The sequence below is a fragment of the Cavia porcellus genome, unplaced genomic scaffold (assembly GCF_034190915.1).
Source record: "Cavia porcellus strain 051 isolate PalLab524CR breed Dunkin Hartley unplaced genomic scaffold, mCavPor4.1 scaffold_8, whole genome shotgun sequence".
Classification (NCBI taxonomy): Eukaryota; Metazoa; Chordata; class Mammalia; order Rodentia; family Caviidae; genus Cavia; species Cavia porcellus.
In genome coordinates this window covers 48,673,065-48,795,506 of record NW_026947491.1, presented here as the reverse complement: position 1 = coordinate 48,795,506, position 122,442 = coordinate 48,673,065, and the positions used below count along the sequence as shown (strand labels likewise).

The 122,442-nt window shown below is 43.9% G+C and overlaps 5 protein-coding genes and 2 pseudogenes across 14 annotated transcripts; 2 read left to right on the top strand and 5 right to left on the bottom strand.

Moving 5' to 3' along the window:
* The first annotated feature begins 937 nt into the window (after positions 1-937).
* Cd63 (CD63 molecule) lies at positions 938-4,277 on the top strand. 2 transcript variants are annotated; one of them, XM_003476209.5, is made up of 8 exons: positions 938-1,066; positions 1,580-1,656; positions 2,829-3,017; positions 3,198-3,272; positions 3,366-3,461; positions 3,574-3,714; positions 3,866-3,949; positions 4,123-4,277. In XM_003476209.5, exons 2-8 carry the CDS (start codon positions 1,591-1,593, stop codon positions 4,186-4,188), a joined length of 717 nt encoding a protein of 238 aa, XP_003476257.1. In that variant the 5' UTR covers positions 938-1,066; positions 1,580-1,590; the 3' UTR covers positions 4,189-4,277. The 2 variants fall into 2 exon arrangements, with proteins under 2 accessions (XP_003476257.1, XP_005006482.1); XM_005006425.4 differs by lacking the exon at positions 938-1,066 and adding an exon at positions 1,079-1,239.
* Positions 4,278-5,144: 867 nt separating this feature from the next.
* On the bottom strand, positions 5,145-10,203 carry Rdh5 (retinol dehydrogenase 5). 3 transcript variants are annotated; one of them, XM_063254901.1, is made up of 5 exons: positions 9,688-10,203; positions 8,730-9,201; positions 8,329-8,587; positions 5,756-5,919; positions 5,145-5,489 (listed from the first exon to the last, which is right to left on the bottom strand). In XM_063254901.1, the coding sequence occupies exons 2-5, from the start codon at positions 9,037-9,039 to the stop codon at positions 5,266-5,268; spliced, it is 957 nt and encodes a 318-aa protein (XP_063110971.1). In that variant the 5' UTR covers positions 9,040-9,201; positions 9,688-10,203; the 3' UTR covers positions 5,145-5,265. The 3 variants fall into 3 exon arrangements, with proteins under 3 accessions (XP_063110971.1, XP_003476258.1, XP_013014982.1); XM_003476210.5 differs by having other exon boundaries at positions 8,730-9,075; XM_013159528.3 differs by having other exon boundaries at positions 8,730-9,070.
* Positions 10,204-10,403: 200 nt separating this feature from the next.
* Positions 10,404-14,369, bottom strand: Bloc1s1 (biogenesis of lysosomal organelles complex 1 subunit 1). The gene is made up of 4 exons (XM_003475978.5): positions 14,166-14,369; positions 13,308-13,380; positions 11,361-11,493; positions 10,404-10,756 (listed from the first exon to the last, which is right to left on the bottom strand). The coding sequence occupies exons 1-4, from the start codon at positions 14,224-14,226 to the stop codon at positions 10,646-10,648; spliced, it is 378 nt and encodes a 125-aa protein (XP_003476026.2). The 5' UTR covers positions 14,227-14,369; the 3' UTR covers positions 10,404-10,645.
* Positions 14,370-22,262: 7,893 nt separating this feature from the next.
* Itga7 (integrin subunit alpha 7) lies at positions 22,263-43,277 on the top strand. Of its 7 annotated transcripts, none has more exons than XM_013159242.3 (26): positions 22,263-22,649; positions 28,011-28,138; positions 28,237-28,316; positions 29,434-29,689; positions 30,185-30,316; positions 31,422-31,629; positions 31,747-31,940; positions 32,224-32,312; positions 32,561-32,688; positions 32,806-32,901; positions 33,064-33,125; positions 33,248-33,417; positions 33,763-33,912; positions 34,493-34,608; positions 35,115-35,307; positions 35,386-35,466; positions 35,558-35,637; positions 35,743-35,817; positions 35,968-36,070; positions 36,572-36,748; positions 36,881-37,012; positions 40,084-40,197; positions 40,412-40,510; positions 40,590-40,715; positions 41,601-41,713; positions 42,614-43,277. In XM_013159242.3, exons 1-26 carry the CDS (start codon positions 22,444-22,446, stop codon positions 42,672-42,674), a joined length of 3,369 nt encoding a protein of 1,122 aa, XP_013014696.1. In that variant the 5' UTR covers positions 22,263-22,443; the 3' UTR covers positions 42,675-43,277. The 7 variants fall into 7 exon arrangements, with proteins under 7 accessions (XP_013014696.1, XP_013014698.1, XP_063110967.1 ...); XM_013159244.3 differs by lacking the exon at positions 30,185-30,316 and adding an exon at positions 30,581-30,700 and having other exon boundaries at positions 22,264-22,649; XM_063254897.1 differs by lacking the exon at positions 41,601-41,713 and adding an exon at positions 30,581-30,700 and having other exon boundaries at positions 22,265-22,649.
* Positions 43,235-46,322, bottom strand: Tmt1b (thiol methyltransferase 1B). Its single transcript, XM_003476213.4, has 2 exons — positions 45,747-46,322; positions 43,235-43,993 (listed from the first exon to the last, which is right to left on the bottom strand). Exons 1-2 carry the CDS (start codon positions 46,242-46,244, stop codon positions 43,757-43,759), a joined length of 735 nt encoding a protein of 244 aa, XP_003476261.1. The 5' UTR covers positions 46,245-46,322; the 3' UTR covers positions 43,235-43,756.
* Positions 46,323-55,969: 9,647 nt separating this feature from the next.
* On the bottom strand, positions 55,970-78,491 carry LOC111758597 (tubulin alpha chain-like; annotated as a pseudogene).
* A 2,273-nt stretch (positions 78,492-80,764) lies between these two features.
* Positions 80,765-84,106, bottom strand: LOC100723569 (olfactory receptor 10P22-like; annotated as a pseudogene).
* Between the last annotated feature and the right edge of the window lie 38,336 nt (positions 84,107-122,442).

Genomic DNA, 122,442 nt, shown 5'->3' with positions numbered 1-122,442 from the left:
ACCCACTTAAAATATTTATGACCAAGTTTCTGCCTTTCACCTGTAAAATGGGCAGTTATCTTTCTGTGGGTGGGCCATGCTTTCCTCCCATAAACCAAGATGTAACTTCTAGATTCACAAATTCCATAGGTTTCTACCCTCGGGGAAAAAAAAAATCTCTCAGCTCTTCAAAATATTCTGAATATCACAGTCCCTTTTGTTTGTTTGTTTCTTTCTTTCTTTCTTTTTTTTTTTTTTTGAGTCTTTTTTCTTCAAGGCAAATCTTTTTCATATCTCTTGACTGACAAATCCTGAAAATTATTTTTCTGGTACAAGAGTCCGTGGATTTATTCTGAGGGTAGGGTACGATGGCATTCTTTCCCTTGTCTTTCGGGACCCTCTCTGGACCGGGTCGGTGACACTGCCTGGGACACAGACTCAATTCTCACGCGTCAAGATGGCCCAGTCCCCAGCCAGAATGGTGGGAGACTCAACACAGGCCAGGCACTTTCTGTAAGTGTTTATTCAGGTCCCATCCGACTCCAGGCGGGCTGGGAGCACAGCCTTCCGCAGACTCCGGGACGGGAGCAGGGCTGGGACAGCCGTGGAGCTGGGGTGCGAGTTGGGCTCCAGCTGGAGGGTGGGACAGGTCTCTGCAAGTCGCCTCCTCACCTCGCCTCGGCTCCGCCGTCTGGGCGCTCAGAAGACAACTCGACCCGCCATCGGTCGGTCCTCGGCGCTCGCCGGCCTCTTCCGCCTGCACAGCAGCACCGCAGCGCGCGCGGCCGGTTCCCGAGGACCCCGGGGCGCCGAGACCCGATCCGGTGGCGTCCCGGGGGCGGTGGGCGCCGCCTTACGGTAGGGCCACGTGGCCCGCAGGGGGGGCTCGGCCCTCACTACCGATCGCGGTGACTCAGGCCGCAGCTGTTCCCGCGTCACGAGGGAGGCCGGCGGCCCGGGGGGAGGGGGCTGTGGCCGGAGCCGGGGCCGGGGCGGGGCTGCGCAGCAGGCGGGGCGGGAGCCGGGGGCGCCGCCAGAGCGCCCAGAGCTTCGGCGGGAGAGGATCGCACAGCCTCGGGGAGTCCGGGTGAGGCCGCGGCGTCCACGACGGGTGCGGGTGCGGGTGAGGGGACCCCCGGCCTCCGGAGGCGGGCCTGTCCCGCGGCCCTCGAGCCAATTTGCTTCCGAGGCCCGCGGTGCTAGGGGGCACTGGCCGCACTTTTTTCGGAGGAAGTCGGCGTCTGGCGGAAAGTGACGGCGGTGGGTCGAGACTGGGTGGAGGACCGTTTTCGGGCGTGTTGGGTGGGGGGGGTGTTTGACGTCCAGGGATGGTAGCCCACGGGCGGACACCAGGCTCGAACCCCTTGTTCTTCGTGTAGACTCCCGCGCTCCCGAGGAGCTGGGATCTCGGGCGTCGCCCCCACCCCGTCCGGGGGAGCAGAGGGGGCTGGGAGACGTGGACACGGCCGCAGGCTTCCCCGTGGGCGGGGCCGGACTGGGGCCGCGCAGGGAAGGCCTCGAGGGCCGGCCGGGAGTGCGGAGGGCGGGCCCCCTTGGCTCAACACTCCGCTTCTCTCCCTTCTCTTCTTACCGGCCCCAGGCCCAGCAACCATGGCGGTGGAAGGAGGAATGAAATGTGTCAAGTTCCTGCTCTACATTCTTTTGCTGGTGTTCTGCGTGAGTGGGGAGAAACAGCGGTGGGGGCGCGTGGGCGCAAGAGTTGTTAGGGTTTGGGGGACCCGGAGTGCAGGCAGCTGGAGACCAAATGTGGAAGGGGAGCTCCAGGAAAGGGCTGAAGGCAGTCCAGCCACTCCCTGCAGCTTTTGGTTTGGACCTAGAATGTCCCAACTGGATGTACAACACACCACCCCACCCCCACTTCTCCTGGCCCTTCCTGTCTGGTGACCCAACCACTTGTGATATGGTAGTGGGGCAACCATCCAACGGCCCGATGCTATCACCAACGAGGCTTCCCTCCACTGCTGCCTGTTGGAATCCTCTTTTCCTTCTCTTTCCCAGCCCAACTGCTTGGAAGAAAAGGGCTCTGCCCATCTTTATTTTGCTCTAGCCGAAAGGCTACTGTTTGCCCAGGGAGGGCATGACACTCTTGGCCCTTTCCTCCTCCCTCCCCTGAGGCTCTTAGTCACTGGAGGCCAAGTGAGGGGGCAGGCAGTTCTAGTAGAATCTAGCTGAGATCCCTGGAAGCCAGTACGACTGTGGGTCAAGAATATATGCCTTGGGGTCAAGTTTCTGTGTACTTCTCTTTTTTTTCCTTTGGTCCTTCCTCTGGATGTAAAGCTTCTTAAAGGAAGGCTTGGCTCCTAATCCTTTCCTCCCTGAGTATCTACAGTGGTGGTGAACCTATGACTTACGCTGTTTGTTTTTAAGACAAAAAATGTTAATGTATGAGTTGTTTTTCTAAACTAAAACGTCAGTATTTTGGCTTAATTGCAGCATTGGCACTTTGCAATAAATAAGTGGGGTTTGGGTTACAGTTTAGGCAATCATCTTTAAAAGGTTCGTTCCTCTTATTGGCTCTAGAACAATTCCCCAGCCTTCACTCAGGGCAAGGATGGGACAATCAATGTCCTGCTACCCCTTTGAAAAATTTCTAGGAGGGCTGGGGATTTAGCTCAGCAGTGTAAGCACCTGCTTGGGAAGCACAAGGTCATAAGTTCGATCCCTAGTACCAAAAAAAAAAAAAAAAAAAAAAAAAAAAAAGATTTCTAGGAGTGAGAATCTCCCTGGCTCCTCGGATGTGGTCAGGTCTGTGTCCTCACTATACTTGCCCACAGTGTGGAGGGCTGCTGGGTTGATTTGGTCCTAACGTTCATCTGCCTTCCCCATAGGCCTGTGCAGTGGGATTGATTGCTGTGGGTATAGTGGTCAAGCCTATCCTGAGTGGAACCATGAGCCAGGGGGCTACTCCTGGCAGCCTGTTGCCTGTGATCATCATTGCAGTGGGGGCCTTCCTCTTCCTGGTTGCTTTCATAGGCTGCTGTGGAGCCTGCAAGGAGAACTACTGTCTCATGATCACTGTGAGTTCAGAGTGTGTTGGATGGTGTGGGTGCCTGGAACTGCCAGAGGGGATTTCTATAGCAGGGTGGCAAAGCAGGTGGGTGAGGAAGAGCTCCATGCATGTTCCAGGCACTGACTAGGCAAGAGCAGACCCTTCTCATCCAGATTCCTGCCCTGACTCCTTTCCTTTGCCTCTGCAGTTTGCCATTTTTCTGACTCTTATCATGCTAGTGGAGTTGGCCATAGCCATCGCTGGCTATGTTTTTAGAGACAAGGTAAGCAGGAAATAAGGAGAGAGCCCTGCCTCTGGCTGTGCTGGGATCCATGTACCTGATTTTTACCTTAACACTGTTTCTTTCTCCTCTCAGGTGAGAGCAGAGTTTAATAAGGACTTCCGACAGCAGATGCAGAATTACCCCAAAAACAATGGTACAGCTGCATTTCTAGACAAGTTGCAGACAAAAGTGAGTAGCATTGCTGGGAGCAGGGGTAGTGGGGTAAGACAGTCCTAATCTCCACATTGAAAGTGAAGTGTCACTTGCTGACTTTTCCTCCTCTTTCTCTTCACTTCCCCAGTTTCATTGCTGTGGGGCTGCTAACTACACAGATTGGGAGAACATCTTTGGCATGGGCAAGGACCGAGTTCCTGACTCCTGCTGTATCAACGTCACCATGGGCTGTGGCACTGACTTCAAGCTTAATTTTATCAATACTGAGGTAAGAAAAGACAGTGTGGAACTTGGGAAACCTGGGGATGATTTTGGAGGCAAGAGAGACCTGTGATGGTAGTAAACAGGGTCAGGAGTGAGAAGAGACAGGCAATCAGTTTCTGATGCTGCTCCTGCTGTGTTTTCCTGCCTCCTTTCAGGGCTGTGTGGAGAAGATTGGGAACTGGCTGAGAAGAAATGTGCTGTTGGTGGCTGCAGCAGCCCTGGGCATTGCTTTTGTTGAGGTGAGAGATGCCCTGGGCAAGGGCTGGGACCAGGCCCAGGGTTTCTGGGGAGCAGGGTCAGTGGGGAGGAGGGTGGAGAACAAGAGGTACTGGCCTCTTCGAACAAGAGCCCGAATGTAGGGGCATTCCTGGGCTAGCCTACCCTTCCATTCCTTTCCACTCTTTCCTTCTAGGTCCTGGGAATCATCTTTGCCTGCTGCCTTGTGAAGAGTATCCGAAGTGGCTATGAAGTGATGTAGGGGGTCGTCTCTTTAGCCCCCTCATCTAGGGGAGTAGAGTAGTATCCCCAGGTTTTTTCAATTAAACGGATTATTTTTTCAGACCAAAAGGAGTGATGGTCTCACTTGTCTTAGTATGCTGCCATGTTAGTACCCTTTTCCTTTTCTCTGTGTTCCTGTCCTCTGGTACTTTGCCACATGTACCTCTGGAAAAGGCAGGCCTGTTTGGGGAGGTGTTTGGAAAAGAAGGATTTTGCCGAAGATGTTTGTTGGACTGGCAGAGGGAGAAGTGGGGATCCAGAGGAGGCTGTGGTCCATGTCCCTGTCTGTCCCTAGTCTGCTGCCAGGCTTAGCACTAGAATATTCACAAGACCATATGCATAAGTCAAGTTGGAGGGATTTCCTGTAGTGCTCCTACCTGTTTTGAGTATGGCCCATAGACATGCGCAGAATACTCCCTCTTGCTCAACTTTAGGGAGACTTGCAAAGGGGTGGTAAGGCCACTTGAAACCCGCAGGGTCAGTGTCCCTTTCTTTTTTTTTTTTTTTTGGTGACAGTGTCTCACTATAGCTCTTCAACTATGGCAGTCCTCCTGCCTCAGCCTCCTGAGTGCTGGGGTTACAGGCATGTGCCATGGTGCCTGGTTCCTTATTCTTAGTATTGAGAATCTGAGTATTGCTTTTTCTTCTGTGGGCCGGATCTGGTGCTGGCTTATCTTCCCACCACAAAAAATAAAGCTATTTCCACTACAAACAGAATTGTAACCCTACCTCACATAGGAAGTAAGGGAAAAGTGCCCTCTTGTGGCCATTCCTGGGTACCATTTAAGGGCACCCATAAAAGCAATGTAGTTCACTTATGCTCCCCAGTGGTTACTGGTTGTCCTGCAGGTATTAAAAAAACTGGAGGCTTGGACAGTTAACTTAGGGTAATTAGCACTTATGTGGGGTCAGTCTCCAAGCACTCTGTCCACTTACTTTTGTTTTAAAATACGTTTATTTTTAATGTCTATTTTGTGCCATATAGCAGGCATTACCAGGTTGGGGACAAATAAAAAGTCCTTGCCCTTGGAAAAACAATTTTGCTGGAAGGCTGGGCTCAATGCACTGACTGGGCAGGCTTAGGAAGGAGCCAGGTGAGCGCAGCATCCACAAGGCTAGCTGGCAGGTAGGAGGCAGGCAGCCAGAGTAGCTTGGCATCCCAGCCTGGGCTGTAGCGGGTTCGGGGGTGGCGAGCGGTCAGTGCGTGCTCTAGGCATTGGCTCACTTTGGTTAGATCCGGGTCGCAGATCATGTTCATGATGCGCCGCTGCACTCTGAGGTCTATGGCCACAGGGTGGGTGCCATCAGCATCCCCTCCCAGGTCCAGCCCATCCTAGGCCCTACTTCTGGTTAGTTGGGCTTGTTGCTTTGCAGAGATGAGGGGGCTCCTCTGTCCCTTCCCCTGGTGGAGGACTTGGCAGGTTCCACGGGGCGCCTGCACACTCTCCCATGGCATTCCGTTTACCCCTACCCTGCGCCTGAGGGGCTGATGTGGACTGGCCTCTGGCTCTCATGTCCCTCCTTGTGCCCTCGGCTTGGCTACTCACAGGTGGAGAAGAAGGCATCCCCATAGCGGGCCCGTGTGGCTGGAGGTAGCCGTGCCCAGCATGCCTGCAGGGTGTTCTCCAGACTCTCCAAGCTGGTCACAGGGGTTTGGAAGAAGCCAGGCTCCACGATGGAGACTCGTACCCCAAAAGGAGCCACGTCCCGCCTGAAGTGTGGGTAAAGAAGCTGGGTTCTTGCCCTATGAGGGGGGGACTCTCAAGGATGTAGAAAGGGAATCAGGAACAGGCCAGATACAGGAGTCCTGACACAGACATTGCAACTGTCCTGGAACTGGGTGCAAGCCGAAGAGGGAGAGAAGTATCCTTTTTTTTTTTTTCCTTTTTGGTACCAGGGATCAAACTCATGACCATGTCCTTACAAGACAGGTTGCTTATGCTGCTGAGCTAAATCCCCAGCCCTGAGAAGTACCTTTTTATTTTGTGGCACTGGAGATCAAATAGAGGCCTGCAGGAGGCTAGGCAAGTGCTGTACCACTGAGCTACATATTCCACCCACAGGGAGGTAATTTTGAGGTTTATTTTATTTGTGGTATCTGAGATCAAACTCACAACCTCACACTTGCCAGGCAAGTGCTTAGGCCACTGAACTAAATCCCCGACCCTTCTCTTTTTTTTGATAGGGTCTCATTATGAGCCCAGGTTGGCTATGAACTCTTTTTTTTTTTTTTTTTGTCTTTTTCCTTTTTATCGGTACTGGGGATCGAACTCACAACTGCCTGCTTGCAAGGCAGGCGCTAATGCCGCTGAGCTAAATCCCCAGCCCCAGCTATGAACTCTTGATCCTCATGCCTCAGCCTTCAGAGAGCCAGGATTCTAGGCATGAACTGTGTATATTTTCTTCTATGATTTAGTCAAGCAAGGGTCAAACTTTTTTTTTTTTTTGAAAGAAAATATCTTGGGCACTGCATGCCAAGAAATATTATTTTAAGAGAATCTTGCTATACAGTTGAGGCTAGCTTTGAACTCACTGTGTAGCCCAAGCTGGCCTTGAATTGTCTGGGATCCTCCTGCCTCATTCTCCCAAATGCTGGGACCTCAGGTGTATGCCACCACACCTGACTAGGTATTTTTATTTTTTGATACTGGGGATCCAACTCACGACACTGTGCTTGCCCAGGCATATGCTGTGCCAGTGAGCTATATCCCTGGCATTTCTAGCTAGGTTCTTATACAACCATTTACAATGTAAGGATTTAAAAATGTAAAAATGGATGGAGGGGGCAAGGAGCCGGCTGTGGTTTCATTTGTCTGTAATCTCTGCATTCCAGAGACAGAAGCAGGAAGACTGCCATAAGATCAAGACCAGCCTGGAGAGCTGGGGATATAGCTCAGTGGCACAGCATCTGCCTGACAAACTCAAAATCCTAAGTTTGATTCCTTGTACAAAAAAAAAAAAAAACAAAAACATAACAAAACACCAAACTGCACTACCTACAGAGTCTGTCTCAAAAAACCAGAAATGAGAAGAAGAAAAAAAGTAGCTGTCCTCAGAAAAGTTTTCTGGTTCTTTACAATAGTCTGTTTCCCAGATCCCCAAACAGGATTGAATCCTGAGTGCTGGGGGTGAAGAGTCTAGAGTGGCATTAGTTGCACAGCTTCCACTGACCAGTGATATACTGGCTGTTGGGAGAATTAAATGAAAAAATGACAAGAACAATATTACCAAAAGCTACTTGTTCACGTGTATGATGGTTCTTGTTGTTTGTATTTTGCTTTTATGAGACAGGATCTTGCTCTATAGTGTAGGTTGGCCTTGAATTCATGACAGTCTTCCTGCCTCCATCTCCCAACTGGTGGTATTCTAGGTGTTTACCATCACAACCAGCTATTTTAATTTTTTTTTTCTGGTGCTGAGTGAACTCAGGTTTTTTGTAGTAAGCCACATGGTTAAAATTTTTTTTTTTTTTAAATCAGTACTGGGAATCGAACTCATGACTGCCTGCTTACAAGGCAGGTGCTTATGCTGCTGAGCTACAAATTTAAAAAATTTTTTTAAATTTTAAAACATTTTTGCTAAATTGCTCAGGCTGGGCTGGAACTTGTGACTCTTTTGGCTCATCCTTCCAGAGTGCTGGAATTACAGATGTGCACTACCATGCCTGGCTCTGAGTGATTTTTTTCCCCCCTAATGATAGCAGGTTCTTGTGAGCATTTACTATGTGTTAACGGTTCTTACACATACCTCATTTTACTCCCAGTACTTACCTGGCAGGTCTTCTTATCCTAATTTAACAGATTAAGAAAACACAAGTAAAGACAAGTAAACTACTAAAGTTTGCTGAGAGAAACCCGGAGTTGGGTGTGGTGGTGCATGCCTGTAATTCCAGGAGGCTGAGACAGGAGAACTGCTATAGTTCAAGATCAGCCTAAACTACATAGCGAGATGCTGTCTCAATAAACAACAAAAACCCCCCAAATCAAACAACTATCTTCTCATAAACCTTCACTACACTGTACCTTAATCAGCTCTGTTGATCTACATTGGCCAGGTGCTCCTTGATTTGTTGAGTGGGCTGTCACTTAGGCCTGGAGCCCAGAGCCCCATAACCCCTCACCTTAGACTGTCAGAGAAGGCTTCCAGGCCAAACTTGGAGACACAGTAGCCCCCACCATTGGCTGCGATGCGACCCAGGACACTGGTGATGTTGACTACTCTGCCCTGGGCCTGCTGTAGCAGGGGCAGCAGGGCAAGGGTGACCCTGATGGGACCCAATGTATTCACATTCAGCACCTGATGGAAGTCTTCCCATGTTAGCCAGGGTGTGGGCCCGATGATGCCTGCCACACCAGCGTTATTCACCAGACCAAAAAGCCCTGTGGGGAGGTGAGACAGATGGGGGCAGTCAGGCACTCCCAAGTTTTCTCTTACTGCTGCTCCCCATTGTTTTAGCTTCCCACAGCTGGTGGGGTCACCATGGACGTTGGGTACACCAAATTCCTGGTGGCTCATACTTACCTGCTCCCTGAACGTGTGTCTCTACCCATTTGGCTGCCTGCTGGACACTCTGGTGATCAGTGACGTCCAGCAGGGTGGTGTGGAGGCGGGAAGAAGCCATCTGCTGCAGTTCCTTTGCCCCAGATGGGGTCAGGCAGCTGGCCAGGACTCGGAAGCCCTTCTGGTCCATTCGCAGTGCCAGAAGGCGTCCAAAGCCTGAGTCACAGCCAGTGATAAAGATGAAGGGATCGCTGGCAGGCAGTTTCTGCCGGTCTCTGAGCAACCACAGTGCTGCCCAGAGCAAGGTACCCAGGAGCAGAGGAAGCCACATTGCTGGATCCAGATAACCTGCAGGTGGCAGCCTAGGCTGGGCAGAAAAGCTTGTTGTTTACTCTGGTCCTTAAGACCATGCCCCTTACATCCTTTCAGCTGAAGTATCTGGTTTGAGCAGATGTAGAAATTACTTGCTTGGTGGATTATTGGCAAATTATACCTATTGTGCAAGAAAAACAACAACAACAACAAAAAACAAAAAAAAAAAAAAAAAAAAGGAAAAAAAAAAAGACCTGGGCAGACTCCTATACTTATGAATGCAGCCAAACCGTGGGCTGGGTCCTGTGTGTGAACCTGCTATCTGGGAGCAGAAGGATGTTTTGGTTTGCCATCAAGCTTTTACTAAAACAGGGACACCAAAATCCCTTAAACATAACTGTGGTCTTATTTTTGGAACCACACAGAGGCAGGAGCCCTGCATTTCAATCCCTATGGCCCCAAACTTGCTGTGTGATGCTGACCTTACTGTATGTCTGAACTTGGTTTTTCTTGTAGCAGGTCTGTCTATCTCGAGGTTGTAGCAGATGGGAGGCACAATGTGGTTAAAGCACACGTTTAAAGCTGAAAGCTTTCAACCTTCAGCTTCAATACATGTCATATCTAGCTACCGTCTTGTCACACCCTCAGCTCCCAGGATTCCGCTTACCTCCTCTGGGGAAAGCAGGCAGATATTATGACTCGTGAAGCTGCTTCTTGTGCTTTGCTCCTGGTCTTCCACAGCTCCCACACTAGCTGGAATGGGTGGACTCAGGCGCCAGGAGTGTTAAGTGTATGCAGGATGGGTGGGGGAGGGACACGGAGGCGGAGCCAGAGCAGCTGAAGCTGGCAGGGCTGAAGCCAGGGCTTGGTAGAGGCCAGATCTACACAGGTCCTCTCTTGGACTGTTTTTCTCAATCTGGGCTTCTTACTGTCCCTGCTATGGTCTCCCCGGAGGCGGAGCTGTCAAGGATGCAGCTGCCCTTCTCTCTTGAACCTGTCATTTGCTTGTCTTCTTAGCCCTGAAATGCCCTCAAGAATTAATCTCCTACCCAGCCCAGACGCATGACACTGCTTAGTGCCAGCCTGAGAGAGGCCATGAGCACGTGGCGAGGCGGCCAGCCAGCACTGCAACCAGGCATGCTGCTTGTCTGTTTCTCCTCTGTAACTGAAGTCCAGACCTGGGAAGCTTGGCATGGGGGCCAGTAGGATCTTTTCTAGGGACATGTGGATAACTTCACCCTCTGCTTATCCAAAAGCCACCTACACTAAGTCCACGGAGAGAAAGCTGGACAGTAGAAGTTGGGAAGAAGTTGGAAAACAACCTCTTCCACTCCCATATTGAAGCCAGTAACTTCTTGAAACATACCACATAGAAATGGATGCTGCTGTTTTAAAAAAACTTTAATTTTGGTCTTTTTGAGATAGGGTCTCACTATGCAGTTCAGGAGGGCCTTGAGTTCACTTTGTAACCCAGGCTGGTCTTGAACTCGCCCATGATCCTCCTGCCTCAGCCTCCCAAGTGCTGGAATTACAGGCATGCGCCACCATGCCTGGCTGGACACTGTGTCTTATGACCCATCAGTCTCCCTCCTGCCCCTACAGTGAGGAGGGGGAGGGAATAGGGGCTAGGAGGGGGCAGACTGCAACTGCCCTTTGTAGACATACTCCAGGGCGGTGGCAATGGTGCGCATGTCCAGTTCAATACTCCGAGCCCAATTCTCCACATCCCCGATTTCCTGGGAAGGGTGAGAGAGGGGTGGAGCCCAGGAATCAGAATGGATAGATTATGACTCCCAATCTGGGGAACACATTCCTTCTATCTCCTGGAAAAGATCGTTCTTGGATCCACCAATTTTTTTTTTTTTGTGATGGGGGGAGGTATCTCCATATGTTGTCCAGGCTAGCCTCAAACTCCTGAGCTCAAGTGACCTTACCGCCTTAGCTTCCTGAGTAGCTGGGACCACATGTGTGTGCCTCCTCAAACTGGACATATTGAGCAACTTTGTTGTTGTTGTTGTAGTGGTGCTGGGAGCCAACCTCTGCACACTGAACTATGCCCCAAACCCAGCCTTCATTTCTTTCTTTGGCTTCTCTGACACTGGGGACCATAGACTGGGTATTTGGGACCAACCCTCACTTCTTTCTTGAGGTTTTTTTTTTTTTTTTTTTGGTCTTTTTTCGTTTTTATCGGTACCAGGGATCGAACTCACGACTGCCTGCTTGCAAGGCAGGTGCTTATGCCGCTGAGCTAAATCCCCAGCCCCCGTTCTTTCTTAAACAAAGTCTGAGGGAGCCAATGAGAGCTTGGATGAGAGTAGTGATGTCGGAAGTGTGGCCCACCTTAAGTGCCTGGTTGAAGTTCTCCACCATCCCGATCCACTGGCCTGTCTGCTTGGCAAACTGGGCAGCTTGGACCTGCAGGGTCTTCACTTCATGGTCCAGCTTTCTTTGGTTCATGTAGGCCTGGGCCACACTATGATTGGAGGAGTGGGGAGGTTAGCTCATCCAATAGGCTTGGTACTCTGGACAATATTCCCTAGTTTCAGCCAGGAGTCAGGGCTGGCTAAAACATTGTGATTCTGGCTTTTCTAGGACATGATGCAAATAACTACTAGTATACATGCAAATGAAGCCAGCTCCTTCCTCCACTCCCAGGATTCCCAGGAGAGCCAAACTGGGAGCAGACTAAAAACACACCCTTCCTTATCCCCCAAAGTAATTCTTGCAACTGGGTGGGGGGTGGGGAATTTAACCCGGGGGTGGGGTATCCCTGAATAAAAAATTGGGAGGGAAAAGGAGGTGCGGCGATGCTGGGAAAATCCTGTAGCCAGGACACATCTGGCAGTGATTGTGAGCCTAGGGATCTGTGCAAGAAGTTGGGAGGGGAAATGAAGCCTTTCTTGAATCTCGGGTGGGATAAGAGAGCAAACCCCTCCCAAAAAACGGTCAAGAGAGGCTGTCCCAGAGGTTTCTCCCTGGCTCTTTCCCAGGCCTTGTCCTTTGGCCTATCCTACACAGATGAGCAAACACACAGATTCCCTCCCTTCTGCTCCTTCTCAATCAAGGTGCTGCAGCTCTTACCATTTGGACCCTGTGGGTGGTATCCTCAATCCTCCACCAATCTTTTTTGCACCTCCCTCTTCCATAATTGTTCTGCCTTATTGGCCCATGAATCTTTCACTCCCCACCCCAAAGCTCTAGGTCAGCCAGGAGACCTACATCCGGTGGCCCCCGCCACTGGAATGTGTGGGGGCTGAAGGAGGCAAGGGGCTGGGAAGGGGTCAAGAGAGTGGGCAGGACACCTGATCAGGGTCAAGACTGACTGAGCCTTTGTTTTCTTTACTGGGGAATAAAAGGAGCTGTGGGCAGCAAAACAAAACCCTTTCTAATCTGGTATTGTGTTAGCTGCCCTCTGTGGAAAGTGGGGTATCCTCTAGCAAAGGAATAGAAGAGGGAGAAGCCTAAGCTAACCTCACAAATGATGGCACAGCGGAGTCCAGTGGGGACCCATGTGGGTGGGTGGGGTCCCCCAGGTCCTGAACTGCAGCCTTTCTTTCTCCCAGTTTACTCTAGATGAGCAACGATGACCCCAGTCCTTGTATGACCTCCTCTGATGACTCAGTCTCTGGATTCACAACCAGGCTGTTCTGCTTGCCCTGGGGTGGAATGCACCACACTGCCTCCTTTCTTCCAGCAGCCTATCAAATCATCATCTCTGCACTCTTCTGAGTCACATGCAGAGTCAAGAGACAACTTTGTTTCTTCCTAACTCTATTATTGGCTATTATTGGCATTCTGATTTAGGGCTGGGGAAAAGGGAGGTCTCCGGAGGCCCAGAAAGAAGAGACAGCCTGGCTCTGCCACAGCTCCTGGCACAGGTTCTACTCTCACCCTCACCAGCTGTGCCATCTCTTTCCTGCCAGCTGTTCTCCTGGCTTGCCACAGGGTGGGAAGAGAAGAGTGTGATAAAATGGAGGGTGTTTCCCCTCCTGCCCAAGTGACAGCTGGATTTGGAATGGTAAAAGGAGGTGGGCAGATGGCATCACATTGTAAGTGCCAGGAACTTAATGTGTGTGTGTGTGTGGGGGGAATCTGGCAGCTTCTCTGACCACTGCAGCTGTTCCCTCCTCACCTAGCTTTAGTGGTCAGAGCTGATTCAAGCTTCTCTCATAAAGTTCCACATGACCCAAGCCTCAAGAACAGCCCCAGGCTCTGACACTTTGCTAAGGCCTAACTGGAGTTGGGGATGCGTGAGGGAGGTAACTGTTGTTGTGAAGAGGCTCATACCCCACATTGAGGTGGTCTACCAAAGCTTCTGTCAGGCAGGTCGCTGCAGTGATGGCTTCTCGTCTTCTTTTTTCTGAGGGAGGGAGGAAAGGTATTGGCGTGAACCCTTGTTTCTTAGGTGGTAGTGCTAATTCTTTCCCACTTATGCCATTCTTCTTCTTCTTTTTGGTACCGGGGATCAAACTCACTACTGCGCGCTTGCAAGGCAGGCGCTTATGCCGCTGCGCTAAATCCCCAGGCCTTGCCATTATTATTCTGCTAGTTCCCAGGACATTCAACTAAATTCAAAATGCCAGACCTGGAAATGTCCTTTCGGAACACAATGCAATCCCTTTCACTTTAGAGATGAGGAAACCGATACCCTGAGAGGGGAAAACTCCTCCGGTGGTGCCGAGTCGTGGTGTGCCCAGGTCTCCTAACTTCTAGGCACTCTCTCCAATATTTTAGCCAAAGGATGGGCAACCCTGGGACTCCCAGTCTACATTAAGGAGAGAAGCGCTTCCATCTCCTATTCGGTGGCGTTAGGCCTCTCAGGAACGCAGTCTCCGAGCTGCCCAGACTCACTCGCCGCGGGGCGTTCCTTTCCGCTTCCAGGCCCCGGCTCCCCGGACCAATTGGCACGGTGTCTCAGGGGCAAGGGGCGGAGCTAGGGCCACGCTTGCACGGGAATTGGGGGAGTTGCCAAGGGGACTAGAGAGTGAAGGTCCCTAAGACAAGGGGACAGAACTTCCCAAAGAGCAGCCCCCAATCCCTTCTCCTCTACACGCGCCCACCCTGGATCTGCGCAGGTACTTGAGGTCCAGGCTCCGTACTGAAGCTAGGCCGCGGCCGGAGAAGCCGACAGGACTTTTCGCTCACCCTGTAGCTCCTTGCGTTCGTTCTGCTTGGCCTGGTGTTCTTTGAGCAGGCGGGACAGCATGGTGGCTTGGGGCTGGGGGTTGGGCGTGCCACCCTGCAGCTGCTGGACCGGACTGCGCCGGCTCCTTGGGCGGGTCACGTGGCTGCGGCGTCACGTGAGGACAGGACCGCCCTCTTTCAGAGTGGAGAGGCGTTTGGTTGTGTGGATATTTGGGAGGAGAGGCGTTGGCAAGGCCGGTGAGCTCTTTTTGTTATTGGCAGCTCGCTTTTAGTTGAGAGTTGGAGTTAGTGTTCCTCAGTTCCTGTATTGCAGAACCAGTTTTTAACATCTCTGTGGCTTTGAGACCCCCCCCCCCCCCCCCCCGGCAGGGTTGGTGTTGCCAGAGAGTTCCTCAGTTCTGTTCTGGCAGTGGCTTCCTGAGCTCATTGAAATTCTTTTCTTTCTCTGGTTTTACCTTCTGGCAGTGCTGCTGATTCTCAGTTGATTCCCAGCTCCCTGTCCCTTAGAACAGAGTGCTTTCCTCTCTTCCAGCCGTTTCGCTTTTGGCTGCCCCGCCAGGTCTATCAGCTCTGGGTGATCACTGTAGAGAAGCATTTTAGGCACTCAAGGGGCCTTCTAGGGAGCTTTGCTAATTTGGCGAGCTGCGTGTGGGAAATGTACAATTCCATCTCTGTCCTTTTGTGGTCAGGGAATGCAAACCCAATTAGTCTTAACAGAAGCATTAAGTGCTTCTGTCAAAGTAAAAGGTGAATTATACAATGCCTCCTTGAACTAAACAAGAATGCTTCCAGAAGTAATTCCAACCGAAAAAAATTATAGACATAGTCAACATATTGCTATTGCTACAATGCCTGTTGGTGCTTTTTTTTTTTTTTTTTTCATGGAAGTCTTGCATGGTTAACCAGGCTGACCTCAAACTCATTTTTCTGCACATACCTATGTGCTTAGTTTTGGTGGTCTTTTTTTGGAGAGAGGTTGAGATAGGCTCTGCTAAGTAGCTCAGAGTGGCCTTTAACTCACTATGTCGTTATGTAGCCTAGGCTGGCCTCAGACTCACAGCGCTATTTATGCCTGTGCCTGCTAAGTGCTACCGTTACAGTCATGCGTCACCACGCTCTGCTCAAGAAGTGTCTTGCCCGTAACAGGCTGAATAACTTTGAGCAGTTTGCTCACCCGTTATGGATTTCCATTTAGTAAAATAAGGAGATTGGATTTGATCGTTTTCAGCTCTGGCTAAATTCACATGACAGAGAAATGCTTTGGGCTAGGCATTTGTAATCCAGCATTTACAAGGCTGAGGGAGAATCACCAGGAGTTTGAGGCCAGTCTGGACTACATAGTGAGTTCAAGGCTCGCTTGAACTGTATAAAACAAGACTGTCTACAAACAAGCAAAATTTTGATCCCAGATTGAAATAGATTCTCTGAGAAGTGGAGCTTGAACATCAGTATTTTTAAAAAGTTATTCAGGTGATTCTCATGTGCTTCTGAGCCTGAAAATCACTGACCTAAAGCATACCTAAGACTGTTCCTTTTGGCATTTACTCATTTGAGTCTTAAGTGGTATAGTTGAGATTTTCACTTTAGTTTTTGTTTTGTTTTTTGAAACAGGGTCTCACTATTCTGTAGGCTGGCCTTGAACTCACTGTGCAGCCCAGGCTGGCCTTGAACTTGCAGTGATCTTCCTGTTTCAGCTTTCTGGGCACTGGGGTCACAGGTGTGTGCCACCATGCCCAACTCATAGTTGAAATTAACTTTAGTATATCCTCTAGCAGGAGGAGGAGAATTGAGTGCTGATTGAATTATAATAAATTATTTTGAATTTTCTGAATAAAAGTGAGAACTAGTGATCAGTTACTCATTCATCTGTTAATAAAATAGTGCTCTAAATCCTGTGAGAGGTACAGACATTAAAACATGAGTGAGAAAAAGCACATGAAATGGTTAGGCTTAAAGCAGAACACTAAGTGCCAAATTTTAAATATGGGCTGGTATGTAGCTTGCTTACCTTGTATGTCCAGGGGCCTGGGTTTGACCCACAATGCACACACACACATAAACACAAAAATCGAAATTGTCAGGTGTAGTGGCATCTGTAATGCCAGCACTTGAGAGGCTGAAACAGAAGGATTGCTTTGAGTTTGAGCCCAGCCTGGACTATATAGCAAGACCTTGTCTCAAAACAAAATAAACAACAAACCTAAACAAAAATGTTAGACTGTGTTTCTCTATGCTAATATGCATATTGTGAACATTTTCCCCAACATTTTGATTATTTCCAATAGATCAAGCAGTTCCGATAATTTAATTCATTTAGTCTCTAGAACAATACTTTTTTTGTTTTTATTTTGTGCTTTGTTCTTTGAGACAGGGTTTCAGTATGTAGTTCACACTGGCTTTGAACTCCTATGTAACCCAGGTGGGGCTCCAACTCATGGGGATCCTCCTGCCTAGCCTCCCAAGTGCTGGTATTACAGATATGTACCACCACACCTGACATACAGAGCAGTTAGGCAGTAGAGTTCATAAGTCATAGAGCTAAGATACAAATTCAAGCTGAGTCCAGAGCCTGAGTATAAACCCACTATACTGCAGAAGCCATGGAGAGCCCCCAGAAGAGGAGGCCAGGGAGCACCTACCAGGGCAGCTCCCTGACTCCTCACCATGCCCTGCTAGCTGTTTGGGCATAAGCAGAAGGGAATCCCAGCAGTGGGGAGCATTTGAGAAGAAGCTGTGCTGCAGGGCAAGGGTGATCAATAGTAGCGGGAAGAGCGAGAACATCACCAGGCCTTTTGGCCCAGTCCTCCCCTCTGGCTTCCAACCACAGTGAGCAAGCAAAACAGGCACTTGGAAGATGCCTGCCTGGTTTCACTCCCAGATCTGTGTGGCCTGGAGAAGGACAGGTATTGGCAGGGTGTGGTAGGATGGTGACCTGGACAAATGAAATGCAGGTTTGAGGCTCACAAAAGGGGTTGGTGCTGAGGCTTCAGGGCTGAGTGTGCAGAAAGAACAGGCCCCTGGAGGACAGTGTCAGGTCCATGCTGTGCTGTGCCTGCCCCCTTGGGACACCTCCCTGACATTTTCACTATCAGAGCAGAGTCTGCCTGGAATCTGAGTCTGCCTGGAATCTGTAGACATCAGCCCTGCCCTCCTCTGCCACACACTGGCTGATCTTTTTCCTAGAGCTGGGCAGTGGCTTATAGCTGGGAACGCTAGCTGTTCTCTCTGGGGACATCTTCCATCTAGTCTTGTCCTGGGCCCTCATTGCTCACTATCTGCCTGTTTCTGTTTTTGAAGCTCAGCTCCACTTGCCTCTGGTTGAGATGGGCACAAGTTTCATGCATATCCTGAGACGCTTGAACTCTGAGATCTGTTTTCTGCCCACCTCTCCCTACCAAGGCCGCCCAGATTATTTTCTCTTAGAAAGAATGAATGTAACACTATTCTCCTTTTCTCTATTCTTTTTCCCTATTGAGGTCTCTCTCAGAGTTCGTTTAATTAGCAAACTCCAAACTGGCTGCAGGGCTAAGCTGGGAGCTGCTGAGTTGTTAGGGGCTGGGTGAGGGCTGTGGGAGATGAGGGAGAGGAGAAGGCTTCACACGCTGGGAAATCTGGCGAGGCTTCAAGGGAGGGGGCTGTTTGTGGGGTGGCCAAGTTCCAAATGTTGACTGAAGCCAGGATTCAAAGAAAAGGGGCCCTGATGACCGGCTAAAAGGCGCCCTGTGGGAAATGACCTCCTGATCCTCTCCTTGAGACTTGAGGGTTTCACTTAGAACCTCAAAGGCTTGACCAGGGTGGTCAAGCCGTTTCCCCATGGACTCTTCAGTCACATTTATGTTCATCTCTTAGCCACTCCCACAGTTTAGGCTCTGGATACAGCCAGAATTCAGAGGCAGGCAGGAAGGGTCTCCTGCTGGAGAGGTGGGTGGGGTGAGAAAATCTTGATGGTGTGTGTGCTGAGCTGTGAGAGCCTGAGCCTGGAGCACACACACTTCAAACTCCCATTGCCAGATGAGTTGGAGAGAGAAGTTAACCCTCAGCACGTAGGTGTTGTGGAAGCAAGTGCCTGTTTCTGAGAGCTCTGAACTGGGATTCTGGGGGAGCTGAAGTTAGCGGAGAAAGGGGAAGGAAGTGTCAGCAGGAGAAAGGACTGGAGAAAGCCTTAGTTTCCACTCAGATAAAAGCCAAAGTCTTTCCTGGATCTGGGCATTTCACAATTTTTAATTTTTGAAATTGTTTTGAAATGGTGTGGGACTCAGAGGAAGTTGCAAAAAATAGTGCATGAGGTCTAACATGTCATTGATTCAGCATCCTCCAAGGGGGAGGGACATGGTATGTAACTGGGAGTATAGTGTCAGAATTAGGAGGTCCACATTGGTATGCAGAACTCTTCTTTTTAAATTTTGTGACAGGGCCTCTTTTTTGGGGGGGGGGGCTATGGGGATTGAACTCACAACCTTGCACTTGTTAGGCAGGCACTGGACTGCTGAGCTATATCCCCAGCCAGCTAGACAGGGACTTGCTGTGTAGATCAGACTGGCCTTGAACTCACTGTGTAGCACAGGTTAGCCTTAAATTCTCACAGATCCTGCCTCAGCTTCCCAAGTGCTAGGATTACAGGTGTGTGCCACCACTATGCAGTTTTATCCCATGTACAAATTCAGATAACCACTCCTATAACCAACATACAGAGCTTATTACCATGAAGGAACTCTCTTATGCTTTCATTTTATCTTTGTTCCCCAAATTTGGTCCCCTGGCAACCAATATTTTGTTCTTTATTTCTAAATAGTTTTGTCATTTTTAGAATGTTACATGAGTGAAATAATGCAGTATCAGCATGTCCCACCCCATATGGTGGGTTGAACTTAGGATCTGATATATGCTAGGCAAGCCACATCTTTAATCTGAGCATTGCTTTTTATTTTTATTTTTACTTATGAGACAGGGCCTCACTCTGTACTTTATGTTGGTCTTGAACTGGCTGTCTAGCCCAGGGTGGCCTTGAACTTGTGATCTTCCTATTTTAGCCTCCTGACTGCAGGTATTACAGGTTTTTGCTACCACATTGGCTGAGCATTGGTTTTTTATTTATTTTATTTTATTTTTTTTTGAGCATTGGTTTTTAATTTAATTATTTTTAAGCTCTTGACACAACACAATAAGTTTTCTGGCAGATTTTTTTTTTTTTTTTATGTTAAGCTTCCTCTATGGTTCACTCCTGTGTTTTCATTTCCCTGTCATCTATATTATTATGAATACAATTTTTTTTCTGTACTGGGAATCAAACCCAGGTTCTCACATTTGCCAGGTAGGTGCTAGACTGCTGGGCTACATCCCCCCACCCTATATTGTTACTTTTTATCCAACATTAGGTCTCAGTTCCCTTTTAGGGGAAACCTACTTGTCTGTATTTACTAGGTTGATCGGATGCTCTTGTCTGTTCCCTGCCTGCCCTTGCCCCACTATTTTTAGCCAGGCTAATTTTGGGTGACCAGTCTCTCCTCTTTTCTGTTCCTTCCTCCTGTGGCGGGTGAGGTGACTTCTCAAATATTTGGACAGAGGGAGTCAGAAGCAGAATCTTGGCATCTGATTTCAGCCTTGGGTTTCTCAGCAGCCAGTGCTGTGGATAGCAGGCTGGCAGGACCTGTAGGTGCAACAAGAATGCAGCTGGGGATCTGGAGGCATTTGGACCAGGTCAGAGGTCTGGGTTTTGAGTCAAGAGTCCTGGCTTTCTTCCTGATTTTGCACCTCTGCATTCATATATTAGCTCCTTTCTACTGCCTGAGATGCTGAGATAGAAAAAGATGAAAAGGGAACCTTTGGGAGTCAGTGGCAGTAGTAGTGCCATGCTGGTGCCAGGCCTTCGGTCAGCAATGTGTTTCCCCTGAGCACCTGTTTACAGGTGTGATGCTGCCCTGGGGAGGATGTGCATAGGTGAAGTATAAACGGAGGAGCAAGCCGGGCATGGTGGCTCACGCCTGTAATCCCAGCACTCGGGAGGCTGAGGCAGGAGGATCGTTGCAAGTTCGAGACCAGCTACAAAGTGAGCTCAAGGCCAGCCTCAACTGCATAGAGAGACCCTGTCTCAAAAAGACAAAAAAAAAACAAAAAAAAAAAAACAAAAACCAAAAAACAAAAAACAAAAAAACCCAAAAACAAAAACAAAATGGAGGAGCAAAGCATCAAGTAATTCTGGGGCAGGATTGTTCTAGGACCACCAGTTTGTTTATTTTTTCTTCAAGAATTATAATCCCAAGGGAGAGGAGAAAAGGCAATAGAAAAGAATTAAGGTGGGTGTGTTGTATACGTGTACCAACTCCTCATAAGAAATGTGATTCTTATGTATTGCCAACATGTACTAATAAAAATAAAAATGAAAATAAAAGAACAAAGAGGTGAGAGAAACAAAGGGAGGTGGAAATGCTGGTGCATCCCTGTAATCCCAGCACTCAGGAGACTGAGGCAAGAGGAACACCACAAGTTTGTGGCCAGCCTAGCTACATAGTGAGTTCAAGGTCAGCCTGAACTGCATAGTGAGACCCTGTCTCAAACAAAACAAAACAAAATAAAACAAAAGCAAAACCTCAAAACACAGATAATGGGAACATGAGAAGAAGAGTTATGTAGGACACATACTGGAGCTTTTTAGGAAAGAAGAGAGTATCATAAGAATAAGAGAACATTTGAGGGGTGGCAGCGCATGTCTGTAATCCCAGCACTCTGGAGGCTGAGGCAGGAGGATTGTTGCCAATTCAAGACCAACCTGGGCTACAAAATGAGCTCAAGGCCAGCCTGAACTGCACAGTGAGACCCTGTCTCAAAAAGACAAACAACAGACAACAACAAGAAACTTTTGAAAGACAGAGACAGGGACATTGAGAAAAAGTCTGAAAATGATTTCAAGTGTGACAGAGACAAACTGGGTGGGGGGGATTTAGAATGACAAAAAGGCGAGGTGGGGGGGAGAGAATGAGAATGGACATATAGGACCAACAGCCACCAAGAAAGGGAAGTAATAAGGAAAATGGGAGCCAACAGCACTCCAGTTGTGATAAATTTATTTTCTATCTCTCTTCTTAGCCTCATTTCTAGATTGGAGCTATAAATAGAGAATTGGAAAATGTAAAAAACACAAAAAAAGTCCCTTCCCATTCCTTCTGTCCCACTCTGGGGGGAAGGGAGAGGAAGAGAGACAGGCCATTGGGTCCTTGTGGAGATCTTTTTCTGCACCACACAGCTCCGGTTTGAGCCTGCCCAGGCCTCTGCCCCTGCAGTCCACGCCTGTCCTGGTGCATGGGAAATGTCCAGTCCTGCCAAAGGTCTGGAAGCTGGAGACAGGCGTTCTGCCCCTGTCTCTGGGGCCCAGCCTCTTGCATATTTGCCCTTCTTTGACACCCTCCACCCACTCCTCCTCGCCAGTTTAACTTGCTCTTTCTATACTGCCTTTGATCTTATTCTGGCTTTCTCCTTGCATTCTAGTCCCTGTTGATCATGCTCATGTCCTCCTTCTCCTCCATTCCTTTTCTTTCTGCCTCTCCATGGGCTACCTTCCAGGCCTCCTTGACTGTTCCCTCTCTACCCCTCCTCTTTCTGCTCTCCTTGACTGTGGGCAGCATCGCGGCTGTCACTGACTGGCTCTGGCACTTTGGGAGGGGTTTGATTCCAAATTAAGGGGTGCACTATGGACCCTGGGGAGAGCAGACCACACTAGACCCAGGTTAAGGACGGCCCTCTTGTCCTTTCCTCCCGTTTCGTCCACGAATTTCTCTTCCAGGTTGCCCTTCATTCTCTGCACTTCTCTCCCACTCTCCCAGTTCAGGCTCCTCTCTGTCTGCGCGCCTCCCTTCCTGCCCTTTCCTAGGCGCCTCCCACCTCAGTTTAGGGTTTGGGGGCCGTGGAGGACATCGCAGTGCCAAGCGCTGCAGCGGGAGGCCGGCAGTGCCCTTCCAGGCTGGTCCGCGCATCTCTCCCTGGCGGGCTGGCGGTCTGGCGGGCTGAGTTTCCACCTGCGGCGGCGGGGGCGGGGCCGAGGGCGGGGCGGGAGGAGGCGCGCGGCGGGGACGCGGAGCTCCCCGGTAGAGTTGTCCTAGCGGGTGCTGGGGCGGGGAAGGAGCTGAAGAGGGAGGGTGGTGGGACGAAAGGTTGGAAGACCTCTGCAAGACCGCGGGACCTGGGCAGCACCGACGCGCCTGGGGGACAGCCGATACACGGGCGCGCTACCCGGGAGCGCGACAGTTTCCTTGCGCTGGCGGAGACCGCGTGCGGGATTCATCCCATGGCCCGGAGTCGGAACTACGATCCCTGGGGGGCTCCCGGGATTTGCTCCCTTCTTGGTGCTTTGTTTGCTGGACTGCTCTTCCCACGCGCTGTCGCCTTCAATCTGGACGTGATGAGCGCCCTGCGCAAGGAGGGTGAGCCAGGCAGCCTCTTCGGTTTCTCTGTGGCACTGCACCGGCAGTTACAGCCCCAGCCACAGAGCTGGTGAGTCACCGCTCGCGCCCAGATCCCCCAGCTCAATCCATAAATGACCCTTCCCAATCTCCTCCCCTACCTGGCCACTTCATCTGTCTTTTTTTTTTTTTTTTTTTTGTCTTTTTGAGACAGGGTCTCTCTATGCAGTTCAGGCTGGCCTTGAGCTCACTTTGTAGCCCAGGCTGGTCTCTAACTCCCAAGGATCCTCCTGCCTCAGCCTCCCAAGTGCTGGGATTACAGGCGTGAGCCACCATGCCTGGCTCACTTTGTCTTTCCATAACTCTACCCGGAGCTTTGCCTCCTCTGTTTTGGGTATATAGCCTACTCCTACTCAGGTCCTGAGTTCCAAGATCTATGAGGGGTGGTTGGAGAGCAAGGCTCTTGGCAAGGAACCATCTCCTCTGGCTTCTCCCCAGTTTGTATTTTTGCCGAAGCCCCAGGGTCTCTGACCTCTCCTCAGCAGAAGGCTACTCACTCTTCTGGGGAAGAAGATGGACCATTCTGTTTCTGCTGAGGGCAGGGAGGAGATAGAAGGGACAGAGAGGATGTGGGGCCATGGGAGGGACAGCAGGTAGATTCCAGAGCTAATTTCCTGCCTGGGCATCACCACGGGGTAGCCTGAAGGCTGCAGGAGAGAGCGGCTGCCACTTTAGTGGCTCAGGACAGCAGGGAAATTGGGAGAAGACCTGGGATTGGGCAGTGGTGGTTTGGCATATGTGCTGCAGAATTGAGCACATGGTTTAGTGCAGAGAGTGGCCTTAAGTGGTAGCAGTAGTGTCAGCAGCAGCAGTGAGATGCAGGAAAGATGCTGGCCAGGCTTCTTCCTTTCTTCCCTAGGAAATTTCCAATCCAGGAAATTTCCCAGCAGAGGCTGGGAAAAGTGAGGGGCAGAGGACAGTGCTAGGTCTCATAGGTTCAGGACCCCTGGGTGATGGGCACAGTTGGGTAGGGCCTGTGGCTGGTCAGGCCTCCTGTACCTTTGACTCTGTAAAAAGAGAAAAAGAAGAAAGCTTCCTGTCCCCTCCTGCCAGGGGGCTTCTCTTTCCTCAGCTGGTGCCTAAGCCACATTAAGTGTCCATTACTGGGATCAATGCTGTCCAATGGGACTATCTTCCTTATCCTGGTGGCCTGAAGGCAGAGGGCAGGGACAAGAGCACATTTCTCGTGGCCCACTGGAGGTAGGGACTAGCTTTAGCCTTTCATTGTTCTGTTTTCTGGGAGTAGGATTTGTTGCCCCTAAAACTTCGGAGGAAATAGAAAGTTAACTGACTTCATTTCTGCTGCTCACTTCCTCCCTCATCTCTCTCCCTCACTCCTTTTTTCCCCTCCCTCCTTCCTCCATCTGCCAGAGTTCCATGACTGGAGGCCTTTTTAGGACATGCTGAACTCTCTGAGCTATTTCCAGGCAAATTCTAGGTTATTTTTAATAGCTTGGTCTCTTGTCATTTCCCCTTCGTCTCTGAAGGTGGCCCCTGATTCTGTCTCCCGGAGCCAAACTGGGGGCACTCTCTGAGGGGCCAAACTACCTAACCCTATCTTTGCTCCGGCAGGGGGCGCTCTACCACTTGGAGGCACTGGAAAGTCAGGTACCTTGCTGGATGCCTAGCGTTTCAACTGTGATTGCCTTCCTTAGCCTCCCCTGATAGAGAGACCTTTCCTGTCTTCAGTTTAGCCTCTGGATGAGATTTTTTTTCTTTTGTCTAATTGCTCCAGCTAAGGTTTCCAGGACTATACTGAGTAAGCGTGGAGACAGTGGACATCCTTGGATGAGATTTTGAGGTCTGACCTTGCACTGTGGTTGCAGTTTCATTTCTTTCCATCCAGTGTAAAATGGCCATAAATAATAGAACCACCACACAGGGTTTGTTTTTTTTTTTTCCCAGAAGTAAGCGTTTTTTTTTTTTTTTAAGCGTTTTTAATATATGTAAAACCCGTAGAATAAAGCAAAGCTGTGAAAGCAAGTGGTGATCGTACTATGAAATACTGTTATTCTCTACTGGTGATTCACAGAGGGGAGAGCAGCTTTAGCCTGACTGTGTCCTGGATCCAAGGAAGGCCCATAGGCGCCCCCCCCCCAAGCGGCCTTCCCAGCAGGCCACCCAGACTGAAGGGGTCAGAGAGGGGCTGGACTTGAGCTGGAGCTCTGGTTTGTGTGGAGAGTCAAGAGGTGCAGTGGTAGTGGGTTACTGCCTCATCTACACTTAGGGGGATCCCAGCTGCCAACATTTCTTTCTCCTCTCTGTGGTGGCTGCAATTGTAGCTGCTGTTCTGTTGGGGGATCCTTGAGGTGGCAGGGCTCGTGGATGAAGCCAGGAAGAAGGATGTGACCTGGGGCAGAAGTGGAGGGGCTGGGGAGGCTGTGTGAGGGATCTTTGGTTCCAGGAGGAAGTGGCTGGTTTCTTCTCCACTAAAATGGGGCTGGACTTGTCTACAAGTTTAGTTTCCTTCCTCCACATTGGCTCTGCTGTCTTTCTACTCTTGGGTTGCAGCAGAGATGTGAGCATGGAACTCTTTGGCTTCCTAGGATGCTCAGCTGTGTGCTGATCAGCTGAGATGCACTGAGCGTCTCTGATAGACATTTCTGTGCATTCACATAGGGTGTGGGTTCAGGAAATAATAAGATAGATAATACATGCCAAGTCTCCCAAAGAGATGCTCTGTACTGTTTGAAGGCAGGGGTGCTGCTGACTTGTCTGAAGACTGACAGCCGTAGGCATAGGGCTGTGTCACCTAGGTCCTTTTAACCCCTGAGTACCCTCCTCTTTCCTTCTTCTTCTTTTTATGGAGTAGTCTAGTAGGGGCGGATTAGAGGGACATAGAGGAAAAAAAAAAACGTGGTGCAAAACCCCATATCTAACACTGTAAAATGATCACATACATATCTGTGGCTGACATGGTAAAATTGTCACGTTTACCATGTGTTTGAGGAAATGTACCTTACTGTATTCTTACGAAAATGTTACTCATACTATATGCTGACCTTGTCCCTTTCCCAGAAACAAAGGCTAAGGCCTGATTGGGCCAGCCCATACCAATCAGGGAAACAGTTATTTAATTAATTAATTTATTTTTGGTATTAGGAATCAAACTCAGGACCTTGCACTTGCCAGGCAGGCACTTACGATGCTGAGCTAAATCCCCAGCCCAAAACAGTTATTTTAAAAAACCAGCTTACCCCTAAAAGTTTGAAATACACCCTTAACTCACTGGGCATTCCAGGCAGGATGCCCTCTATCTTGCAGTACCGTTCAGCCACTAAGATAGCTTTCTCTGCTGTTTCTTTCTTTTTTTTTTTTTTTTTTGTTTGTTTTTATCGGTACCAGGGATCAAACTCAGGGACTGCCTGCTTGCAAGGCAGGCGCTTATGCCGTTGAGCTAAATCCCCAGCCCCTAGATAGCTTTCTCTGCATTTGCCACACTTTAAATCAATTTTTACTTTGTACCGTATCAGTCTTGACTCCCCGTTTCTTGATAAGCGCCCCACTTCTTCATTCTTCGCTGGAGTGAGGGCAAGGACTTAAAGAGAGTCAGAGGATCATTACGGGAACCCTAACCCCTGATGTCCCACCAGGGATGCCCCACCAGGTTCGAGAATCTCAGTGTTCTGAGGATAATCCAGTCATCATGGGGTGTGTGTATGTGTGTGTGTGTGTGTGTGTGTGTGTGTGTGTGTGGTGACATAGTGGGGCCAGGCGGATGTGGGTTTGAATTCCAGCATAACTACTTCATATCTTTGAATGAGTTTGCTCATGTGGAAGACAAGAAAGGAATCCTTATCTCATAGAATTGTCATGAAGTTCAAATGAGAGGGTGCATGTTACTTGACTTGCCGGCTGCCTGGCCTATATGGAGACTGAAGAATGTTATTTCCTTATGTCCCTTGTGTCTAGCATGGGCCCAACCCATAGTCATTACTAAATCAATATCACTTTCTTGTCTCACTAGTGCTGGACACAGGGCTTGGCTTATAATAAGGTGTTAAGAAATAGTTTTAAAATCTATTTTTATTTTTTGAGATGAGGTCTTGCTAAATTGCCCAGGTTGGGTTAAAATTCTCAATCTTCTTGCCTCAGTCTCCTGAGTAGCTGGGGTTATAGATATGTGCCATCATGCCTTGCTTGATTGTAGTTGTTAAATGAATGCTGAATTTAGGTTCTTTTCCTCACTTGTCCCATCCCCCTTCGCTCTCTTGACACTGGCTCTGACAGGGGATGACAGCTGCTGAGAGATGAGGAGTTGTGGGAAAGAGAATGACTCTGTGCCTTCCCCCTCACCCTTCAAACCTGGCTGAGTGCCCCACAGATGCCTGGCTGTAATATTCCCTGACAGTTTTGGTCTTTACCCGTCAGGAAGAGAGATGGAAGAAAAGGGTGGGAGAGAGGCTATGAAGTTTGTCCTGCTGCCCCTTTTGAGTCTCTCCTTTTGCACAGAGAGGACACATGTAGTCAGCTGGGTGTCAGTCATCTCATTTCATCCATTTCTTGACTCCTGGCCTGGGGGTTCAGCCTCAGGGGACCCAGGCAGCCTCCATTCCCAGCGCATGCCTCCCCTGGGGAAGATGGCTTGGCTGTGATCATGGAAAATTGTCCTGCCAAGAAAGCTGTAGCTGGGAAAGAGGCCGAGGAGGAGGTGGGAGAGATGATGATGGGGGTGGTGTGGGGGTGGGGATGGGAGGAAAGAGGACCATGGCTGTTGGAAGAAGAGGGATGGGGAATGGGATTTGGGATGTGGGGAGGGGGTTGGGGATATGACTGGAGATGGAATGAGAAACCGGTTTCTACTTCCATGCCTGCCAGAGTGACTGGTAGCATCCTGGCTGGCAGAGCTGCTGGGGTGGGGGTGGGTCTTTGCTGGGCCCCTGAGGGGGAAGCAAAGAAGCAGGCCCATATCTAGCTTTCTCCCCGGCCTCTGAAGCTGGTCCCAGAGCCACATTGTGGTGCCAGTCTGGGCCCCTGTTGTTCTTGCTCCCAGAATTCCTGGCATTTCTGGCAGGATTTCAACTGGACCAGGGCTGGGGAGGAGGGCAGAGCCTGGGATGGGGCCAGGCAGCGTGTAGGAAGGCCTGGTCAGGAACAGGTGCTATCGACAGGCGGTTCATTCAAACTGGCAGGGCTTGTTGGGCTAGTCTTGTTGTCATGACTTTACATTTGTATGTGTGTTTACTATACATCTGGTCCTTCATCCAAATGGTATACGAATGTGTAACATGATTGATCGCATGGACAAGTGTATTCATTTGTCTTTGCTAGAGTTTAAGAAAATAACTTTTGCTCCTTCTTTTTAGTCCTCAAACACTACTTTGGAGCCTGGGTAGCTCTGGGGAGGTTGGAGCACTTTGACCTCTAACTTGGGTCCTGCCCCATTATGCAGGCTGCTGGTGGGTGCTCCCCAGGCCCTGGCTCTTCCTGGACAGCAGGCGAATCGCACTGGAGGCCTCTTTGCTTGTCCTCTGAGCTTGGAAGTGACTGACTGCTACAGAGTGGACATTGACCAGGGAGGTGCGGCCCTGAGGGGTAGGGAGGGGGATGCACATTAGCAGGGAGGAGAGAACTTGGCCTCTTTTTCTATTCTCTGATTCTCAGTGTTTTGCCTCCAGCTGATGTGCAAAAGGAGAGCAAGGAGAACCAGTGGCTGGGAGTCAGTGTGCGGAGCCAGGGACCTGGGGGCAAGATTGTTGTGAGTACTACTTCTTGTGACTGAATGCAAAGATGATGATGATGGTGGTGGTGATGATGTGTGTGGTATGTGAATAGGCACAGATATACTCATAGGACATGAATTTGAACACATTCTAGTCCCAGTATGTCTGATGGGATATAAAAATTATAAGAAATGATCCTTGTCCTTATAAATTTGAATACATATAATCACTCCTTATTTGTCCAACTCTCCCCCCCCCCCCCGCTTGCCAGGCAGGCGCTTATACCGCTGAGCTAAATCCTTAGCCCTATTTGTCCAACTCTTATTGAGAACCTTTTCAGCATCAGGGATTGTGCTAGTTACTGAGAGAATATGTAAAGACTAGAGGAAGGGTTGGTCCCTGCCAAATGGTGCAGAGATTCTTGTGTCTCATTTTTTCTGTCTTTCATTAACTTGGAATTAACAGCACAAGTCACTGTGGGGCCAAATATGATTAACATTAAGTTGAGAGTGATCTAGTCTTTGGTCTGGAAGTCCAAAGGAGAAGAGGAGAGACAGAATTCCTGCAGATGTGATGATTTGAGCCAGGCTATCAAGATTAGATGAGAGCCAGGCATGGTGTACATCATAGTTACCTAGAAGGCTGAGACAGGATGATGGCAAGTTCAAGGCCAATCTAGGCAACTTAACAAAATTCTGTCTCAAAATAAGAAAAAAGGATTGGGGATATAACTCAGTGGTAGCGTGTTTGCTTAGTATGTGCCAGGCCCTGCGTTTATCCCTAGCACTGCAAAAACAACAAAAGCAAAAACAAAATGCAAAGGTCTAGGAACAGGATCAAATTTAGCATCTTGCAGGATTGTCATATGATCAGAGATGATGTATCCTGTGGCTAACTTATTCATGTATCAATGAGTGTCCAGCCAGAATGTGGAACAAGGACATTTTCCTATAAAGGCAAATAAGCAAATCAGTGGGCGCAGATGGGATACTGAATAGGCTGTCACTTTCTGGGTGGTGGGGCTTAAGTAATGCTGATATAGAGGGGGGTGTGTGTGTACAAGTGGGTGCAGGTATGTCTACCAAGTGTCGGCCTGTGGCAGTGGGCAGGTTCCTAGCAACAAAAGGAAATGACCTTTCCTCCCTTCCCCAGACGTGTGCACATCGATATGAATCAAGGCAGCGAGTGGACCAGATCCTGGAGACACGGGATGTGATTGGTCGCTGCTTTGTGTTAAGCCAGGACCTGGCCATCCGAGATCAGCTGGATGGTGGGGAATGGAAGTTCTGTGAGGGGCGCCCCCAGAGCCATGAACAGTTTGGCTTTTGCCAGCAGGGCACGGCTGCTGCCTTCACCCCTGACAGCCATTACCTCCTCTTTGGGGCTCCAGGAACCTATAACTGGAAGGGTGAGTCACTGCTTAGGGGAGAAGGGAATCAAAACCTCCTCCTACAAGAGAAATGGTGCTGGAAGCACTTTGGCCAAACATGACCACACATTCATATGCCTTGGAGCACTGCCATGCCTTCCATCCTGTCCTGCTAGCCTACACACAAATGGGGGTCTCTCCTGTCCTCCGCATGGCCAAGAGTTCCTCCACATGCTGGCATGAGCGCTCATGTGCATGGCTGGGCCTGCCCACCCGCCCAGCCCGCATGCTCCATCACCACAGCCCGTACCTCGTCACTGCCATTACCGTCTCTGCACACTGCCACTGCCTGAGCTGCCACTTGGTGAGTGTGATGCTAGTCTGAGCAACCCCAGGATGCTTGGGCTGGGGGAGGGTGGAGGTGGTTCTAGAAAGGCGAGGTGGGGCTTCCCTGTGTGCCCATCTAATTCAGCATCCAGCCCAACAGGTGCTTCTTATTCCTTGCCCTGGGCACTAACTGAAATGTCCTTGCAGGCACAGCCAGGGTGGAGCTCTGTGTGCAGGGCTCGCCGGACCTGGCCCACCTGGACGACGGGCCCTACGAGGCGGGGGGCGAGAAGGACCAAGACCCCCGCCTCATCCCGGTCCCTGCCAACAGCTACTTTGGTAGGGACCCCTCCTTGGGCCCGGAGCCACTCTAACCCTCTGCTCCTCTCTCTTGTCCTCCCTCTCCATTCTCCCGTCCTTCTGTCTCTGTCTGTCTTTCACTCCTTCTCTCACCTCTGTGGTCTCTGTGTCTCTTTCATTTTCTTCTTCTACCTCTATACTTCTTCCACATTCTGGCATCTCTGTCCTGCTTTATCTCATACTCTGTGGTCCCTTCTCTGGATGTCCTTTCCCTGGTGTCTTCCCCCCTCCTGCCCCACACAGGGTTGCTTTTTATGACCAACATTGATAGCTCAGACCCTGACCAGCTGGTGTATAAAACTTTGGACCCTGCTGACCGGCTCCCGGGACCAGCCGGAGACTTGTCCCTGAATAGCTACTTAGGTTTGTACACTCCACCTCTGGGGCCGGGCATGGCCCTGGCCTCCTTTCCTCCCCTGGGAGACTTCCTTTCCTTCCCCATGGCCCTTTCACCCTGGGAAACAGATACTGGGCCCAAATTCAGAGCAAAATTTTTCCAGTGACCTGGCCTGAGAAGGCCCCAAGCGTGGTGGTAGCCTTGGGGCAGTGAGCAGGGAGTCTCCATGGACAAAAATCCTCGTGTAGTAAGAGGGACAGGGCTGAGACTCTCTTGAACAGTTCTGACCTATGGGGGGACTTCCTCTAAGGGGAGAGCGGGATCTGGCTATTGTCTCACCTGCGTCGCTCTGCAGAGGAGAAAACGAGGCCTGGTGAGGCTAGCTCTGACCTGCTTTCTCCCTCTATCCAAGTGAGGTGTGGGAGTAGGGCAGAGAATGTGCACTGGAGGGTTACCCAGTGCTTGTGACCCTCTTCTGCCTTGGTGCCTATTCCCTGCCCAGGTGCCTGAACTTCTCTATGGCTGCCTCTCTCTTCTCCCCAGTCCCTGAGGCTCACCTCATCACACTTACACCAAGCTCCAATCTCTGGGATGGGTGGGTGGAGGAAGGCAGGAAGAGTGATGATCTGGGGGCACCTCTACCATTTGCCTCCAGCCCTGTTGGGATGGGACACGTTGGGGGCCTGTGGCATACCTGGCCTCTGAGTCTTGGGGGAACACTCACTGGGAAATCACCCCCTCATCTAGGTTTCTCCATTGACTCTGGGAAGGGTCTGGTGCGTGCAGATGAGCTGAGCTTTGTGGCAGGGGCCCCCCGTGCCAACCACAAGGGTGCTGTGGTCATTCTGCGCAAGGACAGTGCCAGTCGCCTGGTGCCTGAAGTTGTGCTTTCAGGAGAGCTTCTGACCTCTGGCTTTGGCTACTCACTGGCTGTGGCTGATCTCAACAATGATGGGTGAGAGGGGACGGAGTGGACCTCATGCTGATCCAGGAGATAGAAGTGGCTGCTAGCATCTTCCCTTGACTCCCCTGGTCAGGGAGGACCCTGCCAACTGTCTCCTTCTCTCCATAGCTGGTCAGACCTGATAGTTGGTGCACCCTACTACTTTGAGCGCCAAGAAGAGCTGGGTGGTGCCGTGTATTTGTACATAAACCAGGGCGGTCATTGGGAAAGAGTCTCACCACTCCGGCTCTGTGGCTCTCCTGACTCCATGTTTGGGATCAGCCTGGCTGTCCTGGGGGACCTCAACCAAGATGGCTTCCCAGGTGTGGATGGGAACTGGAAAGGCTCAGTGGAGGAGGTGGCACAGAGGGATAGGAGAGTCTTCTGAGGGGTGGTCTTCTGAGGGGTCAGGGAGAGAAGGAACCTGGGCTCACATCTGAATTTTCCCATGCTTTGTGACCTTGGGTGAGTTAATTGACCTTTGTCCCTGGAGACAGTGGCCAAGGGGATTGAAAATAATGGATGTAGTAGTAGCTCAGTAAGGTAGAAAATACATTATACAGGACTGAGTGACTGAGGGAAATGCCTTTTCCCCATGGCCCTCAGACATTGCTGTGGGAGCTCCTTTTGATGGAGATGGGAAAGTCTTTATCTACCATGGGAGCAGCCTGGGAGTCGTCATCAAACCTTCACAGGTGAAGAACATCGTTGGGATGAGGGAACGGGTGTGAGTGGAGTGAGAGCCACAAAAGGGCAGGGGAGAGGGGGCTGGGGATTTAGCTCAGCGGCATAAGCGCCTGCCTTGCAAGCAGGCAGTCGTGAGTTCGATCCCTGGTACCAATAAAAAGGAAAAAAAGACCAAAAAAAAAAAAAAAAAAAAAGGGCAGGGGAGGGAGAGGCATGGAGGAGATGGGGTTTTAGGAGGCTGACTGGTGGTCCCCAGGTGCTGGAGGGTGAGGCTGTGGGCATCAAGAGCTTTGGCTATTCTCTGTCCGGTGGCCTGGATGTGGATGAAAACCATTACCCAGACCTGCTGGTGGGTTCCCTCACCGATACTGTGGTGCTCTTCCGGTGAGTCTTTCCTCTGCTCTGCCTTCCCCTCCCTGAGGCCATCAGCCCCTGTCTTGAACTCAGATCCCACTCACATACTCATGTTTCCTGCCCCTTGGACCCAACCCACAATCCTAGGGCCAGACCTGTCCTCCATGTCTCCCATGAGGTCTTCATTGCCCCACGGGTCATCGATCTAGAGCAACCCAACTGTGCTGGTGGCCACTCTGTCTGGTGAGGTGGGGTCCGAAGGTGGGCTGAAGAAGCTGCCACATTCCCTTTCTCAGCCTTGTTTGGGGCTGGGTGTTGGCCTATGGCAAGAGGGTGTGGGGTTGGGGCTGGAGTCTTGGTCTCTCAGCCTTGTTTGGCCCAGCAGCCACTCCTTTTCCTTGACAGTGTGGACCTAAGGATTTGTTTCAGCTATACTGCAGTCCCCAGCAGCTACAGCCCTATTGTGGGTGAGTGGTGTCCCCTCTTATTGCATACCCCATGGGATTTCAGGGTGGAGGGGGGGCATCTTGGGGACATGGACTAATGGAGGAGTCCCGCAGCTCACTGGCTCTTTCCCTACACACCACAGCTTTAGATTACGTGCTAGATGGGGACACAGACAGGAGGCTCAGGGGACAGGTTCCCCGTGTGACTTTCTTGAACCATGGCCCAGATGACCCCAAACACCAGGCCTCAGGGACTGTGTGGCTCAAGCATCAGCATGACCGAGTCTGTGGAGACTCCATGTTCCAGCTGCAGGTAGAGACTGGTTCTTGGCCTCTTGAGTGGTCCTCTCTCTTCTTGCATGCTCTTAGCTGCTTTTGTGCTAGCACTGTGAGTGCTTGTTCTGGGATCTAGATGCTGGGGCCCCCTCCTGAGCTCATCTCCTCACTGCTGTCAATCCTGCACTCCCTTTAGGTGGAGATGGCAGGTTCCATTGTCACATCTGACCTCAAAGCCCTAAATCCTGGCTCTGTCTTTCTCTACTGCAGTCTCTCTCTCTAAACTTCTAAGTTTCAGAGTCTGTCCTAGGTCTGGCTCGGACCTTGGGCAAGGCTGGAACCTGGGGGTTGATACAGTGAGGAACAAACTTTCTCTTCCTAGGAGAATGTCAAAGACAAGCTTCGGGCCATTGTGGTGACCTTGTCCTATAGTCTCCGGAACCCTCGGCTCCGGCGACAGGCTCCTGGCCAGGGGGTACCCCCGGTGGCCCCCATCCTTAATGCCCATCAGCCCAGCACTCAGCGGGCAGAGGTGAGCTTGGGAAGAGGAGCTAGGAGGGTGACAACTCATCCTTCACCAGTGACACTGCTCGCAAAGCTCTTCCCCAGTGTTATCCTCATGTCATCAGATGCTGTAACAAGTAGCCCCTAAGATGTAAAATGGCCCAGATTACCTTGCATTTATAGTCCAGAGGGGTGGTGCTCCTCAGTCCCAGGTTGATGTGGGTTTGTCATCTTCAAATGCAGCTTCCAAGGTTATGAGATCATTTTCCTCCCATTCTGTGGAAAGTGGGACATTCAGCTCTTTGAATGGTCCTCAGGGGCAGCCTGAGAAGTTGGGAATGTACCACATCCTTTACATTCTAGGCCTATAATCCTGGAAGCATAGTCATGGCTGAGGAAATGCAGTCCTCCTGTGGACTGGCCTGCTGGTCTCCACCACAGCATACAACATACCCATCACTTTATAGCTCAGAGTGGCTAAGTGATAATGAGTCCAATATCATCCAGCTAGTAAGCAGCAAATCTGGAGTTTAATTCGGTAACACTCGAACCCACTGTGTACCTTGGGGATACATTCAGTCCTTTCTTTGGCTGCAATCTCTTCTCAGATCCACTTCCTAAAGCAAGGCTGTGGTGAAGACAAGATCTGTCAGAGCAATCTGCAGCTGGTACATGCCCGCTTCTGTGCCCGGGTCAGCGACACAGAGTTCTCACCTATGCCCATGTGAGGAGGCAGGAAACATGGGGGTTGTGGGGCCGGGGCTCAAGGAATTTGAGGAGGGAATGCGGGAAGACCATGTAGGGGAGGGTCTGAGTCAGAGGAGACTGAAGAAGGCTATTGATGACCAGCTGATGATTCAGAACAAGGAGGCCCTGGTGAGGAATAGTCCTTCACAATTGACCTGATAGTGTCATGCTTACATACATTTCATTGTTTAGTCTTCAAGACTGTGAAGTAGGAGTTATTAGTCCCATTTTACAGATAGAGAGCTGAGGCCTAGCGAGGTTAAGTTACTTGCTTGACATGAGTAAGTAGTGGAGCCGGGAGGAGCCCAGAGGTCCCCTGACTTGCTCATGCCTAGAAAGGCCTGCCCTGGCCTGTGTGTGATGTGGGGCCCTGAGGTGAGAGGAGAGGCTTGGGATATGGAGGCAGCAGCATGTGCTGAGGCTAAGAAGGGGAGGCTGGGAGTGGAGAGGGCTCATTTAGAGTGAATGGGATCTGGTCCTCAGGGATGTGGATGGGATGACGACCCTGTTTGCACTGAGTGGGCAGCCAGTCATTGGCTTGGAGCTGACTGTCACCAACCTGCCCTCGGACCCAGCCCGGCCCCAGGCTGATGGGGACGATGCCCACGAAGCCCAGCTCTTGGTCACCCTTCCTGACTCACTGCACTACTCAGGAGTCCGGGCGTTGGACTCTGGGGTGAGAACCTGGGGCAGGGTGGGGAAAAGTCTTAGGCACCAGTGCCCCACACTCACCTGGACCTCTGTCCCACTCTAGGAGAAGCCACTGTGCCTGTCCAATGAGAATGCCTCCCATGTTGAGTGTGAGCTGGGGAACCCTATGAAGAGAGGTGCCCAGGTTAGGCCTTTCTGCCCTTTGCCCTGTCCGAGTGGTCCCTCCTTATGCTCTGGTCCTTCCCTGACTCACTTGTCATTCCACACTGGCCTAGATCACTTTCTACCTCATCCTCAGCACCTCTGGAATCACCATTGAGACCACAGAGTTAGAGGTGGAGCTGCTGTTGACCACGTGAGCCTGGTGGGAGCAGGGTGGGGGGTGTTGGGACACTCAGATCAGACATAGGGGATGACTCTGCCTGCTGCCCACATGCATCCGTGCCCACCCACATGCCAGGATCAGTGAGCAGGAGCTGCATCCAGCCTTTGTTCGAGCCCGTGTCTTCATTGAGCTGCCGCTGTCTGTGACAGGGTAAGCCCTGCCCAAGTGGGCATTTCTGCTGGAGGATAGGGGCATCACCACTTTCACAACCTGGCCTTGGTTCTGTCTCACTGCCTTCCAACCCTCCATTCAACCAGTCCCCAGACCCCCTCAGCCCTTGTTTTGACCCCTTCTCACCAGGGTGGCCATACCTCAGCAGCTTTTCTTCTCTGGTGTGGTGAGGGGCGAGAGTGCCATGCGGTCTGAGCGGGATGTGGGCAGCAAGGTCAAGTATGAGGTCACGGTAAGTGTCCCAACTGTGGCCTCTCCCGGGCCCCTCCCTTCTTGGCACAGAGAATGAACTGAGCCGTATCTCAGGGCTGGGGCTCTTCTCCCATGGGGCAGCATGGTGGGGTCTCAGCTCTGCATGTGGACTTGGGTTGTGGACAGATGTTCTTGCTGGAGCCTCCACTGATAATTTGCTGGTCATTTTGACTATCTGTCTCTACCGCTGTTCTTGGACACTGTGAGAGCTCAGAGAAGCCTCTTTGTTGGGTCCTTTGAAGAGTGGACATCTGTCCTTAGGACTCTGCCCTGACATGACTGGGGCCCTTGCTCACACCTTCTTAGGATGCCTCCAGGTTTTTCTGGGTTTGGTGTGGGGCAGGAGTGGTGTGCAGTCTGGTGTAGAACCTGAGCCTTTGTGGAGTCTGTGCTTCCTGAGGCACCTCAGCTATGTCACCCTCATCTCTATGAGGTTAGGGTCTTCTCAGTCCCCTTCCTTCATGCTGTCTTTTGCCCACAGGTGTCCAACCAAGGCCAATCACTCAACACCTTGGGCTCTGCCTTCCTTAACATCATGTGGCCCCATGAGATCGCCAATGGGAAGTGGCTGCTGTACCCCATGCGGGTGGAGTTGGAGGGTGGGCAGGGCCCCGGGCAGAAGGGGCTCTGTTCTCCCAGGCCCAACACCCTCCAGCTGGTAAGGCTTAGGCAGGAGTGGGTGGGGTGTGATGGGGCTGGGATCTTGGGCGTGGATGGTGGGGAGAAGATGCAAGCTCAGGGTTTCTGCATTTGGAGTGACACTCACTGGTCCCTCCTCCTGTGTATCCAGGATGTGGACAACAGGGATAGGAGGCGCCGAGAGCTGGAGCAGCCGGAGCAGCAGGAGTCTTATGAGCAGCAGGAGCCCAGCACATCCTGGTGGCCAGTGTCCTACGCTGAGAAGAAGAGGAACATCACCCTGGTGAGGGTGCATTCCTGTTGTCCCAGCTTTCTGTTCAAGCCTTGCCTGGGCAGTTTTGTGAGACCTTATCTCAGAAATAACCAGCGTAGTGAAAGTCTTGGGTTCAATTCTCAGTACTGGAAAAAAATTACAGTAGTTAAACAACTGAAGCACATTGGCAAGAAGATTTGCAGCATAACTTGAGGGTGGGGGAGACTGTGCTGCAGCTGCTGATACTACAGACTTCCAAATGCCCAGCACTTGACTTACCGCCAGTTAACCAAGACATGGTTCTGCTCGAATTTATACAAACATCACACTTTATAGGTCATGGGGTGACGTTAGCCATCTTTGTTCTTTTGAGCTCAATTCGTGCTTGGTTTTCATAATGTCAAAAGTATTTTTTGGGGGGCTGGAGATTTAGCTCAGCGGCATAAGCGCCTGCCTTGCAAGCAGGCAGTTGTGAGTTTGATCCCTGGTATCGATAAAAACGAAAAAAAAAAACAAAAAAGTGTTTTTTTTAAGTTCTCACAATTAAAATTACAATTTTTTTTGTCCCGGGGATTGAATTCATGACCTCGTGTTTGCCAAGCAGGCACTTATGCCACTGAGCTAAAGCCCCTGCCCAAAATTATAATATATTACATGTGATTCATTAACTCTCCCTCTTGTGCAGTTTTGCTTTTCTCCTTTCCTACTTGTTTCACTTAGTTTTGTGCAGGATGTGGATTTGTTGAACAAATGAGCACATGCTATGTGCTGGTCTCTCTTGATGTGGGTGAGAAGGTAGCAGTGACATGGAGGAGAAGGTGTTTAGCTTTGCGGTAAGGAGGTGGAGAAGAGGCCCATGGGAGGGCTGAGCAGGACAGCAAGCGGATGGTTTACAGGGGACTGGTGCTGTCTGTCTGGGAAGGGAGCTCCCTGGCCACACTGCATCCCTTCCGGTTTCCCCATAAGCATAGTCTGCGGCAAACTAAACCCAGAGGCTTGGAACTGTGGGGACTTGGTGTTGCTGAGCTGCTCAGATGGTTCTGCCTTTTTCACAGGACTGATTGCCTGAGTGGCCTCTCTTGTTAATACAGATTGAAATAGATTATATTTATTTATTTTTTTAATTGACAAAATTATATATATATTTATCAGTTCAACATGATTTTTCTTGTTTCTTTTTTAGTACTGGGAATCAAACTCAAGACTTTGCGCTTGTCAGGCAGGCGCTTATGCCACTCCGCTATATTCCCAGCCTGACAACATGATGTTTTATTTGTTTGTTTATTTATTTATTTATTTATTTTTGGTACCAGGCACTTACGCCACTGAGCTAAACCCCCAGCCCCCAACACGATATTTTAAAAATGTATATACATCATGCATGGTGGTGCCCTCCTGTAATCCCAGCAGTTGGGAGGCTGAGGCAGGAGAATTGTTTGCAAGTTCAAGACCAGTATGGGCTACAAAGTGAGCCCAAGGCCAGCCTGAACTGCATAGTGAGAACTTGTCTCAAAAAAACAAAGAAACAAAAACAAAAACCAAAAACCAAAAAAAAAAAAAAAAATCAGAAAAGAAAACACATGTATACATTGTGGGATGGCTAGTTGATCTAATTAACATAACATGCCTCACATACTTTTTTTTTTTTTGTCTTTCGTTTTTATCGGTACCAGGGATTGAACTCACGACCGCACACTTGCACACTTGCAAGGCAGGTGTTTATGCCACTGAGCTAAATCCCCAGCCCCTCACATACTTCTTTTTTATAGTGCAAACATTTAAAATCTATTCAGAGGAATTTTGAAAAATATAGTATTAATATCTATAGTTACTATGTTGTAGATAGAATAATAGATGTCTTGAATTTATTTCTCCTACCTAATTGAAACTGCATCCTTTAGCCAACATCTCCCTACCCCATCCCCACCACTCCAACTCTGTGTAATGGATATTCTAGTCTCTACATTTTTTTGTCTTTTTGAGACAGGGTCTTGCTATGCAGTTTGGGCTGGTCTTGAGTTCACTTTGTAGCCTAGGCTGGTCTTGAACTCACAATAATCCTCCTGCTTCAACCTCCCAAGTGCTGAGATTACAGATGTGTGCCACCATACTGGGCTTTTAGTCTCTACTTTTATGAGTTCAACTTTCTCAAATTTCTCATATGGGTGAGATCATTCAGTATTTGTCTTTCTGTGCCCGGCTTATTTCACTTAATATAATGTCTGAAATAGATTCTTTTTATGAAATTAAGGCAGATGCTTTGCTTTTAAGCAAATTGATGGAAGACTTTTTTTTTTCTGTACCGGGAATCGAACTTATGACCTCATGCTTGCCAGGCAGATGTTTGTACCACTGAGCTAAATCCCTGGCCAATGGAAGATTCTTGAATTGCTCAAAGGTGGGAAAATAAAAGATGACTCAAAAGAATTCAATTGTTCTCAAAACTGTTCTATCTATGGACAGTGGTATGATGATTATATTGTATCTTTTGGCAAATGGGTTGTTGATGGTGAGTGGGCCAGTGGGTTTAGGTCACAACAGGAAGGAGCATGGTCTGAGTGCTCTGCCCCCAGCAATCCTGGGACAGGCAGCATTGTCCTCCTTCAGTGAATTTGAGCTTAGCCAAAGATGTGGTTTTGCTGAATATGAACCTGGCTTCAAATATCTGCGTCATCACTTACTTAGCTTTGCTAGTTTTGTGACTTGAGGTAGGCTGGTCATGTTTTCTTCTGGGCCTCAATTTCCTCATTTAAAAAATGATGTAATAATATGCACCTTGCAGGAGTTGTGTGTGAATGAGATGAGTGCCTTGCAGGAAGTAGGTGCTCAATAAATGAGACCATTACTAGGTAGCATAAGCATAAATTGGGACATCTACTCTGCCTATTGCTGTGAAGTAAGAGGCCCCCTACCCTCCACCGCAGTGCATTTCAAAGGCAAATAGCTTGATTTGGAATAGGCAGCGGTTTTGACCACAGGGTTACTTTACAGAGACTTCCTAGAAGAGGAGAATTTGGGGCTGGATACGGAAAATGGGAGAAATGGTAGGCTTGGTGGAGTGGGGCTGAGCAGCTCAGAGCTCTGTCTGTCCTTGCGCACAGGACTGCGCCCAGGGTACAGCCAAATGTGTGGTGTTCAGCTGCCCACTCTACAGCTTTGACCGCGCAGCTGTGCTGCACGTCTGGGGCCGTCTCTGGAACAGCACGTTTCTGGAGGTAAGGCCACTGTTGGAGCATCAGGCCAGCTTTTTTTTCCTACAAAAACCCCATTGAAATTCATTTCTATCTCTTCCCTGTCCAAATGCAGCACACTTGACTCTAGCTGGGCAGAAACATCCACTGGGTTGGGCATCATTCCATTTGTAACTTCAGGATCTGAGTGGGAGTCATGGGGCGTTTAGGAGCAGGGTATCTTTCCCTGCTTCCTTAGGAGTACTCAGCTGTGAAGTCCCTGGAAGTGATTGTGCGAGCCAATATCACGGTGAAGTCCTCCATCAAGAACTTGGTGCTGAGAGATGCTTCCATGGTGGTGAGCTACAGGGTGGGGTTGGGCAGGTGGGGCCTTCTCTTTTCTCCTTCTCTTATGCTATTGACCCCTTGCTCCCCAGATCCCAGTGATGGTGTACTTGGACCCCATGGCTGTGGTGGCGAAAGGGATCCCATGGTGGGTCATCCTGCTGGCTGTGCTGGCCGGGCTACTGGTGCTGGCGCTGTTGGTGCTGCTGCTATGGAAGGTGAGGCCTGGGAAGCACTGGCGCTACTGGGACTGTACTTCCTAGTCAGGCGGGCGGCCTCCTGTATGCACCCACACACTCCACTCGTGTGTTCTGTGACCCCTCTGAGCGCTTATCCTGGTGGTACAAAGTATTTCTGGCGACATTTCAAAGATGACATAGGTATAGATCTTGTCCTTGGGATTTCATAGCTAGTGAGGGTGGTGAGTCTTCTAGTTAAGGATAAACCAGGTGTTGAGCTGAGAAATGTGAGTTCAGAGGAAGAGACTTGAGAGGAAGTGACCCTGGAGCCAGCTTTAGAGGAGGTTGGGGTAGTAGGTCTGCATGTGGACCAATGCAATAGGTGGGGCCTGAGGCTTCCAGAAAGATCATGGAGGCAGGAAAGTGTGGTCTTATTTAACCAGAGTGTGGCTATGAAGGTTATAAAGGAAACTGTAGTCAGGAAGACCAGCAAGTGTGGAGAACTAGCTCCAGGAGCTGCTGGCAGGGCTCAGCTTGGCGTTTCCCCATAGCAGACTATGTGTACACATAGCTGTAAGAGAACCTTATTGGCTTCTGGGTTTCAACATAAAAGGACACACATGCATGGGTCAGTACTGAGGCTCCTACATGTCATCTGGGTTCATGTTCTGTGTGGGGAGCCATGTGCACTTGGGCCTCTGTGGAGAATGCCCTTCTCACTTTGAGACTAATCACAGATGACCCCTCTTTGATGAGTGTGTGTTATCAGAGGAGCAACTCTGGAGTGACAGCTAAGCTGTTGGGAACCTGCTCAGTCTTAGAAAGACTGAGGCCTTCTTGAAGCTAGTCCCAAATGCTTGCCTCCTCCTTCTTTGGGCTTCTGTCCTATGCCTCTTTTGCTTACTTCCTCCCTCAATATCCCAGTGTGGCTTCTTCCATCGGAGCGGTCAGAGCTCATCTTTCCCCACCAACTATCACCGAGCACATCTGGCTGTGCAACCCTCGGCCATGGAAGTTGGGGGCCCAGGGACTGTGGGGTAACTGTTGTATGTGTGCACGTGTCTGTGAGTGTGGGTATATGTGTATGTGTAAGAGTAAGTCCAGCTTCTAGTGTTCAGAGGATCAGGAATGTGCAGGTGAAGATATGAATCTGCATGAGGGTGATGTGAGGTCTAGAACTGAGGTGAGAGGTAATTAGAAGGGCCAAGGTCAGGAGGGTAAGTGTACAGCACTAGGGCTTGCACAGAGCATGAGGTCTGCTCATGGGTTGTGAGCATGTGGGGGCGGGAGGATCCATGCACGTGCTGTGTTTAGGGATGAGTGTGAGGCGAATGGGCAAGAAAATGCAGTGCAGCCCAAGCATGTAGGAGTGTCAAGTATTTCTAGTGTGAGTATGCAAGGGCACTTACCACTGGGACAACTAGAGCCAGCATGGTCATGGGGAGGGAGGACCTAAACTGTGTATTCATGGACGCGAAGGCCCTGTCCCAGTGGCTGCTGCCTAGTGTATGAGCACACAGTGTGTAGGTGTGTGGGGCTTGGAGACAGTGTTCCAGGTATGCTGGAGTCTAGGAAACCACTTCCTTCCTCGGCTCTTGCTTATGTTCTGGGTTGTTGGGCCTCTTAAAAAGGGTGGGTGGGTGATAAAATTGGGAGTTCCACATTTAAGCCAGACTTTCAGGGGCCAAGGGAGATTTCTTGGTATGTTGTTTTGGGCTCTTTCCTAGTAACCCTTTGCTGTGAGAACCTGGGGCCCTGGCACTTGGGTGGTACCCTGGAGACTGCTCACCACACTGGTTGCTGGTCATCTTGTATTTTTATGCCCTGGTTGGTTCTTTCTGTCCCAGGGATGGAAAAGGGAGAGTACAGGGCTATACTGGGTGTTCCAGGAACCTCAGTCCTGCAAGTGCCTCATGGTCTGACTTGGTGTCTTATAGATGGGATTCTTCAAGCGAGCGAAGCACCCGGAGGCCAGTGTGCCCCAATACCACGCGGTGAAGATCCCTCGGGAAGATCGACAGCAGTTTAAGGAGGAGAAAACAGGCACCATCTTGAGGAACAACTGGAGCAGCCCCCGGCGGGAGGCCCCAGATGCACACCCCATCCTGGCTGCTGATGGGCACCCTGAGCTGGGCCCTGATGGGCATCCTGTGCCGAGCACGGCCTAGCTTCCTTCTCTAGCCTGGTCCATAGTCCCCTCCACCTCTTCCTGAGATGGTGTCTTAGGATAGAGAGGGTTGAATGAGTTTCTGGCATCATATCAACACTAGGCAGGGTCTGCTTCTCAGGGGCACAGCCCTTTCCCAGTCGCGAGAATCCCCAGACTTCCCCATCAAATGCTGTGAGATTAGTGGGGTGAATCAGGCATGAGGAGGTGAGGTGAACAGGGATGTCCTGGAGAGAAGGGAACCTGGCTCCTCCTCTCCTATTCACCCTGTGTAACCTGTCTCCCTCAAAGTGCCTTAGCCAGAGGGCCAGGGAGGAGATCGTGTCACTGACTCAGGGGCTTCTCCCTTCCTAGGTCCCCTCTCCTCTGACCTTAGTTTGCCACGTCAGTCTAGTGGGTTTTGTCTATTTATTAAAAAATATTTGAGGACAAAATCTCTGGTTTCCTTACCAAGTGCTGCTCCCTTACCCCAGGACCCCTGATTCTCTGGTACCCTCACAGCCCAGGACAAAGGCAGTAGTGGGAGGGAGGCTCAGGTGGCCTAGCAGGGATCCAGGTATCATGGCTTTAGTGGCAGGTTCCCAGGGGTGCATGGGTGTATCTTCAGAAGGAGTTGGGGGAATTCATGATGAGGGTGAGGGGCCAGGGACAGTTGCTGTGTAGGATGTGGGTGGGCAAAGTTTGGGAATTTGCACTTGAGGACAGGCTGTACCTTCTCTGCTGTGGAAGGAGGAATGTGAGCTAGAGACTCCTCCTGCCAGTTGTAGGTGCGGACGATCTAGGGGTAGCAGAGACTAGGGGAGCTTCTCTTGTTCTTTGCTTGGTCCCTTTCAGAGGAGACAGACCGGGTGGTGGTGGCTTGTTCTGACTGGAGGAGGGGAGGGAACCAGGACCTGCCTTAGGGGCTTGAAACTTATTTCACAGCCTTTCCCATGATGTGGGGCCCAACGGGCAGCCATTTGATGGGAGGGGGGTGCCATTCCATATGAACCTCAGAGAAATGGGCCATCTTAAGATCCTTCCAGGTCTCTCTGGTGAGGTAGCAGCCGTCCCCAATGTGTCTCCAGGTAGGCTCAAAGACTTGCTGCCACATAAAGGCCCTGCTTCCGTCAGGCTCAGCCACGTGCTCCAAGAAGAACAACACTCCTCCCTGGGAGGGAAGAGAGACTTCATGTCACTTATCTGCTCCATCCTCCCTAACATTTTTTTTTGGTGGTATTTTTGAGATAGGGTCTTGATGTATAGCTCAGGGTGGCCTTGAACTTACTATATAGCCTTTGGTAGGCCACGAACTTCCAGTGATCCTTCTGCTTCAGTTTCCTGAGTGCTGGAATTACAGGGTTCACCATCACATCTGGTCCCTCCCTTTCTTATAACCTCCTGCCCTGCCTGCTGACCAAGCCTAGTGAGACATCTTGGTGACATGGGGGCTGCTGGCTTGGACGTTCATGGAGCAGACTGTCCTGCTCCTAATGTTTCCCTACCTTCCCTCAAAGTGCATGTAAAGAACTTCTTGTAGTCAAGTGGAGATGATGGCAGAGATATTTAAAGAATGACTGAGAGTATGGTGTAGTCAGGGAAGACCGAAACAGGACTCACGGGTGCCTCCCTTTCTTATAACCTCCTGCCCTGCCTGCTGACCAAGCCTAGTGAGACATCTTGGTGACATGGGGGCTGCTGGCTTGGACGTTCATGGAGCAGACTGTCCTGCTCCTAATGTTTCCCTACCTTCCCTCAAAGTGCATGTAAAGAACTTCTTGTAGTCAAGTGGAGATGATGGCAGAGATATTTAAAGAATGACTGAGAGTATGGTGTAGTCAGGGAAGACCGAAACAGGACTCACGGGTGCCTCCCTTTCTTATAACCTCCTGCCCTGCCTGCTGACCAAGCCTAGTGAGACATCTTGGTGACATGGGGGCTGCTGGCTTGGACGTTCACAGAGCAGACTGTCCTGCTCCTAATGTTTCCCTACCTTCCCTCAAAGTGCATGTAAAGAACTTCTTGTAGTCAAGTGGAGATGATGGCAGAGATATTTAAAGAATGACTGAGAGCATGGTGTAGTCAGGGAAGACCGAAACAGGACTCACGGGTAGCTCACGGTATAGAGATGTGCGTGGGTGGCTCCTGACACTGTGGTGCATGCTACACCCACTTCTCAATCTTCTCCTTGAACATCCTGGGGAAAATTAGGACTAGACCCAATCCAACTAAAGTGTGGGTTCTTCAAGCTCTCCTGACCCTTCTGTGCTCCCCCTAGCTAATTCACTTACACTCTGAATTACAGACTGATGGTGTCCAAATTTCTACCTCTAGGATGTATCTTTTTCTGCCATCTAGATCTGGACTTCTCTCAACCTGTGTGGTTTTTCTGCTTGGCTATCTCAGCAGCTCCTGAGACCTAATAATCCTTCTATGCCAGCAAATGACACTTGTAGCATGAGTACCTGCTCATGCTAGCAATTTGGAAACTATCTTGAACTCCTTTTTTTTCTTTTGGTATTGGGGATTGAACTGGTGGTCTCATTTTTGCGGGGCAGGCACTTATGCCGCTGAGCTAAACCCCTGGCTCATCCTGAACTCCTTTTTCTCCATATTTCAGCTCAAAATCTTATGGACTGCACTTCCCCTATTATCTCTAATAGAACTCTTCTATTTCCCCACCCCTCTCCGCACCCTAATCTCCATTTAAATATCAGTTCCTTAGGTGTCTCCTGGCTGTCCCCATGCCCTGTGTCACAAGATGCTCCTTTATGCTTCATAGCATCCTGTTTGTACTGAATCATGTTGCCATCTCCCCTCCAGGGGCAGGTAGCAATGGCGGGGTGTCAAATGTGCTAGTGTTAGATTCCCCATCTTGAGGCCCCAACCTCTAGGGTGGCCCAATCCCTTCCCACTCTGCTCACCGGCCGCAGCACTCTGTGGACTTCCTGCAGGACCTTCTTTACACTTTGAACAGAGCACAGCACCAGAGTGCAGACTACCACATCCATGGAGCCATCAGTCACTTGCTTCATGTCTTCTCCAGGAGCCACCAAGAACTTCTCATATTGGAGGTGCCTGTTCTCAGCCATGCTCTTTGTCAGGAACTTCTCAAAGTTGGGGTTTGGGTCTAGGCAGGTGATCTTGCAGCCAGGTGGATAGAACTGGAAGTTGGCACCAGTGCCACAGCCCAGCTCTAGTAGGTTCACATTCCCAGAGTTTCCCTTAAGCTCCTTTATTTGGCTGAAGAGTTTCCGTTTGTGGCTCTTCATCAGGTGATTGTTCTTGGTGGTCAGCACAACCATCAGGTAGGGGAAGTACTTTTTGCACAAGGGCTGCCATAAGCCCAGCAGAGCTAGCAGGTGCAGGGGCAGGGTCAGGAGTAGCACGAGCAGCTGCAGGAGTCTAACCAGCGTGTCCATGGCACCAGCTCCAGTTGTGCTACTGCAGGATTTTGCTCAGCCTCTGCAGACACGTTTCCCCTCCTCCTGTGACAGGACTTTGCTCTTTTACCTCTGCACATGATTTCCTTTTTATAGGCTGGAGTGGGTGTGTGAAATCCTTCTAGAGGGCATGGATCCCACAGCCACAGGCTCTTTGCAAATTTTGTGTGGGGGGAAGGCACAGGTGATGTCTTATTTCTGCATTTGGAGGTCCTTGGCCCAGCTGAAAGGATGAGATGTTCTGACTCACCTCAGGGGAGCAGAAGGGAGATAGCTTGGTTATCTCAGAGCTCAGCTTCAGGGCACTGAATGCTAAGGGCAGTGCTGACTCATGGGGTGTGTCCTCTGCTCCACTCAGGTTATACAAGCTGGTAATTCTGGTTGGGTTTCTCCAGTACACCCCCTGGACTTTGTAAACTGTGATGTGCCTTTGCCCTCATGGAGATCAAGCAGAGTGTTTAGGCTTAGGCTTAATTGGTCCTGAGAAGGAGGGAGGCTTTGGATCAAGAGAAAGGTACTTTCTGAGCTGACTAGTGTTCATTATCAAATTCAGGTCTTTAAGACCCTAGAAATAGGAAAAAATGCAGAGTAGAAGAGTTGGAGTCTTGGGTTCTAGTCTTAGTTTTGCCACTAATTGTGTTTCCTTGGGCAAATATTTTTACATGCTGGGTCTCAACCCCTCATCTACAAGGTAGGGGAATCAAGGAGAAGCTGGAGGGCCTTACACAGTTCCAGGATCTTCCCCTGGTCCCACGCATGTGTGATCTAAGGAGAGTAAAGAAAACTGCAGAAGCAGGTCTTCACTGCCTCCTGGGGATCTGGGTTGCAGCCCAGGACAGTACCCTAAGACTTCAGGACAGGCCAAAGATCACCACTAAGGCAGGGAGGTCTCAGAGACTAGACCTTGGTTCACAGACATCTTAGCATGAAGCACTTGGTGGCTTCTCTTTTGGCTGAAGCCACCCTCAGTATCTTGGGAGTTGCTCCTCACAGTGTCCTGAAGTCTGCACACTGAATGTATAATGGTCAAAGGGAAGTATTTTAAAGATATGTTCATGGAGATACTGAATATTTGATAAGCTGGTTCATACTTATTTTATTTATTTCTCTTTGGTTATTATAAAAGGGACTATGTTCTTTATATTTTAATTGGTTGCATTTGCATATATATATTTTTTTGCATATATATTTTTTATTTTTGTATATTTTATCTAGCTATCATACTAAATTCTTTCACTGTTTACATTAATATTTTATTTTTTATTCTATTTTAAAGAGAATAGAATCCAACAGAACAAAACAGAATAAAGCCAATCAAAACAAAGCAGTGAAAGTGGTACAGAACTTCAAAACAGGATACTAAGAAATTTCAGTGGCAGGGGGTTTAGCCCATCAGTATAAGTGCCTGCTTGGCAAATGCGAAGTCATGAGTTTGATCCCTGGTAACAAAACAAAACAAAACAAAACAAAACAAAACAAAACAAAAAAAGAAATTTCAGTGGCTACCATAATATAGCTTGCTATCTTCACAATAGTTGTTCATACTGTCAGACATCAAAATCAAACAAAACAAAACAAACCAAGATATAACATTGACTAAAATAAAACAATAAATTGAAACAAAACAAAATAGAACAATACTGCACATTGTTATCTTCAAAATAGTTGCTCAGATTACCAGATGCAGGGATAAAAATGAGGTAAAATGGAACAAAACATTGGATTTCAAAAACAAGACAGGAGCAAATGCAGCCAATTAAAATATAAAGACAATGCACCCTGCCATCCTCCAAGCAGTTGCCCAGACCACCAGCCCCAGGCCTGCAGAGTCATCTAAACAATGTAAGTATCAAGCTATTCCCTTCTCAGTTGCTGTCATCTCACCTTGAATCTTCCAAATCATTGGGTAAGGGTGAGGGGAAGAATGCTTTTCTGGTGTGTGAGCCCACACATGGCTGGCTCATGGGAAGGCGTGGTTTCTCTTCTGGCTGAGGCTCTTACCCGTCAGCATGGTGGAGCTTGCTTTATAGGAGGGCATGATTTCTCTTCTGGTTGAGGCTCTTACCAATCCACATGGCAGAGCTTGCTTCATGAGAAAGTGTAGTTTCTCTTCTGGCTCTATTTTATTTTATTTTTTTGAGATAAGATTTCACTATGCAGCTTAAGCTGGCCTTGAACTCACTTTGTAGCCCAGGCTGGCCTCAAACTCACAGAAATCCTCTTGAATCAGCCTCCCAAGTGTTTGGATTACAGCTGTGCATTACCATGCCTGGCCCATATTAATTTAAAAGTCTAGATTCTTTGAATTTTTCTAAGTACAAAATGATACATGGAAATAGTGATAATTTTACTTTTCTTCAATTTTTTGTGTAGTTCTTTCTTGCTTAATTGCTTTAACTACCATATTGCATTCAGAATGTTAAACAGTAGGCTGGATATGAAATTACTTTTCTTGTAGTAGACATTATTTGAGAATTCTTTCTACTTACTGTTAGGTAGTTGTTCATCTTTATTCTCTTGGCTTTTCATCTGTTCTTTTATTCTTTGTTCTATGATTAGGAATCTGCAAATTACATTTCTCTGGCTCCCAGGCTTGCTGGTTTCCTTGTGGGTTCTGCCAGTAGAAGGCACTGGGGGAAGATCACATTGGGAAGAAGACAGAGCATCTTTCTGCTTCTGGCTGGATGGTGCAGCAGTTGTCTCTGTGGCTCACCAGAATAGCAGTGGGGATGGGAAGGTTCCAGTCTCCATCTGCCGAGTCAGGGGATGCATCTTTTCAGCAGTTCCCAGCTCTGGTGGAGGCGGCCCCTTCTTGGCAAAACTAGAACATGTGATGGCTTGAGCACAGGATATCCTTGGGAGGCTGGGGCTGAAGTGGACTAGTATTGGTGGCCGTGATCTCTGGGTATCATCCCTTCTTTCTTCATTTCTGTCCCTCCAACCTTCCAACTTCTCCCTTTGGTTGTTCCTTGTTTATAACATATTTCTGACCAGTTCTCATTGTATTTCTTCTGTTTGAAACCATTAGAATGGTTTTCCTTTGCCTGAGTAGCCCTTTAATAGTATATCCATCAGTAATGATGTGAACTTCGGAGTTGGGAAAAAAATATTTGGTTGTGTTAAGTGTCAAGATAAGTGCCTCCTCCTCCTCCTTTGCCTCTTCTTTTAACTAGGAATCAAACTCAGGGACTCATGCTTGCCACATGGGCACTGTGATGCTGCACTCTGTCTCCAGCTTATAACTCCTCTTCTGCCTTTACTTTACTCTCAACTGATGAATTTGCCTCACGCTTTATGACAGGAGCTACCAGATGTAAACTGTCAATGGCCTACAAATTATTTGCATCTTTCTTTCCTTGTTACAATACAAGATGTGTTGCTCTTCCTGTCAGGGACCAATCTCTCTTTTTTATGCCTATATTATACAAGGTTTCTCATCACTATTTTTAAAAAAATGTCACTGAAGAGCTTTATTGAGATGTAATTCACATGCTATGAAATCTACCGATTTATATTATACAATTTGGTGGTTTTAATATATTGAGAATTGTGCAACCATCACGATAGTCAATTTTAGAACATTTCCACTGCTTCACAGAGAAACCCTGTGCTTGTTAGTCACTCTCATTTCCCTCCTTCATCACCAGTCTACTTTGTGTCTCTTTGGGCTTACCAGTTCTTCACATTTCATATTATCGATGTGGTTTTTCCAAGTGCTTCTTTGATCACTAAGCATAATTCGTCTAAGGTCCATCCCTCTTGTGGCATGTAGCAGTGCTTTATTCTCTTTATGCCCAGGTAACATTACAAATATGCCATATTTTATTTATCTATGCATCAGTTGATGGACCCTTGAGTTGTTTCTAACTTTTTGAGTATTATGAATAATGCTGCTTGGAATTCTTGTCTTAGTTTTATTTTTGCCCCCCCCCCCAATCATTAACCTCTGGCTCTTTAAGGATCTTTCATCATGTTAACATGCTGTAATATATTTCAGGTTAATAAAAAAACCAGTCCTCTCTTGACTTCATACCTCCCTTTAATGACCAGCCCATTTTATAGATCTACTTCAAAGTCTAACTTCTTGCATCATCTACTCGTTATATAATTTCTTCACCTTCCATTGACTCTCCCTCGCCTCCCTCCAACACTCTGTGATAAGTTGTTCTTATCACACTGGTGTCCACATTACCGGCTACCGGAACAGTCTTTGTATCATCTTTGACCTCTTCACAGCATTAGAACCAGTTGGCTACTAGTTCTTCATTGAAATACTTTCTCATTTAGGCTCTCCCAACACTGCAGTCTTGTTTGTCTTCTTCCCCTGCCTAATCTTTGTTAAACTTTTTTTTAGATCTTTTTTGTTTACTTAAATTCTAAATTTTTTTGAAGGGTCAATCTTGGATCTTCCTTTCTTTAGATTTTCTCATTAAATAGTCTCATCATTTAAAAAAATAGACTTTGGGCTGGGGACCGTAGCTCAGCAGCCATAGCACCTGCCTGGCAAGTACGAGGTCATGAGTTTGATTCCTGGAACCAAAATAAACAAACAAACAAAAACAAAACAAAACAGAAAAAGACTTTATTTTTTGAGCAGTTTTAAAGTTCATAGCAAAATTAAGGTATAGAAATTTATAACACTACTGTACCACACATCCACAGCCTCCCCCATTTTCAATGTCCCTGAGGAGAACTTTGTTACAAATGATAAACCTTCATGAAAAATCATTGCTTAGTATCAACCATTTTCATGGTCTAAAACACCTTTCATATGCTAATTAGCCATGCATTTACCTCATCAGTGTAGATCTATCTTTGAGTTTCAAATCTGCATCTGGTTACTACTTGACATCTTCCTCAGCATGCCTACTGGATGTATTAAACCTAGAGCATCTAAAAGGGATTTGGGTACTCCCAAAATCTTGTCTCACTCTTTGCCTGTCTTCTTTATTTCAGAAAATGGCACCACCAGTTGCCTGATCACTTCCACAAAAACTGGGATTCATTCAGTTTTTTTTTCTTTTTCTCCTTAAATAAAACAGAAAAAGGTACAAGTAACACAAAATTTAAAAAATAAACAGTAAGAAATCACTAGTTAATAGATTACATATTCTCACCTTAGAAATAGTTGTTCGTTACAAAATTAAAGCATATAAAGTGGATTTTCAAATAGTGAGACTGTAGTTTTGTTCAATGATCCAACAAAACTCAGTAATATGGTTATCTATCTTATACACTTAAACATATATGCAGTTATAACCTTTAGAGCACTTTCTTTTCTTTTCAGCTTTTTCTCTTTCTTTACTCTTTCTCTTTTCTTTTTTTAATTGGTACAGGGATCGAACTCACAACCATGTACTTGCAAGGCAGGCGCTTATGCTGCTAAGCTAAATCCCCAGCCCCACTTTCTCTTTAACAAAATCTTGGTGTAAGGGAGATTTTGAATATTCATGAGTGTTGATAGAATAGTATACTATGCTCCCCCATCTGCATTGTCCATCCCAAGTGATAGCCAGTCCTTTCCAATTCATTTCCTCATCCAACATTTTCTTTCTCTTCATGTATTGTTTTGAGATATCATGCCACTTAATCTCCCACCTTTTTTGAATATTGGGAATTGAACTCAAGGCCTCATGCATGCAAGTACTTCATCACTGAGCTACTCCCCAGCGCATCTCTCCCCACTCCCACAGAGATGGAAACTTGCCAGATACACACATGGAATTCTAGCTACTTGAAAGGCTGAGGAAGGAGGATTAAAAATTAGAGATCAGCCTGGGCAGTTTAGAAAGACTCCAACTCAAACAAAACAAAGCAAAGGCTGGGGTTATACTAGTGACAGAATTCTTGCCTCGGATGTGTAAAGCCCTGTGTTTAATCCCCAGTACTACACACACACACACACACACACACACACACACACACACACCCTAAATACAGTCTTATTACCCTTAAAAATTCTGAAAGTCTAACATAAAATTCCTTAATTCATTTTGGATGCTCCTGGATGCTGGGAGGCCAGTTGAAAGATGATTTCCTTCCTTCCTTCCATTTTTCTCATTCTTTTTTATTCTCTCTTTCTTTCCTTTTTTCCTAGGAATTGAACCCAGGGCCAGCCTCCTACTGAACTATGTGCCACTGAGCCTGCCTAGATTTCAGTATTGATTATTCTTTTTCCTTCATTCTCACATCTAAGATATCCCTAAGCCTTGTTAGCTTGGATTTTTATTTTATTATTTTTTTCTTTAATAATTTTTGTTGGTACATGTTTGTAGCACCTAATAATTACATTCGTCATGGAGAGTAGGCAAGTGTATATAACACATCTTAACTCTTTTTTGCTTCCCTTTCCCCACCCCTTCCTCTTTCAATTTATTGATTTCATGCATTTCTTTCTTTTCCACTAGCAAACCCTAGACCATTCTATGATCTTCCCCTGTCTGGCCCACTATAATTGTTTCACAACTTCCACCTATTTCTTAAAAGTTCTTAGTGGATCTCTACTATCATTAGCACAGAATCCAAACTCTCCACCACTGCTCCCAGCTGCGTTCTGCCCACTCCTGGAGCTCCTCCCACCCCCCTTGCAGCCTGCAATCTTCTGCAGTTCCTCCTGAGTTAGACCTAGGGCCATGAGCCCTTTCTTTCTTCCTTCCTTTCTTTCCTTCCTTCCTTCTTTCTTTCTTTCTTTCTTTCTTTCTTTCTTTCTTTCTTTCTTTCTTTCTTTCCTTCCTTCTTTCCTTCCTTCCTTCCTTCCTTCCTTCCTTCCTTTTTTTTTCTTTTTCTGTTCAGCAGCCCCTCCTTCTTATCTTGGTAACTTTTATTACTCACCTTTCAGGTCTCACCCAAGATCCCGGCCCTTCCTTGATCTAGGTCAAGAGCCTTAACTCATTGTGTAATAACTGTTCTTTTGCCTTCTGTCTATAAGCTTCATAAGAGCAGGAGTAAGTCTTTTTGAGGCAGGGTTTCCGCTATGCAGTTCAGGCTGGCCTTGAGCTCATTTTGCAGCCCAGGCTGGTCTCGAACTCGCAAAGATCCTCCTGCCTCAGCCTCCCGAGTGCTGGGATTACAAGCGTGAGCCAATATGCCCAGCTAGGAGTAAGTCTTTTTTCCTTATTGCCATGTGTCTGCCTTCCAACTTGGTACCTAGCAAGTAGTAGATACACTGAAATTGTGCATGTCAAATAAATGATGAATAGGCTGAATCACATGATAATTATTTCATTAATTTGTTCATGTTTTAAAATCTTCAATCCTTCCTAGTGGGTTAGTTCCACAGTGTCAGAGTCCATTTTCTTTACTACTATATCCTCAGCGCCATTTCTAGCACATGTCTCAGGCACCACTTAATACATATTTACTGGATGGATTGAGAGCTTTGCATACCCATCTAAGAGCTAGGCTTTTGTATTACTGGAAATGAGATGAGTCATGTCGTTAGGTTAATCTGTTGCAGATGTTTCTTTGATGGTCAATTTAAGAAAAGAAAAACTACAGACCAGAAGGCCAGTTGAAAGGTGATTTCTAGTAGTTTAGGGAAGGGACAGTGAAAAGTGGAGAGTAGAGATGGGGGAGAGAACAAATTTATTTACGTATTAAGAAAATAGCATAGTAGGACTGAGGGTATAGCTCAGCAGTATAGTTTCTAGCATGCATAAAGCCCTGAGTTCAATCCTTAGGACTGGGAAAAAAATATAAAATTTTTGTATTTTAAAACATTTTGATATAGTATGCATAATATAGCAATTACCATTTTAGAGAGCTCATCCTGTCCTCTCTGATTTGGTTTGATTTCCCTGGGTGATCCTCACCAAGAACCTGGGGGTTGTTCTTTCATCCCCACTCCCACATAACCAATCCTCAGTTTTGGCGTGTGCTTCCAAATACCTTTTTTTTGTTTTTTTTTTTTTGGTCTTTTTCCTTTTTATCGGCACCGGGGATCGAACTCACGACTGCCTGCTTGCAAAGCAGGTGCTTATGCTGCTGAGCTAAATCCCCAGCCCCCCAAATACCTTTTAAACATATCTTGACCTGTGATCTCTTTCTTATTCTAGCTTGGGCCCTATCATTTGGCATCTGGATTGTGAAAATAACTTTGGCACCTTCCACTCCATTTTCTCACAGTTACCAGGCATTATTTACCTAAATCCCAAGCATGATCAACCACAACCTTATTCAAATATTCAAATAGTTTACTCACTGTCCACAGGATGAAGTCCAAGCTTCTTGCTGTGGCAGATGAAGTCCTCTTTAGCCAGTGCCTACTCAGTACCTCAGCCGCTTCTGAGTGCTTGACACCACACACATCTGCAGCCTTCCTCACACCCGCCACTTGGCCCTGGAGCCCACGTCAGCTGCTCCTCTGCCTGGGAGCTCAAGATCCTACATTTAATTCATTTCCTCTCCTGCCAGATTCTGTTCATAACTTTTTTTTTTTTTTTGAGACAGGTTCTCATTATGTAGTTCAAGCTGAACTTGCTATGTAGCCCAGGCTGACCTTAAACTCATGATAATTCTGCCTCAGCCTCCCAAGTGCAGAAATTACAAGTGTGTGCTACCATGCCCAGATCCAAATTCTTTTTAAAAATTTTTTATTTCCCAGAATGGCTTTCTTGGTGACTGCCTGACTGAATAATAATAGTATTCTAGTACTTCTCATATTGTACAGATACTATTCTAGTACTTCTCGTACTGTGCTAAAAATATCTGTTTCTGTATGTGTCTCTTTTAATGCCTTTTGGCTGCTAGAGTACAGAGACTGTCTCATAGATTTCCCGGGTCCCAAAAGAGTAATCAGGTGAATGAATGAATGAATGCTATAAAAGAATCAAATGGATAAGTAGTAAACAAAACACACTATAGGAAATTATTAAGTGAAATTCAAAGCAGTGGCACATGGGGTTAGTGCAAAATATGTGCAAGTCAGACATGGTGACACATGCTTGTAATCCAAGGACTCTGGGAGGCTGAGGCAGGATAGTTGCAAGTTTCAGCCCACACTGGGCAGTTTAGTGGCTTAGCAAACCCTGTTGCAAATAAAAATGATTGAGGATGTGCAAAAGCCCTAGTCTTAACCCCAGGATCATATAAAGAAATTCAGTTTTATGGACTGTGAAAGGGAATAAATTCTCTTCCAAATTGGTGGAAATTAAGACTCTTGTTTACTGTGAGCTATGTTTTATTTTGCAAAATTGTAGCACTGTAGTTAATATTCTAGAAACTTAGTGCTTAAAAGTGTGTTCCCTAGACTAAAAATATTGGCTTCATCTGGGTATTTGTTAAATGTGTAGATTCTTGGGCCTTACTCCCAGATCTGCTGAACTTGAATTTTTCTTTTGTTTTCCTTTGAGACAGGGTCTTACTCTAGTACAGGCTGGCCTGAGACTCACCATGCAGCCCAGGCTGGCCTTGAATGTGGCAATTCTCCTGCCACCACTTCCCAAGTACTGAGATTACAGGTGTGAGCCACAATACCAGGCTTGAATCTTCACTTTAAAAAAAATCTTTAAAGTTTTTAGATTGAGACATGATAGAAAAAAATCACATTGGTACGTGTGGAAAAGAGCACGATCACAGCTGAGTGAAGACATCTAATCAGAACACTAGTGCTTGTCGCCTATGCTGAAACCAAAGCTCAGGAAGTGTGACATGCAACAGGGCTCAAAGGAATGGGTAACTAGTACTCTTTTTCCTCACCCTCTCCTTCACAGAATCCACATATGCTTCTCATAATCCTTTTCTAGGGCAGCCACATCCTCCTGGGCCTTAGGAAACTTCTCTTCCTGCATCCCCTCTGTCATGTATCTGTGAACAAAAGCACACTTGGTGTACATCAGATCAAACTTGTGGTCCAGGCGAGCCCAGGCCTCTGCAATGGCTGTGGTGTTGCTCAGCATGCATACAGCCCACTGCACCTGGTGAGGTCTCCCCCAGAAGCCATGGTGGGAGGCTGGTAATTAATGCCAACCTTGAAGGCAGTGGTCTCCCATCCACAAACTGGACACTGTGCTTGTTCTTGAAGCTTTCAATGGCAGCATTCACATCTTTGGCGACGTGTCACTGTGGTACAACTGGCAGCAAGGTGAAGATCACATTTCACTATCTGGCTGGCTGCTCAAAGCAGGCGTTAGTGACGTCTGCTGTAGTAAGCTGTTCATGGAAGGCTTTCTAGCAGACACCGCAGGGGCATATGTGATCAGAGGGAAGTGGATTCAGAATTGGGCACCAGGCTGGTCTTGAATTCTCTCAGAACAACATTAAGGGATCCCTCAAATGTAAGGGAAGTTGTGAGAAAAAAGCCAATCTGGCTAATAAGGAAGTTAAAGTCCATATAGGTTGAGTACTCAATATTGAGGTTTAGACAGGATCTTGCTTTGTAGTTCAGGTTGGTCTGACCTTGAACTCACTGTGTTGCTCAGGCTGGCTTCACATTCCGGGTGATCCTCCTCCTCCTGCCACTGGTCAGATGCTAGAGCTGGACTTTAGGAGAGATATTATATATATGTGTGTGTGTATATATATATATATATATTTTTTTTTTTTTTTTTTTTACATTTTTTGAGACAGTGTCACTATGCCATTCAGATTGGCCTTGAACTCATTTATGTAACCCGGCTGGCCTTGAACTCCCAGCAATCCTCCCACCTTAGCCTCTCAAGTGCTGGAATTATAGGCATATACCACCATGGCCGGCAGGAGTGCTATTTTAGTTACTTATTTATTTTTAATTTTATTTTAAAGAGAGTAAAACTAAACATAACAAAACAGAACAAAGCAGATCAGAAGAAAACAATGTAAGTAACACAGATTTCAAAGCAAGAAAACAGGAGATCATCACTGGCTATCATATTGTCTCTTGTTTTCTTCTAAATAGTTGTCTATATCTTCACACACAATGAATTCATACAAAACAAAATAGTACAAAAGTGATCAGAACAGGATGATGAAGGCATTATAAGCCTTCAAAACCAGACAATAGGGAAGTCAACAATGGCTCCCATAATGTCTCTTGCTCTCTTCAAAATAGCTGTCTATACCTTCATGTATGTTGAAATTAAGTAATACAAAACAGACTAAAATTACTCTGAACAAAGAATAATAGTATTGCTGGATTTCATAGCATGAGGCTACGGAATCAGCACTGGATACCATTCATTTCATCATGCATTTATATATGATCGATTCTCATAAACTGTTTAGAAGTTCTACGCATGTATGAGTCTCTACATGTATACCTATCCTTTTTGTATCAGAAGGAAAAACAAAACAAAACAAATTTCTATAAAAACACAAAACAAGGGCTGGGAATTTAGCTCAGCGGCATAAGCACCTGCTTTGCAAGCGCGTGGTCATGAGTTTGATCCCTGGTACTGATAAAAAAGAAAAAGAAAAAAAAAGTTAAAAAAAAACCCACAAAACAAAACAGACAAATAACAATAGCAAAGAGTCCAAAATGCTGAAACTATAGGCCTTCCAAACAAGGTGATAGGAGCATAACTAAGGTTATTATTTCACATAATGATCTTCAAGAGTTCCTCAGATCACCATACAATATGCATAATTGTTCCAATCCTATGAATGTTAACTTTTGTTCCAAGAACTTATAGAATTTGTAGCACAATTGTGCTACAATCTTAGCTATCCTAAGTGTGTTTATATAATTTGATAGTTTTTCTCTTCCCTTTTTCTTTTTCCTCATTTTCCCTGAAATACCAATTTTTCCCCTTTAAGCAGATTCTTATTCTTTCACTGTATTTATTGAGCTTTTTTGTATCTTATGTACTCTTACTATTTCTTACACTAGGGAGACTATAAAGTATTTATACATGTGAGTTTGATTTATTTCACTTATGAGTGTGGTCTTGAGCTGCATCCATTTACTTAAAAATATCTCAGTGTGATCATTCTTTATAGCTGAGTAGTACTCCATTGTATAAAAATACCATATCTTTTTTATCCATTCCTCAGCTGATGGGCATTTAGGTTGTTTCCAGGTTCTGGCTATTACAAATTGTGCTGCTATAAAGATGGGTGTACATATATCACTGTGGTATGACGTTTTCAGTTCTTCTGGGAATATGCCCAGAAGGGGAATAGCTGGGTTAAATGGACTTCCAATCCTAGCTTTTGGAGGAACCTCCACACTGATTTCCACAATGATTGCACCAACAGTGTTGAAGAGTTACCCCCCCTGCCCCCGCAGCCTCTCCAGCATTTGTTGTTGATAGTTTTCTTTATCCTGGATCTTCTTTCTGGGGTGAGATGGAATCTCAGTGTGGTTTTAATTTGCATTTCTCTAATTTGCAATGATGCTGAATAATTATTTATTTTTGTCTTATTGAGACAGGTCTTGCTATGCAGTTCAGGGTGGCCTTGGGCTCACTTTGTAGCCCAGGCTGGTCTCAAACTTGCAAAAATCTTCCTGCCTCACCCTCCCAAGTGCTGGGATTACAAGACTGTGTCCTACACTTGGCTGGAGTGCTGTTTTATTTTATCTTGTCTTATTTTTGAAAGAGTTTTGCCCTAGAATAAATTACAGGACATTATAGCAGTGGTTCAACATGGTGGAAGGCTAAATCAGGGATGCTTACCCTGACAGCCACCTCCTCCTTCTTCCCTGATTACAGCTTCCTCTTTCCTTTCTCCATGTGCACAAAGAAAGTTCCAATCAGTTCCTCAGGCATCATCAATGCCTGCTGCAAGTGCCACATCTAGCCAAAGGTCCCATATACCCTACACCCCCATATCTGGTCAGAGGAGAAAGCCAAAATGTAGCTGATTGTGAGCTCCTCTCCATGTCCTTTAAATAAAAAGGCCACTTTTACATTTTCTTATATTCTCCTTCTCTATTGTGCCAGAAAACTAACAGTTTTATTTCATGAGTGCTATTTGAAAGTGTGGGGACAGCATTGTGCTTAGTCATTGTGCCCCAAAGAGTTCTGGTCTCACTGGCAAGATCAATGTCTGGGGAGTGGGACTGGGCTTGAATAGGCTGAAATAAAGTTTAGCCAAGAGCAGATGGTGTCGGTGGGGCAAGGAGTGGACCTACATGGAATTGATAGGCAAAAGGCCTGATCTGTGAGCACAAGAGCCAGGGAATCAGATGTGGAAATTCCTGGGCTTGGGCTTGTGGCTGGGTTGGGCTGGTCCTCAAAGTGTCAGGGATAGGGTGAGTTTCAAGAATGGGGAGAGGCTCAGGGTTGGGGTAAGGATCAGGAGTGCAAATATTCTTGTAATCCAAGCAATACTTTCATATTTTGAAGGGGTGGCTGTTAAAGTACCTTGCATCAAACTGTAGTTGTATTCCACCAACACTGTTGTATGCCACCAACTAAGAAAGCCGTGAGCGACAATGTAATGGGCTACAACAGCTTGTGGTCTCAGCTTAATCCAAGAGCTCTGAGCCAACCTGTCAGGGCTGGTCTTGGTCTCACAACATGGTGGTGCTGTCACTGCCCTGGTATCCTGCTCCTGGGGAGAGGGGAATGTTTTGAGTCTTCCTGACTGTGAATTCAAGGTCATCTTGGGCTACATAGTGAGTTCAAGGCTAGCCTGAATTGTACAGTGAGACCCTGTCTCCAAAACAAACAAACAAATACAAAACAACAAAAACTCCTTCTTATTTAACAAAAATTGTGAATGCAATGTAATATGCTTAACTATAGTCCTCATATGGTGCATTATATATATAGATTACCTTATATTCATTGACATATCTTATTTCCTCGCATCTCACCCCTGGTAACCACTGTTTCACTCTCTTTGTGTATTTTTTTTTACATACCACACATAAGAGAGATCATGCAATACTTGTCTGTGTCTGAACTATTCCACCCAGTATGTTCTCCAGTTTTTTCCATGTCACAGCAAACAGCAGGATTTCATTTTCAAGGTTGAGTAGTGTCCTATCATACATACATACTGTAGCTTTTTTCATTCATTGTCTGTTGGTGAACTCTTCTGTTCTCATATTTTGGCTATTGTAAATAATGCTGCAATGCAATGAAAATAAAGTACATATATTTTTATGTGGCGATGATTCCCTTTCCTCTGAGTACATGACTGTAGAAGAAGGACTGCTGAATTATATGGTAGTTTTGTTTTTCTTTTCTTTTTTTTTTTGGTACCAGGGATCAAACTCATGACCCTGAGCTCGCCAGGCAGGCGCTTATACCACTGCGCTAAATCCCCAGCCCTTGTTTTTAATTTCTTTGGAAACTTTATTCGGTTTTCTATAGCAATGGTACCAATCTAGATTCCCATGCTGGATTGTCTCTACATGACTCATTTTCTCTTAAGACCAAGACTCAGGGAAGTGTTAAGAAAGAGTGATTAAAACATAAGAGTAGGAGGAAGTATTTCCAGAATGGCAGGGCTTTTGAAAATGTGTACCTCCATAAAAGCAACACTAATGCCGGGAAAATGTTTCAAAACAAGCCAGTCCTGGTGGCACCCTCTTGAATCCCAGCACTGTGGGACTGAGGTAGGAGAATCTTGAGTTCTAGTGAGACCCGGTGTCCAAAAAAAAAAAAAAAAAAAAAAAAAAAAGCTGAGTTGGTGGCACCTGCTTATCATGCCAGCCCTTGAGAGCCTGCGGCAGGAGGATTGCTGTGAGTTTGAGGCTAGATTGGGCTGCATAGTGAGTTCAAGGTCAGCCTGAAATACATAGTGAAACCCTGTGTAAAAAACCAAATATTTTAGACTGTAGAAATTAAGCAAAAATTTGCAATATTCTAGAGAGTATTTTCCCCCCTAGAAAAGGACTGATTTGTAAGAAAAGTGAGTTTTGTGGTGCTTTAGTCTGTTCTAATCCCCTCTTTCCAGCTCTGCAGTAACCTTGGAACTGGAAGCCTTAGAAGGCCTGCATAGTAGCCATTAAAAGTTGTTAAATTACTTTTAATTTAATTTAATTTTGTTTTTGCAGTATTTGAGATTGAGCCCAGGGCCTTCACACTAGTCTATACCCAAAGCCCTTTTAAAATATTTTATTTTTATTTTTGAAAATTTGTTGGAGAAAAGGAATGGGAAATAGGAATGGAGGAGTGGGGAATAGGAATAGCTCCTGAGAGACAGGAGGAATCCTGAGTGGGTTGTCAATGAGCTCACTCTCAAAGGAAGTTTTATTAGAGCAAAATCATGAAGTGAGCACAACATGGATCAAAATTATAATCAACTAATAAGATGATAAAGGTTGAATATGGTAGTGCACACCTATAATTCTAGCACTAGGAGGCTGTGGCAGGAGGATTGCTATAAATCTGAGGCCAACCTCAGCTACATAAGTGAGTTCAAGGCCAGCCTCCACTAAATAGTGAGTAATCTGCTAAAAAAATAAAGATTGTAAGTATAGTCACTTACATAATATTGATCTAAGGGTAGCCAGGGTACCTGAGTGACATCATTAACTTTGGTTGGTAATATATAGCCTTAGTCTTTTTTTGGGGGGGGTACTGTGGATCAAACTCATGATCACATTTGCCAGTTAGGTGCTTACACCACTGAGCTAAATCCCCAGCCCCCTATAGCCTTAGGCTTGTCTTTAGTTTTAGCAGTATTAGTTTTATTCTTAACTTTAGTCTAAGTCTTAGTAGATAGGAGAAGATAGCCCTCCTCTAATGAGATAATGAAAAATCTCCAAAGGGCAATACCATTAATCTCAAATCTCTGTCCATTCCTTAGGGACATATGTAAAACTAGCCATTGTACCACAGTCCCAATGCATTCTCATCACCTGTATGGAGGGCTCAGCCCTATCTGACTGCCTACTACCTTTCTATCTAACATAGTTGTCTCCTGTTCTGAAGAGGTATCCCTAATTGTGATTGAAGAGAAGGTACATAGTTTCCATCTAGCTGCTTTGAGCTGAGAAGGGTCAGTGTGGGGAAAACCACACTCAGGAACCTTCTCCAGAGAGCTAATCTAATGGGCCTCAGTTAGAAGCCATGTTGTAGTTTGGCACTTATGAATACTTTGCAAGGTCCATCTGGTGGATTCTGGAACAGGAGTCTGGCACAACTGTCATTGGTTCCATCTGTGTAATCACTTGGAATTAGGCAAGAATAGACAAATTTTCCAAGAAACTAAAGCATGTATAATCAAACCATGAACACTAGAATGGAAAGGCACAATGGGGACAAAGCCACATCCGGAAACTGCTCATAAGGGACTGGAATAGCAATTGTAACCAGTTGGCTCCTAGACCCTTCTAATATTTCTTATAAGCCCTTCTAGTTCAGCTGTAAGATGATGGTGAGAAGAAATGTAGAGGCTTTTGTTGAGCTTTTATAGATTTCACTGTAGTTTTTTTCTGCCTTAATGAATCATAGTGGCCAGCTACCTGTGTAGCTGGAAACTGCCAGAAGGGGGTCAGTGATTGGAGCCCCTTTTTATATCTAGCTTTTATTAGTATGGTCTTGTTTTAGTGCATATTTTGATTATATTTTTGTGCTAAATGTTTAAGACCAAGTTAAAGTGAGAACTGTGTCAATCAAAATTAGTCTTTTACTGTCTATCAAGGTCTTTTAAGTCTCTTCAGGCGTTACTTTGGGCTCACATATAGAACTTCTCAGCTCCTCTTTCTGTGTCAGTCAACAGAATGGGCCATGGTCTTGCTTGACCATGTTGCTTTTTGTGAAATCATGGGAGACTTTTCCCTCTTGGTGACTTTCCTTTGGCACACTGTTCACTTGTTAATTTTTGTGTTTTGGAGTCTAATAATCTTCTTGTTCCAGAGTTTGGGTGACTCACCAAAATTGTAGGATCTTGTAGAAAGATTTCCTCATGTCCTGAGTCCTCATTGACTTTGGAGGGCTAGGTTCAAAATATTGACTGTTTTCTTAGCCCAATTACCTTTCTGGTTCTAGCTTCTGTACTTTAATTGTTGAGAATCCAAAAAGAGAGATTGGTGACATTAGTATTGCAGACAGAGCAGTGATCTTAACTATTATACTCTCACCTGAATAGCAAGCACTTTGAAATATAAAGAATAGTCATAGGACTGTTATTCCTTGCCAACTATTGTTGTTTTAATAGTTGAAGCCATGCAGAATGTTAACAGTCAACAGTTATATAGTTTTACAGAAAAGTCATAGATATATTTTAGTATGACAATCATGATATCTTTGAAACACATTTAAAAATCCATTTATTGGGTAGAATAGGCTTTTAAATCAAACATCTCCATTTCATTGCAAGACATTAAATATCACAAAGAAACTCTCACCTAATTTGTTATCTTTTAATAAGATCTCATCTAGGAGAACGTACTGGTCTATAAATGTACCTTAGAAGTTTATAATGTCTAGCCTTTAATTTTAGTGTGTGACATTGTGTGGACTGTTAGGTGCCTGAGCATCCCTAAATGTAGTGACATTACATACACACGAGTTTTTTTTAATACTATTATCTGACTCATGATTTTATGCTTATTTGACATGTACTTCTTATCGTGAGTAGCTGGAGCACAAGAGAAAGACTGATATATGAGCCTAGAAAAATGTTAACACCATAAACAATCTTAGTTTTATATCTTCTAAGATATATAGGTCTTCTAAGACCTATATTCCTAGAAAGCATGAATACATTAAGCACACCATGAAATCAGCAATAATGAATGTCACAGCTGTATGGAATAACTGTGTCTCTTTAGTTTTATACCAAGAGCATCTTTTAATAAAAAGCCTTATTGTTTTACTTACAGAAAACTTAACCTTTTGGTGATAATCAATAGTAAATGTATTATAGTAATATGCTTAGCAACCTTTGTTTGTTGGAGTATGTCTCTTATAAGGCTATGGAAATTATTGAGATTCCATTAGTGAAAAAAGACTGGAAGAAAAATATTTCCAGGCAGCTGCTTCTTTATTCACCAAGAGGAGTCCTTTATAGCAGTTTCCCGAAGGCTAAGGGGTCACACTGAATTATGATAATAAATTTTTGATGATCTATGAGAGCCAGATCACAACAATTAACACATTATTTTTGGCCAATGAAATATTTGAGTTAATGTACACAGGCAACAACATGCATTGCATTTGTAAAACCTGTCTTGATATCATTTTGATCATCTGGTAATCTAGGTGGAAGAATGTCCTTAACTTTAATGATATCTATAAGCCAACTTAGGTTATAGACAAATGTTTTAAAAATCTAAAAAGGCAAAAAGAAGAAAAAATTGTTGAATTTAAACAAAAACAGCTGTAATTATTATAACTAATCACAAATTGGACAGATAGATACATATAAGACAATTGTTAATAGACTAGAGTGCACTCAGTTGTATTTGGTTCAGTTTAATTATAGTAATACTGTTTTTAAGATTGTAAGCATAAATCGACCAGTCAGAACTTTTTGTAGGTCATTTAACAGAGATCTCTTGTAATAAGAATCAGAAGGAATAAAACCCTTTTACATTTGTGAAAGCAAAGATAATTTTAATCTGGGCCCTAGGCTGATAGTTTATCTGATTGGAATATCCTGCTATATAGGTTTCATATATATACTTGTAGTAGAGATCAAACTCATGACCTTGAGTTTGCTGGAGAGGAGCTGTGCCACTGAACTATAACCCTAACCCCTCATATTGTTTTAATGGCTACAGTTGTTGGATAGTCACAGCTGATAGAACTGCTGTTTTAATAGCATATAACTGTTTCCTCTAAAGGGACAGACTGTTAAATGTAGTTTAATACCTGTTTCTACTTAAAATTGTAATTAAACTCATAGGGTCCCCTAGAAATGCTTTTCAGTGAATTTTTCTGTGCTATAAAAACCAGTTAGGTTTTGATACACCAACTTGTTTGGAAAAAACAAACAAACCAGTTAGCTCAGCAGCAGTGCCTGCCTGGCAAATGTGAGGTTGTGAGTTAGATTCCCAGTACAAAAAACAAACAAACAAACCAATGAACCAGTCGTTACATCGCTCTAACCTCGTTTATAGGTCTGAGTAAGTCCTCTAAAGACCTCAACATACTTATCAAGATCATCTGAAAATTTTCCTAGATCTTGTCTGATCTATTCTTTTAGGTTGCTGAGAGAAAATGGGGCACATGAACACAGATAGTTCTAAATTCCTCATTTACTTCTTGTAAAGAATATTGTCCTCCAGAAGCTTCAACAAAATCAGCTGAGGATGGATACAGCCTCCTGGAGGCTGACCGGGAAGCTCCACCCTCAGGATTTTAAGGGTAGAGGAAGTCTCAAACTCAATAGAAATCTCACCCTCAGGTTCCAAAGGTTGAGAAAGAGTAGCCTTAAGCTAAGTGATAGTGGATACCTTAAGGGCCAGAGGTGTCTGGTTTTCCTGAGGCTCACATTTATATTTTAATGCAAATAAAGATTATTTCTTTAGTGCAAAGAAAGGTAATTTTGACCATTTTCTCTTTCTCTTTCTTTCTTTCTTTTTTTTTTTTTTTTTTTTTTTGTGATACCAGGGATTCAACTCATGACCTCACGCTTGCTAGGCAGGCACTCATGCCACTGAGCTAAATCCCCAGCCCCTATTTTCTCTTTCTTACAGTAAAATATTGCAAAATGGCATCATAATTAATACTTTCCTCTGCATTCCATCTTGGCATTAAGGGATACACTGTTCTTTTTCAATATGTGAGGGTTGAACCTCCACCAGTGCTTAAAAAATACATCCCAAGAGAGTAAGAGATTTTGACATTGAGCTTGACATTGAGCTTCATATATATATATATATATATATATATATATATGAATTAGGCATCTGTTTAATTTCTATTTGATTTCTATATGCTCATGCCCCTCAAGTAAATTTCATTTCAAGGCAGGTGGATGCCATCTGGAGAGAGTCCAGAAGACAAAATTCGACTAGTCTATCCACCCTTACACTGGTGCATATTATCATCTTTCCAGGGAGCCCATATACTTACTTTCATAGGTGCTTTTTATAAGCACAAGTCACCTTTTAAGGCCAAGGATTTGGTTCAGCAGCACAAGTGCCTGCATGGCGTATGCAAGGTCATGAGTTCGATCCCTTGTACAACAAAACAAAACAAAACAAAACAAAACCACGTTACCTATTTTCATCAGGGTTTTTGAACTCATGACTTTGCACTTGCCAGGCAGGTGCTTTGCCACTGAACTATATTCCAGATCCTTTCATCAAGGTTTTTAAAAATCATGAATGGATATTGGATTTTGGCAGAGTTTTTTTAGTGTCCCTTGAGATAATCATATGATTTTGTCCTTGCTTCTGTTGATGTGATGTATTAAGGATTACACTTACTGAACCATTCTAGTCATTGATTTTTACTCTTGAATTTCCTTTTAGATGAAGTGTGTTTCCTGTTGGCAGTGTATGGTTGTCCTTTTTTTTTTTCTTTGCCTTTTTCGTTTTTATTGGTACTAGGGATCGAACTCACGACTGCCTGTTTGGAAGGCAGGCGCTTATGCCGCTGAGCTAAATCCCCAGCCCTGTCTTTTGTTTTTTGATTCAATCTACCAGCCTGTGTCTTTTGACTAAGGAGCTAAGACCATTAACTTTGATATATTTTTTTCCTTCTTCTTCTCATACTGGGGATCAAACTCACACTTGCCAGGCAAGCATTTATGTTGCTGAGCTAAATCTCTGGCCCAACATTAGTATTTTTATAGTAAGGTCTTATTGAATCCTGCCATTGAATTGTACCAGTGCAGATTCTTTTATTTCCTTGTGTTTAACTACCCTCCCAATTACTGCTTATTTTCTTGTGAGCTCTTTGGTGCTGGTGGCCTTCCCATCTCTATCTTGAATTTCTTTGTATTTTCTGCAATGTTTATTTAATGGTGATGTATTCCTTTAGGATTTCTTTGTTGTGGTAAATCTTTCTGTCAATTTTGAAGGCTAATTTTTCAGGATATAGCAATCTCAGTTGATAACTGTTTTCTTTCATAGCTTGAAAAACTTCTCTTCAAGCTCTCTTGTCTCTTAGAGTTTGTGCTGAGAATGCTATGATAATTTGAATAAACTTGGTAAGTAACTTGTTGCTTTTTCCTAATAGCTTTTAGTATCCTCTCCTTTTGTTGGATTCCTGGAGTGGCTCTTTTCCAGTCCTGGCTATTAGGGCTTCTATAGTCCTCTAGCACTTGAACTGGAAAAATTTTAAATGATTTTTTTAATTTCAGGAAAAGGGTTCAGGAAAAGGGACAGGAGAGAGAGAAGTGAGGGGAGAGAGAGAGAGAGAGAGAGAGAGAGAGAGAGAGAGAGAGAGAGAGAGAAGAGAGAAATTATCCAATGTCTTGATTACTTTTCTCTTGTTGCTGAGACAAAATACTTGATATCCAAAATGAAGGAAGGAAAGGTTTATTAGGTTACAGTTTTTGGAGGTTTCAGTCCATACTCAGCTGGCTCCAAGGCAGTGTGGTGTGGCTAAAGGGTGACATTCATAGTGGCCACAAGAGACAAGAGCAAAATGGGCAAAAGGAAAAAGCATGCTTTCTTTCCTCCCTTATATTGTATACTGGTTACTAGCCCCTGAGCAGGTACAGCATTTACACTGCTAATCTCAGTGCCTGACAACAAAACAATCACAAATGCTAGATTCAGCCACCTTTGAAAGGCCTGCTGCTCCCATGACCACATGAGGCATTGATCACATGATCACATGAGAACATCTAAACCCAAACCATAACACACAATGAAAACAGGTTTCATGGATTCAGAGTCTACCTTCTGCCAGACACGCTCTTGTTTCCTCAGGACCAGGAATCAAAGAAGGAAGAGCACAGCTATGCTGCCAGGTGAAAGCCACCAATGGCTTTCACCCAGAGCCATTGCAAGCCCTTCTCAACTTGTTCTCTCCAGCAGCTTGTGATCTCCCTCTTCTTTGGAATGGCCACCATCATCTACCTTCAGCCTGGCAGGCTCCTTTGTGACCAAAAACTGCCTCTAGTCTCTTTTATAGTAGTCATCACTCCTATTCTCAACCCCATCATCTATACCCTTTAACATAAGAAGGCGACAGGAGCCCTACAAACATGACAAAGAGACAGGTCCCTTCCCTAAAGGGACTTGAGCGATGTTTATCGGTTGACTGATTGTTCCTCCTCCTAGTCTTTAGCTGTTGGACTTAAATCTTAGCCTAGTAGAAAACTTGTATGTAAAGAAGTATGCTTTCCAGGTATAAAGCTGATAAAACAATGATCAATCTATATTTTCTCTCATACTTCAACCCAGATTCACTGTCAGAGCATGGGTGATTAAGAGCAAGTGGTATGGAAGAGATTGCTGCTTAGTGAGAAAGAACATTTAGCATCCTCTAGATTTCTCTGGGTCCCTGGGTTGCCACAACTATACCAGTGGCCAGAAGACTGTGAATTTGACAAGTTAACAGGCAACCCAGAGCCTATAGAAGAGTTTACCACCTCCATGTCCTTCACCAAAGAACCTTCAGATATTCTAGCACTCAGTGAGGAGACATAGCCACCAATATGTCATCAATGACATGAACTGCTGAGGAAGCATTAGGAGCCCAGTCTCCCACTTCAAGCTGACCTTTCCTGAGTGAACATGGCTCTTGTGCTGAGGACTGACTCGACCATGAAAACCAATGTTTTCCTCTTCAGCCCACCTCTGCCTCCTTTTCTGAGCTTAAGTCCCACAGACCCCTATAAATCTAGGCATTTCATATCTGTGCCTTTTCACAAACTGCTCTGCCAAAATTTCCACACCCATCTTCCCCAACATGTCTACCTGGCAAATTCCTATTTACTATACAAGACTCAACTTAGAGGCCAGGGATATAGCTTAGTGGCACAGTGTCTGCCTGGTAAGTGCAAGGTCCTGAGTTTGATTCCCAGTACAAAAAACAAAACAAAAACAACAAAATCAAACCAAACCCTCCAAAAACCAAATAAAAATAGTAGGGCTGGGAATTTAGCTCAGCGGCATAAGCACCTGCCTGGCAAGTGCAAAGTTGTGAGTTTGATCCCCAGTACAAAAACAAAAACAAAAACAAAAACAAAAACAAAAAACAAAACAAAGCAAAAAAGTAGAGGCCAGGGATATAGCTCAGTGGCAAGCACAAAGTCCTGAGTTTGGATACACACACACACACACACACACACACACACACACACACTGGTACAGTCCTTGCTTAACATAAAAGACTGTATTCCAAGAATTCCCTGAAATTTGTTATCTGAAACACGTTTCATTACTCCCTCTTTTATGTCACTACCATTATATACCTTTTTGCAATGAATTGTAATTATTTTTCATATTTCTTCATCTTCTTCTACACTGTTATGACCTGAACACAGGGAAAGAGAACTAAATACCCATCACTCCATAACTGGCTCAAGAAATATAATTGAAATGAGCCACTCAAGGAAAATAATAGTCATTTCATAAACTCTAAATCACTATATAAAATTCCATTTATTAAACTACTAAACTTCATGTTGTAATTGACTTTCAGAGAGGTTCAAAATGCCAGTCCACACTGAAGCTTCCAAAACCATTGTACCTGCTCCCCTTGAAATATTGCATCGGAATTATTTTCCTTGCCTTCCCACCTTTGATTTCTGACATCAACCATAAGTAGTGACAACCTGTCTGGCTGAACAAGAGAAAGTCCTTGACCTCACTGGGTCATCAGTCTGATCCCTGCACCTTCGCCAATGCTTTGACTAGGGGAGGCCCCAAGGACACACTACCCAGGATCTGGAGAGCAACACTGAACATTCACAGTTGCCACCAGCATTTGACCCTTTTTCAGTGTTTGAGGAATCATCTCAGTTTAAAAGGAGGAGAAGGAAGAAGAGGAAGAGGAGGAGGAGGAGGAAGAAGAAGAGGAGAAACAGGAGGAAGAAGAGGAAGAGGAGGAGGAGGAAGAAGAAGAGGAGAAACAGGAGGAAGAAGAGAAAGAGGAAGAGGAGGAGGAGGAGGAGGAGGAGGAGGAGGAGGAGGAGGAGGAGGAGGAGGAGATTCTCCCATTTTGGCTCAAGAATGTCTCCCAGTCTCCCAGGCATGTTATCTGCTTCCAAAAATCAGATATTCCCATGCCTGACTGGGACTTAGTAACTAGAACCCACAAGACAGAGTGGTATGAGACACCTCTTAGGCAGTAAGTAGCAAAGAAAGCTGCAATGGTAGGTTGCTATCCTAGAAATGGTATTTAGGCACAGTGCTAGCAATAGAGATTTCTTCAATTGGAAGTTCAGTCTCTATCATGACCTCCAGCCCTCCCCACAGCTCTGTGGATTGCTTTATGGTTTGTCAATCAATTATTTTTCTGGATCATCATAGGAAGTCAAAGATTTTGACTGATATCATAGTTGTGGGGGTTGAAAGCATCAAAGGGAGACCTTGACTTTGGTGTACTAGGAATGAAGTAGTCTGGAATCTGTTTAGAGAGACTAGCTACAGAAAACTTGAGGTCCAGTAAAACACTCAGACAAATAGACACAAGGTCTGGGAGCCAGCTCTCCTCTGTCTATCTTTCTCTGTCTTTTTCTCATACTAGGAATCAAGCTCAGGACCTTGTGCTTGCCAGGTAGGTGCTTTGCCACTAAGCTATATCTCCAGCCCAATCCTCTTTATATGTATCAAAGGACATGCTGAATAATGAATTCTGGGTTACAAAAAAAAAAGGATTTAATTTTGCTCTGGGGAAGAACCCTTAGCCTATAAGTTAGACAAAAACAGATATATAACTGTCATGGAAACATCCAGATAGGGCTTGATACAAGAAAAATATTGAAACTTTTCTTACTATGTTATTATAAAGAAAATAGGATATATAGCAATACAGAGGTCTTTAAATACTAATTTTATATAAAACTTCTCAAATACATATTGTTGCTATGAAAATAAGTTTTACATTAGATTTTTGTCATTGAAAAATGGCTAAAATACTTTTCTATTTTTAAAAGAACTGATGGCCATTGTCTAAGAAAATTACTGAAGTGATAAAAAATGCAAAACTGTTTTTCAAAGTTGTTTAGAATTTTGCATTATTGACATTATATGTAAGTAATACATGAGCTCTTTCCTTTTTAAAAATGGTAACATTGAAAATTCTGGTACTAGAATCATAAGAGAAAATTAAGTTGCATTTTGAGAAAAATGTAGGAATTCCCAAATAATTATAACTCAATAACGACAACAAAAGGAAAATTTTTATGTTAGAGGAATGGATTTCATACTGAATCATATTTTTAAATGTCAGCTGTTGTAATCCTGCTTTGAGGTAAGTGGGGCCGATGCTCACACAGGTACCAAGAATGGAACTACAGCACTCAAAGGACTCATATCAGAGGAGCCTCTGTTCCCAGGGGCTCCCTTCTTCTCTTAGGGAGGTGACCAGAGCTTTCTGCTCAGACCCTGGCCTCTGTCTGCAGCCCCATCATGGCTGGAACAGCATCTGAGGTTAGACTCGCCAGATTTCAAAACAGAAACAGAAGACACCTGTTTAAATTTGGATTTCTCATAAATGGTGGGTGATTTTTTGCTATGTCTCAAGTATCCCCCCCCCCCAAACTAAAACAGTCTGCATCCATCTGGCTAAATATTTTAGTGCATTTCCTGCACTATGTCAGTGAGACAAATGTGAACCCCCCTAGGGCTAAACCAGTTCAGTTCCCCTCAGGTCCTCCTCCATGCTCCATTTGGTCTCCATGCTCAGTTCAGAACAAAGCAGGAAAAAGGTGAGGTCTCTCTCTTTGTCCTCTTTAGACTCCAGCTGTATCTGAAAGCACTTCTTTAGGCCTAATTTTGAAGCTGTATTGTTATTGCGTATTTCTTTCTTTTTTTTTTTTTTTGGTACTGGGGTTGAATTCACCATCTCACACTTGCCAGGCTGGTGCCACTGAGCTAAACCCTCAGCACTTCTTTCTCTATTTTTTTGGGACTAGGAACTGAGAACCTTGCACTTGCCAGGCAGGTGCTTATGGCTCTGAACCATATCCCTGGCTCTGCAAATTTCTTTCAGAAATGGCTCAACCAATCAAAATTACTCCAGGTTCTTCTTGCCTAAAATAAAGAATTGGACTGGTCAAGCCAAAAATGGTACCAAAATTTTACTGGAAATGTGAGGAGTGAATGGGTATGGAAGAAACCAGTTCTGCAGCTCAAACTTGGGCTGAACAGAGAAAAAGAAGATTAAAAGCAAAAACAGTACTGTGTCTGTGTCTGAAAAACTCAGTGTTGGCTACTGTTGGCTCCCCATGGCATTTGGTACATATCTGTGGGAGCTCTTGAAAAGTTCTACATATAGTGTCCTGGATCTTGTAATTGCCAGGTCTTGCTCATGTTTCTAGGCAGCTTTGCTATATGCCCTACCTTCTACATTATTTTCCTCTAAGAGACATAAATCCTGTAAGTCTTTATGGAGTGCTGAAGAAATAGTGCTCTTGGTCTTCTATCGCTTCTTCAAACTGGCGAGAGCTGCAGGCCCTACCTACTAGGGATTACGTATTCTCCAGCTCCCTTGGAGTACTGTGGATCATGGCCGGGTTGAGGAAAGAAAAACCTATCAAAAAATAAAGAAAAAAGAGTGGCCCTCGAGCTGCCTGTTTTCATGGGAGAAAGCAACTTTACTACTAGCCTAGATGTGAAGAGTAGGTCTGACTTCCATCCTTCCTGTAGTGAATGTATGTGAGAGGTATGTCAGATAAATTATCAAGAATCTAAGCCATAGCCTTAGCATGGTCTTGTAGCAGCACTGGAGCTCTACCTTTTGAAGAGAAATTTCAAGTCTTTCAGAAGTTCACAAGAGCAGCTTTTTTTTTTTTTTTTTTTTTTTTTGCAGAAGGTGATCTTGTTTTTTTAGACAGTTTAGCTTTAATCTAGAAAGATGACTCCAACTATCTATCTCTGTCCCCTTTACTGCCATGTGTATGGCAAGGATCACTGAAAAGGAGTCTTGAATTTTGGCTTTAACTGGTCAGCTAATGTTCCCTCTCTCCATGTTTTCACAATCACTTGGCCTCTGGGGTGGACACTAGGTGGTCTCCCTGGGCCAGGAGCTGGAAAGACTGTTCCAGTACATTTGGATGGCCTGTTGCACTTGGCTCAGATTGATGAGATATTGTAAGAGTCTCATAGTCTCTGGGCCTACTATCATATCAAAAGATAGAAATGGCCGTGCATATAGCATCTAAAATGGGCTCAGACTTAGCATTCGGCATGTTAGCAACCCTCACGAGTGTGAATGGTAGCAATCAGAGCCAGGACTCAGATGTCTTTTGGTAAAGCCCATTTTAGGCTCTGGTTGGCTCTTCTTACTTTTCTAGAAGATTGAGGCCACCAGGAGGAAGGGAGGTGTACTTTATTCCTAAAGCCTTTGCCACTCCCTGTGTTATCTGGGAGGTAAAAGAGGGTCCATTGTTACTCTGGAGAGATGGAGGTAGTCTAAATCTGGGGATAATTTCTTTAGGAGCCACCTTAACTCAGTTGCCTTGTCTGAGCAGATAGGAAAGCCTTCAATCCAGCCTGTAAAAGTGTCAATTAGGACCCACATTTGTTGAAATCCTCTATGTGGCGGTGTATGGGTGAAGTCTAATGGCAATCCTCCCCAGTCTATGGTCCTTTTCTCTGTACAGGTTCTAATAAAGGAGATGGTTTGGGCTTGGCTGGGTTGTTGTAGGCATGAAATGGGCAAACTTTGCAGACCCATTGGGTGGTTGTTGCTAGTCCTAGACTTGTGAAAACTTGAGGGACCATTTCCAGTTTAGCATCTCTTTTCATATGGAAGGAATCATGAACTGTTTTTACAGCCACCCACTGTATCCCCTGGGAAAGGATTAGTTTGTTTCTTAAATACCACCAGAGTCCCATTCTTGTCCTAAGGTCCATTTATCCTCCCAGGGGGGTGTAGACTGGTTTTAATGTTTCCTCGAGAATTGAGAACAAGTCTGGAGTCTTAAGGGGCTCTAGGAATGCCCAAAAAGGAGCTATAGGAAGGCCTCTCTATCAGCCTTTTGACTTTCCAAGGAGATTTCAGACATGTCACTCTGGTGTTCTTTACAGTGCATGACTGCAACCCGTCTGGGAGGATAGACTGCTTCTAAGAGATACAGAATTTTCTGTGTTTTATAGATGAGTGTTTGTCTGTCAGCTTCTTTCCTTCAAGATTGCTGCATGAGTGTGTAGCACCAGGAAGGCATATCTGGAGTCTGTATAGATGTTTGACCTTCTGTCTTTTTCTGAAATTAATGCCTGAACAAGAGCTGCCAGCTCTGCCTTTTGAGCAGAGGATCCTGGGGGAAAAGATTTAGCTTCAATGACTTGTTGTGAGCTGGCAACTGCATTACCTGCTTTTTTTCTGTCCTCAGACAAAGCCACTTCTGTCGGTGAACCATACCTCCTGGAGATCCTGGAAGGGCAAATCACTGGTGTCCTGTCTGCTTGCATAGGTCTGGGAGACTGCGTGTTCCCAAGAGTGGCTGATCTTTGAGACTGTATGCATAACCTCAGGAGTGTCTAAGGACATAGCCTGATATTTGGTAAACCAGGCCCCTATTAACTGGGTTTAAAGCATTACCAACTATAACAGCCATCTTAACTCTTTTTTTCTCTCTCTCTTCTTTAGGTCTCAATTGTTGAACACAGAAAAGCCATGTCCAGAATTTGGGTTACAGCTATCTGAGGCCCCATCTGAAGTTTTTGTAGCTTATGGTGACTATTTGGGGCTGATTAACAGATATTATGTTGTCCCATTAGTACTTCTCCCTCCATTCAAGATCGATCTATGTTAGTATATTTGCAAACCTTTATTAATCAGTCATGGAACAAAGCTGGAACTTCCTTTTCACCCTCTAAGACCCCACTCACTTTATCATAATTAACAGACTTTTAAATGCACCTTTTCATCTCCATGATAAGAGCAGCTAGAACACTAGACATCATTCTAGTCCATGCTTGAGTATTACAGTCCCAGTTTGGCTCTGTTGAAAGGAGAATACTTATTCCAGGGTGGTTTCCTTCTGTTTTCAAGGCATACTGTTCATCTGCATAGTTTCTAGCTTCTTGTAGGACTCTTTGTCTTTCATCTGGGGTACAGTGAGTAGCCAAGATGAATTGGACATCTTACTGTGATAAAACAAAAGCAAGGGCCAGAGTTTGAATCCCATCTGCAGACTCACTAGGGGAGTTGACCTAATTGTTTCTTACACTGTTAGATATCTGCAACTGAAAAGGGAATAGGAGTACTTCCTTCCATCCCTGGAGCTTCTGTTAGGGGCAGAACAAGTTATGAAACAGAGTAGTAGGAAGCACCATGTCAGGTCTGACCTGTGGGGCTTAAGTCTGTCCGTGTGTGCTCAGGGGGCTTAGGGCTGCCTGATGAGGCTGCTGAGGGAGCCAAGGAATGTGGATTTCTCTGGGGTATTAGCTGAGGAATGTGGGGTCCCCTGGTAACTTGGAGGGGATGGGCCTGATTTATTGGTCTGAGCATTATAAGGGGGAGGTCGTAGATCTCTTAATGTGGTTATCTTTCCTGAATAGACCAACAAGGCTGAGCTTTTCTTGAGAGAAAAATAGGGTCATCCAGGATATCTTTGTCTTAGTGCAGGCCTGCACTAAGTACCGTAGTTCTCAAGCCTTCCCTTTGATGAGGTTATGAAAGCCTGGTCATAGGCATTTCATTTCATAGGCCACCCTTCATGTTTCCAGCAGAAACCCTATAACTGGACAATAGGTTCTTAAGTCTAAAGAACCATCCGGTACCCATCTTTTGCCATCTCTCAGACCATACTACAATAGCAGATAAGCTGCCCTTGTTTTAGATTGTCAGGAATGAACCTCTCCCATATCATCATGAAGATGGCCTCGTGGCAAAACTAATAAAATCTGTACAGTGATAAGACCCAATAGATTTCCCATCTGATTGTCTTGAGACCTATAGAGAGAAAGAGACAACTAGGCCTTTGCTGTTTAGGGTGCCCCCCATAAAGTCTACAAGGTGCCCCCCGCCCCCCCCCCCCATAAAGTCTACAGGGTGCCCCTTGTGAGACTCTGGTTTTTTTTTTTTTTTTTTTTGAGATAGGGTCTCATTACGTCAGCTTAGGTTTGAATTTACTATGTAGCCCAAGCTGCCCTCAAGCTTGGAGTGATCTTCCTGCTTCAGCCTCCAAAGTTCTGGTATTACAAGTGTAAGGTGTATACCACCATGCTTAGCTCCCTTGTGAGATTTCTCTCTGTCTCTGTCTCTGTCTCTGTCTCTGTCTCTCTCTCTCTCTGTCTCTCTCTCTCTTTTGGTACTGGATAGGGAACTGGGCTAAGACTCAAAATAGTTAATATCAAACCTGGCCAAGAGTCCCAATTGTCTGTTTCTAGAATACTGTGAGAAAAATAAAAAACAGAGACAAATATTCTTTCAATGGCTAAAAATCAATGTCTCTGGATCTACTTCTCCACTCAAAGCAGCCACTATTTATTAGCTGTATACAGTGATAGATGGGGTGAGCAAAGGATTACGATTCATCTGAAGACTCCGACTCCAGAGGGTGTAGATGATCTTATGTTTAGAAGCATTTTGACCCAGAGTATAATCCTGTGATGACTCAAGAAGCCATAGATGATCCCAAGCTTAGAAGAGTCAATGGGAAATCCCAGATGGATGGTTCCAACAATCCCAGTCCTTTCTTTCATACCACAGGGAAATATGTAAAACCAGTCATTGTGAATTTGTGGTCCACAACAGGACTGGGAATTGGAGATTTAGCTCAGCGGCATAAGCGCCTGCCTTGCAAACAGGCAGTCGTGAGTTTGATCCCCGGTACCAATAAAAAGGAAAAAGACAAAAACAAAAAACAAAAAACAAAACAGTACTGGGAATTGAACTCAGGACCTCGTGCTAGCCAGGCAGATGCTGTGTCACTGAGCTATATATCCCTGGCCCCCTTGTGAGACTTATAAAACCTGGATAGAGGTTTTTGTTCTGATCCTTAGAGAGCGACGCTGGCACAGAAGAAAACCTTTGCTTCCATACTGGGACCCATTAACTCTTAGGGAAGAAGGGGCTAGGCCATCTGTTGGCCTTGACTCATCCAGACTCCCATGAGGTAATGGCAGATCTTTCCCAAGCAAATTTATTTAACCGACTTGTTGAACCGCATAATGGCCCAACTTGTATTCAAGCCTCTTGATGGTTTAGCTGGTATTTCTAGTTCCTCGACTCTACTAACTGGAGTTGAAATTCTGTGGAAAAACGTCTTTTGCATTTACTCTGACAGAGAAAGTACTAAGAGTTGAGATGGCTTTTTTTTCCCCACTCAGTTACTTTAATTACCTGTTCTGTTCAGTCATCAGGTTAAACAGGGAAGCACAAAAGCCAGGTGACTGTTGCTTCTAGTAGGCTCTTGAACCAGAGAGTGCAATGTTGCTGAGGCTTGGTTCTGGCCAAAAGCCTTGGAAATTTTGAAAGGATAAGTTTTTATCTCAGTTCACATTTACTCCCTGAAGCTAGGTAAGATGCAATGCCTGGACAAGAACAGGCCTCTGCTGCCCTTAGGTTTCCATTTGGCCAGGTGTGCATGCCTGAATTTTTGTGTGTGGGGGTTCAGTGTGGGGCTTTGCTGTAACATTGGTCCTCTGTTGAGGTAAAGGCTGCATGAGTTCTTTACAAGATAGTGCAAGCCAGGCGTGGTGTTGCTTGTCTGTAATCCCAGAACTCAGGAGGCTGAGGCAGGAGGATCATTTTGAGTTTGAGACCAGCCTGAACTGTGTAGCGAGATCCTGTCTCAAAAAGACAAACAAAAATAGAAACAAAAACAGAAACAAAAGCAAAAGCAGGGCAATGCTGAGTTTTTCTTTCTTGTAGGAAGAAAGAAAAAGTTTCTTTTCTTTTTTTCCCAAACTCACATGTTATTTAAAATCAGGTGGAACATGTCTGTAATCTTAGCACCTGGGAAGCAGAGGCAGGAGAATTGCTGTGAGTTCAAGGCCAGCCTGGGCAGCAGTGGGTGACACACAACCACATAAAAGCTATGCATAGATTTTATAGGAGAAACAAGATAAAAGCAAAAACAAAATTACAGGCTATGTCAAAGAAATGTTCCCTATGGTATCTAGTTTTCTTCTTCTTCTTCTTTTTTTTTTTTTTTTTTGGTACCAAGAATCAAACTTATAACGCCATGCTTGCCAGGCAGATGCTGTTACTGAGCTATATCCCTGTCCTCCAGTCTTCTCTGTGCTGCATACATCTTGTGGGGGCTCTTGAGAAGTTCTGCATACAAAGCCTGGAATTGTCCTCGAATCTTGTAACTGATCCTCCTCATGTTTCCGCTGGGCTTTGTCACCTTTTATATTAATATGGTATATTTCCAGTCTAAATCTATCTCATCTGGCTTTTGATAAACTGAGGAAAGACAAGTTCATGTCCTTCCCACGGGATCCTTCTGCCCCATAAAGAAAGTAAGTACCTTTTACATTATAGGTGGAATGTAAACTAGTACAATCACTGTGGAAATCAGTATGGAGATTCCTCAAGAAACTTAAACTTGAAGTCCCAGTTCACCCAGCTATTCTCCTTCTACGTATCTTCCTGAAAGAGTTAAAGACATTATATTATAGTGATATGTACATACTCATGTTTATAGCAGCATAATTCCTAATCGCTAAATCTTGGAAGCTGCCTATATGTCCATCAACAGATAAATTGTGTGTGTTTTTACACACACAGAGTGGAGTGCTACTCTGCAATAAAGATAAATGTGAGTCATGTGTAGGAAAATGGATGTACCTTACCTTAAATGAAGTAAACCAGACATGCAAACTCAAATACCAAATGGTTTGTCTTATATGAGAAACCCAAGTTATAAATAAAGAGCAAAATAAAAAGATAGATAATAGAAAGTAGAGACTGATTTTTTTAAATGAGAAGAGAATCCAGAGGTGAGGTGGGGAAGGAAAGGGGATGAAAAAGGAGTGCAGATGTGTTATATACCTGCCCCAACTCCACACAGGAATGCAAACATTATTGTTACTAACATTAACTAAAAATATTAAATATATATCTGTGCGTTCCCCATCCTTACATCCTGTGGGTCATGTAATCTTAGTTCATTTCTTGTTCTTATTCCAAATGTTTAAAAAACATTTTGGCTAAGCGATTCTAGAATTTTAGGCTCAGGAAACCCTAATATAAACATACAAAAAATAAGTATAGCAAAATCATCTCACTAATATTTACAACAAAGGTTGTGTAAAATTACAGTACAACCATATAGTAGAATACTGAAAGACTATTATTAAAATCATATTTAGAAGACTAATATGGTAAAATACTAAAATATAGTTTAATAAAGTAGAAAATGTTGCAAAACAATTTGGACAATATAATCTCATCTTTAGCTTTTATAATTGTTCATATATGTGAACACAGAGAGAAAACACACTGCAGTAATTTCTGTAGGCAGGCACGTATGCCACTGCGCTAAATCCTGGCCCTTCTTTCTTTCTTTTTTTCCTTTTTGTCTTTTGTGACACCAGGTTTCACTATGCAATTCATGCTGGTCTTGAATTCACTTTGTAGCCCAGACTGGCCTTGAACTCATGCAATCCTCCTGCTTCAGTCTTATGAATGCTGAGATTACTGGGCTATACCACAATGTCTGGCTCTGCAGTCATTTTCTGACACTACTAACATCAAAATGTTAGTAGTTATTTTTTTTCTGTGTGCAAAATGCTTCCCAATAAGTAATGTTACTCTCATTTTTTAATTTTAAATTTTTTTTCATCTTTTTTTTGAGGCAGGTTTTCACTATATGATTCAGGTTGGCCTTGAACTCAGTTCGTAGCCCAGCCTGGTGTCAAACTCACAGTGATCCTCCTGTCGCAGCCTCCCAAGTGATGGAATTATAGGTGTGTGCCACTGTGCCCAGCTAACAATGTTACTTTTTAAAACGGAGAGAGAGTCAGTACCACTTAATGATTCTCATTATCCTGCCTTGAGAGTGAATTCCCCAGTTGTACCCCTCCCTCCTGGGGCTTAGAGCTGAACATGAGTTGCCAACATGCAAGACCTGGCTTCCAAGAAAAGTGAAAAGATGCTGAATCTGTCCTCTCAGCAAATTTAGGTGACTCCAAGGGCAAAAAGGACAGTTTTGTGCAAGAAATAAAGTGACATTTCAGGTCTAAGGGCCAAATCAGGCTTGATTCCACTCAGGGAGGAGGGAGGGTTGGAAATGCTATACAGGGTCAGAGGGAAAACAAAAGTGAGTCTGTCAAGGGGTGGGGGAAGTTGAGCAGAGAAGATCAGAGAGAGAGAGAGAGAGAGAGAGAGAGAGAGAGAGTGAGAGAGAAAAGCATCCCTATACCTTCCTTGCTTCCCAGATACTCAGGCCAGGAATTGTTGGAGGAAAGGAGCTTTTGTTGCAGCAGAGGTGACTAATATCAGAAAAGCTTGCAAGAAGGAGTCTCTGAGAGAAGAGAAAAACCATGATATATCAGGAACTACAGCCCCAGGAAGGTATCTTAGCCTCTGGAAAGACCAGGAATTGCTAAATCATCACAGAAACAATCACAGCAGCCTTCTCTCCTCAACTTCCCTTCAAGTGTGTGTTTGTCCAGCTCCACACTTAGAGTCAAGCCAGGGAGTCAGGATGAAGACAAATGTCACATCACCCCAGAAGGTGCTCCCAGTGGCCTGTCTCGCACAGGAAGGATGTCGCACAGGAAGTGGTGGTTGGGTTGGCCGTGATGAGTGAGTGGTGCCAGGGGTGACACCCATGAGGTAAGAGGTCCTCACCAGGCAGGCACATGCTCTGTTCATCAAGGTCTTGTAATATGGTGGCCGGAAGATGGCAGCCTACCACTCATCACAGCCATGTCAGTGAGCAAGCAGCATCTAGCAATGCCAAAGAGGGCAGAGAAATACAGCTGTCAAGTGGGATGGTGGGGTCAGAGGGCAGGAGATCAATCGGCATCCTGGGCACGATGGTGGTGGTGTAGAGGATCTCCACCAGGGAGAAGTGCCGAAGGAAGAAGTACATGGGGGAGTGGAGGGCAGGGTCAGCCAGCGAGAGGACGATGATCAGGGCGTTTCCCAGCAAGGTGACCAAGTGGACAGAGAGCATGCCCCAAAACAGAGGTCCTTGGAGGGAGTCGCCCCAGAACAGAAGTGCTTGGAGGGAGTCAAAACCCGAGAATCCCAACAAAATAAACTTAGTTACTGCTGTGCCACTGAAAGTATCCGAAAGTCACTGCTGTGCCACAGATGAAAGTATCCAGAAAGGCTCATTCTTGCTAGCAAGAGTCAGCCAAAGACAAGGACTGGGGCAGGATAAATGCAGGAAAAATTCTACAAGAACATTCCAGCTCTCAGGACTAGGATAAGTGAGCACCTGGTGTGCTGGTGACTTCTTCCTAGAAAAATGTTTCAGAGCAGAGAGAAGATAAACCAGGGAGGCTGCGGCAAATTAGCAGATATTCTCATAGGTCTAGTACTTGATGATTACCAGAGTGCTTTTTCCACTAATGCAGACACTGGATTCTAAGAGTAAAGAGTTGGTAACAGAAGGGCAGCTCTCCTTGAGAGATGGTTTAGAATTTGGGTAGAAAATGGGGAACCGGACAGAGTAATTACAGAGGAGTCAGGAAATGGATCCACCATGAGGCACAGAAGGAAAAGGGAATGAGAGAGCAACAGCATGGGAGATAGATAACATGCAGGATCAAAGGACACAGTGAGGGCCGGGCATGGTGGAGCATAGCTATAATTCCAGGTACTGGGAGGCTGAGGCAGGAGGATTCCTACTGGTTTGAGACAAACTTGGGCTCCATAGCAAGCTTGAAATAGCAAGACCCTGTGTCAAAAAATAACAAAACAAAACAAAAATGAAAACAAGCAAAAAATCAAAAAGGCTCTGTGAGGCTTTTACCTGCAGAGAGAACTCCAAGGCTCTCACAAAGCTCCTCCCCAGGAGTACATCACAGCAGCTCCATCTCCTCAGAGCCTGGTTCCCAGAGCAGATGGGAGGGAGGGAAATCAGATGGGGGAAGACGAAGAATGGGGGAGGAAGTAGTTTCCTCTTGCCACATCAGAGAGCTTAAGTTTTGGTGGCAAGCCTGGATCGGAATGTCCTGGCATGTGACCAGGGTCCCACTGCTGGGCCTGAATGGAGCTGGGCTTGTAAACTCATGTCCTAATACCCTGGTCAGTTTCTACTGGATGGGCTGCTTGGTCCAGTTTCCCTAAGGACTGCCTCCTGCCCTGTCTGTTCCCAGTATTAATATCCAGTCTTCTCTCCAATGCCTGGGAAGTGCTTTAAAAAAATATTTTTGCAAAACAGTGCTAATCCTCAAAGAAGAGAGTTAGAAACAGTACAGGACTAACTTCTGGAAGAAATCCTAGCCCCACCCAGGAATCAACCATTCCCCAGCTGTGTAGAGAATCTGTAGGGTTCTCTGAACATTAGGAGTAGGAAAAACTCCTTTAGATCATATTTGGGTCTGATTGAAACCCTCTCCAGGAAGGTGATGGAAGAGGATGCTTTGGGCATTAGTGGTTCAGTGAATAAAGACTAGGAGTGTCCAGGTCCTTTGAATGTAGTGTGTCATTTAAATAGGAAAAAGTTTTCCTCATATGACAATTTTTTTTTTCTTTTTCGTTTTTATCGGTACCAGGGATCAAACTCACGACTGCCTGCTTGTAAGGCAGGCGCTTATGCCGCTGAGCTAAATCCCCAGCCCCGACAAGTTCTGATCTAATTCACTTCTTTAGAGGGATCCTTCTAATCCTTCTGGTTGTGATTTGTTTGGATTGTTTTCTTTATTATTTTGTGAAAGTTGCTTGTTAAGAATTTCAAACAATTATGCAGTTAGGAGGGAGAACACAGTTCACTACTTACATGGGATTTATCATATTGGCTTTCTAGAAAGAGGGTAAAGAAGAGCTACAGAGAAGCCTGACTACTAGCAGACCTCAGCCAGTGACCAGGGTCAGCACCAGCTGTGATAAATTGCACTAATAGTCCGTACTTTTCACATGATGTGATGAATACAAAACACAATGCCTTCCCAAGACCTGTAACATGCTAATCGTGCAAAAACTACCAATTATATCCCAATAAAGATAATCTCACAAAATAAATACTTGATAGCATTCCTTATAACTATCAAGGTCATTCATAAAGAAAAGAAAATCTGATAAACAAGGGAAAAGTGACAACTAAATAGATTACCCTGTTTAGAGTTCTGGATTACAAAAAGAATATTAAGTAAAAGCTAAGGAGGTTTCTGTTCTTCTGAGAAGCTCAAGTCTTTGCCTTCAGGTTGGATATTTTCTCTTGGATTCTAGTACAGATTTTTGGGCATCTGGTGCAGATCCTTTAGCCTTCTGTCATAAGCTCTTCAGTCTTCCATCACAGACCCAATGGCCTCCTGATATGGACTTGCACAGGACACTGAAGTAAGCTCCATATTATGGGCTGAATCCTTTGGTCTCCAGTGTGTAGATACCCTCTGCACTCTTCTCATCTAACTTAGTGGCTTACCATCATCATGCACTGAAGAACTGATTACCAGCCCATGGTCCTGTTGAGAGGTGGTGGAGTTTTTAAGATGCAAAGTCTATAGAAGGCCACCAAGAATTAGTTGAAGGGAGTTCTGGGAAGATGGCAGAGTGGTGAGTAGCAGAGAAAGAGCCTCTCTGAGATTTGGTGTCCAGACCCTGGAATACAGCAATGTGAGGAAGAGAAGAAGGAGGGAAGTGGGTCCCTGGGACCCAGAAAGGAGTTGAAGCCCACAGGGAGAGTGAAGAAACTTCAATGAGTAAAAAGGGCGTGGTAGGCAAGTGCTTTCTTCCTGACTCCAGACTCACTGCGTCAGAGGGGTAGTTGAAACCTGCATTTGCAGGGTGACTGCTGGTGAACCTAGAGGCCTTCATAGACATGGTGGACTGTATTGGCTGATGGACTGTTTGTGATTGGGCTTCCTGCAGGCGAGGGAGATTGGCTGGGGACAATCTTGGAGAGGGACCAATTGAGCTTGGAACTCAGCAACTGCTGGCTCCACCTACTAGCCCAGTTGAGTTCAAACCTGTTGGAGGCTCACACAGTGCTACAGGCAGAACCAGTCTGGTTACAGAATCATGGCCAGAAACCAGCCTGAATTTAGGTGGAAACAAAGGTGCAGACTTGCTTGGATTATCTACTCCCCCACCGTAAAGTACTGCTGGCTTACTGGGATTAATTGACATGGATCTGGACTCTACCCACATTTTCTACCAGTGACAACAAAGGCATATCTTCAAGTGGAATTTTTTTCTTCTTTTTTCTCTGTTTTTCTTTCTTTTCTTCATTGTTTGTTCTTGTATTTATGTGAATCTGAATATGCATTCTAGTTTTTTTGGGTTGGTGTTCTATTCTGTTCTTGTGTTTTCTCCCTCTTTTTCTATTCCCTCCCCCCCTTTGCTGCACCAGTTTCCTAAAGTTTGTGTGGTCCTCATTTGTGCTGCAGCTTTGCTTCTTATCTCTTCCTTTTATTCTATTTCTTCATGTTTTTCCCTGCTAAATTTTCTCCCCTGTGGATAAAATTGGATAAAATTGAAGACTTATTTACTCATGCCATTGTCTAGTTTGTTTTATATTTTGATATATAACTACAAATCTAGTTCATATAGTTAAAGGTGGCAAGTTAATAGTTACCTCAGCATGTCATTTTCTAGGCTGTGTCTGATGCTATTGTCATTGCTGATTGTACCACTTTAGTCAAAGTGATATAATTGCTATAGCCAGTTGTTCTTCCTGGTATACCAAGGCTGAGATTGCCTAAGGGTGATAAAACAATACTATAGGCCATGCCACAGAACCAGGGGTTGGGCCAATTTGGAAGCAACTTGCCATCTCCAATAAATTGAAGAGGTGAGATCTTGCAAGAGACTTGGGACCCAGAAGCCAGCTATACATGGAACACTTCTGAGAAGTAGTGATTTCGTAATGGTTATAAATTCTAGCTATAATCTACTCACCATAGGCAATTTACAAGAGTCAACTCAGAAACAAAAAAACTTAAACAAAATTAGAAGACAAATAAGATGCAATCCCAGGTGTCCAGCTCACCAATGGCAAACCCAGTGGGACAATGAGGTGAAACAATCCAAAGTCACCCACCTGGACTCTTTGAGGTGGTAACAGTGGAAGTGACAAGGCAAGTGAGCAAGGCGCTAGAAAAAAATAAAATCAGAAATAATTTTTCAGATAACTGCAGCAATGGTGTGGTAGATTGACAATTGATGGTCAGCTTGTAACACCCAACAGTGCTGCGTGTGGATGACCCACTTGAGGATTGTTGCCTACAACATAAAAAGGACAACTGGAGAGGAAGAAGTCGTGTTGTTGATTCCCTTGTTACTGTTGGCTCTCCTGGAGGAGCTTGTCAAACTTCTTTCCTGATATGACTTGGCTGTTCTCATCAGAGGAGCTTGGGATAATGGCTGTGGTTCACTTAGTGGGGGTGGGGGTGGGGGTCCCTGGCCTTTACTTTGAGCGTGGCTTCCTAGCTCTAGAGCAGATCTCTCATCCTACTGGCACAGATCTTTCAACTCACTGGCACAGACTGTCCATCACAGGTCCTTGGACCTTCCCAGCACAAGTCTGTGAAACAGACTTGTATGAGACATTGTCATGGGCTCCAGGTCTCCATGAGGAGACTCATGAGGGGCATTGTCATGAGCTCTAGGTCTTCACCTGGACTCATGCAGGAAATTGTCATGGAATCCAGGCCCTCAGCTGGATTCTTGGGGTCTTCAGTGTGTGTAGTTTTCCTGCACTTTTTTTGTATTTGACTCTTTGGTGCCTATTATAAAATAACCTTACAAATTATGTGTCCTGTATTAAAATTGTTTTCCTTGCAAATCTTTACTACAACAGACATTGATTATAATGAAAGACACAATTAGAGACTCTAGGGTAGATACAGATTAAAAATAGAAGAGATTAGGAAAATGATGGAAACCATGAGTGTCCAACATAGGAAAGAAATGGAATCCATAAAACGATTCAAACAGATATCCAAGAAATTAAAAATCTCATTGAAAGTATACATAGAAGAATGATGGAATATGAAAACAGAATCTCAGATATAAAAGACAGGATTGTGGTTAGTGATCATGAACAGAAAAAAATTCTTTCTTTCTTTTTTTTCGGTCTTTTTGAAACAGGGTCTCACAATGCAATTCAGGTTGGTCTTGGGCATACTTTGTAGCCCAGACTGGTCTCGAACTTGCAATGATCCTCCTGCCTGAGCCTCTTGAGTACTGGGATTACAGGAGTGTGCCACTACACCTGAGTCAAAAGAAAGATTTTTTAAAAATAGCATGATGAGGGGCCAGAAGTTTAGCTCAGCTATACAAGTGCCTGCTTAGCAAGTGCAAGGTCCTGAGTTGGATCCCTGATTAAAAAAAAAAAAAAAAATGGAGAACCAGTGCTCCCAAGATCTGGCCATGGTGGAACTTAGGCAGCTTATTTGCCTGCCCTCTTGGTAAGCGTCCCTGTGCGGTCCAGGAGGAGAACCAATGGCTCCATGAGCATACCAGCCTGTGGGCTGAGAACCCCCCCCCCCCCAGCAAGTGGGTATAGATGTCTCAGCATCTCTTGGGCGGATGACCATATGCAATATAGCAAATATGGGGGATTTCTTTCTGTCTTCTGTTTGAAGGCAAAGGTTGTTTTCACTGTTTTGTTTTGTTATGTTTGTTTTGCTCTATTCAATACTCTCTTTCAATGGGTTTTATAATGTTCTGTTTTTGGTTTGATTTCGCTATACCTAATTGACTGGATAACTACTGTGAAGATAATGAGATACACTATAGTGCCTATTACTACTATCCCAGTATCCTGCTGTGAAGTTCTGTACCAATTTCACTGCATTGTCTTGATTGGCTTTGTTCTGGTGTATTTTTACTACTTTCAAAATCAAATTTAGAGGGCTGGAGATTTAGCTCAGTGGCATAAGCGCCTGCCTTGCAAGTGTGAGGTCGTGAGTTCAATCCCTAGTACTGATAAAAACGAAAAAGACAAAAAAACAAAACAAAACAAAACAAAATAAAACCATCTTACTAAAAAAAATGATGAGAAATCAATCCAACAGCTGCTAGATAATGCAAAGAAGACTAACATAAGATTGATTAGAGTCAATGAAAAATGGGAAAGATGGCATAAAACATCTTTTCACAGAAGTCATGGCAGAAAACTTCCCTGGCATGGAAAAAGAATTTGACATACATATAAGTGCAGCTTATAGAACTCCAATTAGCCATAATAATAATAATAAAACTACAGCAAGACATATAATAGTCAAGATTCCAGAAATTCAGCACAAGAACAGAATATTAAAAGCCATTAGACAAAAGAAACAAATCACGTACAAAGGAAAGATCATAAGAATCAGCATAGTTTTCAACAGAAAACTCCCTTAAGTTGAGGAGTGCTTGGAGTGAAGAATTTCAAGCCCTCAAAGAAAAAAAACCTCCAACCCAGATTGATATTCCCTGCAAAACTATCTTTGAAAAGTGGTGGAGAAATAAGATACTTCCATGACAAAGAACACCTGAGGAAATTCATGAACATCAAAACAGTACTCCAAAATGTTCTGTAGGACGTTCTAGAAAAAGGCAACAAGGATTACAATTTCCTGAACTCGAACAGAATGAATTCACCAGGCAAGGCAAACAATTAAACAGTTAAACACAAAGGGAGCCAACAACAGGAAAATAACATGAAAAGATACATCAACAATATCAGTTATAATCATCAAGGTTAGTGGTTTCAGTTCACCAAAAGAAACAGCTGGCAGAATGTATCAAGAAGAAAGACCAACAATGTGCTGCACATGCACACACACACTTACATACACACAAATCCATTCAATTTAAAAAGAAATTCATACACTGGGTGTCAAAGGATGGAAAACAATATTCCATGTGTCAGGACAACTCTCTCCCCAAAAAAGGAAAGGGTAGCTATTCTATTTGGAGACAAAGTGAATTTCAAGCCAAGACTGATTAACAGAGACAAAGAATGTTACTACAACCTTGTAAATGGAATGACACAAGAGGAAGAAATAACAATCATAAATATATAAGCACCACATACTAGTGTACCTAACTATATAAAATAAATATTGGTGAACAGAAAAAATCATATAAGCACTAATATAGTTGTAATGGGGGACAACAATACACCACTGTCACAAACAGACTGATCAACTAGACCAAAAAATCTACAATGAAATACTTCTGGAAAAAGAAAAGTGAGTCAAGCTCAAAGTTCATATGAGGAAAGAAATTATAAAGATCAGAGTAGAAATCAATACAGTGGAGACTAAGAAAACAATATAAATATTTAATGAATTGAAGAGTTAGTTCCTTGAAAGGTTAAATAAAATCAACAAACCTTTAGCTAAACTTATAAAAAAACTAACCCATGTAATGAGGAATGAAAAGGATGAAATCACAACAGATCCTGCAGAAATCCAGAAGATGTCAATACCTACTTCAAGAACCTGTAGTCTAATAAGATGAAAAACACAGAAGAAATGGACAGATTCCTAAATATATATGAATTACCAAAGTTGAATCAGGAGTATATAACAATTCTAAGAATCCAATATCAGTTAATGAAATTGAAGATATAATTAGAAACTTATGAATGAAGAAAAACCAAGGTTCTGACAGACTGACTTCTGAATTCTGCAAAAATTTTAGAGATCTAGTGACACTATTTCTCAAACTCTTTAATGAAACTGAAAGTGAAACAATACTCCCAAAATCATTCCTGGAAGCAAACATTACCTTAATGTCAAAACCAGAGAAAAATCTGATCAAAAAAGTGAAGTACAGGCCAATCTTCCTAATGAATATAGATGATAAAATCCTCAGCACAATATTGACCAACAGTAAGCAGAAAATCACCAAGATTAAACACCATAACCAAGTAGGATTCACCCCAAGGAGGCAGGGATATTTCAGTATATGCAAATCAAGAAATGTAATATACCATATTAACAGAGCCAAAGACAAAAATCATATGATCATCTCAATACATGCAGAAAAAGTGTTTGACCAAACCCAACATACACGATATAAACCCTACAGAAAACTGGAATAGATGATCTTTGCCTCAATTTGATAAAAGTCATCTGTGACAAACCAACATCATACTAAATGGACAAAACCTGAAAGCTTGGTAATGACAAGGATGTTCACTGTAAGCACTCTTATTCAAGATAGTTCTGGAAACATTAGCCAGAGCAATTAGATATGAGAAAGAAATAAAAGTAATAAGGATGCAAAAAGAAGAAGTTAAATTATCATTATTTGCAGATGACAGCATACTCTACAGTGAAGACTCCAAATATTTCACCAAAAGACTTCAAGATTTAATAACCAGATTCAGTAGAGGTGCTAGATACAAAGTCAACACTCAAAAATCAATGGCCGGGGCTGGGGATTTAGCTCAGCGGCATAAGCACCTGCCTTGCAAGTGTGCGGTCGTGCATTTGATCCCTGGTACCGATAAAAATGAAAAAGACAAAAAAAAAAAAAAAATCAGTGGCCTTCCTATACGCGAATAACAAACTCAGAGAGAGAAATTTGGAAAACAACATTTTTTACAATAGCATTCAAAAAAGGGAAATACCTAGTAATCAATCTAACAAAGGAAGTAAAAGACCTCTATATTGAAAACTACAGTACTCTGAAAAAGGATTGAAAAATGTCTTAGTTACTTTGCTTATTGCTAGGACAAAATATTCAACACACAAAGTTAAAGGAGGAAAAGTTTATTTGGCTCATAGTCTGTTGGGGTTTCAACCCAAAAGTGGGTAACCCTAAAGTAGGGTGACATGATAGAGGGGCAACCATTCTTGGTGGTGGGAGATATCAAAAGCAACGAGGGAGGAGACAAGCCTTTTTCTGTGTCTTATATTGTATGCAGGCTACTTGCCTTAAGGTGGGTGTTGCACTCATCATTAATCCCAGTATTTGACCATGAATCAATCAGAAACTTTAAATTCAGCTACCTCTGAAAAGACTGCCCCTTCATAACTGTACGAGACAGAGTACATTAGGCACAAACCACAACAAAGAGGATATCAGAAAATGAAAATGTGTTCCTTGTTCTTGGGTAGAAATAACCAACATAGTAAAAATGACCATACTTCCAAAATTGTTATACAGATTTAGTATAATCCCAGTAAAAATACCAATAGCATACCTCATAGCTACTAGAGAAAACAATACTAAAATTTGTTTGAAACCCGAAGAAACAGAAAGGCAAAGGCAATTCTGGGAAACAGAGGCAAGGCAGGGAACATCCTAATCCCTGATTTGAAACTATACTACTGAAGATACTGTGATAAAAACAGCATATTAACAACCCTCCCACAAAAACCCAAAAAACAAACAGATCTGAATATCAATTAAACAGATTAGAAGATGTAGAAACCACTCTAGCCACACTTAGTTACCTTATCTCTGACAAAGGTATCAAATACCCTCCCTGAAAAAACATATCCTCTTTAACAATGGACCTGGAAAAACTGGCTTCCCACATGCTAAAGATTAAAACTAAACCCATATTTTTTACCACATCTAAACTAAAATCAAAATGGATCAAAGATCTAAATATTAAAACAGAAACTTGAAATCTGCTGGAAAATAGAATAGGTAGAACTATTGAAAGACATTGTTCTAGGCCAAGACTTTATGAACAAAACCCTGATCAGAAAGGAACTATCATAAAGAATCAACAACTGGGATCTCATTTTATTAAAAAGCTTTTGCACAAACTGGGCATTGTGGTGTACATCTATAATCCCAGCACTTGACAGGCTGAGGCAGAAGGATCATGAGAGACCAGCCTGGGTTACAAAGTGAGCTCAATGCTAACTTGAACTGCAAGTGACACACTGCCTCATAAAACCAAACCAAACCAAACCAAACCAAACCAAACCAAACCAAACCAAACCAAACCAAACCAAACCAAACCACTCCCCAAAACAAAAAAGCTTTTACACAGCAAGTGAACCAACCAGCAGAGCACAGAGAATACACAGAGTAGGAAAAAAATTTTTGCCATCTGTTCCTCAAAGGACCAATAGTTAGAATATGTTAAGAACCGAAAAAAAAAAAAATTAGATCCTCCAAATTGAAATACATAACCTAAAAATGACTCTCTGAAATGAACAAATACCTCTCAGTTGAATAAGTAGAAATGGCAAATAAACATGAAAAAGTGTTCAACATCAATGGTCATTTGAGGGATGCATATTAAAACTAAGCTGACATTCTATCTCACTCCAGATAGAATGGTTATTATCAGGCTGGGGCTTCAGTTCAGTGGCATAAGTGCCTGCCTGGCAAATGTAAGGTCGTGAGTTTGATCCTCAGTACCAAAAAAACCCCAACAAAACCAAACAAAACAAAGCAATTATCAAGAAATCCACCAATAACAAATGCCAGTGTGGCTGTGGGGAAAAACAAAAGTGTTTTCATTGTTGATGGGAGTGTAGACTGGTGCCACCTCTGTGGAAATCAGTGAGGAGATGCCTCAGAAATCTAGGACTACAAAGTTATGTTCGATCCAGCTATAGCATGTACAGGTACAGATTCCTGATAATGAATGTAATCATTATGTACATGTACTAATAAATTTAATTAAGAGTTAGCTATGTAGTTTATGATGTTTAACACTTCTGGAATTTCCATTTCAAATAAGGTATAAATAAAAGCAAGTGGGATTGATTCTGAAAAATAGACCATATATATATATATATTTTTAAATTTTGCCTCTAAAAATCTGCAGTATTCCTAAAACTACTCAAGTCTGTTTGAGTGAATAGGATTCCATTGCCCCCATGTGGTGAATCTCTGAATAGCCGTGTTCCTGATCATATTGTACATGAGATGGTAGAAGGACATTGAAGATTCTCTAGCTGCCTAAACTCTTCTGTATTCATAAGATGAAACTATGACCAAAAAAACCCCCCACGTTTTGTTTCTCCAAGATAACTTAGTGAATTGGTCTACCCGTAGAAAGAGCATCCAGGAAGAACCCACAGAATTTGAGCCAGTATAGCAGCTGCACCATCCAGCACCTGTCCCACCCAGAGCTTGAGGTTAGCAACAGAGACCAAAGACAAGGGGTCATATGGGGGTATAAGTACCATAACTAGAGACCCAAGGGACTGAGGGGGCTTTTGTGGGCGTGAGATGTCAGGCCCACGCTTCCCTGAAGTCCAGTGTGCAAGGCTCAGAGGGCCCCCCAAAGCCACTAGGGGATGAGTAGGCAGAGTCCCAGACACAAGCCCCACTTCCTAGGAAAGAGCCTCATCTATGCCCCTGGGTCAGCAGCAGAACTCCCTGTTGTATACAGAGTCCTGGGGGAGGAGCAGGTGCTGTGGTAGGATCGAGAAGGGTATATGAAGCACTGCTGGTAGGAGGAGGGAAGGCATGGCCAGGGACAGGAAGAAGTTTCCTGCTTCCCTGGGAGGTAGCACCCCCTGAACCCCTCTAAGCTCACATCATAGCAGCTAAAGGCAAAGTGTGAGGCAGTGCAGAACCAATGCCTCGAAAGCTATGAAAATACACATGTAGCACAGAAGACGCCTTCTTGATGTAAGGGAGATAAATGTAACCCCCAATCTGCTAGACATTCTTGTTCCCCAAAAATCACATAATAAATTCTAAGGGAATAACAGAGGTTAAGAGGTTAAGGTAGGGAGATTTTGTTGAGAGTGATAGCCCCCGAGAGTCTGAAGGGGACCAGAAAGTGGTTTGCCAGCGAGCCAGCCCATTTCTCAAAGGAAGTTTTATAGAGCAAAATCATGAAGTAGGTACAAGGTGGGACAAAACTATGATTAACCAGTAAGATTATAAATGCAGCTACTTAGGCAATGTTGACCCAGAGGGGAACCAGGTTATGTAACCAGTGTACACATGAAGAACAAGGATCTTTTTGGACGAGATGAGTCAGGAGGTCCTGGTGACTGATGTCTATCTAGACTTTATTGAACCCGGTGATACTAATTATAGTGTGTTGCTTATCTCTCAGCGAGGCACGTAGACCTGGTTACTCCTTCAACAGGTGTGCCTCCAGCCACACTTATATCCTCATTTTCTACTCTGACTCCTTCAAGGCCCTAATGATGTCTGGCTGCCTAGAACACGTGCACCTCATTCAGCTATCTATAATACTCTCACCCTGGGCGGAGTTTCCAGATAAACACATGTGCTGGTGAGGTGCTGCAGTGTGGGGGGGTGGTGTTGCTGGAGGGACATGAAGGAAGCAGGAGAGGGAGAAACAGGTGGTGAATGACCAACCAATAAATACTGTAAGATAAAATTGGCCTCAAGCTGCCACTGAAGGGAGTGTGATAAACTTGAGAAGTTAGAATTGTGTCACCTGCTCTCTAGAGACCATAAAAAACATGTGAGACTGGGAAGGTAATTTGCCCTGACAGATCTCTTGGGCTGAGCTTTTTAAAAGTGGAAATTGACTGAGTAAAGGTCTTACAAGTGCAAATAGCTGCTGAGAGAGAAACATGGGACTCTCCAGCCCCCTGAGATCTCTTTTACAAATCTGAGCAGTAACTTGCATCACTGAGACACATGCAACTTAGTGATTAACAAATTCTTTCTCTTCCATGGCTACCGGGTGAGTTTTAATTGATTCCCTGGGGTCAGCTAACTTTGTCTCTCTCAGGCCTGCTCCCCAGTTTAGGGCCCACAGTGCCTCTGAAATCACCCACCTCTCTAGGCAGCACAGCAGCAATTACTGCTGTGGAAACACAATTATTTTTGTTCTTCAATATTAAAAAAAAAGAAGAAAAGATTTTAGTCTAGCTGTTAACAGCTAACTCTGGCAATTTCCTTGGGTTATGTGCTTTGGTGCCCATGTCATCCCTAGAGATGAGCCAAGCATGGGTTAATTCTGCCAGGTCTTAGCGACAGAAAAAAACTAAGCAGCCCAATGACTGCAAAGTCCTTGGCCAACAAGGATGGAACTGCAACTTGAAATCTCAAGCCAAATCCCTGGCTTTCAATGTAGTTACTTTCTAATACTCCACCCAGCCCTGCCACCACAGGCCAACCTTTCCAGCCAGCTCTGTCTCCACATCTGCTAATTTTCCAAAAGAAATCTGTTTTCAGCCCCAAGAGGCCTTAGCAACTCAAAATAATCTCCTCCTGAGCCCCCTACTTCCTTATACACTGCCTTCTTGCCAGGAAGCCAGGCTGCTGCAGCAGGCAAAAAGCACCCTGAAGGGAGGTCACTGGTCTCTCCTGCCTGCACACTAGGCCCCTGCCGCCCCACCCACAGCTCTGCCTGATTATTGCCTCCTTCTCCCCACTTCCTTCCCACAGCCAAGGAGATACCTGCTATTTACACATAGTCCGAGTCCCGTTGCACAGGGTAAACACAACTTAAAACACCACAATAAAGCAAGTAACAAGGGAAATAAAGAGAAAAAATAAATTAAAAAGAGAAAAGTAGAAATATAAAACAAAGTCAAAACAAACCTGAAAACTGTTCCAGGTAGACCTTGGCTTTTCGTAAATGTGGGCCATGTTTGGCTCAAAACCGTTTATCAGCCAATCATGAAGGCATCTGGTCCGTTCTGGCATTAACAGTGGTTATGAGATACAACAGAGACAGATTATGCAGCATTTAAGCAATTGTTAAGACCAAACAGAAGTTTCCCCCACATACTCCTAGAAAGATGAGTGGGCACAGCCTTACCACTGCCTTGTCAGGGAGTTTTCTAAGACACTGTAAATCAGATTACTGCTCTCAACATGGGGGATGCCATTGCATCAGAGGACCTCTGTGGCTGAGATACAGGAGGTGCCAGGCATTGTGCTGTTGTTGGTGGAGCTTCATCCAAGGCAGGATTTCTCAACCTCAGCCCCGTTGACATATGGCCAGGGAACCCTTTGTTGAGGGTTTGTTCTATGTATTGTTGAATGTTTAGCAGCAGGCCTGGTCTCTCGCCTCTGTCAAAATTACCCCACTTGAGAACATTTAATCCAAGGATACAAATCATTTCCTGCCACACTGTCCACACTTTTAAATTGTAGGAAGCAAAGAAGGGAAATTTCTTTCCTGGTTTTATTTATTTATTTTTTGTCATTTTTCAGTGTTATTGAAGTGTAATTTAAATATCATGAAACCCACTTATTTAACACATGCAATTCAGTTGTTTTTAACATATGGTATTCTAAGCAAGCACAACTCAGTGGTTTTTAGTATATTTATAAGGTGGCTTAACCACTACTATTATCTAATTGTGGCACATTTTCATCATGCCAAAAAAGTATCTTGGTGCCTCTTAATGGTCACTTCCTTTTCTTTCCTCTCCTAACCCTAGCAAACGCTTACCTAGAATCTCTCCATAGAATTACCTATTCCTAAAAAAGTTATTCAATATTAATACTTGTGAATGGCTTCTTTCTTTCAGCATGATGTTTTCAAGATTTGTTAATGTTAACAGCGGTTTTCCATACTTCGATATTTTTATTTCCAAGTAGTATTTAAGTGTATGAATATATTTTGTTGTATTCTTCTGATATCAGTTCATGGATATATGAATTTTTTATGCTTTGGACTATTATGAATAGTTCTACTATGAACATTTTCTTGTGATTTTTTTTGTGTGGTTCCATTTTTTCAATTCTTTTTCCTATCATCATGACTTAGACATAAAATGTACCCCAAATCTCATTTTGTTGGAAGGTGTTTGGATCATGAGGGTGCTGTACGTGTCAGTGGATTCATCCATTGATGAGCTTAGTAGCTGACTCTCCTCTTAGTAGTGGGGCCTGGTTGAAGTTTGGTGACCAGAGTCATGACCTGGAAGTGTGTGCTTGTGTCCTGGTATCTGCCCTTTTCTCTTTGCTTCTGGCCATCACAGGTTGAGCATCTTGTCCACCATTGTGCTCTTTGGCCATCTAGATTGGACCAGCTGACTGCGAACTGAAGACAGGAGCCAAAGTTATCTTTCCTCCTTTATTTTCAGTGCTAGGTCACATCAACAGGGTAAGTGACTAAGATAAATAATTACCTAAGGATGAAATTATTGGGTTAGAAGGTAACTTCATGTTTTGTGTGTTAAGCAAGTGCCAAAGTTTTCCAAAATGACTACACTGTTTAAGATTTCTAACCAGCAATGAATAAGGTTCTGATTTAATCATTCTGCTAGGTATAAAATGCTATCACATTTTGATTTTTATATTCATTTTCCCATTTCATCTAATGACTTTGAGAATCTTTCATATACTTACTGCTCATTTGTATATTTTTCTTGGAGAAATGTCTGTTCAATTTTATTTCCTTTTTTTTCCTCCCTGTCTGAGACAAGGTTTCATTATGCAGTTCAAATTGGTCTTGAACTCATTTTGTAGCCCAGGCTGTCTTTGAACTTGCAGCAATTCTCCTGCCTCAGCCTCCTGAGTGCTTGAACTACAGGCATGTACAACCATGCCTGGCTTCTTTTTTTCCATTTTAAAGTAGGTTATTTGTCTTTTTATTGCTGTGTTGTAAGACAGTTTTGTGTATTTCCATATTCCAGATACCATCCTTTTTTCAGATATATTGTACAAATATTTATCCTATTCTGTGGATTGTCTTTTTACTTTATTGATAGTATCTTTAGAAACACAAAAGAATTTTAATTTTGAAGTATTTCTGAAAGAGTTGCTGGCCCAGACCGGACACTTTAACCAGGAAAAGCCTCAGCCAAGTTAGGGGGCTCCTGCCTCCCCCGCCCCTATAGATTTACCTGTAACCCTATACCCCCATCCCTAAGAACCTGTCCCTGGGGCCAAACGTGTGCCAATGAAATACCTGTGCATCCCTAATGCCCCTTGGGGTCCACCCCAGACAGAGGCTACTTATGGGCCTCACTCCACGTGTTTGACAGAAGAAGAAGAAGAAGAAGAAGAAGAAGAAGAAGAAGAAGAAGAAGAAGAAGAAGAAGAAGAAGAAGGGAGAGTGTGTTTTAGAGAGAGACTGCCGGCCCCGGGGTGGAGATGCTGCGCCCTGGGGCCGGGGGGGGGGTCTCTCCCCACATTCCCAAAATAAAGGTTACTTATATTTTATATTTCTTATCTTTGCAGCCACCGCCGCCCACTCCTTTCACGGCGGTCCACTCCACTCCTTCCACGGACCTCTTTCCCTTCCTTCCCCTCTTCTTCCCCCTCTTCTCAGACCTAACAATTTCAATATATAGATGTTTACAGTGATAAGCATTTGATCCTTTAGTGTTTAAGAATGTCATCCAATTTCTACATATTTGTGAATTTCCCAAATTTTCTTCTGTAATGATTTGCTATTTATTCCATTGTAATCAGAGAACACATATTTTGTATGATTTCAGTTCTTTAAATTGACTGGGCCTTAGTTTATGGCCTAACAAAAGATGTTTCATGTGCCTGTGAAGTAATGCATAGTCTGCTGTTGTTGTGTCTATCATTTGGTGATGTCTATTATGTCTAGTTTATAGTATTGTTCAATCTTGTAATCCCTGGTTGATCTGCCTAGTTATTCTATCCATTATTGAAAGTGGAATATAGAGGTACCCAATTACTTTTATTCAAATTCCTATTTAACAAAGTGTTCTGTTAGTCTTTGCTTCATGTGGGGCTCTATTGCTAAGATACTATACTAAGATCAGACAAAACAGAGCTTTAGATAATCTTTACCAAAGAGGATATAATTTTAGAAAAGAAGGTTAATCTATCATGAATGAAATGAAGATTATTGTATATTTTAAAAAGTCAAATAAAAAGAAATTGGCTCTTTAAAACAAAAAATTGGCAAACTTTTAATCTGATTGACAAATCAGGTTACATATATATATGTATATATACATATATCAGGTTACATATATATATGTATATATACATATATCAGGTTACATATATATAAATGTATATATATATACACATATATATGTAACCTTATTTAACCATATATATGTATATATATATATATATATATATATATATATATAGAGAGAGAGAGAGAGAGAGAGAGAGAGTTCCAAATTACTAAATTTGGGAATAAAGGTGGGCACTCACTACTGTCTGAAAGGTCTTGGCCCAGACAGGACACTGTAGCCAGGAAAGCCTCAACCGGAAGCAGGAAGCCCCATCTTGCCCTGCCCCTAGGAAGTTACCTGTGACGCCATCTTCCCGCCCCTGGGAATTTACATATGGCGCCAAACCTAGGACCATGGGCTACCTGTGTATCCCTAATGCCCGCCTTAGGTTCCACCCCAAACCGAGGCTATTTACAGGCCCCCATGCCACGTGTCCGCCGGAGAGATTGCCGGACGCCAGCGGTGGGGGTGCCGGTCATCTCTCTCCGTGTTCTCAGAATAAAGGCTGCTTTTTATTTTATATTTCTCATCTTTTGTTAATATTTTTCATCTTTTGGAAATAACTCTATCATTTGGTGCCGTGACTCGATCGGCAGGCAACTGACTCTTGGGCCACATACCCAGAGTCTCCTAGCCAATAACCAGATAACATCCTGGATTAATCCTGAGCTTTTTCCTCTCCCGAGACGTTCCTGTCACCAGCCGCCTGCACTCCGCATCGGCCAGACTGATTTCAGGTGAGCACTCCCCGGGGAACTTTTCGCACTGGGCAGCCCCAGTGGAATGTTCTCCCCGTCTGCGTGGGTCTGTGCATTTTCACGTCCTTAGGACCGCCCAGGGCAGGGTTCTTTCTGGGCAAACCTGCGCCCACAAAATCTCTCACGTTCTTTGGGTTCGGATAGCCCAAAGCAGAGATTTTTGGGACCGCCCACACTGAAAGAATGCCTCACTTCCCTTAAAGCCTTGCGCTTTCACGGGCAAAACTGTTACTGACCCCACGTAGACTCCATTCGTAAATCTCTCAGTGACGACTGGAGTTTACGAGTTTTTGGAACCGTAGCCGCCGCGTGGTGCCACAAATAAGTGACGACTTGTTCTGGACCTCCAGTTTTTTCTTGCCTGAATCAGTCATGGGGAATGTATTTTCTAACTCCCAAAAGACGCCTTTACAATGCCTAATTTCCAATTTACGTACTCTAAAAATTAAAGGTACCATAAAAACTAAACAACTAACTTTTTACTGCCAGGAGGTCTGGCCAACCTACCCGCTTATCGGCAAGCCTTGGCCCAAAAAAGGAACATTTGACCCCTGCATTCTCAGGAATTTGTACGATTTTTGTCAAGCTGGCAACAAGTTATTAGAACTCCCTTATGTCCAAGCCTTTCTTATTCTGAGAACACGCCCATCTCTCATTAAGTCTTGTGCTCCAGCTGAGATACTTTTAGCTAAGTCTACTGCGCCTCAAACTTTTCCGTCCTGCCCTCCGGTGTTTTCCCAGCCACTGCCTGCCTACCACCAAACTTGTTCCCTGCCGTTACCTCCCGCCGGACCGCGCTCTCCTCCCCCTATGCCTGATTCTCTCAGCAGCTCTAATCCCTCTCCATTGCAGATACCTCCCACTGTGCGATCGTCTCCCTCTCCGCCTTCTGGGACCCATAACTCTCCCAGCAGCTCTAATCCCTCTGTGTCGCAGTTATCTCCCGATGTTCAATCCTCTCCCCCTCAGTCTCCAGGGACCCATATCTCTCCCAGCGGCTCTGATCTCTCTGTTAGCGCTTCCCCGCAGTCTCTGACTTCCTCTCCTGAGAATTCTCTATCCCCTACAGCAGTCTCGCCACCCGCCCACCATACTAGGTCTCAGTCGCTATGTCCTTCCAGCAGGTCGCGAGATTGTTCCAGCTTGCGCGGGGAACAGTCGCCATGTTGCAACCCCCTGCCACGTGGCATGGCGCCGCCATGTTCAGGAGGGCCACATGGCGACAGGGCGCCGCCATGTTTCAGGTCACGTGACAGGGCGCCGCCATGTTCCCAGGACCCTCACTGTCAACGGGTGTCCCCTTGTGGCTCCTCTTGTGAACTACAACAGCCGCCCTGTTGCAGTGCACATGACGCTTCATTGTGCTGCCGACAGCAGTCCTCTAGCTGCAAGGCACACAGTAAGATGCCATCTGCCTGTGTTTCCCAGGGTGACCGGCAGCAGCTCTGTAGCCGCTCTACAGATGATTGCTCATATGCGCCTACCGGAAGGTTGGCTGCTCAATGGCCCTCTGCTCCAGAATCTCCTCAGGCTCTGCTACCGCTTTGGGAGCAAGCTGGCCCCAAGGAACTTGTTAACATCCATGTGCCTTTTTCCCTTTCTGATCTATCCCAGATTGCCCATAAATTAGGTAGCTTTTCTGTTGACCCACAGAATTATATCAGGCAATTTAAATTTATTACTAATTGTTATGATTTGCATTTTAAGGATGTTTATGGGATTCTAAATACCACTCTCAGCTCACAAGAACGGAATCAGCTGTGGCAAGCAGCTCAAAAAGAAGCTGATCACAGACAGGTAAACACCGCTGATAATGACTCTAGGCCTATAGCTGTGCCAGAGCAGGTCAAGCATACTAACTATAACAAACTTTTAAAACAGGTCCAGGAAGCTAATCAAAACCCAGCTATGTTCCTAAATTGGCTTTCTAATCCTCGAGCCCTGCAAGCAGTTCCAGCTTTGTGCACTGTGTCGGGCCGCCTCCCAGCCCCTCCCCCATGCGCCGTCCCAGCCCCTCCCTCCTCCATGCACTGTCGTCGCCGCTGCCACCTTACACATTTTCGGGGGCAGTCTGAGTCCGCCCCTGCGCACTACATCCCAGTGCTTGCCTCACCCACTGGGCGTGCTCTGCCGGAGCACCGCGAAACAGCAGCTCAGCGGCTCTGCTCAGGCATGCTTTTTTTACAATTTGGCTCCACTCAAAAGATGCTTTTTTATTACAGTTCTCAAACCATTTAATCAAGGTTATTGGCCACCTGATAATTTTACCAGCCTTGTTTATCAATCAAAGCCTTCACCAATCTCCTGTTTAACAACTAAGGTAATAAATTCCTTTTTGCTGGGAACCACTAGCTGTATTTCAAGACAAGGGTTTTCCTAAAGTTTTATTTTATTTGTCTTGGTTCATACTACTGCAAATAACAGGTTTAAAAAAAGTAAATGTGTTCAAATTTGACAATATTAGATCAGTTTTGATAGATTTATTCATAAGATTGCTAAACCTTTACTGCAAAATGTTTCCATTAAAGCCTTGTTTGGCAGACTAAAGCTTTGTTAATTCTACATGTCACCCTATAAAAAAAGCGATATGCCATCCAGATAAAGCCTGCTCTCTAATCCAAAATGCCAATATTAAATTCCTGCATACTTACTTAATTCTACTGTAGTCCAAATCCCAAACAAAAAGGCAAAACTTGACCTTCAAACCTTATAGAGATCTTAATATGGTTTTTCATAATTTTAACACTTGTGACACTTGGAGTTCTGAGACAGGTAAACCTAGGTGGAGCTGCCTGGCCCCTCCATGGACCATGCTCAAATGCAGCAGAAGATACTGGGCAAAAAAATGCCCCACCCTGTCATTCTTTGAGACCTTACTCCAGGGCTACTGGACTGTCCTAGCCACCAGAGAGTGGGTAAGTCATCCTAAGTAATAGCCCTCACAGGAAATGTCGACACTGCCAGATTCGTCACCGACAGAAAATCGCTGCTGGAGGCTGAGGGGGTTCAGGGCAACAACAGCCCCCTTTAAGGTGTCCGTCTCAGATTCCAAGTCGCACTACAGTCTCAGGTAAGACATTCTCTATATTTGTGGACATAGAGGCCATATATACAGAGTTCTTCCTGAGTATTCAGTCTGCTATATTAAGTCCTCAATCTCTATGATGGGGTATTGATGGTCAACCTATGGCATTTACAAACAGGGCCTATTTTGTGCAGGTCCCAGTCCTAACTCTTAAAATGCCTTTTATACAGGCTGACTTAGACACACTGAGGCCTCAACAGCTTCCACCTGTTGTTGCTGGTGGACCCTTCCTCAGTGATATAGACCACCTCCTTCCTTTCTTGTTCACCAATTTTTCAGACAACCCTGGTCAAGACTGACAGATACAGTTTGTCTTCTCACTTGGTTAATACTTTTTCAGGATACATAAGAGCCTTTCTCATACTTGCTAAAGTTCTGTTACAGCAAATCATTCCAAGGACTACAACCAGGTTACAGTGACCCATGCCTAAATCAAAGTTGCTAGACTGCCATTCTGGTTTCACATCACTCAGGCTAAGAGGTGCCCTCCCAGCCCTAACTCTGATCATTCTGAGTGGTCATCTCATCTTCTGTCACCCACCCGTCTCCATCTCACAAAGGCCTCGCAGCCACAGTTAACAGGCTAAGTCATGTTTTGTTATCCACTTTGGTTCCTAATTTCTTACATTCTATTAATGATCATTTTTACAGCAGGACTCTTTAACAGTATTGCCTACAGACTCCAATGTCATGCATACCAGAGACAAGCCTTACCAACCTACGGTCTTAACTTTTATGCTTTCAGAAGGGGGAGTAAGCACCTCTCATAACTCCACTCCTCCTAACCCCACGCTTAATTTTCAGAATTTTGCCTTACTGTGGAAATGTTTCTACCTCAACATGGTCCTGATAGAATGATATGTCTAAATCAAAGGCACCTTTCCTTCTACCTCACCTGGGTCCTTAAATATGACAGTGCCATGTCTCCTCATAATTTCTTGTCTCTTTGTTTTTCCAGTCTGACATACGTGCATTCACCAGTGAAGTTGTCCTGGCTAAAACACCTGGCAGCAGCGTCTACCTGGGCATCAACCTTCATCCCGTCGACTCCCCTAGGCTCCAGTACAGCGCCCTTTGCCAGCAGGAAGTAGTTAAAGAGAGAAATCTTCGCCCCTTTTCATAATAATAATCATAAGATGGGATATGAAAGGTTTTGGCCCAGACAGGACACTGTAGCCAGGAAAGCCTCAACCGGAAGCAGGAAGCCCCATCTTGCCCTGCCCCTAGGAAGTTACCTGTGATGCCATCTTCCCGCCCCTGGGAATTTACATATGGCGCCAAACCTAGGACCAATGGGCTACCTGTGTATCCCTAATGCCCGCCTTAGGTTCCACCCCAAACCGAGGCTATTTACAGGCCCCCACGCCACGTGTCTGCCGGAGAGATTGCCGGATGCCAGCAGTGGGGGTGCCGGTCATCTCTCTCCGTGTTCTCAGAATAAAGGCCGCCTTTTATTTTATATATCTCATCTTTTGTTAATATTTTTCATCTTTTGGAAATAACTCTATCACTGTCCATACAAAAATTAAAGGAATTAGTCAAATATGTGGACTTCTGTAGTGGGAAAAATTCTATTGAGTCATAATCTCTTTCTTTGCAACTCTTACAATATTTTATTGAAAACTTGATGTTTTAAATAATTGATGTGGCAACTCTAGAAGTCAGATTCCTATTCTCTCAGGCATTTTTTTTTTTTGAGACAGGGGCTTGCTAGGGAACACAGGATGGCCTTGAACTTATGGGATCCTCATGCTGTAGTCTCTTCAGTGTTAGGATTACAGGTGTGTACCACCACACGCGGATTTCTCTCAGGAATTTTTGGTATTGTTTGTTGCTATGGCTGCAGTTGCTCCTGTTGTTTGTTTGGTGACTTTCCTGGACTAATTCCACAAAGTTTGCACTCTTTGTCATGTGTGACCACTGCAGTCTTAGCTTGGCTAGCTTACTACTCAGCTAATAATGTAATAGAGATTTCCTTAATTGCTTTTGCTCATTAAATCTACTATAATTTTACTAAGTGTGTGTGTGTGATACGTTGACTGCCGCAGTAGTTTTGTTGTTGTAGTTTTGGTGTTAAGCACAGAGCCTAAAGCCTTGTGCTTACCAGGAACCAACTTTCCAGTACTTTATAGCTCTTACTCAGACTTCACTTCCTGCTTGTAGAGTCTCAAGGTGAACCAGAGGTAAGAATGCACAAGTTTGTGCATGTGTGTTGCTTTCTAGGCCTCAGGAATAAGTAAGAGATGCTTAAAGTCCCCTATGAAAGAGTTTTCGGCGCAGTTAGAAGACACAATATAAAGTGGTCTTTATTTTAAGAATGTGGAGAGAGAACCCTGACCACTGAGGTCTGGTTCTCTCTGCCAGACACGTGGTGTGGGTGTGGGGGCATACATGTAGCTTAGGTTGGGGTGGTGCCCAAGGGGCATTACTGATGCACAGGTAGCACATTGGAATGCATTTTGCGTCACAGGTAAATTGCCTAGGGGCAGGGAAGTTGACCTTCCACCTCACCTCCCAGCCTCCCACCCCACTGCTGCAGCACCCCATTTAGAGCAAAATCCTTTCACACTGTAGGTACACTCAGATTTTCTTTGGAAGATTTTGTCCAGCCTGTTATTGCTTCAGTGGATGTCGCCACTTTAGGCAGCTACAATTTTCCTACACTGTGACTATTTATTTCACTAGTACAAAGATGAGCTTACTTCTGTGATAAAATAAACACAAGCCCTGTGAATGGGCTTTTCCACAAATCTTCCAGACAGTGTCAGATTGCTCAATATCAGTTCTTGGAGCAATTCAGAGCATCATACTGAAAGGTTCTTGCCCTAGTATAAATTACTGTACAGTTATGGCAGTGGCCTAATGTGGCAGAAGGCCAAAGCGGGAACTTACCACTTCCTGCTTCTTCTTCAGCCCTAATTTCCTGTTTGCAGGCCTGGAGAATTCCAATTGGTTCCTCACACGTCATCAGTATCCGCCCCATGTGCCACTTCAATCAGGGGTCATATAACCCTCTGCCTCACTGTATCCTGTTGAAGGAGACAGCCCAGCCACCATGGGTTATGTGCTGCTTTCCATGTCCTTAATAAACCTCTTCATTTTGTACTTTTGCTTCTCTATTGTGCCAGAATACTCTAACACATACCACAGGGATATAGGCACACTCATGTTTATAGCTGCACAATTTGTAATGCCTAACTGATAATATTTGGTGCTTATGGGGTAAGACTGTGGGTTTTAAGGTTATCATGGAGCTGGAAGATACAATAAGAGCAGGGCTAGTTCGAACACCACAAAACTCACTGTGCTTACAGCAGTCAGCCATGTTTCTGGGAGGAGGGGCACTCTTTGGATTGTTGGAACACTTTGTTAATTCTTAGAATCTGAAAAATTTGCCTTCTTTTTTTTTGAGACTAGCCAGCTGGCCTCCAATTTGAAATCCTGCTTCCTCAGCCTCCTAGGTGCAAGGATTATAGGTGTGAGTCACCACTCCTGTTTTTATTTACTTTTTCTTTTTTTAAAATTTTATTTAAAAGGAAAAAGAGAAAAACATAAAACAAAACAAAGCGGTGTAAGGGTACAGGTAATACAGAACTACAACCCCCCCCCCAAAAAAAAAACCAGTAAGAAATCACCAGTTAATAAATTACATATTATTATCTTAGAAATAGTTGCTCAAATCACAGTATCAAAGAATACAAAGTGGACATTCACTGTTTTTATTACTTATTTATCTTTTTTTTGTCTTTTTCATTTTTATTGGTACCGGGGATCGAATTCACGACCGCCTGCTTGCAAGGCAGGTGCTTATGCCGCTGAGCTAAATCCCCAGCCCCCTATTTATCTTTTTCTTAGAAAAACTGTAAAGATAAGTACAAAGAGTTCCATGTAAGGTTCCACCAAGGTTTTCATGCTGTTAGCATCTTACATTATTATGGTGTGGTTATTCATGTGCAAATATTGCTTTATTGTTGACTAACACCCATACATTATTTAGCTTTCCCTAATTAAAAAAAATTATTTTTATTAGCACATCCATTTCTTGGTCTTCTTCCCATTTGCAAAAGATGTGTCTCCCTGTTTTCTGTTACCTATTTTTTATTTTGCTCTTTAATTTGTTTATACTTTGGGTATCTTGTAAAAGAGAAACCATGTGATATTAAAGCTTATTGATAGGATTATTTCCAAAAGATGAAAAAATTTCCAAAAGATGAAAAGTATAAAATAAAAAGCGGCCTTTATTCTGAGAACACGGAGAGAGAGGACTGGCATCCCCCACCGCTGGCCACCCCCCCATCTCTCCAGTGGACACGTGGTGTGGGGGTATGTAAATAGCCTCGGTTTGGGGTGGAACCTAAGGAGTGCATTAGGGATGCACATGTAGACCATTGGTCCTAGGTTTGGTGCCATATGTAAATTTCCAGGGGCGGGAAGATGGCGTCACAGGTAAATTCCTAGGGGCGGGGGAGATAGGGGCTTCCTGCTTCCATTGAGGCTTTTCTGGCTACAGTGTCCTGTCTGGGCCAAAACCCTTTCACTTATGTGTCTGATTTGTTTCACTTAATGTAACGTTCTCAAGGTGCATCCATTTTCCTGCACATGACTCACATTTTTCTTTGTAGTACTCCATTGTGTCCTTTCTTTATCCATTTATCGATTGGTAGACATATAGGCAGGTTCCAAGATTTACCTGTTATGAATTGTGTTGCTATAAACTTGGGAATGCATGTGTCACTGTAATATATTGTCTCTAACTTATTCAGGAAGATACCTAGAAGCTGGATCAAGTGAAATTTCTAGTTTTAGTTTTTTGAGGAATCTCCACACTGATTTTTATAATGGTTGTATGAGTTTACGTTCTTACCAACAATGTAGGGTTCCTTTTCCCACAAAGGCTCACAATCAATCTCTTTTTCTTTTCTTTTTCTTTTTTTTTTTTTTTGAGACAAAGTCTCTCTATATAGCCCAGGCTGGCCTTGAACCCATGGCAATTCTCCTGCCTCAGCCTCTGGAATACTGGGATTACAGACATGTGTCACCATGCCCAGCTTACTTGATTTCTTGATGTTAGCCATTCTTTCTGATGTAAGATGGAATCTGTTGCTTTGATATATATTTCTTAAAGATCAGAGATATTGAACATGTTTAATGTGTTTATTGACTTTTTGCACTTCTGAGAAGTGTTTATTAATTTCAGTTGCCAGTTTTTTGATTGTCTTTAATTTTAGGATTGTTTTTTCTAGTTCTGTAAAGAATGACATTGGTATTTTGATTGAGATTATATTAAAGCTATATATAAGCTTTGGAAGTGTGATTATTTTGATGAGATCAAAGAGCACATCAGAAAATAGAAAGATGTCTCCTTTTCTTGGATAAGCAGAACAAAAACTGTTCAAATATTCATACTTCCAAAATTTATACACAGATTTAATGCAATCTCAAAATACTAATAGCTTCTTTGCATACCTAGAAAAACAATCCTAAAATTTATATGAAACAAAAAGAGATCCAGAAAATTGGAAGCAACCTTGTGTAATAGGGACAAAGCAGGAGGCTTCACAATCAAGTTGTGAAGTTAAATTACAGAGCTACAGTAAAAAAAAACAGCATGGTACTGGCACAAAAAGCTGACATGAGGATCAAAGGAACAGAACAGAGGTTGCAGAAACAACCTCAAGCACATTCAGCTGTCTGATTTTTGACAGAGGGACCAAAAGCCTATACTGAATGACAGATAAATTCTTTAATCAATGATTCTGGGAGAACTGTCTGTCCACACACAGAAGATTGAGTCAGTTGACCTATATCTTTTACCTCAACTAAAATAAATTTAAGATGGATCAAAGACCTAAATATTAAAACAGAACACTTAAATTACTGGAAGTTTGAATAGGTAAAAGTCTTGAAGTCTGTGGTTTCTTTTACAGTTGCTTTTTAATTCAGAGTATGATGATCTGATAGTATACATGGGATGATTTTGATTCTTTCTATTGATTTAAGCAGACTTTATGACTAGTATATGGTCTGTTTTTGGAGAAATTTTATGCACTGCTGAGAAGAATGTGTATTATGCTGTGGTATTACAGAACATTTTGTAGCTATTAAATCCATTTGCTTGAAGATGTATTTAACTCTGATATTTCTTTTATCTTTTTGTTCAGTCAATTTATTTGTGAAAGTGAAGGTACTGAGGTCACTCACTATGATTTTGTTGGTGTTTATTTGATCTTTTATGTCTAATAGTATTTGTTTTGTAAAATGGGGTGCACCAATATTTGCATATAAAATTTACAATGATTATCTCTTTCTGTTGAGTTTTCTTTTAATTCATAGTGGCCTTCCTTGCTTCTTCTGATCAATTTTAACTTGAAGATTACTTTGGAAATAAAATTTTTACTCCTCCTTGCTTCCAGAGCTCTGGTGCATGGAGTATTGTTTTTCATCCTTTGATTTTTTTTAAGTCTATAACTTTCTTTTTGAATTAGATGAGTTTCTTGAATATAGCAAATCACTGGGCTTTATTTCATGATCTAGTCTGCCAGTTTGTATATTTTAATTGGGTAAGTGAGTCCAATTACATTGTGAGTTGTTATTGAAAGATATTAATTTGTTCACGTCATTGTGGTCTTTCTCTGTTATTGATTCCTTTATTTTTCTCTCTTTTCTGTACTCATCTAGTGTTACAGGTTAAAAACTGGTGGTCAGTTTAATTCCATTGGAATTAAATAACTATGGTGCTGAGCATAGATGTTCCACCTGAAGAAAGTTGCCAGCATAGAGATGTAGAGAAGAAGAGAGACGTTGAGGCATTGAGGCACTGTGGGTTCTCCTATGTGTTGCGGTTTGAGCCATTGATTCTCCTGGAGAAGCTTTGATCCTTACACCAAGCATTGCTTCCTGGCTCCAGAGGAGAAGACGTGTGCTGCTTAATCTCCAGGATGAACTCATCATGCTGGCTTTCTGGCATGTACTCGACTGTGCTTATTGCTGGAGGAGCTCAGGGCCTCCGTGTTGCTGAGGTGGCTGTGGTACTTTTCAGGGCACTCTTTGTTTTGAGTGTGACTTCCTGGCTCCAGTGTAGAACCCTCAACCTACCAGTACAGCTCCTTCACACTGCTGGCATAGACTTTCTAGCTTCCACAACTGATCTTTGGGCCTTCCCAGCATGGATCTGTAAAAGAAACTGGCATGAGTACTTGTGGGCTCTAGACCTCCAGTTGGACTTGTGGGAGGCATTGTCATGAGCTCTGGGTCTTCATCTGGACTCACACAGGACATTACTGTGGGATTCAGGCCCTTGGTTGAATATTCTATGTCTTTGTGGTGTTGTGGATAATTTCCTGCAGTTTCTTGTGTTAACTCTGGGTGACCATCGTGAAATAATAATATAAATTCCATGATCTAATTCTAATTGTTCTCCTCACAACCCCTGACTACAACACCTAGCTTGGTGTATCACTCCATTTGATTGTTTGGCTTTGTTGGCTTTATTGTCTTTGTCTAGGATATTGAGTCTTTTTTTGGAGTGCTAGTTTGGTGTTCATGAATTTCTCAAGACATTCTACCCCTAGAATGTTCTTATTTCTCCATCAATTTTGAAAGAGTTTTACAGGATATATTAGTTTGGGTTGGAATTGTTTTCTTTTATGATTTGGAGTGCTTTATTCTAACTTCTGGCCTTTAAATTTTGTGCAGAAAGTCTGCTGTTATCTTAATCTGTGATTGTTTCACTTTTTCTCTGACACCTCTTAAGATTGTGTCTTTGTGCTGGACATCTGGGATTTTGACTATGATGTATTATGGGAAGTTTTTTCCCCCATCATGGTTGGCATTCTGTAAATTTTACTTATTTGTATTTTGAAATCTTTCCCCATACTTGAAAAGTTTTCTGCTATGATTTCTGTAGATTTTTCATTCCATGTGTGATCATCTCTAACTTCTTTCAAACTGTAATTAGCCATAGGTTGGCATTAACATCATCTAGTAGCTGTTGCATGAATTTCCTCTTCTGGACTGTATTATACTGCTATTTGGGTTCATCAGGAATACAAAGCGTTGAGGGAAAGAGAGGAAGCTCAGTTTTGTTAAGCATTAACTGACATGTCCTTGGGTAGGATTAAGTTATAGCAGTGGTTAATTTTTATTCTCTAATTCTTGTATGCAGGCCCCTGTTACACATACTCTGTAAAGTAGGTGGGAAGGAAGAAGGGAAGGCAAAGAGGTAAGAACATAAGGAAGAGAGGGGAAAAAAGAATAGAGAGGGAAGAAAGTGAAAAAGAAGGACTAAAAGAATGAGCAGGTCAAAAAGGAAAACCTTAAGGAATATAAAGTAAAATAATGAAACAATACACAAGAGAAGCAAGAAACAGAGAAAAATCCCAATGAAAACAGACCCCCACCAAGATAACACAGATCAAACAAACAAGGGAGGAACAGCAACAAGAACAAAAAATAAAGATAAAAACCTTTACACAGTTGATACAGCGTTAACTCAGAACAGCTACACAGCACTCTGTACACTGGAGTGAGCTCACGATACAATTGCCTCCATCGATTTGTGTGGAAGCAAAGGTGTTAGCTCGTCCGTCTCTTGGTTCTCAGTACTCCCTTGACCACTACCTGGGATCTCACACTTTTGCTTTTTTCATAGCCTGGCAAATATTTTGGTCATCTGTGAGCCTTCCCTCCGCAGGTTTTTCTTTTTAATTTTATTTTAAAGAGAATAAAACTCAACAAAGCAATAAAGTCAATCAAAACAAAGCAGTGAAAGTGGTACAGAACTTCAAAACAGGATAATAGGAAATCAGCAATGGCTACCATAATATATCTTGCTATCATCACAATAATTGTCTATACCATCAGACTTAGCAAAGTCAAACAAAACAAAACAGAATAAAACCATTGAATAAAGCAAAACAATAAATTGGAACAGAACAAAACAAAATAGTAGGGCTGGGGATTTAGCTCAGCAGCATAAGTGTCTGATTTGAAAGCATGAAGTTGTGAGTTCAATCCCTGGTACCTACTCCACAAATGAGAACAATACTGCACATTGTTATCTTCAAAAGAGTTGTTCAAGTTAGTAGATTCAGGGATAAAACAAAACAGTAAAATGAAATAAAACATTGGATTTCAAAAACAAGACAGGAGGATATCCTCCACACTTGACACAATGCACCCTGTCATGCTCCAAATAGATGCCCAGACCACATACCCAGGCCTGTAGAGTCAATCAAACAATAAAAGCTGCTAGCTATTCTCTTCTCCTCATTTGCTATCATCTCATCTGAGTCCTCTGAATCAACAGGGGAAGGGGAATGCTCTTCTGGTTTCATGGGAAGGCATGGTTTCTCTTCTGGCTGAGGCTCTTTCTGATCTGCATGGCAGAGCCTGCTTCATGGGAAGTCTTGGCTTCTCCCCTCTGCAGGTTTTTCTTGCCTACAGTATGGCCAAAAAACTCCCAGCCCAGGTTTTGTTCTTAGTCTTTATACCTGCAGTTGTCTGTCTCTCGGACTTGCCTGTAGAATCCAGGGCCACCCTTAGACTTGTCAGAGGGTCACCTTTGCCAGTGGTGTGAGGTGGGTGAGAACTCAGGCCACCTGAGGAATTTCTAGTGTTTTAGGAAACAATGGAAGAGCCTCTGGTTTGTTCTGTCTTCTTTGTTTTCTAATATGGGTGCCTTCTCTCTCTTCACACGGATCTCCCCTGTTCAACTCTCTACTCTGCATTTTGTGATAGTCCCAGGTCTCCTGCCCTCTGTGGTCCCCAGTGAGGTGGTGCTTTTTTTTTTTTTTTTTTTTTTTGGTACTGCGGATTAAACTCACAACCTCGCACTTGCCAGGCAGGTGCTCATGCTGTTGAGCTAAACTCCCAGCCTGGTGGTGCTTTTTTTATACCACCATTTGTGGAAGTTCCATGGCAATCACGGGAGGGGCACGGAATGTACCACAAACACAGCACTGCTGTAGCATATGGGGAGAATGGGTGATTTATTTAGTATTTGGTGGGGTAAGCCTTCTCTCCCCTCAGAGTCCTGCTGCTTGCAACATTGTAGCATCACTGGTTTCATGACATTTTGCTCCAGCCTGCTGTTCTGCTTTTGTTTTCTTTGAATTCATGACTTGGATTATTGCATTCCCTGTGTCTGGTAGGGAGGATCAAGTGATTTTTTTCTTGTCTTGGTTATGAACTTTAAAAAAAACCTTAATTACATTTATTGGTATACTTTAGGTATATACATTGATGACATTAATGACAGGGAATTTGTACCTATACATAAAACAACTTGATCCTTTCCCCCCCAGTTCCCCTACTATCTCTTCAATACTTCCTTCCCTTACTCATTTACAAAGGCTTTGTTTTCATTTTTTCTTTCTTGTCTCATCTTCTCTTTCTTTTTCCTTCCTTTCTCCCTGTCCCCGTTCCCAATTCCTCTTCCCATTTGAGCATTTTCTTCCTATTTCACAATATCTATTACACATTTGGCTCCTTCTTTACACTTTCAGGTTCTCACAACACAGAAGCAATGTGGTATTTACATATGTGTGTCTGATTTATTTCACCTAAGAGTATGGCCTCAAGTTGCATCCATTCAGCTAGAACTGTCTCAAGCATGACCTTTGTGGAACAGTAGCATTCTATAGTATTAAAAAACCCTTATCTTCTTCATCCATTCACCAGTTGGTGGGCATTGGGCTGTTTCCAAGATTTAGCTAAACTATTCTGCTATGAACATGGGTGTACACGTATCACTGTGGTATGGGGCTTTTGATTTTTTCAGGAAGATACCAAGAAGGAGAATAACTGGGTTGAATGTATCCTCCAGTCCTAGACTTTTGAGGATTCTCTACATTGATTTCCACACCAGTTTATACTCCCTCTGTGGAGTATAACAGTGGAGAAGCATTACTTTTCCCCCACATTCTTGCCAGCATTTGCTATTGGTTGATTACTTGATAAAATACTTGCTTTCAGGAAAGATTTTGGGAACACTGCTTCCCTTTCAGTTTCAGTAGGGTTTGAGAAGAGCAGTATTAGGTTTTTTCTACATGTCTTATAGAATTTAGCAATGAATCTGTCAGGACCTGGGTTTTTCTTTGTTGGAAGGTTTTAAATTATGTCTTCAATTTCATTGACTGATATTGGTTTCTTTAATATATTTATATCTTCTTGATTCAGCTTTGGTAAATCGTATATATCTGGGAATCTGTTCATTTCTTCTGCCTTTTCCATCTCATCAGAATGCAAGTTCTCCAAGTAGGTATAGATGATCTTTTGGATTTCTGCAGGATCTATTATGATTTTACCCTTTTCATTACTAATTGCATGGAATCAAGTCTTTTGTTTTCTTTTTTGACAAGGTTGGCTAAAAGTTTGTTGATTTTATTTAATCCATCAAAGAAACAACTTTTTGATTTATTGATTCTTTATATTGATTTCTTAGTTTCCATTGCATTGGTTTCTACTATGATCTTACTAATTTCCTTCCTCATAAGAGCTTCAGGCTTGACTTGCTCTTCTTTTTCTAGAGATTCAACATTAGGTTGTTCATTTGAGTTTGGATGTGTTTCTGATATGGATATTCACTACTATAAATGTCCAATGTAGGACTGTTTTCATTGTGTTACATAAATTCTGGTATGTTGTATCAGCATTATCGTTTAATTATAGGAACAGTTTTTTTCTTTAATGTATGACTCATTGGTTGCTCAGGAGAGTGTTATTTAATTTCCACGTGTTTATGACATTCTTGTGGTTTCTTTTGCAATTAATTTCCAATTTTATTGCACTATGGTCTGATAATATGCACGGGATAATTTTAATTCCTTTGCATTTTCTTAATTATGTTTTGTGAGTTAGGATGTAGTCTATTATTTTTATGTGGTCTATTTTGGAAAAATGTTCCACTTGCTGCTGAGAGAAATGTGTATTCTGATGTTGTGAGGTAGAATATTCTGTTGACATCTACTGAGTCCATTTGTTCAAAAGTTTGGTTCAATTTTATTTTTAAATTTTATTTAAAGAGAAAAAACAAAACAGAAAAAGGGTAGAAATAATACATAATTTCAAAAAAATACAGTAAGAAATCACTGGTTGATAAATTATATATTGTCCTCTTAGAAATAGTTGTTCAAGTTACAAAAGTAAAGCATATAAAGTATACATTCACACATCGAGACTGCAAACAGTTCTGTTCAATGATCCAACAAAAACTTAGTAATATGATTATCAATCCTACACACTTAAACATACATGCAGTTATATCCTTTAGAGTACTTTTTCTTTTCCTTTTTTACAGTAGCAATTACACATTTTGGGTTTTATAACTCCTACATTTCTTATTACTTTTTACACGAGAGATACAATGTGATATTTATAAATATGATTCTTATTTCATTGTTGATTCTAGCATTCAAAAGTTTGAATTCTAGTATTTCATTGTTTTGTCTGATAGATCTGTCTCTTTGGGACAGTGGGGTATTAAAGTCCCCCACTACAATTGTATTAGTATTATTTAACTTTTAAATTTTTATTTAATTTTTCATTGCCCATTTATATTTGTTTTATTTAGTTGGTGCTCTGGTATTCAGGGCATATGTATTTATGACTGTTATGTCTTCCTCTTAGATTTGTTCCCTTTATGAGGATGTAGTGACCTTATCTGTCTCTCTTAATCAGTCTTGGCTTGAAATCCACTTTGTCTGCAAATAGAATAGCTACCCCTGGTGGTTTTTTTTTTTTTTTTTTTGGTTCTCGTAATATGGAATATTGTTTTCCATCCTTTGAAACCCAGTGCATGAATTTCTTTTTGAATTAAATGTATTTTGTGTATGCAGCATCTTATTTTTGGGTCTTGCTTCTTGTTCTATTCGTCTAGTCTGTTTCTGTTGTTTGGTTAATTGAAACCTTGATGGTTATAACTGACATGGATTGACTTATTTTTTTCATATTATTTACCTGTTTTTGGCTCCGTTTTTTTCACCTGTGTTTGCCTTTCCTGGTGAATTCATTACATTCATGGAGTTGTAATCCTTGTTATATTTTTCTAGGCTGTCCTTTAGAACATTTTGGAGTGCAGGTTTTGTGTTTATGAATTTCCTCAAATGTTCTTTGTCATGGAAGAATCTTATTTCTCCATTAGTTTTCAAAGATAGTTTTCCAGGGTACATCAGTCTGGGTTGGAGGTTTTATTCTTTTAGGGCATGAAATGTTTCACTCCAAACTCTCTCCAACTTAAGGATTTGTATTGAGAAGTGTGCTGTGATTCTGAGAGGCTTTCTTTGTAGGCAATTTGTTATTTTTGCCTAACAGCTTTTAATATTCTGTTATTGTGTTGAATTTCTGGAATCTTGACTATTTTGGTTTTTAATTTTTATTTTAAGGAGAATAAAACATAAGAGAACAGAACAAAGCAAATCAGAACAGAACAATGCTAGCAACATAGCACTTCACAACAAGACAACCAGATATCAACAACTACCATAATGTCTCTTTTCTTTGAAATAGTTGAGCATACTTTCACATACAATAATATCAAACATAACAAAATAGTATAAAACCATTCAAGAGAATGAAAGTATTACAGGACATTCAAAACCAAATAACAAAATGAACAATGGCTGCTATAATATCTCATTTTCCTTAAAAAATTTGTTTATACTATCACACATAATAAAATCCAATAAGACACAACAGGATAGAACCAATAGAAATAGAAGAACAAAAGCATGGTAGGACTTCAAGGCAAGATGATTCCATAATGTCTTGTTTTTCATCAAAGTAGCTGTTTATACCATCACACATAATAAAATCAAACCAAACAGAATAAAACCATTCCAACCAATGAATGAAAACATTATAAGACTTCAAAGCAATGTAATGGGAAACCATGATTACCATAAAAATCTTACGTACTCTTACCATTTCTTACACTAGGGAGATTATATGGTATTTATACATGTGAATTTGATTTATTTCATTTATAAGTATGGTCTCAAGTTGCATCCATTTATTTATAAATATCTCAATGTGACAATTGTTTATAGCTGAGTAGTACTCCATTGTATAAAATACCATTTAAAAAAATTTATTCCTCAGTTGATGGACATTTAGGTTGTTTCTAAGATCTGGCTATTATAAATTGTGCTGCTATAAACATGGGTGTACATATTTCACTGTGGTATGATGTTTTCCCTTCTTCTGGGGATATGCCCAGAACTGGGTCTAATGGGACTTCCAATCCCAGGTTTTTGAGGAATCTCTAGACTGACCTCTACAGTGGTTGCACCAGTTTGCATTCCCACCAACAGTGCCGCAGAGTTCCTTTTTCCCCACAGCCTCTCCAGCATTTGTTATTGGTAGTTTTCTTTATCCTGGTCATTCTTTCTGGAGTGAGATGGAATCTCAGCGTGGTTTTAATTTGCATTTCTCTAGTGACTAAGGGTGTTGAACATTTTTTCATGTATTTATTTGTCATTTGCATTTCTTAATCTTGACTATTTTTTAAAATTTTATTTTCAAGAGAATAAAACCAAACAAAATAAAACAGAATAAAGTCAATCAAAACACAACAATGCAAATGTACAAGACTTCAATCACAGGATGATAGGAAATCAATAATAGCTATCAAAATACCTCATCTTCAAAATTGCTGCCTATACCATTAGACATAACAAAATCAAACAATACAGAACAGAATAAAACCAATCAAAATGGAGCATTGAATAAAACAAAACAATAATACAGAACAAAACAAAACAGTAAGAACAATATTGGATTTTAAAAACAAGACAGAGGTAAATCCACCATATTTGCTATATTGTGTATTGTTATAGTATGGAGTACATAAGATTCTCAGTCTACTGGCTCTAGGCCTGCAAAGTCAATAAAACAATACAAGAAGTAGGTTGTTTTTTGTACCTCAGTTGCTAACAATGGGGTTGGGGGTGGGGAGTGAGAGTGGGAGTACATTCTTGTCTCCCAGCCTGAATGCTGATTGGCTCAGGAAAGGATGAACTGGCTTTCTTGTTTCTTTTCCCAGGATGCACATGACTTCCTGGAAGCTTGACTATTATATCTTGTTGTAATTTTTTGATTATTGCTAATTGGAGTTTTATAAGCTGCACTTATCTGTATGGCAAATTCTTTTTTCCTGCTGGGGAAGTTTTCTGCCATGATTTCTGTGAAAAGATTTTTATGTCATTTGTGTTATCTTCTGTTTTTCATAAACTCCAATCAATCTTATGTTAGTATTCTTTGCATCATCTTGCAAAGTTGATTGATTGAGTTGGCTTCTCATCATGCTATTTTTAAGAAATCTTTCTTTTCGTGATCCCTAACTATAATCCTGGTTTTTATATCTTGAGATTCTGTTTTCACATTCCCTCATTCTGCTGTGTCTACTTTCAATGAAAATTCGAAACTGTTGTATTTTCTGTGTTGGACAGTCATGGTTTCCATCATTTTCCTATGTGCCTCTATTAAAAAAATCTGTCTCTACTCTAGAGACTCTAAGCATGACTTTCATTATAGTCACCATCTCTGCAGTCATCTGAGAAGTTATTTCTGATTTGATTTATTCTAGAGCCTTGCTCATTTCACTTGTCACTTCCACTATCACTATCACAGAGAGTTGAGCTGGGTGGCTTTTGGATCATCTCACTTTATTCCTCCGTGGGTTTGCCTTTGATGAGCTGGTCACCTGGGATTGTTTCTTGTTTTTTTATTTTTTTAAGTTTAGTTTTGTTCCTGAGTTGATTCTTGTAAATTGCCTATGGTGAGTAGCTTATTGCTAGTGTTTATAACCATTAGGAAATCACTACTCAGAGATGTTCTAGGTATAATTGACTTCTGTGTTCCAAGTCTCTTGCAAGATCCTACCTCTTCAATTTATTAGGGATGACAAGTTGCTGCTCACTTGGCCCAACCCCCAGTTCTATGGCACTGGTCTATAGTATTTTTTAAAATCATCCTTAGGCAATCTCAGCCTTGGTATACCAGGAAGAACAACTGATTAGAACAGTTATATCAATTTGGCTAAAGTGGTACAATCAGCAATGACAATAGCATCAAACACAGCCTAGAAAGTGACATAGTGAGGTAACTATTAACTTGTCACCTTTCACCATGTGAACTAGATTTGTAGTTCTATAACAAAATCTAAAACAAAACAGAAAGTTGAATACAGTAAATATGCCATCAGTATGGTAATTCTATCCACAAGGGAGAAAATTTAAGGTGTTGGGGAAAAATGGAGAAATAGAAGAAGAGGAAGAGATTAGAAGGAAGACTTGGATATGTAAAGCTAAAGGAGGATCATATAAATTATGGGAAACTGATGCAGCAGACAAGAGAGAAAGGAAGAAGGGAGAAATAAAAACAAGAACAAAGCAGAAATACAACCTAAAACTAGAAACCATATTCACACTCATATAAAAACAAGAACAAACAATGAAGGACAAATCAATCAACCAACCAATCAAAAACAAGGGAGAAAGAAAATAAAGAAAAAGAACAAAAAAGAAAATAAAAAATATCCACTTTAAGATGTATCTCTGTTGCCACTGGTATACAGTGTGGGCACACAGAGTCCAGATCTGTATTGATCAACTATAGCAAGGCAGCAGTGGGTCCACAACAGGATAGAAGATGGCCCCAGTGAGCCTACACCCATATTTCCACTGAAGTACAGGCTGGCCTCAGACTTCAAGGATGAAACCAGGCTCACTCAGGTCACTGCTGTCCTCTTGCCAGCCAGAAGTTTGAACTCAGCTGGCAGCCACTAGATGATGTTAGCAGTTACTCAGAGTCCCAAACTTGGTTGCCTTCTTTTCAAGATGGCCCTTGGCCAATTGTCCTCTCTTGCAGGAAGTCCAAATGGGATAATTTACCAGCCAGCACTATCCACTACATCCACTGGTGTACCTCTATATGGAGGTCTTTCAGGTTGCCAGCAGTCACCATGCATCAGAAGTTTCAAGCAGGGGGCTGGAGATTTAGCTCAGCGGCATAAGCGCCTGCCTTGCAAGCAGGCAGTTGTGAGTTCAATCCCTGGTACCGATAAAAAGGAAAAAGACAAAAAAAAAAAAAGTTTCAAGCTGCTCCTCACATGCAGTGAGTCCAGGTTCAGGGAAAAAGTGCCCTCTGCCTCCTCTTCCTTCTTCATTGAAATTTCTCTCTTTGATCACCCCCTGGGCTTTAATTCTTGCTTCAGACCTCATGAGTTCCAGGGACTCACTTTCCTCCTTCTTTTCCTCATGTTGCTGTATACCAGTATTTGGACACCAAATCTCAGAGATTTTCAGAAGTCTTTACTGCTCTGGAAGTGCTTCCTCCTGGTCATATGTTTTAACAACTCCTCCTTAATCTTCCCTGAGGTCTTGGGTGAGAACGGGTCCCACAGAAACAGCCCAACATGGGATCATAGATCATACTGCCCATATGTAAGATGATCCAATTCTTAATTAAAGGGAATAGAGTCAGCAACACATAAAAACATCTGTATTCTTATTTTCAGGACAGCATTATTCACAATAACCAAGATATGGAAATGAACTAAGTACACATCAACAGATGAATTAATTAAAAAGCTCTAGAGCTATAATATGTATGCACAAGGGACAATTGTTTAACTTTTAAAAATGAAATCCTGCCATTTTCCACTCCCTGAACTTCAAGCTGTCCTTATCCTGCATGGACGTAGCTCTTGTGCTGAGTACTGGCTCAACCATGGGAATCTGTTTTTCTCTGTAGCCTCCTTTGCTACTGGCAAACACTTAGTCACCATGTAAAACTCAACTCAAGGAACTCTTTGAAATTTGCTATCTAAGACACTTTTAATTACTATCACTTTTATGTCACTGTTACCCTATGTCTTTTTGAAATGAATTATAATTATTTTCTCATACTTCTTCATCTACTTCTAAGGTGTTAGTAACTTGAACTTAGGACAGAAAACTGAGTCTCTATCACTCCATAACTAGTTCAATAATTGATTTATTGAACCACTTAAGGTTGTTAATAGTAATTTAAACCTAACATTTAAACCTAATATAAAATTGACTCTCAGAGATGTTAAAAAATGCCAGCCCAGACAGAGGCCTCCAAAATCATTGGCCCTGCTCTCCTTGAAGAATTGCACAAGAATCTTCTTTGTTCTCCCATTCTTGATTTCTGACACTATTTGTAAGTGATGACAACCTGTCTGACTGAACAAGAGAAAGTCCCTGGCCTCACTGGGTCCTCAGCCTGAGCCTCTGCACCTTCACCAGCACCCAGACTGGGGGAGGCCTTGAGGCCACCTCACCCAGGATCTGGAGAGCAACATTGAACCTTCACGGTTGCCACCCAACATTTGACCTTTTTTCAATGTTTGGTGAATTGCCCTAGTTTATGATGAGGAAGAAGAAGAGGAAGAGGAGCAGAAAGGCTTTTTTCTAGCTTGGCTCTAAGAATGTCTCCCAGTCTCCCAGGTATGTGATCTGCTTCCAACAATCAGGTATTCCCATGCCTGACTTGGACTGAATAACTGGGATTCATAAGAGGCAAAGAGTAGCTATAGCAAAGAAGGTTGCACTGGCAAATTGCTCACCTACAAAGAGCTTTTGAATGCAGAGATAGAGACAATGATTTCCTCAGTTGTCCAGATTGTGTTTGGAAGTCACTTCTGGAAGCTCAGCCTCTGGCATGGTCTTCTGTTCTCCCCATGTCTCTCTGGACTATTCTATGCTTTGTTAGTCAACTATTTGTCTGTATCATCAACCAGACCCTAAAGGATTTTGACTGATGTCATAGATGTGAGGGCTAAAAGCATCAGAAGGAAACCTTAGCCTCTGAATACTAGGAATGAAGTAGTCTGGGCCAGATTTGGAAAGACAAGCTATACGGAACTTGAGATCAGAAAATATCATCAGACAAATAAACACAGAGTCTGAGAGCCCAGGTTTGTATGACATCCCTTATATTCAGAAAATAACCTGATATGGCCCAATGGGGGTAGAACTCATATCGGTACTCAATGTGGGTGGGAAATGGAGTAGAGGTATAAGTATGTCTGGTCACAGTTGCTACACCTGTGATCTCAGTTTCTTGGATGACTCAGGTAGGAAGGTCACATGTTCAAGGTTATTCTGGGTAACTTACAGAGAATTAACATCAAGGAGCACAAAGGCCTGAGGATGTTCGGTGGCAGAGGGCCCTTGAGTCCTTTCCAAGTACTACTCCACTACAATTTAAATTCATATTTGAAGGTTAATGATTCATAACAGTGTGGAGTGTTCCTGGGAGAAGTAACTGAACTTAATTCTTTCAGTTTTCCTCAATTCATGGCACATATAGAAAGTGCTGATCTTTCAATGGTACATTACGATAAACCACATATATTTGGAAGTATTTAGCCAGAGTTTTATGCAAAAAGCAAAAACAAAAAAAGTTTATTGCATTTTCACCATGTAATTGTAAGGAAAATAAAATATATGATAACATGATGTGTTTAAACACTAATTTTATGTATTACTTCTCAAGCACATTTTGCTTCTGTGGACATAATTTTTATATTAGAGTTTGTGCTTGAAAAATGACTAAACACTTCCTGATTTTAAATGGACTGATGGCCATAATCCAAGAAAAGTATTCATAGAAATGAGTGATAAAGATGTAAAACATTTTCCAAGTTCATTTAGAATTTTGCGTAGTAACAGCTGGTCATGGTGATACATTCCTGTAATCCCAGCACTTGGGAGGCTGAGCAGGAGAATCACCACAAGTTTGAGGCCAGCCTGGGCTATATAGTTTAAGGCTAGCCTGAACTACATAGTGAGATCCTGTCTCAAAATATATATATATAAGCAATTCACTAGCTCTTCCTTTTTTTCAATGGTAAAACTGAACATTCTTATACTGGGATATAAGAATAAAAAATTAAGTCATATTTTTGCTAATAAATACAGATTTTTGCTAATAAAAGTAACTCATAAAAAACTCTAGTATTAATGAAAAAATTCACATCTAATATTTAACTATTTCAAAATATGTATAGTACTACTGGAGCTTTAATATGCAGAACATGTATACATTAAGTTCAGATGCCCTGTGGCCAGTTAGGTATCTTGAGAGGTCAAAACCATGGAGAATTGAGAGAATTATCCTACATATGTAGGAACAGAAGTTTGGAATCACTACAGAGAGATGAACTGTCAGGAGCCCCAGAGGCCCTGAGGGCCACAGTGGGCTTGCTGTTTCCTTAGGCACATAGAACAGCTCCATGGGCCTGTCATCCACAGAGGATGGTAGGGCACTCGGGAGCTGGATGCTATATTGAATATAGTGCCCAGCCTACTAATCCAAGCAGTGGGCATTGCTTATTCTGTGCCTGACCTGTGAAAATCTAGGGGTGCATTATCAAATTTCACTCCTTTGTGGCTTTCTCTGGAGGAATGCCAGGCAAAGCCACTTACAGCCAGATGTGACAGGCCTGGTAACTGTCCATTCTAAGACCCTCTGCATGCACAA

Coding starts and splice junctions, on each gene's coding strand:
- Cd63 (XM_003476209.5), top strand. CDS start 1,591: ATGGCGGTGGAAGGAGGAATGAAATGTGTCAAGTTCCTGCTCTACATT. Junction 1,657..2,828: donor TTCTTTTGCTGGTGTTCTGC/GTGAGTGGGGAG, acceptor CCTTCCCCATAG/GCCTGTGCAGTGGGATTGAT. Junction 3,950..4,122: donor TGGGCATTGCTTTTGTTGAG/GTGAGAGATGCC, acceptor CTTTCCTTCTAG/GTCCTGGGAATCATCTTTGC.
- Rdh5 (XM_063254901.1), bottom strand. CDS start 9,039: ATGTGGCTTCCTCTGCTCCTGGGTACCTTGCTCTGGGCAGCACTGTGG. Junction 5,920..8,328: donor GCCTTCTCTGACAGTCTAAG/GTGAGGGGTTAT, acceptor CCCACACTTCAG/GCGGGACGTGGCTCCTTTTG. Junction 5,490..5,755: donor GGATGCCTTCTTCTCCACCT/GTGAGTAGCCAA, acceptor CTGTGGCCATAG/ACCTCAGAGTGCAGCGGCGC.
- Bloc1s1 (XM_003475978.5), bottom strand. CDS start 14,226: ATGCTGTCCCGCCTGCTCAAAGAACACCAGGCCAAGCAGAACGAACGC. Junction 13,381..14,165: donor CGAACGCAAGGAGCTACAGG/GTGAGCGAAAAG, acceptor TCCCTCCCTCAG/AAAAAAGAAGACGAGAAGCC. Junction 11,494..13,307: donor GTAGACCACCTCAATGTGGG/GTATGAGCCTCT, acceptor CTCCAATCATAG/TGTGGCCCAGGCCTACATGA.
- Itga7 (XM_063254897.1), top strand. CDS start 22,444: ATGGCCCGGAGTCGGAACTACGATCCCTGGGGGGCTCCCGGGATTTGC. Junction 31,941..32,223: donor CAACCAAGATGGCTTCCCAG/GTGTGGATGGGA, acceptor CATGGCCCTCAG/ACATTGCTGTGGGAGCTCCT. Junction 32,689..32,805: donor GATACTGTGGTGCTCTTCCG/GTGAGTCTTTCC, acceptor CCACAATCCTAG/GGCCAGACCTGTCCTCCATG.
- Tmt1b (XM_003476213.4), bottom strand. CDS start 46,244: ATGGACACGCTGGTTAGACTCCTGCAGCTGCTCGTGCTACTCCTGACC. Junction 43,994..45,746: donor TCCACAGAGTGCTGCGGCCG/GTGAGCAGAGTG, acceptor CTTCCCTCCCAG/GGAGGAGTGTTGTTCTTCTT.